Source organism: Homalodisca vitripennis, chromosome 2 (genome assembly GCF_021130785.1).
Source record: "Homalodisca vitripennis isolate AUS2020 chromosome 2, UT_GWSS_2.1, whole genome shotgun sequence".
Taxonomy (NCBI): Eukaryota; Metazoa; Arthropoda; class Insecta; order Hemiptera; family Cicadellidae; genus Homalodisca; species Homalodisca vitripennis.
The window spans coordinates 104,791,788-104,917,093 of NC_060208.1; the positions used below are offsets into that span (position 1 = coordinate 104,791,788).

The following is a 125,306-nucleotide window of genomic DNA, read 5'->3' on the forward strand; positions in this document are numbered from 1 at the left end:
CACGAGGAGATCCAAGTTTTACTTGGTGTAATCCGCTAATGTACTCGGAACAAACTTAGACTTGTTTTCTATCCCGTTACCTATCGTCCGAACAGACTTGATCAGTTTTTATGTGAGTTACCTTTATATAATTTATTTAGTAAGGTTTTAACATTTTGATACGTAGATTACTGGTCTGTAAGGGCCATCAGTAATGGACCTAAATTTGATTGCTATCTCGTAAAACACAGTTTATTAAAAACCTTTATGAGGAGTTCAGATTTAAAACTACATTGTGTAAACTTTTGGGTTCTTTTTTATTTTTCCTATTATTATTTTCTATAACTTTATAAATAAAATTTTTTCAAAAGGTTAGTTAAAGTATAGCTAGTTTTTGTTAAGGACTAAAAATCGTTATTGCACGTTCTAAGACTCGTGTGATAAATATTAATAAGTATAGCTAATCAGTGTACGTTTGTGTGGATGGTGTTTCTCTTAAGATAATGTATCTGATTTCAAATAAATAATTATGGAATAAGAATTACAGTGTTTATAAATATAATATTTATCACACACATTCAAAACACACATTGCTCGACCAAAAGTCAAAGTAAAGACTTTTTATCAATCTGAGTGTGGATCACCATCTACTGCTGTTAGTATTTATTGTAGATGTTATATCATGCTTTACGTTAAAATATGTAAGGATAATGTATATCATATCACTATTGTATTAATACTGCCATACAAATTTATTAATGCGCTATACATTGTGTTCATATATCACGCTTCCACTTTCCTTTTGAGGGATTTTAACAAATATTTTCATTTTTACATAAATGGTAAATGCCCTTGGATTTAATTAATATGTATTAAACCATTACAACTTTAGGATTCCTCTCCCTGACCATTGATAGTTATTACTGAAATCTTTTGAGGCTTCCAAAGTTATGTAAGACGGACTTACTATTATCTACTTACATTTAGCATATACATACAGAAAAATAAAATCAAGAAAAAGTCGGTGTTAAAATTCGATGACAAGATATGATTTTAGCGCTTTATTGCGTTGTGGTACCCTCAATTTGTCGGAAACTTTATTGATAAACAACGCTACGATACCTAACTCAATAATATAAAATTATGAATATATAATGTGCCAAGATCACAAGGAATACTTCACTTGTAGGCTTTAAATTTGGTATAAAACTTGCATATTCTGTTGCACACACAGAAATGGGTTCTATGATGGGGGATGTCTAGCCAAGAAACTACTGAGTATAATTGAAGCCTATCACTCTCAGCTGATTCCCTTCCCTTTCTGTCAGCCAAGGGATGCATTTTTTCTGAATGATGCGTGTCTGTCTATCCGCAGAACATCTTGAGAATGAAATAAGCTTAAGTCTATACATCTAAATACATGTGCATTTACATTTAGTATATGAAATCTTAGCGAAACCTGTCCTACGGCAATACTCCTACCTTGCAGTACTTTTGTATCACGAATTTTATTTGAGTCAAGGTTTCAAGATATAGTAATCTTTAATCTATCGTACCCTTCAACCCAAGATTGCTGCCCTTTTCGTAAATTGTTAGTTAATCTTGTTAATTGTTATTCAAAATCTGGGTTAGCCTAAATATTTAATAAGTCTGGAACTGATTCCTAAATCCAAATTTTTCTAAAATGTTGTGCGGTAGCTGAAAAAGCCATGGCCGCTTGCGCGGAGCCTCATGATTGCATCGTAGATTAATTAAATGAAAATCAATATGTATACCATAATAAATATAATATATATTCAGTGAATACATCACCCTTTGCAGAATATAATTTAAGTCTGAAAAAATACTGCATCTTCCAGTACTATTGCAATAATATGCTAGTCTAAAATACAAGGCGAATTGGAACGGATAGCACACAGACTATCGTCTCCCAAATGCTGAAATCTCCAAGCATATTCAGTAATAATGTGGAAACAAAGAGATGTTTTTCTTCTGTGTCTCTCGCTGTACAAGGTCAACTGATTGGATAGTTATTCCTTCTAATTTAATTCAATAACTATGAACCAGGACCTCACGTGTGCCGGGAAAGTAAAATAGTTAAGGCGTCCACGAAAATGTTAACACTGGTTTGGTTTTCTCATTGTAATATAGTTTTAATTCTTTATGGTCTTAAAACATTATATTTGATTATTTAGAGGCCTAATGGAAAGGGTTTAATAATAAACTAAAAGAAAACTTTGTATTTATTGAAAGTATACGTATATCTATAAAAAAACATAGTTTACATAAAGCTGAAAGCGAAAATGAAAACTTAGTTCAGCAGCAGTAAACATAAAGATATGTAACTCAATTTTTATTCATCTTTTACGACCCATTAAAAAGCACTTTGTGGATTTTATGACTATGAATTTGTATCTAATGATATATAAATCAGTTTCACAATAACTATATAATCGACGGATGTGGAGAGATAAAATTACAATGAATGGTTTATTAGGTTAATATCACGATAAAAACTGAAATGTTTTATTCCACTGATATCCTAGAAAACTGCCGCAAACAAAACAATATTCTGCGTATAAACAATATCATATAACATCCAGTATGTAAATTACTTGAGGGAATAAGTTCCAGTAGGGTGATGTCATCCCTCTTTTTTAACGTTTCTGAAAGAGATTTATGTTAAACCTAAATGTCCACCTGTCTTATTTACATACGACTGGAAATCTATGTGTTTTAGACATAATTATAAGGTTCTCTGTTTCTTTATTACAACAATGTAGCGATATAATTATGCGCTATTTATATAATAATGATAAAATAAGTAAAAATAATAGATAAAAATTACTTTAAATTGTCATCTATTAAGATATCTTAGACGAATATTACAATAGTATGTAATACGTTACATAGTAGGTAAATTAGTGGATTAATCAGTAGTTAAACTAATAGATAAAGCACTAGGTAAAGTAGTAGGTGAAACAAAACCAAAAACTAAGCAGTAATGTAAGTAATATGCAAAGTAACATATCAAAACTATAGGCATACAGTGGGAAAACTAATATATTAAAGAATAGGTGGCTATTAAATCTTATCTTGAAACTTGAAGAACATTTATAATTCTTAATGAATTTTGAATCATTTGCCAATGGAATTTAACCATGCTTTTACACAGGAATGTTTGAAGTATTTTTACCAATACCAATCAATATCTGACCCAGCGTAACCTATAGGAAGCAATTGAAACAGAAAAACTAACATGGAACTAAACAAACCAAACCATATAATCCTCTGAAATGTTGGGTAATTAATTATGTGACACTCACAGTTACACATATAAATTTGGCCTTCAGCATGTTTATTTCGTCATTAGATTGTATACAAATAATAAACGTTTAATGATATAGAATATTCAATCAAAATATTTAAATCCGTATCATGTGGATTAACTCCACATTATAGGGACTACTAACCTGGATGTCAGGAACATGGAACTGCACTCACAGTTGTGGGAGTTGACAGCTGTTGTTCGAACCTTCTATAATCTGTTCTCACTCTCACTCTCTACTCCTACTTACTTCTCTCCTCAGGCCGTGTTACAGTAGTTTTGTTACACGCATTATATCGGAGTAATAACCGAGAGTTGTGGGGTTGAAAACAGCTGTTGTGCGTTCTATGAACTGTTTCCACTTATTTCTCCAACTTATTGTTTCCTCTAGCTCTGCTACAGTACTGTATTGATGCACGTAGTTACTGACAATAAACACGTGTGTATATTGTAACAAACTGTTGTCTGAGGACATATTGAGTATATTAAAAGCAATGAACGAGAAGAAAACCTTGACCGTAATCCTGAATAGTATTAGAAGAATTTTAGAATGCTATATCGAAACAAAGGGAAATATTTTATAAAACAGTTGCTAATATGGTTCAAAAGTTACTTATCTGTTTTTAATTAGCATTCAGATAAAGACAAAAGAAATTAAGTTCTCGTATTTTACATTTGCACCTAAGAGGTAATAAGTTTTTATTGTATAAAACCTGCATATTACTTGTTGGTGAAACCTTAAAATCGACGCCTTAGTATTTCATCACATAGAAAGTAATGTTGAGATTTATTCCTACAGCCAGTTATCACTTTAAATAAATGTATGTAGTACAATATACTTTCAGCGTTTCAAAGAATTCTTGAATCTCACTGATATATAATGATAACGTGTGATGCAAGAGTGTAATGCAAGAGCGGTGATTACCATTACCGCCTGGGATAGTTTTGTTGGCTCGCATCTGATAATCCATTCAATTTTTGTAAAATATTATGTTAATTAATTAATTAATTTATAAACATATGTAATGGGTCATTATAACGACTTGGATTGTTGATATTAATATTCCCGAGTATTAATATTAAAATTATCAATGAGACATCCAAGACGATATAAAATATTTTTTTATTAGTAAGCTCCTAGTGAATATTCAGTACAATTTATTACTAAATTCGTTAACTATTAAATACTATCTGGTTTGTCTAAAATAAAATCACAGTTCTAAATAAAAATAATGGATTTATTTTAAACTGGCAAACTAATAAGTTTAACGTTTCAGAACTTTTATCACTCTATTTTCAACAAAGAATTGACAAACCTTTTAGTAAATTTAAAAATTCCTTTGGCAAGAAATAAAAAATATTAATCAAACATATCAAACTAAAAATCAGAGCTTTCTTCTAAAATAAAATAATTAGGTTTTAAAATAAAAATCAAATACCACTTGGAAATAACTGAAATAAAAATGTTCACTTCTAAGTTCACTCACAATTCAAAAAATAAAAATTTAATCTTCTCTTTACACTAAATGAACCTTAACTTTCAAGTCTCTACAATTCAGATTACAACTCTCTCAAACAATTATTAATGTTCAATTAATTTCCAATTAATAATTCACAATAAAACAGTTCCAGTTCAATATTAATAAATTACTACTTTTCCAAATCTCAATTAAAGTTATTAACAAAGTTCAATTTAAATTCACTTTTCTTGCAAGCATGAACCAAATGTAACTTGTATGATTCTATTATGCTCTATTGTTCCTCGAGAATAAGTTATTCAGATTGCTCTGTAGTTTCTAAGAATTTAATTTTTTCCTATAAAAAAGACAACAAAATTAATTTAATATCAGATCAAGAAGACTATTTCAATAAAACGTACAATAAATTTGGAGCTTACCTCAAAATCCCTCGCGGAAAAACATTTTAAGAAACACTGCGCACTGTAATCAACTTAATCACGAAAATAACCAAAAGAAGGGTGAAAATTATGAGCGGGCGATTAAATACTTCCCTTTCCAACCAACTTTTCAGGACATCCGCGGTGTTCTCTCATTGGTCCAGCTGTATTAAACAAGGAGAACAATACTTGCAACAAGACAAGTTCTAATCAATTCAAGGCAGTCAACCTGCCTTCCTAACAATTTAAAAACTACCAGTACTAACTTGCCAAAGGATTAAATGTTCGTTTTTTACCCTGACATTTCACAATCTAATCTAAAATTAAATCCCAATATTGCGATCCCAAAATTTTTATTTAATTTAAGTTTTAATAAAAAAAATAAATCAATGTAGCTTTAAAAACGCTACAGTTATTCATAGCATTACTCTTATAGAACACATGGCAGTAATCTATATAGGGCACAATCTAAAAGTCTATGTAATATACGTTTGTTAAGAAAATAAATATCCGTTGTGGAATTAATATTTCTAGAAACCTAATACCTGCACAAACTAATACTTCAATTTAAATTTTTGTACTGCATTTTAGATTGTTAATTTTACCTCTTTTGGTAAAGATACATGATTGCAAAAAATAGAGTACACTTAGAATCGAATAGTGATAGATTTAAATTTATTTTTCATTTGTAATTATTTTGGTACAATTTTTTTCCCCTATTATTGCATCTGGAGTTTTTAATTTATGCGTTAGTGAAAATTAGCAAAATGTATACTGAAAGAACCTTCTGTATACCCTATAACTATATCGCAGTTTTCAAACATTAAGTTTACAACCACTGGTGCATACCTAAATTCACTATGTACAGTCTATTCGAAGCTCATTTACCTTAACTTTGCATTTTTCCATTAATACAATGTGCTCAATATGCACTGTCCACTGTGCGAGTGTGTTAGAATGTGTGTGTAGCTTATTGTTTGTTATTTGTTATTTTGAGGTACTTCTACATTATGATGAACTTAGTTATTTTTTATACGTTATGTTACTGAATTTATTGGCTGGCTACGTTATTTTCTATACTGATTACCCACTAACAAAATGTTTATCCGTTGGCATAGCATATACAAATAAAATATTTTCTGAATGATGTTTTGTTAATCATAAGTTAAGATACATACTTTTAAACGTTACTGTATCACGTGATCAAATTCTTCTACAGAGATAGGATAAACTACTATTAGATAATACCAGTAATAAAACGTTAAAAAATCGCAAGACTCTTGTTGTTGCAAAACCGTAGAAAATCCAATATTGTGGAATACAAGAGACAGTATCGCGTCGGATGCAAGCTTGAGGTAATCTCTAAAAGTAAAGCCATGGAGAGGTAGACTCTTTGTTCAGATACTCTCTAGGTTATTGTGGATTCTTTCTTCTTTGTTCAGTACTATTCTTTGTAAGCACGTTTTCATTCAATAATATAAAGGGTGACTAATACCACACGTGTGCTACATAATGGTTACACCAAGTAAGTATTAAACTTTTTAACTCTTTAAGTAATTCTTAGAAATGTTAATGAAATAATCTTGTAGTCTTGCCTGTACATAATTAATTTTAAAAGTCACAGTTATCTTATACAATCCTAGTACTCTCTTCAACTAGATAGGTATTTGTACAGAGTAGTACATTCAATAAGCTTATCACTAAATGATATGGCTGCCTTTTATCTTAAACATATGAGCTGAGCTCCGTAAATTATTTGCTTCGTGTCTGATGTATAAGATACTGACGTGATTCTTGAAACTTCCGTAAAAAAGTTTGTAACGTACGATTTACAAGGTAACTTTTTAATACTTTTTAGTGTCCAGAAAGTTGTGCATGTTTACTGATGGTGTAGTTAAGGTTTACTACACAGGATGAAAGCTATAACTATCCAATTTAAGTGACGAAAATCATCTACTAGATCTGTTATTATAATATTTACAACAGTACACAATCCAAGCATAATACAATGTAATTGTAAGTTCTGATGTAAGAGAGTTAAAGTAATTACGCGGAAGACAGATCATTGCAGTACTAACAAAAACCAGTGTGGAGGGTTGGAACAGAGATAATAGTATATATTCTATCATTTAACTCAAAACAAATATAATTTTCGGCAATTGAATGTTTCGGTAAAGTTTCGTTAGTTTACTAATTAAATTAATTTATGAGTTATTAGTTATCCACAAAATATTAAAATTCTTGGTTAGCGCTTTTTAGCCATCCTAAAAACAGTATTTACGTTTAGAAATGTATTTTCTTTTTGTATGTTAATGAGAAGTAGGAGAATCATTTTTATGTGAGTTATCTCTTCGAGTTCTATAGATTATTAATAAGTGGGAGAAAGATTTACTCGTGAGCACGTTCTTATATATAAATGTAACCTCCAAGAGGGTTTTCGACAGGAGCCTGAATTTATTAATTCCTTAAGGCTAGGGAAAAGGCCCCCTAATCCTTGGAATCAGCAACTGAAAATAGATGATGTTAAACATTTAACACGCTTATTATTAGAAACGTTTCAGGAAAGGTTTTAACGCGTTCAAGTAGCTATTAATAAAGGAAAAGGTGAAATTTGAAAGGGTACTTTAGATTTCGCCTGAAAAATGAGAGTATGTATGAAGCAGCTATTATCAGGCTGGTATGGCTTGGATGTAATCTGGTGGTTAGTAGTGTTTAAAGTTGCTTGTTATGATTCAGAAGTTCACTGAAGTTGTGTTAGTGGCAAAGTCAGTTCATTTATTGACTTACCATACTCGTCTGTTAATTTATATAAACCAAATGTACTTCATATTACTAATTGGGGTGCGGTAAGATAGTTTGTATAATGTTTCTGTCCGTCTCTCAATTGATATGGTTTGTGTTGTATGTGTCGTTCAATACTGCGCTTGTATTAAGCAGAATCATACTAGTGTTTGTATATTCCAACATAGCTAATCATAGGCAGCTTAATATAAGCAATATCAGGTACTCTATGTCTTTTAGTTTTTTGACATACAACCTATACTGTTCACTACTTTTGTGAACTAACTACCATTCATTGACTTGCTTTTAATCTTGGTTATGTATGCTTAATCTTATACCTTAATGGCTTTGAAATTATAATAAGAGTATATGATAATTTCACTCATTGTCCCGTAGTATTCTATTTTTGTATCATATAACGATGCCAAAGGTCCAAAAACCTTTTAGCCTTTCAGTGAACGTATGCTAGTAAAAGAGTGTGATAGCATTGTTACTGAGTTACTCTCGAATCAAGATGTATAGTAACTAGAAATATGGATAAAATTTTAAAATACCTAACAGTTACTGTAGCTCTATTCCTAGTTAATTCATACTCGAGTAATAAACTATTTTACTTTAATCCAAAAGTAGTTTCAAAGACAATTCATATATTGCCTTATATCATACTCGCCCACTAGTTTATATTAACAAAATGTACATACATGGTAGCACCTAGTAATAAAATGTGATCAGTTATACGTAATCCTTTACAGGCTAATATGTACATTCAGTTAATCCATATGTTACTTATAAGCTCCATTCCAACCGATGTTTTATAAGTTATAATAACTAAATCCTCTAACGAATAAATCCTTTAACGACCAATAACGTTCTTTTATGCTTCTACTATGAATTGCTATTAAATTTCATTTGCACATTTTGCCATTGGGATTAATTGTTTAGAAAACTCGTGTACTAAGAGTAGTGTTATAAAACCTCTATTGTATGAGTTTCTGCTGTTTCTTACTTATATTCTCATGAATATAGATTGGTTGCTAAAGTTTATGTGAATTTGTGAAGATATGTGGTACATGTGTTTGCAAATTCTTTGACACATTTTTGATGCATTGATTCATAATATAGACATAGACTTGATTGCATTTCTTTCGATAAGCTTTTGTCTGAGTGACGCCTCTATCCCTTACTATACACGTATCAAGGAACAGGAATTTGTTTTCGGTTTCTACCTTATATAATATGCCACATTGTCACAGGTAGTGCTTATATAGAAGTCTGCCCCTTCTGTAGTGAGCTGATATGTTGATCACTGTGCTTCAGTCTTGAGATATACGCAACCTTTCATTACATACTTGTTGTTATGATTTGTTTTGTTGTTATTTATCACTTAGGCCACTTCATTCATGCATATCTATAATTTTTAAAATTTTTTTCTATGCCATGAGGTTTTTAGACACTTGAGAAGGGGAGGATACATTACAATTTATTTCATATCCATATAAACCTACTACCCTAATATTCCAACCAAGCTTGGAACAAAACTTTATCCTTGGTACGGACCACGAACCAGTAAAAAATCAAAGAAAACTGAAACCTAAACGCGAATCTAGTACTAAAGTACTAAGCACTTTTACACTAAGTGAATAAAAAAAAAAAATATTTTAGTAATGAGGGTGATGTGGGTTCATTATTTATTAAATTAAGAAATACGACGTATAACAAATGGATCTTTTGACATAGTACAATTCCACTTAAAATACCTAAAACCAGTAGCTCAAATTTAATGTTGATACATTTTACTTCATTTGAATACATTTTTACAAATGCTTAAAATAAGAAAAAATATGTTTGATCTAAGATGTATAGAGTACCCTTTAAAACTCTATAGAAATTCGATATTTATAATTTAAAAAGAACTTGCTTTAATTTGTCGCCCAATAGAAAGCAAATAATAAGTATTATACAGTATGTGTTCAGTGTTATGTTCAGTTTATTGTTGTTTTTCAAAATAAGTGAATCGATAACCGTTTCCTTCAGAAATATATTCTTACAAAAAACGTCTGATGACCCATTTCGTCAGCGACTAGAGCAAATATTTCTACCTTAATGAAAAGTGTCCTGTAGTCTAATTTTTGACATATAATCACGTGGATCGTTAAATTTTACATTGGAGTGTTGATTAGACTTAAAATTACTTAAAGGATAATGTAAAAAATTTAAATTTATGAAAATTACGTTTTGTACCAATAGGTAAACGTTTTTAGTAACAGAAATTGCTACATAGGGTGTTCTATTTCTAGTATTTTGTAACTAGGTTCAGATTATCAGGTTAAGGAAAAATCTAATGCAACATATAAATGAAAATATATTTTCCGCCGTATGTCTTTCTACATGTGTTTAATGACAAATATTATTGTTTATATATGCACACATATTGAAGTATCGTATTAGTTTAAAATAACAAACTTTGCATTTACAGTTTCAACATAGCGAAAGGTTCCTACTTTAAAGCTGGTACAGATACATGAAATATGTTAGACATAGTAACAAAACCAATAATATTAAATTTACCTAACATTGTAACCAATGCTGGAATTAAGATCTTTTAATAGCCTTGGAATAACAAACTAATTTAAATCATTTTTATCCTAATGCCAAAAATCTATCCAAATGGCACAGTATTATGAGTAATGATCAGTGAATGCTCAAGTTTTAACATATGGGTATTTACTGAAAAATTCACAGTAGTTGCAGACATACCTTTTGTCTAAGAAAGATTTAATCTTAATTGTTTAAATAACGTTAAAACCTTCCAAACTAACTAATTCAAAAGAGTTGCTGTAGAATAATATATTATGCTAACAGACTATCAACTATAACTCTAAATAATATTCCAATAACGTATACTTAGTTTATTTAGATATTGGTTTATTCTACGATTTTCTCGTTGTCATTATGGTTATCCTTAAAACCAAAGTAAATATGTTAGACTTTTGCCTTTAAATTTAACTGTAAATCGATGGAGTTTTTCCTTGAACCAATAAGAACCTACGTGTTAAATTTGAAAACAGTAGAAGTTTTAAATCAAGAGCTATCGCACGGATGGACAGAGAACGAATCGATTTAAAGAAGATCTGTATACTCCTTTTATCACAGGCGTCGTTCGATTTCATTGTGAAAGATAATCAAGAAATTACAGTAACAATAGTATAAAAATGCATTATAGGAAATACATGCAATAACCATAACGTAAATTATAAGCTACATAATTTTAGTTTGTACGTTCAGTCATACATTTAATTCAAGATTTACCAAATCTATTTATTAAGTGTATGATTTTTCATTCAACTGTTACATTACAAGTTCAATACACTAAGAATATTCTTAAACGTAATCATAACCCAAGACTTCCGTTTAAGGGCAACAATACGTATAATTCAGAGAAGAGTATTAAAAACCCCCAGAGAGTAAAGGGGGGGAGGGATGAAGCTTAATGCCGAGTGTCTGTCAAACGTTAACCTCAAGGCGGTGAATAAACTATGAAGTGTGGAAACTCTTCTCTCATATTTCACCTTTCTTCATCTGACAATAATATAAATATACAGAATGGCCAACTCTATTTGTAATTCTGGACTATATCAGCTAGGCTCTACTTATATGTTTCAAAGAACAGTGATTCTTACATTAGCCTCAAAGCGGCGAATATACTGCAGGAAGTCCTCTCTCAAATTTTGTCCTTCTCCACTGATTTTAACAATATTAAGAGTAAGTTAATAATCTTTCCTCAGTTTTTCTGCATCACTCTAATTGTTCTCGTCTTTGTTCAGGTATACTATAAGGACATGGTCAATCAACTATCCTGTCCTTCTTCCAATTTAATATGGATTCGTGTAGACATTGGCAAAAATTTGTTACTCATCACGAATTCTTAAAAGTTTTTCTTTAACACAAAACATTACCTAAGCTGCAAGTTCTAACCACAAATCGTAGCAATGTTATCGAATATGTCTACAGGCATACATTATTGTTGCTATGCCAGTCCTACAACCGCGATGTAAATGTTTTGAGTACCTAATCGATTTTACAATATATATTTAAGACACATTCTATTGGAGTAGTTTAAAGGGCATGTTTGTTATATAGACCTACTATTATTGTATTACTATGTATTTTGTATACCGAATTAACAAATCAGTTTTGGAAAATATTACATAACATATTTTTCGTACACCCCCAAGGTTATGTCAACCACCGTAATAGACCATAATATGAAACAATATAATATTATAAAACAACCAATGACCATAACATTTCTCATAAAATATTAAACAGTACGTAGAAGCATCTGGTCAAAGTTATTAACACAATATTGGTACCGATGTATGACAACCAGAAAAATAATGTAGAGAACATACTGACATGGTAATATAAACCGTTATTAATCTATAGGATGTAGGCGTTATGTATATTCACTTGCATAGGTCTAAGCCACGTGTCAGGGAGGGAGAATACTGCAGCAGTAGGATTGTGGTTACCAGCGCCTCCCTATGAAACACATATTGTTATCCTATCTTACAGCATCGGCTTTGATGTATTTACATGAAAATAAGGCTATTGTATAACAGTGTTAGTTTCAAAACTAATGTTGTTTCTCTACTTTTGAGTTATATTGTTAAATTTATTATGAAACTCTTTACAAAGTAAGATTACAAAATCGAGATACCTATAACTTAACATGTACCTACGCAAATATGAATAGCTAATGAATATAGTGATGGATTCTTAAAGTGATACTAGTAGAGTTCCATTGTTTCTTAGAAGAGTAATTAATTAATAGTTTGAAAACCAGTTAAAATAAAAATTTAAACTTCATTGTTTTATAGACAACTTAACAATTGAATTGACACGTTATACTTTATTATCTTATTGCAAATAAAACTTCTAATTATTAAACTTCTAGCTAGTTTCGTTCAGTTAAACTAAATTATTATTCTCGTTAGATTGAGTTCAAATATTCACAGATTTCTAACACATTTCTTTAATTAAAAACTAACTGTTCCAAAAAGGTTATCAAATATTTTCGACTCTAAATATTTAAGGAATTTACAAATTTTCATTATTTCTGTTGTGAAAGTAAAATATTTGATTTGATTTGTAGGTAAGTTATGTTGGCTGAAAAGAATTTATATATATATATATATTTCTTAGACTATACACTAATACAAAAGAAATAAAGGGAAGTGGTAAAGTTAATGGCTTTTCACGGACAAAAGTCTCCCAGCACATCTCCCTCCCCTTAAATCACAAACGGCCAAACGCTGATCTTCTGCATCGCAAACATTCGGTTAGTTGAAGGCAATGATGTAGTTCCCCTGCAAATATAAGTAACTAGATTAAGGGATACATTGTGTTTAAAATTTTAGAGAGATTTCACAAAGAATACAAGCGTTTACTGAGTTTAGGACAGATTATTCCAATGTGATATTGAACCTTTGTTCCAGATTGTCAAGGAAGACTTATTTACCTACGGAAAGGAGTACACGGATTCATCTCTTCACGATGTTACCTTCCTAACAAAGATTCAGCTTCCAAAGTTTAGTTTAATCCCTAAACTCCCAACGAATGGAAGGGACAGATTTGCTTTTATTTTATCTCATAGTTTTTCCAAAAACTTTTTTACATAGCCAAGCTCAATATCACATATATTTATGCCCTTCGTTCTTTATACACAGCAAGTGAGTTAGCTGACTGGTTATTACTCCATGGGCTCAGGTTCTCTACCCGATATAGACACTGCTCTATCACACTCTAATAAATAATCATACAACTTTGTCTGGAATAATGTGTTAAACGGTTTCTGCACTAGAGGTTGAGAACAGTATGTAGATTAAACTAATTATGAAACAATTTAAGCGAGATTTTGTAAGGATTAATATTATGGTAATTAGCTTTAGTGTAGCAGTCAGCTGCAAGGGAAAAGTGAGAGGTAAAGAGAGGGAAAGGGAGGATAAATATTTACACGCCCGGTCCACCTCCTCTAAACGTTAACAAGTCTTGTTTATTTGTCGTAGTTAGCTACTTGCATAGTCGTATCGTTATATCGTTACGCTGTAATTAAAATCTCAGAGTTATTTGAAAACAAAGGTATTATTTCGTGTTCTGGTTTTCAGGTTAAGTGATATTCCTCGTTGTTGATCATACTCATATCAGTCTATCAATATTTTCAAGAAAAGGATACTTTTATATACTGGGTAATATAGTACATGTTTGTATGAGGTTATTAAAAAGTTATGTTTCCTTCCTTGAAGCTGAAAGAACATATTTAACAATTATGTCAAATGGTGAATGATATTCAGAAAACAACTAGCTAAAATTTGTAGTATCCGACGATATTTTGAACATATTCCATATTGAGGTAATGGACTTCGAAATCCCAACCAATTACCCGATACAAAGGAGTATCGCAGGACGTGATAAAACGTAACAAAAAAGATAATACACAATACAGTTCTTCTTTAAATAAATAGTTACTAATGTATATATATAAGTATTTCTAATTTTTCATTAGTATTTCATTATATATAAGGATATTTCGGAACCTTAATAATGAGTGTGATAGTGATAGTAGTTGTAAAAACACACAAAGTTACATAAAAATAGACCAATATTAGTGACATAATAACCAAATAATTTTGTATTTTTTGTTTCAAAATGTATACCTCAAATCTCTATAAATTAAGATGCCAGTCACATTTGTACATCGTGAAAAGTTCAATTTTTCAGGAAAAGTTCCGTGTGTTGATTGGAATAACTACGATAGAAGTCAAAGTGATCATAAATCTTGGTAATAAGACTAAGGAAATTTCGGTTATTTGGTGTCTTAGGGGATAAATCAAATTCTGGCCACAGGAACAGAACAGGGGATAAATCATAGTTATAAGCAAAGAAGTCACATTGAAAGGATCATTGTAGACTCAATATAGAGAAGTGAGGATTATCTGATTGTGTAAGGAGACAGGATTCTCACAGTGAGTTTTTGGAAACCTCTTTACAGTTATAAACTCATTTTCTAAGTTCAAAGCTTTCTAGCTTTAGTGTGTGTGTGTGTGTGTGTGTGTGTGTGTGTGTGTGTGTGTGTGTGTGTGTGTGTGTGTGTGTGTGAGTCAGTGAGTGTGTGTGAGTGAGTCAGTGAGTGAGTGAGTGAGTGAGTGAGTGAGTGAGTGAGTGAGTGAGTGAGTGAGTGTGTGTGTGTGTGTGTTTGTGTGTGTGTGTGTAGGTATTTAAGCTCTAGTGATGATTCTTCAACATTTTTAACTCCAGTGATGATGTCATCCACATAACCTTGATGAGTGGGGACTTCGGCTGAGCGAGGACAGCATGCATTTTCATCTTGGGCAAACTGCTTCAGAGTTTTTATGGAAAAGTAGAGTAAGCTGTTCATAACGATATTTTTATAGTGGATAGCTAGTAAATAAACAAATTTTTTGAGAGATCAATACGCCATAATATGAGCCGGAAAGACTCTTCATGAGGTTGCACCTTAATAATGCAGAAAACGTTTACTATGTCACACAAAAAAATACTTTTAGAGGCGAATCTGGATAAAATATCGTAAATCTCGTATTTTAAAGCTTCGGTTCTGTAATCAGGACATTCTTGAGAGAAAGGCCTGAAGTGGTATTGTATCTGCACCAGCGCGGCACGGCCTCGAAAGCCGTGTAGATTTTAAAGGTGCTATTTTGTGCCTTGAACTTGTAGTGTACCTCATTGGAGTTGTGTGCAAACAAACGTTGTATTTAATATACAAAAAGAGTCATGGATATTAGCTCTGTGTGCTATCTATATACCTTTTGACACTAGAAGGTTTTTACTGTTAAGAATAAATAATATTTTATACTACCATCACAATAAGTTTATAATACACACTTTGAAAACATCGGAAAGTAATTTTTCTACGTGGTTTCATAAACGTGTCGTTTATAAATAAAATATGGATGTGTTAAAAAAATAAAAAAAGTTATTTTAAAAATGTTTTTTACAATCTTATTATTTTATCTAATCTTGTTTTTTTATAATATTAACAATAGATATATTTTATTTCAACGTGAAATTTTGCAGATTTGTTGTATTTTATGTAAAAACAAATATAAAAACTGGTATTTGCCTAAAAGTTCCCATTCATAGGTTCCCAGACCAATCGAAAAACAGAAAAATCACTAAACAGAGACTGAGGGAGAATCAGTACAGTACTGGGTTGTAAAATCCTATACGACGTGACAGTGGATTGAAGGACCCAACAAAACGCAATCAAAGAACTATAATTCTCACCCAGAGTGATGAACAGCCGGAATATGGTTCTTCATTGGGTCAAGAGGAATACATGTACTAAGTCCTAAGGATCTTTCTTGCGCAGATTCCTGATATTGGAAAGAAATATCAATATGCCATTTAGAAAACCCACTAACAAAGTGATATTGGACTGGAATAGAGCTTTCATAACCTACATTATTGAGATCGGTATACGGCTAATTTCAATTGTTTAAATTTTAACCTATAAATTAAATGACCCTAAATTGAGGGAACTTATTACTTTAAGGGCACAATAAATTCCTTACTTATTAGTACTGTAGGAATTAACTATCACAATATATCAGTTGTAATAACCCATAAGGAATAATAAAACTCATTAAAAATATAGCAATAGCGTCACACTTTCACTTAGAGATAACTCCATGATGTATTGATGGTTCTCACTAGTTAAAGCACCATTGTTCTATTGTTTCCATTGTCACTAGCGGGTATTGTGTTGGCAGATGTGTTGTTTCCTTAATTATCAGTTAAACGTTTAACGATACCCCAGATAACAAAGTCTCTGCAATAAAAAATGGTTCCTGATTCATACGAGTTTGTGCAACTCTTCCATTGAAGCTTTATAAAGATTAATGCTATAGATAATAAATGTATTTAATGTATATGTATATTTAATTGTACTTGTTATTTACTTTATTTTTTTATATTTACATTTTTAAATTTAATTTTTACATTTAATTTTACAATTATATCTTCTTCTATCTACTTTGAGTTACATATATAATATTTCTATTTAATTAAGTTTAAACTAATAAGCGAGCTAGAGAGAGAATAAGCTAATAGAGTCCTAAATTAATCACGATCAATCCACCACCGCTTTGGCCGCTCGGTTGACGCGCAGTGGGGTTGCTCTTCTTGTCCCCGCATGGTCTTTGTGACCTAACTCTCTCTCATTACTCCTGTGCGTCTTCTGCACACATTCATTTCTATTGTTACCTCGTCTCACACTCTCAACCTCACAATTTTCCTTATTGTTTCCCTATGTTTGCTATCCCTTGTTTACCCTTTATGTGCCCCGTTGGGCGTACTAAACTGTATGCTCTCCCGTGAGCGTGGACTATTCGTCAGTATGGACCTCTGGAGCCCCCTCCCGGAAATTCTCTGTATCTACCTCTGATATCGCGCGCCTGCTCCTGGGACTCCTCCTCTTGTGGTACTTATGAAAGACAACTTCTTTTGGTCAAGTCCATATCGTGGAACTGATATGCTTCACATTATCTCCCGATGCTTGGAATAAGTGCTGAGTTACCTGTTACAAACATTCTTGTGAATTGGCTATTCATTTAAATAATATTAAAATTTCTTGAAAATACATGTTTAATGCCATTTAAACCATTTAATGGATTAGGCCTATATAAACTCGTATAGAATAAGACAAATGCGCCAAAAAATCTGACGATTCTGTCAGTAAATCCTGAGGTATATACGTTTGCGAAATTTCAACTTTCTGGGATATTGAGAATTTGGAGAATTGGTAGTGAGTGAATGATGGCTTTGCCTTGAATATACATATATAGATTACACTTGCATACTGAATTTTATTGAAATTAGTTATATGTTTAGTCATAATCTTTCAAGTATCATACAAAATAAGGTCTTCTTAAATATTACATTAATTGCTTATATTTTAAATCTGACTTGTAAATTTTTATGGAAGAGAATAAAAACTAAATGTGTTAGTACACTAGTAGAACTGACCATACATCAGCTTAGGTGTTAAGTAGCAATTGAATACAGCATATATTATCCGTGTCACTGTGGTACCGGTACCGGCCTGGAATGTGGTGCATCTCATAAAATGTCCCATCCTTAAAATCTGTTGTTCCTCATTTGTGCTATTTGTTGTTTCCGTTAAATTTTCGGGAGTTGGAGACCCCGACTGGTCTTCCGAACGTTTAAAAGTAATTAATGCAAAATAATTTATTCATTCATTTCTTTATTTCTTATATGTTACATATTGTTTTTTGGTCCTCCACCATACATTATTGAGATCGGTATATGGCTGATTTCAATTGTTAAACTGGTCTATTTAATGACGGTAATTAAGAAATTAAATAATATGGGGGAGGGGTGGAGAAGTACTTGGGTGAAACGAGCATGTAAATCATTAAAATGAAGACTAGCCGTTTTCCGAATGTAAGTTCTGCATTAAGAATGAGGAAACAAATACTATTTTTCATGCAAGTACCGGAACACAAAATGAATTAACGTGAAATAACAAAGGAAAAACTGCTATCTGAAGTTAATCGTAAAATGTTGTGGCTGAATATTATTTCAGTGTAGGGAATAAAGTTGTTTTAGAGCGAGTCGTAGAGAATCGTTTTATATAGAAAACATATATGATCACCAAGAATCTCTCACAGCACAAGCACAATTCAATTAGTATGTTGGATTCAAGTAAAATTTTAAGACAAAAGGAAAAATATCTATGTCAATAACGTACAATTGTAATTTTTTCAAGTGAATTGTATGATTGTTCACTTGAGATATTTTTATTTTTAGTACTGTTTGGAATTAAAAAATTACAGCAACTTAAACACATGTCAACATTAAAATATTAATATAAATGAATAGAAATGAAGTTCTTGAATACTTGAGAATTCCAATCACACCTTAATGGTAAGTGCGGCTTAAGATCAGGCTAGACTTACACTATTCCCATTTTACCCCTATAAAAATACCTCTGATTTCAAATAAATTTATGCTGTTTTTTAGGGTTAAAATCGTGAGAAATGGCTCTTTTTAAAGATATGATTAAGAAGCATCTACATAAGTTTTAAGTTAAGTGTGTATATATAACGAGCACTATTTTTTGTCGTTCTTTGTTTAAAATATGTCATTAACGTAGACTGGCTTCTTTAAGAAAACGTGAAGCATTTATTTCCCACGCTCCCGCCATGGTTCACGTTTACTTACAACATATCTTGCTGCAAACTCCTTTTGTATTTTTTTATGAGGGTGCTTTGAAGAATTGTTCTTGCTCATTTTTGTTGGTGCCCAAAATGATTCGTTTTATCCTCCTTTAACTCAGCCAAACTACTCTACTTTTTGTTAACTGTGATTAATCTCAAGTGCTCATATATTGTGAAGACCCTGTGACAAACCTTTTGTTGGGAGGAGGAAAATGTATTGCTGTTTTATGGGAATATGAAGAAAGCTTTCATGAGATTGGCAGTCCATCAATCGTTTGTAGGTCTTTAAGCTCTCTCCTGTGTATTCCAAATATAGTTTTGTATTATTTAATAAAGTTTAGAGCATAACTAACATAAGTCTAGTCTGTCAATGATACACATCTTAAATCTATGTCGTTCTAGTTTTATTGTTTAATAACACAACTGTAATAGAGTTCATAAATCGCGCTGTTTCCAATTAGGTTATTGTAGGTATAGGTATTGTATTTTTTATTTAAGTGCAAACGAATATAAACGCACATTTATTATTTTTAGTATAACACTCATATACTTTTTTGCTTTCCTGTTAAGCGACAATTATACTGGGACTTGCCTCATGTGACAAGCTGCACGTTTTAATACTTGTATCCATATCTGAAAAAAGGTTATAACACTGAAAATGGCTGTTCATTGCATTACATTCAAGGAAGAAGTTAGATCTCAACACTCCTTACGTAATGTTCTTTTTTGTGATATTTTAGAAATACGAAACGCTCGTAATCCTTTTATCCTTTCATTGGGAAACTACGCAAGTCAACTAAAATACCTGTGAAACAACAATCTAGACTAGTCAGGAATGTAAACGATCTCTCAATATATCATTAATAAAGTTCTCTGTTTTACTCTAAAATCACATTCATATTAAGGTGCCACAATCACCACCAGAAGTTAACAATAATAATTATTATCAAAAATTATTTTGATAAGGCATCACTCTCTTAAGAGGGTTCGGTATTCAAAATTGCCAAAAATTTATATAATTTCACATTTTTCGTTTTATTTACGTTGTTTTATTTAGTTAAAAACAAGAAAAAACAATTAAAGAGCAAGATACTAAATTAGCTCTTTTAAAACGTTGCATAACTCATGTCATATGCACAAGCGATAAGATAGCCTAGCACTCACTCAATTCTCTACAACTGTCTTGTGTTTGTACGTAGCATGTTAATAATATTAAACTCCTCTTTGATGTTGCAGTTGGCTTTGTGTTTATAAGTTTATAATTCACCTGCAAAAATAAACATGTAAACTAAATGTTAACACGGAACTACCGTTCTTTATGTACATATTTTTGTTTAAGTTATTTCACTGTTTGTGGTTTGTATGACAAGTGATTTTTATCTATACACGAGAGAACAAAATATAGTTTTTCTTCGCTTTATAAAAAAATATCCATAGAAAGAAAGAAATGTTTGTTTTTGGTTAGATAATTAGAAAGTTATATTCTAGAATGGTGGTAATATGTACATGCATAGCCTAACCTAACATATACTACAAAAATACCCACCTAAACTCCCTATTGAAGATGAGTAATAATCAGTGCTATTGGAATTATTCTCTATAATAAAGTTGTAACTGAAAAAATTTAAACTTCTCACAAATAAAACACCTATTACTTTGTATAACTGTCTGGTCGGAGTATTTCAATATGTACTGTTTAACATAACCAAAAAGATTGTTGTATTAATATTTAGTTCAATGTAGAACTAGATGCTATTTTAAAGCTGAAAATCTTAGATTTTGTTATTCTACAAACAAGTTAAAATAAAATAAATACAGGTTATTAGAAAAACGACAATAGAGCAAGTTTTAATAAATGTATTAGTAAACATATTATATAATATTAATATTGCACAGATAAGAGTCTGTGTTTTATTCGTTTGATTTGTGCACGGAAAAAATGTGCTACCAGGAAAAACCTTATAGTACGAGTATTATAACCTTATAAATATTATTTTATTTTAATTTCATACAAATTATATTTATTGTGTTATCTGTTATTATTAGTTTGAAAAACGTATATATGGTGTACAATTACTAAAAATGTTAAACCGTTTTACATGTGTCATATACGCAGATATAACGTTGTTCTACTTCTCATTTCATGATCTAACTTTCTGGGACAAGTCTTCGATATGGGTTCCCTGCGTCCTTTGCTTTTTATGATCCTTTTAATTCTATTGACAAACTCCGATCTTCTCCCCTCCCCATTATTTAAATTGTTTTTAGAGCCGGGTAAGAGAGACAAGCCCGGAGCAGCTAACTTTATGCTAGGTGCAACGTTATTTTAGTGGACGAGTCTGTTCTCGCCACTTATCAGCTAATTAATATTTCCATATTTCCGAAAAGTTATCATGTACAACTTTGTTCTAGGGACCCATTCATTTTATAAATGCATATTTTCACATATATACATAGATAATTTTTTTTATACATAAGGTCATGCAATTTAACCTCAAGATATGAGTTTAGTTTTTAACACTGAATAAACTGATTGTGTCTACCCTAACGTTATTATTTTTAATTTTTTAGTATGAAAGATGGATAAGTATTTTTTACGAAAACCGTTGAAGGCAGGTGAACGAGACTTGCATGAAGCAATATAGTATTACAAGATTTGTAATAACAATATTTTAACTATTCATTTATTTTAAAAGTTATCTATATCAACAAAATGCATGAATTTGTCAAGTAACTAACTAACAATTTTAATTGGAGACCAAAATCGTCAATATAAATCGAGTAGTGTTTACCTTATAAGATTTTTTTTTATCACTATTTAATTGAAAAATACTTTTAGTAATAAATAAATTTATAAAGAATTTAAAAACTTACTTTAATCATTGTAAGCTTTTCATGATTATATGAATGTCAAAACATCATATGAAAATAAAAGAACTGTTTGTACGCGCATCGAATTCTATAATTTTATCACTAGCTATCTTGACGTCATTGCATTATCTAAAACTCTACATATATAAAAATATTAGTAAAATATTATAAATTTAAGTGTAGAAAATATATTATTTTCTAGAACGTTTTTCAGTCCTTCCTTTACAACTCCCCATAAAATCTTCCCTGAATAATACATCTTTCTGGCACAACTATATACGTCTTGAAACATAAAGCTAGATGGAATACGTTTTAATTCGAATTAATGAGATCTTTATATGATATTTATGCGTCAAATACAAAACCCATTTATACTAACACGACATTTTCTTTCAAGTATCTACACATACATATAGGTCCCAGCGGAGGAAAATACTTTTTGTGATTAAATATTTATAGAAATTCAATTAGGCTATTGCGATTTCTGCAAATGTAATGAATACTTATAATTACATATTCTTTCCTTTCATAATATATGAATTAATAATAAATCTACCATAAAATAAGTTAATTTTAATTATTTTGGAAACATTTAATCATTAAACTGTTAATAATATTATACTGTAATAAATAATACCAAAAACAGCAAGTGTACAGGGAGAGATTGTCAGCTATATATCATGAGGTCAGGTGTGGCAACAGTCAACTGATTAATTATCGTACCAATCCCTAAAGTTATTGTACAAGAGACTTTACTGTGCACCATATTGTCGGTAGTTATCACAGTATACCGTGAGTGAATATTATATGATAATGACGTAATAATGTTGACGTGAAATGAGTTTGGCAGATGAAAACACGAGAAGGCACTATCCATTTCTTTGTTAAGTATAAGACTACTGAATTGTTTGGGACGATGAGGCACAAATAATTGAATAAAAAACAATGCAATTTAGAAGTAACTACTTCTTTTAAAGGGCTGTGGATGTATCGTTTGTACGGAAAAAACTTTGTATTTCGCGTACATACGAAATGATCACGGAAAATAAGACAACATTCCATTTAATAATTAGCAAACGTACTTTTTCATTATATATATATATATATATATATATATATATATATATATATATATATATATATTATATATATATATATATATTCCCAGCTCTTTATAAGAAGTTGTCATTTTAAAACAAATTGAAATTATATCCAACATATTTAATAACCAGCATATAAAATATACATATGCCAAATAATGGTAATTTGCAAAAAGAACGGAATATTCCATTTGTCACAAGAAGGAATGTATGGTTAAGGTGGAGCAATTTTGTTTTGTTGGAAGTATTTACAAATATTTTAAAGACAATTTTGGCCATTGCCCTTAAAGTTGCGATGACTTATCTGGGATAAAATAGTAAGAATTTTAATGCGATGCACAATTTTAAGACATTTTAAGATCAAGCGAACTGAAAAATTTATGAAGATAATGGTATGTATATTTTACAGTATGTATGTAATAAAATATTACTAGAGGGAATATTTTATTGATGATTAAACTTATTTTCCAAGCAACAATATATGAAAAAAAAACTATTTTGCTATTTTCATTATTAATATTTAATTACAAATAATTAATGTTTATGTTATAAAGGAATAAAACATGTCACTTCCTGAAGCTATGAACATAGGCCTACATTCTGTAAACCATTAACTTATTCATCTTTTTTATTATAATGTAATAAAAAACTTTCATAAATCTTCTACTTAAAGCTTTTCAAACTTTGATTTTTTCCTTTAGTGATAAAAATATTTCCGAACGATTATTTACTAACAAAAGTCATATTACCTAGTCAATACATTTTAGTAATCTCTTACTGATGACCTTGTTGTTGCAATAATATTTCCGACGCTAAAGCTTGAGTTTTCCTTGTTGCCCCGATGAAGCAAATGTGATACAAAGTGTATACTTATGGCCATTGTAATGTACTATGTATACTACCACTTACCCGATAAAGAGATGTCCTGATAATTGACTAGGTGACTGATTCACCAATGCTTAAGGAAAATGAAAAATAGAGTCTTGAAGTTTGGTACATACATTCTTCTTGTGACCCGGAGTCGCAGTAAGGAATGATTCCTCCTCCCCCGCTCCACACAACAGAAGGGCTCAGCCATACTGGCATCTAATGTTGCGAAAAATATAATAAGAAATAATTTTCAGCAAACGCATGCTACTAATAGAGAGAGCCTGTTAAAACGCAATGAACTGTTCTATTTAAACATCATAAAGTGACAACAAAATTATATTTTTAAATTAATAATAAAGTACCATTTAAATGTTTTACTGTTATAGATTGAAATCATACAGTAAGCTTAAACACTTTTTATTTACATTATCTCTTTAATCACTGTTGAGTACGGAGATTATTCTGATAATAAAATTGGAAGTTTAGAAAAAAATAAACTTTTAATTGTAAATTTTAGCTGCTTGATCAATAGTGTGATGCAGATATCAAAGAAAAACTACTACATTATCTTTGTTACAGGTCTAACGACCGTTATAACCCCGTATTATTTGTATTTGTAGGTTTTTAAGACCACAATATGTGTTTTCTTCATCAACAAAACAAACCAATCACAACTATGGCACGAGAAATACCTTACACTGGAGGAAACTACAATGGCCGCAAGTTTCGTTCTTTGACCGGTGTAGGATTTTCCAGCTTATAGAATCTAACTGCTGGAGGAAATGGAATTGCTGGTGTGCTAGAATCTATATATTCTTGATTAGGGCAAGAAACCAAATTCAACCATAGTGTCGGTAATATGATTAATTTAAACCAGTAGTCCTCATACACTTGCAAATCAGAAATAAAAATCAGAAGCAATTTTGATTAGCATACAGCTTTTAACCATAATATCTTTATGCCTATTTCTATTTCAATATTTCCATAAAAACCTTAAAATTTATTACATTGTAAGATCGTTGGCTGAAAAAACTAAGGATATATATTTTAGGATTCATTCACACTTGTAAGAGCTAAATAATAAATATTCGTTGAATGTTAAAGACAAATTAAAATTATTTCACAGCTACTTATTGAAAACTGTTTCGCTCTCAGGACTTCAGAACCTATATTCAAATTTTAATCTTAAATTCACCAGGACGTTAGGATATCGTTTCATTGACATCACTTATCTTAAGAGAGTTAGGAATGTCACAAACAATTCCCACGATGCTCCTATGATGCGAAGCAGCAGTTACATCGTGGTTGCCTTTAACCCGTTATGAACAAACTTTTTATTCCTCTCGCTCTTAAACAGTCAAACTACGAATATCCAGGCATACAGTCTTGCCGAAACTCTACAACAGTGTTTGTCAAAAAGTTTCGGTCAGTTAAACTTTCCAGTCCCAAGTATTGTCGACAGATATGACATACTTCAATCTGTCAACTCTTTTTATACAAGAATCAGAGACTTTTGAGATGTGTGACTTTGACCTTTCCAATATGTGATAACAATGATCCTATGTATTTGTGAAGTATAAACTCTACTCGGGTACTTGCATTCTAAAATAAAAACGTTATACGGGAATTCGTCTCTAACAAAGTCAAATCTGTGCCGCGCTCTTCTCATTAAATGAATATATATATATATATATATATATATATATATATATATATATATATATGCGAATATACGGATATATTTTTCGTACACAGGTTTTAAAAAGGCAAAGTCATGCAGTTAAAATCAAAGTTAAATTTTACGACTCGCCCGATTTCCCCCATTACCTTATGCTAATCTTCACCATGTTTACCACTCGTATTTTTTATAGAAAAACGTAGGATAATCAGATGAAAAATTTTAAAAAATTCGTCAGAACGATTGAAAATTGTATATTTGATATTATAGCGCGACCTCTTGTAGGTTGGAAATCCTAATACCTACCATACTTATAAGTTTAATAGCTGTTATTCTTCGTATGCTTCCATATTTTAAGTAAACATAATCGAAGCTAAACCACAGTCTAAAGATAACTTTGACCTGGTTTCACTGCTTTTTACCTGAAACCATTGAAATTCATTTCTATTTTCTGTAAACATTAAACACGTAAACTTTAACTATAACACGTAGCTTTAACTATAACTTGTAAATTGGTATTTGTAAAAGTCATAGTAATTACAAAAACTCTAATTTCGCGAAGTTCTTAATAATAAATTTTTTACATTTTGTACGAAAATAGTAGTTTGTATTGATCTTCCCTTCCATCCGCTACAGGTTGTTCGATGATGTGCAGACTTTTATTAGTGATATGTAGTAATATTGTGTTAGTAGGGTAATTTGTAGGCGTTAAATTTGACGATTTAGCAATTTTTATCTATCGTATGTCGATTGTATAATTATTATTTATGTGTCAAATGATTGTTTTAATTGTATGAAGCTGGGAGAATTATAGTATGAGAAAAAACATTATAAATTCATGTTTTTAACCCTTATAATACCATCCCATTTTGACCTCCACAAAAAGTACAGCGGTAGGTACATCTATTCTTCTTTTTCTAAGCAGATCGATCTTTTTCTCAGAATAATTGCTTTATTGCTTTCAATAAAATATACGCTGTGTGCTTCTACAGTGAAAATTGTCTCTCGGCAACTGTATTGTATAATACAAGAAACCATAATCGTGAACACCGCAACAAAATACATTAACAGTGTTCAAAATCTCATCCTGGAGAGAATATTTCATAAGGTCTTTACATTTCCTTTGCATGTACCCATGTAACCCATTATTAGTGTATCAAGATGTAGCTTAACCTTACGTTTAAAGTAACTAGGTGGGAATAACAGTGTTCTGAAATAGAGGCTATGTAAATTAATATGGAAGTAAAACATTTTTTAATAGTAGAAATATTGTGAATACATGAAAAAATTAAGTTTTAATATTGTACCGTAAATTAAGTTAATTAAATTTCATACAATGTAAATTTCGCAACTTAATCAGCCAGTATAATATAATATTATTTTACATCCAATGTTCCGGAACTAAATTATTGGGCGGAGTAACTACCTAATTGGCACGCGTATGAATTTTTTCTTCTAAACCCTTTGTAGCAGCCCAACTACGTAACCGATCAGACCTCGCGCGCTTTGTCCGTAAGTAAAATTTATCTTTTCGTATTATTAAATTATCCCTTTGATGCCAAACGTATAAAATGAATGTAACGTAAAGTAAAGATGTGAATAGTAAAATTAACTTACCCTTGAAGATCTTTTATTTGCTTGATTGAGATAGATAAAGGTTGTGGCGTCGTCCTTATGGCGACGAGCACGTTGTTATAAATAGTAATTTGTATCATTAAATGGCTAATACCGTCGCGAATTTGTTTTAGGCGAGTTTACGTAGCTGATGTATCTTACGTGTTGTTTGAATAGATGGCTACCACTTCCCAACTCTACTCCTCTTCTAGAAATAACCGTTCTTAGACTACAGCTTCAATGTCTCGTGCCAAGACGCCGACACCCGGGTTGTGAGTCTTACCTATTGCGAAGGGAAGTGAAATATTATTGTTTTGTAAAGTAAAACGTCGTACGCATAATTCAATAGAACATTGGATATTTTAGGCCCACCTAGAAGATATACTTTTTAGTTATTATATTCTAGTTGGCAGCAACGTGGCATTACATAACTTTTCCTTTACCATCTAAAAGTGGTGCTTTTAAGTTTTCGTAATTAAACTGAAACTTATAAGTAAACTTTGTATTTCTAGTATTTATTACTACGACCTCAGAAGTCACCACCCCCATTGTGTTATCGTCATACGGTAACAATATATACCCTTGTTACAATAAATTTAGACTATACTTTGAGTTTACATATTTAACACTGGCAGTTACTGGCCGGTTCGTATGCAATTTTGTTATTGTAATTTACTCAGTCTTAGTGTTTTTGGAGCCATAGTTAACGTTGCCTCATTTACATGATTAATTATATATATATATATATATATATATATATATATATATATATATATATATATATATATATATCCCACCCCCCCCCCCCCCCACCCCCCCCCCCCCCCACCCCCCCCCCCCCCCACCCCCCCCCCCCCCCACCCCCCCCCCCCCCCACCCCCCCCCCCCCCCAAAGCAAATATCATAGCATTACGCTCCGGTCGTATCTTTCGAGAACGGGCCAATTTGAGCAGCATACGCGATGGCCCAAGGAATATAATTCTGCTCGTAGTTCCCGGATAGCAAATGAGCCCAGGGTCCTTGGGCGTACACAGGCACATCGTCACCCGCCATCGACTCACTCTCTTCAGGCACAAGAGCTGGGAACTTGTAGGTCACGTTATCTGTACAATATTACAAGTCAAACACACCGTTATAATATATAATAACAGGTAATATTATGTTGTCGGTCCATTAGGTATCTCGAAAACGAACTTACCTTATATACTTGCGTATGAAACTTCATGTCTATATAAGCAACAACGAAATCACTGATGAAAAATTTCAGTCCTGGTATTTGGCTGAGCATTAGCAAACATTTTACATTAATCTTGTAGAAACCATTATGGAACCAAGAAAATCACAGAATAAATATGTTTTTAACAAAGTTTATTTTAAGGACTCTGTGGTGTAGTGGTAGCACACTCACCCGGCAAGTAAGAGATCCGGGTACGAGTCCCGGCGGAGCAAGTACATTTTATGATTCAATGTTTATTGAAATTAAATTCGGCTATTGCCATCTACACAAATTTAGTTTATATATATTGCTACTTACGGAAACAGTCTTGAGACACGTCCCGGCGATGTCCTGAGCAAGTAACGTCAGCCCCTGGACCACTAGCATAGCTAAGTGTAGTGTATGGTAGCCCGTCCAACTCGGAAAATCCTCCGAGCCCCAGTATATCGTTACCACGGTCCGGGTGGCCAGATATAGTGAGAGAGTGTGAGTGGTCTGCTAGGACTACTATTAGCGTTTCTTTTAAGTCTACCAAACACTCTACTGCCTGCAATATCAAAAAAGGGTTTTTCTACAAGTAAAAAATCTACAAGTTATATATAAGTATATTATATTTCACATATACTAGTATTAAATAATCGTTTGTATTTAATAAAATCTGTGCATTATTGCATTATTTATATGTTATTGTGTTTTTGTTCTTGTCTGTGTGTACTCGTATCTATTGTTCCGTTGATTTCTTAAATTTAAAGAATTTTTGTTTGATTGTAGTATTCTTCTTTAATTTTACTTTATTTTAGTTAATTTTGAACATATAAATAAAAAAAACTACTTGAAGTAAAAATCAACACTTTTATTACGGCATTAAACGTTAAATAAATTTCGGCGGTAGTCAAACAATGCAATATAGAAACAATAAAGATTCGCATATGATATAGACTTATGTGGTATGAGCAAGAAATCTCATATATTAGCCAACAAAGCTACATCCTTAACTGAACAAAACATGAAGCAAATTAAGCTGTCGAGCCCACTTCAAGCTTTTTTCGACAAAAATAAGTCCTGAAGCTCTCTTTAAAATTGATGTATTAGCAGTGTGGTTTATTTCAAGTAAAATATTGTTCTACAACTTGATGAAGAAATGGAGATAGAGACTTTAAAAAATAATTAACATTAAACATTAGAAAATTATACAATAATCTACATATTAACTTTTTGTACCTAGTATAAAAGTTTTGAGTCAATGTTTTTAAAATAATTTGGAGCTTTACAACTATAACATACAAAAATTTCAATCATACTTAACAGTTATTTCAAAATACCATCGGTCTGAAAATACTCTCGTATAAATTTAATTTACCCTCCATATCAGTTTATTATTTTTCAGGGTTATCGTAATTCGATTTCAAATAAGTTGAGGTTTGTGGTTTTTAGACTGCAGGTCTATAGGTAAATTATTTACAAGTATGATAATAACAGACTATATTCGTAGATAAATGAAAGACATGTAATTTATTGTATCCTGTCATATGAGCTTGAGAATAGAAAAGATCTAATTATAAAAAGTATTTAAGCAATTTAGAGTAAAGTTAGTAAAACAGGATTTCAAAAATGTTTAGCTTACTTTACAAAAATTATGATATGAGTTTGTAAATACATAAGAATGTTAATTGCTTTAATATTAAAACTGCATTGATATGGCTGATCAGTTACTGTACAATAGTTTTACTTGATATATTATACCTACAAAGTTGATTTACAGTTGTTTAACAGCATGTGTTACACACCAGGGTACTTAAGGGTATATAAGGAACCGTATATATATATATATATATATATATATATATATATATATATATATATGTATATGTAATGTATGTATTTGATGTCATAGTACTCTTTTTATCTTTTAAGATTTTTTGTATTAAAATATTCATTTGCAGCTACTCGAATTATACGTAATTTTTTCTATTTATCGAGAGCTAACATTTACCTATGGGAAAATGGGCGCGCATGTAAGTATATGTGAATTGAATATGGACCAATGTAATATCTATATAACTAACGTTTTCAATGATTTGTCTTATTACTAACTAACCACTAAGTAAATTATTTAAATATTAAATAATGGTTTTATGAGTATATATACATTATATATAAAATGTGAGTATGTTAGCGCGTGATTATGGTGATTATATCTTTTAATACATATTATTAAAAGTGCAAAGTTTTATTCTACAGTATTACTGAGACGGTCGTGCCTAAGGAATGGCTTTTGTTGTTTTTATAAGAAAGAATATCTTGTTATTGGGGTACATGAGTAGTGCTATATTTGTATATAGAAAAAGTACACATTATTATTATTCCTTGTGTATTATGTTGTATTATAAGTGTCCCTACCTTAATGGCTTTGTTAAGTTCCAAAACCTCATCAAAAGCGCGCTGCGCCTGCTGATTGTCCAGCTGCGCCTTCTCTATCCTTCCGTTCTCCACGAATAAATAAAACCCTTGTTGATTCTTGCTCAAAATTTCAATGGCGACTTTTGTCATTTCTTCCAGGCTGGGGTCTCTCCGGATGCTCTTTTACATCCAAGTGGTAAGTCATGCCTAATGAATTAAAAAGCCCTGAAACAATAAACCAAAATGAGGAGTGGCACATCTGGTTTTTTGAAATATAGGTAGGTATTTTGTGTTGGGGCTTCTGTAGGTGTATACAGCTAATAGTGGACGTGAAATGGCCCCTAGCGTTATTTCGTCCTGATCTGGTCCATGCCAATACTGCATTATTAAAAAAAATAGTTACGTATTTTACGTTTACTAAAGGCCAATTTTAGAACCATACCAAAGGACTAAATGCCATGAGTTCAAAGAAAATTTGGAGATTTAAAAATGGAGATTTTTGTTAACGCCAGTAATATTCTTTAAGAAATTTAAGCCAAGCAACTGTTTAAAAATGTCGCCTTAAAATCTAAAGAAAAGCCTCGAGATAAAGAAATGTGTACTTGATTTTTTACAAACTACGATGATACGTTCCAGTAACGGAGTAAAATTCACCGGATAAAAAATAATAACAAATATATCTGTATTATAATCATGTAAGTGTATAAAGATGTCCAAACCCCTATATGATCAGAGCTTAAGCTTAAAGTATATATTCTACATTCCGTTAAGTATAATCTAGGACTGGGTTCCTGTAAGGATAGTAAAAGATGAGACAAAAACTACTCACCCACCAAGTAGTCGGTACATACAGTGTCTATGACCAGCATCCTGCTCTGTCCTGGTCGTTACGTACTCAGCATCACAATCAGTGTTGCGTTTGTGAGTCAGCCATTCCTTCACGAGGTTACGACCATCTTGTCTCTCTCCGTTACCCTCCTCAGACCATGACAAACTACTCACCCATCAAATAGTCCGTACGTTCAGTGTCTATGGCCAGCAACTACGCCCTGGTCGTTACGTACTCAGCATCACAATCAATGTTGCGTTTGTGAGTCAGCCATTCCTTCACGAGGTTACGACCATCCTGTCCCTCTCTCTGTTACCCTCCTCAGACCATGACAAACTACTCACCCATCAAATAGTCCGTACGTTCAGTGTCTATGGCCAGCAACTCCGCCCTGGTCGTTACGTACTCAGCATCACAATCAATGTTGCGTTTGTGAGTCAGCCATTCCTTCACGAGGTTACGACCATCTTGTCTCTCTCCGTTACCCTCCTCAGACCATGACAAACTACTCACCCATCAAATAGTCCGTACGTTCAGTGTCTATGGCCAGCAACTCCGCCCTGGTCGTTACGTACTCAGCATCACAATCAATGTTGCGTTTGTGAGTCAGCCATTCCTTCACGAGGTTACGACCATCCTGTCTCTCTCCTCCGTTACCCTCCTCACAAACTGTGCCCTCCGGTAGAAGTTTGTACCTTCCACCTCCAAGTATCACCTGACATCAAGAAGTTCTAATTTTTAATATAATTAGTTACAAGTTCCCTTTTTTCATTTAAACTGAATTCTATAGTATTTTTTATATACATACACTTATTTGTTTGTTTGGTAAAAACTACGGTCCTTGGAGTTATTAATTATATTAATTCGTAATACTAGAACTACTGGATTTTTCATTAAGGATAAAATGATCAAATAAACTAGTTTGTTTTTCTATCTTTTAAAATCTAATATATATATATATATATATATATATATATTAGATTTTAAAGATATAAAAATAATAAGGCTATTGCCATTTATACAATTTAATGTAAATAAAGGTCGTTTGACAGGTATTTAGTCTTCCGATCATATGTTAGTTTGCTTATTTAAACGCATATGTGACAGATACGACCAAATACAAAATAATTTGAATCGGAAAAAGTAAGCGCTCTGTGGTGTAATGGTAGCAAATTCACCCGGCAAGTGAGAGATGCGGGTTCGACTCCTGGCGGAGCAAGTACTTTTTGTGATTCAATGTTTATTGAAATTATTATATATATATATATATATATATATATATATATATATATGCCATATATATATACAATTTAATATATATATATATAAGTCGATTTATAAATAACTATAGTCTGTTACATATATTAGATTTTTATAGTTATAACTATTCATCTTGAAAAGCCAAAAGCCGTTAGGTTGATACTTCATGGTAATGACAATATTAAGTCGAGCATAAAATATTAAATTCCTCTGTTCTATAAATAAAATAATTTTTGTTTGGTTATCATTTACATTCTTGGAGATATATTTACATGTAATATTATGTACTTTTAAAGTAAATTATTGTACTTTCATATATTTGATCACGTCAATGTTATATTTTCAAAAGCACATTGGATCTGGCTAATTTACTGTACATTTTATTTTAAATAAATTAATACAGGTCCTTAAAATTTAAATGGTTTAGTTTGATATTTGAAAAAATATTATAAAGTTAAAAACAAGAAATATTTTTATACAAAAAATTAAGTACTTTTTTATTACATCATCATTTTTCAAATATAAAAGCATCATAAATACCTCATGTTAGTAAGAAAATAGTTACTTTTTCTCCACGTTATACGACAATAACGTATGCATATAAGGTTTGATCAAATAAAATAAAAACATTTCATTTACGCTCAAAACACGAAAAACAATCTGTATAAATGTATGGTATGTATTTACTGTCTTGACTTTTTAATTAAATCCAATATTATACATGTCCTTTAACTTCCTGGTTGTATTTACATTAATTTGATGTTTATGTTTATTTTAAAATCTTGAAATTGCTTAATTCTCTATAAAATTCGACTTAATTTTCCTGCGTCTTCACTTTGATATGTTTTTACGTTATAAAAATCCTCTACAATTGAGTAATATACTTTTCAGTGCTAATCTGTAATTTTTTATATCAAATTTAACAAAATTTTTAATTGGTATTATGATATATATAATTTTATAATAACGCTTCGCCGGGTCCTCGAACCCAGGTCTCTCACTACATGTGAGCATGTAATGTGAATATATAATACTATATAGTATATATCGCATATATGATAAAATATCCACCACAGAGCCCTTAATGTTTACGATTCAGCTATTTTGTGTTTTGTCGGTTTCTGTCACATATGTTTTCAAGTAATGAAATTAATATATGGTCGGGACCTAAATACTTTGTCAAATCAGTTTGAATATCCATAAAATGAGGATAAGCGGCAATAGCCTGATTTCATTTTCAATGAAGATTGAATCACAAAAAGTACTCCCTCCACTGAGATCCAAACCCGGGTTTTTCACTTGCCGGGCGAGGTGACATACCTCTACATCACAGAACCCTTAATTTATATGATTCAGTTATTTTTTACTTGAGCGTTAGTGTCACACATACAAGTTTAAATATTCAAACTAAGTTATAAATTATTTTAAAAACTTCTGAATAACTATAAAAACCATATATTTTATGAACGGTTTGTCAATAGTAACATTTTTGTAGACCGATTTACTTACTATCTATTGTTGTATCTATAAAAAACTATAAAATAAAGCTAAATTCCCACGTCTATAAGGATAGTTATTTATACACGATATCGTTCACATTTCTATTTACGGTAAAGGGCTAAAAACACTTTCAGTAAATGGCTTATGTAAACTCCAGACTGTGACATGATTGCATAAGAAAATGTTTTTATATCTTGTTATCCGTTCTACTAATTCATCGCAAATAATAAATTTTGAACACAACAACCATGCTTATTATTTTATTTTTAAAATATTGGTTTGTAGTAGTTTAAATTTAAGATGATTCCTATGAGTGATAGTAAGCACTAACAAGTGAAGCCTGATCGTTATCTTATATTAGATAACGTCTGCTTACGAGTTGGTGTCATGTCAAAATAGGCCTACTCTTGAAATATATTTCAAGGAACTAACAATACATACCTGTATGTTTTTCCCAGGGTTATCCTCTACTAGCTGTCGAGCTATATCTTTACAATACTGTTGATCTGATGCACTGCACTCAGTTATCATATCCGAGTCATTTTCCCATGCCTTGTCTGCACTATGTGCATAGTTTCCCGCAGGCGATGGACCTACAGGTTAACATCACCTATAAAATCGTGCACTCGATAGGTTTTATCAAATTTACAGGTAGGTTTTATTTTGCAGTTAGAGCTAAAAAATGTATGTTATATAATCTGTATGTTATTAAATTTACATTTACAAATATCTATTAATTTAAAAATTGTCTATTAATGTTATATGTTATTTTAATGTCATTATTTCTATACAATTTACATTATTTACTACAGGTTGTACGTTATATTATATTCAGAATGTCCATAGGTTCATTAGTACCATATTTGGGGCACTATTTTTAAATATTATCGTACTTTGGTAATTTGTGTTAGCCCACCACTAGAACTTTTTTTATAAATTTACCTCAATAATATCCACATTAATGACCGGAAGCATTGGTAGATAAGATGAGATATACATTTTACTGAATCCATATTATTGTAAAACAGGGTATTATAGACCCGCTGAATACAAAACCTCAATACATTCCTATAAGACTTTGCAAGATTTGTTTTTTTACTCATTGCAGTTATTCACAAATACAAGACTGTATACTATTAACTAGTTTATAATAAGAGGAAACACTGTACTAAATTAAATTGTGAAAATTTTTAAACTGGACAGATCTTTCCTATGTAGTTTCATATACGTATATAACTATCAAACACGAGTAACGTATATAACTATCAAACATATTACATTATCAAAAGTAATTTTAAAGAATTACATCCATAATTAACTATTAGTATGAAGACGGTTCATTCCTACATGCAAGTACCACACGTCTAAGCTGAAGGGAACTACCTATCAGCACAAGAAACATATCCACCTGACTCCAGTTTCGTTGACATAAACAAAATGGCACACAAAACGAAGCTAGTAACTGGAGCCAAGCACAATTTGCCGCAACATCAAAGATCAGTCATGCTATTCGAGTAAAGAAAATCCATGAGAACACTACGAAAGTGCTCAGTTAAATATGTCCCAGCTTGAAGAGGTGTTGAAACAATCAATTAAAGGAGACGAAAAGGTGGAAAATATATCATTTTTTGTCACAATTAAATGAAATTTTTTTTAAGTTTTAACTTGACTTATAAGTAAAACCTTCCAAATATTATTTAGTAGTCCACATATTTTTAGAACGTAGTAGTTTCTGAGTTTCGTCATTTTTGGAGGAATTATAAATAACTTTGTAAATAACTGAAATAACCAATATATAGAATAGTGTGAAAAGGCATATATTTCTCAGTTGACCTATATTTTTTGTATCCACCTGTAACACGATCCCCAGTAATTATCCCGGTAGACTTCCCAGCCTCTTGTGCCCAGGTCAGCAGTGTATCCACCTGGTTCTTAGGCTCCTGGGAGAGCACGCAGTTGCCCCTAGGAACCTCAGCTGTCACACCTACGGTCCCGTAGTTGGCTTTCACCCCCGACAAAAATGCTGTGGACGTACAGGCAGGTTCACCCACCTGCTTGTCCACGCAGTAGGTCTGCAAAGAGTACAGGACTGTTGTAACCAATGAAAAGGTACTCACTTCAAATATTCTAAAAATTCCACAATTGCGTACCGTACTTATTTCTAAAATTATAATTTAAAATATTTGTGTAATTACATTAAAATAATTTACTAATAATTAAAATTTTTAATGTCCAATGTTACTCAAGTTTTAGCATTAAAGTATCGGTTATTGAAACAATTGATCTCCACCGGCAAGATATAAAGGGATATCCTAAATTATAAACTAAGATTGCTTATTTTTTTCAAGTTGTGCATCAGGTTTAGTTGAGTTATCACACATCCTCGTGCTGTAAAACATTTGAAATTATATCCAAAATTATAAACTATGATCCCTTGTTTTATTTCGAGTTGTGCGTCAGGTTGTATTTTCTTGGAAATAGTTGAATAATTAACAAGTCAACTATATATAATTATTCATACATCAAAGAAATTTAATATTTTATGATTTATGTCATCCAACATCTTTAATCTTTTACATAAACAAAAACAGTATGGAAATGTAATTAAACTGTTTATAGTTGAGTATTACATATTTCACCTTTGATAATCCGAGGTAAGGATACTCCTCGAACCTCAGACTGCTGCTTTCTCCCGAGTTCCCTTCACTTTGGCCCAGAAATATCCTAGCCGCTGTCACAGTAGCTACTGACATCCCGTCTGCCAAGAAAACTATCACATTTTTTGCTAACCCTTTGTTTAAACATACATTTAACTTCTCCTCTAACTGCTTCTGGGCCTCTTCCCTCCAATAACAAGACTCTGAAATCAGTTTTAAATATACATATTATTTATAATAAGAATTTCATAATGAATACTGAATTAGGTGTTTAATTTTTTACAATTAGTGTTCTTATTTGGTATATCCAGTATTTTATATACTGAGCTGACGGTTTAAATGCTTTATAATTAAGTTATTTGTATTCACAAAGTTAATTATTGCTATTTAAAACGTGAAGCGATACAGTATTAACAAAGTATATTAAAGTATTTGTGCAAGTTACGTTGATGGTCCTATTGAGCTATCAATACTGTAAGTATGTATTTAAAGCAATTTCATGTTTTTAATTTCTGTTTCTTCAAAATTTATGGAATATAAATACTCTGGTGAGAATACATTTCAGTAAATATGTGCTAAACATGTTTATTAAAAGTTACATTAATACCAAAATTCACTAGAAAATACAATTTTACGTTATTTTGATACTTATAATTCAGTACAATAAATTGGACACAAATCCTATGTGATTATTATACGAATTCGGTCTAGTAACAACGTATTAAATAATTTAAATTTACGTATTGGACAAGATTTATAAAATATTAAATTTTCTTTAAGAATATAAGTTTCAATTTGTATAAGAACTTTATTAGAAGTAGACTATTTATAGTATTTTGAATCTATAATTAAAAACATTTACCTTTCTCTTCAGGATTGGCACATCCAAATATTTCCCCACCTAAAAAATGACTGTATTAATTTTACGACTACGTGAAATTAAATAAAATTACATGATACCAATTGTGGAATTTATTGTTAAATATTTTAGATTTATTAAGTTTAAATAGGACTATACACTTTATATTGTAGTCTGAAAAAATTTTAGTCACGCCTGAAAATTTCTGAACTTGAACTAACAATCAATATAAGTACAAGTAAACCCCACTACTGCAACTACGCGGCCTCAAGAAGCGAAGAATGATGAACAGCTAGAGTTAATGCGTGGGCGGGCAGGTGTGTCTACAGGTTAGGTATTCGAGGCTGTCATTACCAGTGAACGCTGTCAACCGAGATTGACAAAACAATGTGTTCATGCGATTCTATCAGTTGCGACTAATGAAACAAGCTATATTTGGTGTGCGGGCGCAGATATATCTACGAGTTACGTATTAAGACTGTCATTACCAGCGAATTCAGTAAACCGAGTTTGACATGAAGAATGTGTTCACGCGATTATCTGAATCATGCATGATTCATGAGAAAGCAAGATTTGATCGTGGACGTGCAGATATATATATATATATATATATATATATATATATATATATATATATATATATATATATATATATATATATATATATATATATATATACATGTTAGTTCAAATAATTATTAAATTTAAAATAAACCATTCCTAAGAGTTATTATAAATGCGTTGGGATAATATAAATTTTACCCTAATCGATTAAGAAACGTATCTCAACTCCCTTATATCACACATTGCATGAGGGTCAAGTTACCAAGGCAACTAGAGAAATTAATCAGAGACCACAACCGCCATACGTTCACTTGATACATGACTGTGCGCAGTGCAATAATAGCGCCTACATTATTAAGTCCTTCCCCATTAGTCGGCTGTGGATTGCGCCACTTGCTCATAATTACGGGTCTAATCTCAAACCTGAATTTTACTTGGGGTTAGGTAGGACATTGATGCAGCTTCCAAAGTGTGTTTTCGTAGATATTAAAGATACTTTTCTTTGACATTGCAAGAATTCACATGTTCAGTATTCATGCAATTTCAATATAGTGTTTTTGAATAAATTAGAGCCAATACTTAAATTTGTTGTGATATTTATTCCTTCTTATTTGGTCAAAAATACATGATATAAATTAAGCAGGTTTTTCAGTTAATTATTAGTGTATTAATAAAAAAACAAAAATATATGCAACAAAAGCTAAGTAGTATATGTTCATAAAACATTTAAATTTATTTGTATGTACTGCATTGCAATTTGAAGTTCCATACAATTTTTCTGAACCCTCTCTCAATAGTGATATCGTGCAAGTGCTCCATTCCCTGTCAGTGCACTAACATCGAATGGCAACTTGAAGTTCGGTGTAATAATTTCTGGACTACTCCGTCAATAGTGATCTCTCCTTCTCGACAGAGTGCTCTATTGTCACCAAGTCCGCTAAGAGTAAAACAAATGTTACACATCACTAATAAATAAATATTGTTAAAACTAGGAATATAATTTTTAATATACAGATTATAAGTGTATAATTGTATCAATAACACTAAATCAAGTAGTTTTACTTTTAAATTCCATCATATACTACTATCAAAATAAGTTTACAAAATTTGTATGGGGTATACCTACTTACCGATAAACACTAGTTTCAGTAACAAAATTAAGAGAACCCTCCACATGATTGAGCGCTCTGTAATCATAAAAATAACAGCACGTAAATATTGAGCTTGATGAAGCTATTTGCTTTTTTCAGAATTCAAACTCCATATAGAACATAAATCTTTACTCAACTTGGTAGAAAAAACTGAAATTGAGCCTGCTTATAGATTAATAAACTTCAATGAAGTTCTTCAGCCAGCGTATTCCATGGATGTACATGAACATCATAGAAGCCATTATTTACCATCTAAATATAAAGCTCCATGAAAATATAGTCAGTAGAAGAAATAATTCTCTATATACTCGTACGTTGGAGATTGAATAACACGCAACATTATAGAGTATATTAATTTTTGTATAAAAATGCTTTTACTTATAAAACAAGAAATTTGAACCTATCTTGCTTTGCCACTAGGAACGATATATTCTATTAAAAATATTTACCAGCAAATAATTCTAAACCTTATTAATTATGATATTGATTTAATTTAATTTACTCTCGTCGAAATAGAGCTCAGTTGCACCTCTAATATGATAAACGTCAAGTAAAAGTGTGTTATAGTTTCATTTGTAATATTCTCTTCATACATTGGCACAAGTGAGCATATCTTTTAGCTGCTGAAATGGTAACAATAATAAAATTGTGCACTGGTGTAAATATTTAGTTTACTTTTCTGCATGGTCTTTATTTGCGTCTTCCTTTCACACTAAATTGACTGAGCGTTAGCAAAGCCTATCACTCGAGGTGCTGAAAATTTTCATTTCTGTGTCTCTGTCTGTGTATCTGTCTACTCGTCCATCTGTCAGTATTATATCTCGAAGATACTTAGCTGTATACTTAACATTTTTCATGAAGCATAGTTTCTACACAGGCAACACCGAGTGATATGGTGACGCATGTTACTCCAAAGCATTGTTCTGGGGGATAAGCTAATATTTGTATTTTGGTTTTACAGATAAAAATTAAAGTTACAAATGTATTATTTTACCTGGCGAAGTTAGGGCCTAATAAATTCTCTCTAATACTTAATCTAGGAACCAACGGCATAAAAGTGGCTTCTTAACCACCACAAACGGCGAGCGGGTAGGCGAGCTGCTTGCAAGAGGAGGATCGCTTCGCGGTCACCCATCCAAGCAGCAGCCACGCTTGACGTTGCTCGATTCGCTTATTTCGCGATAACCGTCATACCCACTAAAATATGCCACTGGTTTTACGGGATATTATGTTAAAAAGAAAATTTCAAATTAAAAAAATTATAAACATTCTAAGGAAAATCTTATAGTCTTAAAATATGACATAGTAATACAAGTACCCGGTAACCCAATGAAATTAAATATAGGCTCTAAATTTGGCACGCCTAGACAAAGCCTGTTACGAGACACGTGGTGTGGAGTACCTGTGGCTACCTTGTTATATAATGCACTGCAAATATCTATATAACCTCAGATGTCAATCATTGCACTTTTACCAATTGCATTCCAATGCTATCTCCTCTTACACAGAAGTCAAACTCTGAACTGCAGATGTAACTGTTATTATATATATAAACCTGATATTAAATATACATCCATTCATATTTTCAAAATACAATTCTAAATATATAACAACTAACATTAAACTGTAGTTGATATGTAATGAGGTAAAATATAGTGTATAAAAGTGTCATTCCATTTAATTCTGAAGTGGCATTAACTGCACATGAATGAGTGATGTTAACAATGATGCGTGTTTGTTGTGACCGTGTGCTGGTCTATCGCAAATTCCCGAAATTACTTATGAATTTATTTTCAGAATGAAAATTGAGTCGTATTGGGAAAAAATAATTGTAAATTTTTCCTAACTAAAGGTGCAAGTGACAGCTTTATTTAGACATGAGGTTGTAAAAATTCAAAACACAATCGTTCAGAAAATGTCGGTAAATTATTTATAGGTAAATAATGTTTTTGAAGATAATAGTTTTAGGCCCAACACAATCCAGCTATCCCAAAAAAAATTGACGAAGCTAATTTTTAATATAGTTTTATGAGCTGGCGGTGAACTGCCGTGATTAATTTTTTAAACTGTCCCTTTATGTATAAAAACCTTTTTTACTCTAGATGGACACGTAAAAGGCATAACTGAATATTAGGCTTCAAAATTCTTACTGTACAATGCAGTCTGAGACTCTGCATCACGAACACGTTTGGACTGGCATTATTGGGTTCTATTATAATTTGGTCTAGTTTTATTTATTACAGTCATAACTAGGAGATTCGTCTTAATGTATGTTTTAGAACGCAATATTCCCTGCTACTGAACTTTTATTTAGGCTCTCTTCAATAGTGCAGCAGAATTGAGTAATGCCTCAATACGACATGCAAGTACAGCAGTATTGAAGGATTACAGTGGTGCCACTAGGACTAATTACCTGACAACTTTTTCACTAGTAGATAATTGAAAAATAGACTTTTATAGCTTTATTTATGAGACCTAAGATGAGATAGTCAATAGTAAAAGGACAAGAGTCTAGAGTCTAGTGAAGATTCATTCCATAACGCAGTATCAGCTTTTTACACAATGATTGCACACTATTAAAGTGTAGAGGAAAACTATTTCGAATACGTCTGTAAACTTTATTATACAGTGAATAGAAAAATTAAATCTTCGTTTTATCTATCTGTAGGTTATTTTCTGATTTGATGAAGTTATTTTGTTCCATTTACTATTGCTGGTGAAACAAACTGTCTTTAAGACGAATTTCTTCCGATGCATAATCCAATGCACACCTCTATAGATATTGCCTATTGATACGCAAATAGATATTGCCTAAATGCTAAAAAAATATGGATACCGCAATTTTGAAAATTGGTCATCTTTTATATAGTGATACTTAAAAAGTTAACTTTACGAGATTTTTAGTTATTAAAATAGGGTTTAAAATTATAGCCAATAAAACAAAGACTACCATAAGATTTTTAAAGGTATTCTTCACTGGCCATCCCTTCTATGTTGCTATACATACGTTCGACCAAAAAAATGGAAGTAAATCTATAGGAGTAGATTATCTGTTAAATCTTTTTAGTATTCTGCCGTTTATATTTCGTTGATATACAGAAATATTTATTTCATTAGTAATTTCTACTAAACACCTGTCAACAGCTTCAGAATTTAAATTGTTTTGTCCACAAAATCTCAAACAAATTATGTTGCTTTGAAACTATACGTTCACCCCAAACAAATAAAATCACGTTAACCCTGTCTATCTATTACAAAACAATGCCTTGAAAGTTTACCCGGGGCTTTAGCAAACATTTATAAAAAAACCTAAAAAATACGTATTTTCTCTTCTTTATATTGACACGTTTTCAGTTATATATACATATATAGATGTGTGTGTGTGTGTGTGTGTGTGTGTGTGTGTGTGTGTGTGTTTTATACATGTTAGTAAAGTTGTACTGCACAATATCTATATCATGTGATGTTCACAATAGTGAGAATATATGATTTATTCTACGCTTAGGTAACTGGATTTGATCAAGCAACTTACCTCTGAACTGTAACTTAAAACTAAGTAACGAGGCAAAAGTAGGATAAAATGATAGTATCACGATGAGTTATATATCGAGTCCGTGACAGTAACAACGCCCACGTGGAATTTCTCGGTGCTGTAAGTCGTGCATCAATTGTGCACACGGCTGATGAGATAATGAATTATGATGTGTAATCTACTTATGAATGGCTGCATATTCTTGGTCTGAAAAGAAACTAAACCGTACCCCTATATTAGAGATTATTCGATTACTCTGAATGACACATATATTGGGCATATGTACTAAATACATTTTATTATATTAAACAAAAATTATGTTTGTCATCTTGAAAAATTTAACGTGCATTAAACAGTTTAGCAATAGTTTTAAAATTTTCTCAGCCTCGATTCTAAACTAATATACTTGATGAAGGTATTGATAATATCCGATCTTAAAAACTGTTCTTAATTTAACACTTTCACCACACTCAAACTGTAATAAATTATTCTGTTAAGACATACTTTTTCCTCAATATAACTGGCATGGCTAACTACCTTGACAAACACAGTTACCTCATGTGAATAATTCTTGAAAGTAACCTCAAATGATTAAGCCAAATTACTTAAAGACCTGAAACATAAGGATGTTTTGCATACAACGTTAATTTCCAAAAAATTGAAATTAGTTTAGGAACCAGTAAACATTTTTCAATTAACAAATCAAAACATATTTGTCTATATATGGATACTATTAATAATCATATTAAATTATTTAAATTGAATGGTTTTTTTTATTCACTTACTGTCTTCAATAATTTCTGCAATTCCCAAACAGAATGACATACTTCTACGAAGTGTTTAGGAACTTAGTGTTTAGGAACTTAGGAACTTACTGGCAGTATTTTAGATTTTTTTCTTTACGTCACGACAAACAAATTGGTCAGAAAGGCTCAGTTTACTGAACATATGTATGTATGTGATTTTTAGTTTTTATTTTTATTTCAGAATAGAGTAAAGATAAACATTTTGTAAGTATTGTTTATATTCCTTTTTTTGTTTGTTTTGACCCGAAAAATACATCCCGAAATAACACTGGCCAGGATTGCTGGTAAAATATAATCTTGGAAAACATTTTCAGCCGAATTTGTCCGCGTCATTTTCTCGAGAGGATTTCAGTCAGTTTTTCAAACCACCATGCTAAAGCTAAGTTCTCTTTAGACACCATTTTCACAAGCACTAACTGGAACTTGTTTTCCTTCCATATGTAACAGATACATGAACTAGAAATCCGGCATACAACCTTCATAACAAAAATATGCTAGTTTTGACGAGGCATGAGTTAGCCACGATCAAATGAAACTTATCGATTTCAAGCAAATTGTCATGCTAGGTTAGTAAGTGAATCGTTTAAAACATGTTTATTTTAATTTCGTGCCATCCAGAGTATCTTATAAGCAACAATTAATAGCAATATTTGTTGATAATCTCGAAAAAGGGTGAACCAATACGGCTAATTCTTTTTGAAACTTATTCATTAAAATTCGAGGAAAGTTTATATGAGGAGAAATATTTAAAAATTAACATAGAATATTTTTAACTATGAAAAAATTTTAGAATTTTTATTTTATAGTGAAAATTTAACTGACAGCTATTGAAACTTTCAGCCGAAGTTCTACAAATAGGCTGAAACAATTATGTACATTTAAATGTTATAAAACATTAAATGTAATTATTTGTTTGATTACTATTGTAATGCAGATAGCAAATACAAAGTTAATACCTAACATTACTCCAGACTGCAACATTTACGAATCTAAAACATGTAATGCATTAAGTACTAATTAAACACTCTTAAAAGATAAACGCTCATGAACAAAGCTGTGACTGTTTTTTACATACTGTACTCCATATTGGTGGCCTTCTTTGACATTGCGATATGGCACTTTAACAGTTGCTTAAGGAAAACCAGAGAAATTAACATTAACATGCCTCAACGATTCATTGTTTTCCACACTACAAGAAAATACGAAAAATTACATAGTACAAATCCTTATAAACAATTATTTTGAAAATTTGCATCAACTTAACAAGGATTACCGCCCTATACCAGAAGCAGATAGAAAGCAGGTTGGATTTCCCCTTAGACTTTAATAGGTTTTTTCAGTCCTACGTATGAATATATATTTTATTTATCGGTAAACAAGGAATACTCAACTATGGCACTGGAAATACTTTAGACCGAAAGTAAATTACAAGAGCCAATAATAGTCGGATTTTTGACAGAAGTATATTTTTGAGAGCAATTACATTTTTCAAATATTCGCTGTGGGGAGGCCACCATCAGCAACAGATATTAGACCGCACTAACGATTAGGCTAAGCCTAAGAATTAGAAATATAATTTTACAATAATTTCATTATCTGACTATAAAGAAGCATTATTAGCAAAGGAAAGTCTTTATAGCAATGAAAATGACAAATTTGAACACTAACCCGGATGGAATAATGTATGTATATAATTTAATAACAAACATAAGACTATTAAAATTAAAATTTTTAACTATCTAAAATGTAGTCTCTGTTTATTTAAGAAATATTTAATTCTCCAAAAATACTAATATAGTTAAAAGTTAAAATTCAGCTGTTTGTTATCAATCCGAGAGTGTCAAAGCCGAACAATGTTCAGTTTATATACAAGCAATATAGTCATGCAGTCGAGTCATGATATTCTCGTCCTACCGCATATTGAGAGGGGGTTCTCAATATATCACCTCACGAGAGCTCTCTGCGTCAATCCCGGACGGCAATTAATTAACCCGTTTCTGTCAGAAACAAATCACCTCGATAATTATGGCAGCAGAGTCCCAGAGTAATGCAACAACTAATCGTTTGATAATAATCCGGCAGTGTTACAACCGAACAATCTTCAGTTTATATACAAGCAATATAGTCATGCAGTCGAGTCATGATATTCTCGTACTACCACATATTGAGAGGGGGTTCTCAATATATCACCTCACGAGAGCCTCTCTGCGTCAATCCCGGACGGCAATTAATTAACCTGTTTCTGTCAGAAACAGATCAACCTGACAACTTTGTCTGAAGGTCCTAGAGTTTATATCGTTTCTGACTTTCAAAGAACTTGGTTATGACCTTTAAACGTTACAGAACTGCTGAAACATTAATCATGTGTCTTTTCTCTTTTCATTACATAACCTATATTTAAAATTTAAAAGAGTTTTATACAAATTAAACAAAGATCATGGTGATGAAAACACCAAAAACGAAACGCATCCTACCAGCCCTCAGCCACCGCCTTACCAAACCCATTGCAAATAACGTGGTGTAGTGACTTGGTGCAATGTATTGTTTGCATTAAATGCGGAAACGTCAAATCATTAATTGACTTTCTAATAGATAAAGTATATTTAACATTGTTAATTTACAAAAACACAAGTACAACGAGATAATAAACAACAATAGATGCTATGTTATTCCATAATCTGTTTATCTTATTTCAGTTAAAATAAACTAATACTTTTATATTTACAATATATTTTAATCTTGTTTTGAAAGTAACAATGAAAATTTGATAAATATTCGGAAATACAAGATTGCAATGAAAATTACGTTGGCAAAATTGTAGAAACTAATAATACGATATTAATAAATAAATTTATATATATATATATATATATATATATATATATATATATATATATAAATTTAATATTTAGAAGCCAATAATCCTTTAATATATGACATGTAAGCTATTGCTTACAGTAATATGTATGAAATTAATATAAAATTGTATTATGTTATGTGAATTTAGTGTATCATATTATTTAAAATATAACAAATAACCCTTTAATAGTTAGGGAACGTACTTTTTCAAGATATATATTTGCAGACGTTATACGAAGTAGCTACTTCTGTCGGTCAGTCCCGCGAGTGCCTTTTCATTTTTTTGTAGCTCATAAAAATCAAACTTTTTACATTTTAGATGTTGTCATTTAATAAAATAACAGAAATAAATGCGTCGTAAAATTCCGGCTATCTACGTGATAGCATCGTTAACTAGCAACCAATGGATATATATTTTTACAGTTTGTATAATAAATTACTATACGAAATTCATGTACCGTGATTGTTTTCATCATAACATTAGTTGCTTTTATATACTTCCATGGCTGCTAGCTACGACGTTTTGGTAAGTGAGACGATTGCCAAGAAATAAAAGGTATATCAAATTTATATACGTATATTTAACATTTGGAAAAATAACATTTGCAAAATGTTTTGGTTTGAAACGCGTTCTAATCAACTGTAGAAATACTGTGGTAATCGTAAAACTTAATTCAAAAGATATGGTAAAGATCTTTCTTCAAATACATTGCACAATGTATCACCTCTAAATATATAACATCATACAATGTAATTGGTGTTCTTAAATACTTAAGATAGTATTCTCTGAACATGTATAACAATTTTTTTCAAAAGGCCGTAAGATCTTAGGCCTTATGTTGATCAATGGATTTTTTCATAACAATGTATTTTGTCTGATTCATTACTGGCTGGAGCTCTTTTCGAAACATATTTTAAGATTGTAGTGTTATGCAGTAATAGATGTATGAACATTATAATTTATCTCTTAACTCCGTCTATTGTGCTACATCAATCAACAATACTGAAGGTGAAGCTGTACAATTGGGGACATTTACACGGCGAGTTCTTCAGGAAATATTGAGGAACAAGTTTCCAAATATACCTTTCATTGGCTTTATTTTCATGTATATCACCAGTATTTTCAATTATATCCACTGTATCATTTATACTTTTAGCAATCTCTATTTTTTATTAACTCCTTTGGCAAATTATTATGAAACGTAAAAATAGAAAATGAGGAACCTCTATTCACTGGTTCTCTCAAACGAAATGTCGGATCAAAAAAATCACATGATTTTAAAGTGTTACAGATTGGGACTAATCGATACTGATTGTGTAATGTTTTCGAGTGAGGTGTAGCAGGTGTAACAGATATAGCTGGTGTATCAGATATAACAAATGTAACATACATGTATCAGTAGTAAAAGTTTTAGCGGATCTAACAAATATAGCATGTGTAGTAGATATATTAGATGTAACAAATATAGCAGATGTAACAGATATCGTAGGTGTAACATATGTATCAGATAACAAAGATAGCTAATACTGTATGTGCGACTGATCGATGAAGAACGGAGGTTATTTTTCAGTTAAACTTTAAAACAGTTATATGCATCGGAAATATTTGAGTGGGATTCTCTTTAAAAAAAATGAAAAAAAACACTAAAATACAAAACAACACAATTTTTTAACCTACCAACAATTTTTCAATCTAAATTTTACTAAAAGTACATAACAAACATACGTTCATAGATTTTATTTAAATGAACTAAACTTCAAAACTGATATTAGTACATTTTAATGAGTTATATTATTTAAATATATGTCATCTATATCCTAACTTAAACAGTATTCATGATAATAGTTTTTCTTTATAATATAAGTATTAAAATAACTCTTTGGTTAAATTTGGTTATTTCCTCTTTTAAAGGATAATATTTTTTTCGAAAATTTTACCATCGTTATATTTTACAATATGTATGACATAAATTTTTAAGGATTAAAATCTATCCTCTTCGTCAGATGAGAAGCCAATTAGTACTTAGTCCAATAAGTTGGATTTGGAAATCACTTATAACAAAGATAGTCCGTACATTTTAGAATCATGTTTCTTATTGTATTTTTTTATAAATTTTATTTAAAACAAACACTCCATGAATAATAAATTAATTACATTTTATTTTATTAAGCCTTTCGTTTTTTCAATGGCAACGTCATCAGATAGACCCGACCTTAAGCATAGTGGCTACAGTCTTCATTAATTTAAAATATAACTATTATTGAAGTTTTCTATTATTTCACAAAAGAAAACTCACAATTATCCAATATTTGTGTATTTTTAAACGAGGCCTTTCGACATCGAAGATGCCATCATCCAGGTGTGAATTAACAATTTAAAAACAAATATCAGCTGAGTAAAACTAACAAGATTTATATGGTTAAAATTAAAATAAAATAATATAAATATTAGTATATGTATACAAAGTTTTGGGTCAAAAAATTTAGTTATATTTTAAAGCAATGGTGAATTTTGAATCGGTCCAAAATCATTTGTTTAAAATTTTATCTTTGTGGTTTGTTATGTATAATGTTTCATATGCGTCGAGTTCTTCTTGTTTGTGGACTTGTTTTAATAACTGTAAAGTTTCTAAAGGTGTGGTTTGTTTCAAAAGCATGTTTGGCAATAGCAGATTTATCAGTTTGTCCATATTTTTAATATCTTTCGTGTTCTTTAAATCTTTTTTTTAATGGTTCTTTTTGTTTGGCCAATATAAATTTTATCACAATCTTCACAGTTAATTTTGTAAATGCCACTTTTATTTTCATCTAAAATTTTATCTTTAGGATTTCCAATTAGGTTATTTATCGTATATGGATTGTGTAAAATGTTATGTTCATGTCTTGATGTTTTCTAAATACTTTTTTAATTTCTTTAGAAAAATGGACCAGAACTCATGGATTGCCAGTTTCGTTTTTCTTTTTGTTCACTTTTTAAAGTTGTCCTCGATGTTTTTGATAAATTCTTCTTTTGTTTTTTTAATAAACTGTCAATTAATTATAGTTTTGAGTATCTATTGAAAGCTGCTATACTTTTTATGTTTCTTATTTCCTTCATGTATTCATCGTGTTTTAAAGGTGTTGTAAGTAATAATCTATTAATCATTGTGTGGAAAGCAGCTCTTTTTTGGGAGGGTGGATGGTTCGAATCGTGTGGTATGTATCTGTTGTTGCAAGTGGGTTTTCTGTAAATGTCATATTCTATGTCGCCATTATTCCTTTTCACTAATACATCTAAAAATGGCAATGATGAATTAGTTTCAATTTCACAAGTAAATTTTAATAGTTCGGATAAAATGTATTTAGTTGATTAATAAAATTTTGAAGGTCTTGGTTTTTGTTAAATATGGCAAAAATGTTATCAACATAACGCAACCACACTCTGGGGAAATAAGTCATATTTTGTTTAGCGTTTTTAATTCAAATTTTGCCAGGAAAATGTTTGCAATAAAGCATGATAAAGGGTTCCCCATTGCTGTCCCCTTCAATTTGTTGATAGAACTGATTTTTCGAATTGAAAAGTGGTTTGAGACATGCATAAATCAGTTAACATTATGTATTCCTTAATTTCGTCTTGTGTTAAATCTATTGATATTAAACCATTCCTTGATAATATTTAACGTGCATTTCATAGGGACATTGGGATACAAAGAAGTAACGTCAAATGAAACTAAATATTCTTCACTGGTAATTTTAATAGATTTTTGTCATGTCGATAAACTGATTTCTGTCTTTAACAGTAAGACTTAGAGGCTGGTGAAAATTTTTCAAATCGTTGAACTAACCATGTAGATAATAAGTATGTGGGAGAGAGCTCCTCCTCCTTCATATTATTGAAGTGTTTGTTACTTATTAAAGATAATATATTACACAGAATCAAACATAGAGCATTGGTAACTACTTCACCTATTGAGGGGTTTCAAGAAAGTGGAAATAATACATTACAATGATAACATTATCAATTAAATTTGGTTTGTAAGCTCCGGTAAATGATTTAGTGCGTAAAATTTCGTAAAATATCTTCCACAAATAACTGTTGGCCGCAGCGATCGGTGTCAGCAGTGAAAATGAATGGAATCACACATATAATTGGATTGGCAGGGACAAACCAATAGTGACCGGCGAGGGATCGTTTACATGTCTCTAGGGTCGCTCTCTCACTGACACTGGCCTACAGCAAGCACACTATTGTGGCTCTTCTGCGTTTTACATATGAAGCTGCACTTGTTTTTACTCGTGTTATTGACATTATTAGTATAAGATATTGTATATCGGCAGTTCTGAAAATATTAGGGTCAATACTGTATTTACTCATTTGTGTAAACACTGAAAAGTATATTTATTAATTTAAAACCATTTATTTATCTATTTAAGTAAAAACGGATATTATTTCAGATTGGGCAGTTCTTGGTATGTTTAGTTATAGGATGGAATTCAGGTACGATCGTTGAAAATTATGTTTATTTCATTAAATCTTATTCTGTTTTACATATATATATATATATATATATATATAATATATATATATATACAGTGTTGCCAGAAAGTTTAGGGACACCCCACATAAAGTGATATACTACTTGTGTCCCTATACTAACAGCAGATTGGCTAACTCTATATATTCCCCCATTAACGCAGTGAAAACGAAGTATTTTGGTGTGACTTTTCATTACTTTATGTATAAAATCTTTCAAAATATGAACTTTTTTGTGATTTTTAAAATTTTGGAGGAAACACCTGCTTTTTAAAACATTAAAAATTTATAACTTCTAAAATAAATGTCCAATCGTCTTAATAATATTGGTACGTTGTTTTAACATACCCAATATTGGTACGTAAATATTGGTACGTTGTTTTAACATAAGATATGGAGTAAATAAATGCTATTGTGGCAACTAGAAAAAAATTACTCACAGTTTGGTGATCGCTCAAAGTTCCTATATATAACAAATAACTACACACAACAATAGATAACAACAACAACAACAATAACAATAGATATTGATTGTGGTTCAAGTACAAATATATCTATGTACAGGTGGTCTTGCACTGATCTGTGTGTGATATTGTTGGTGTATATGAAATTGAATTAATCTCTACTTTGTGAACAACACAGTACTGTCAGCGCCAACTCCATAATCCATATTTTCAGCTAGAACTTAAGGTCTCCAGAAGCCAGTTGAAATTCTACCACAACTTAAACTTCTAGGACATTGCGATAATCCATAAGGAGTTAGAACAAGTTATTGTCGATTATGATCTTTTTCTTAGCCAGTACATTTTCAGAAGGAGATTTCTGCAGATCACTGTATTACAGCTTACTTAGTTGAATACTGAGAACTTTCCTGTGTCTTCAAGCACCATCCTAGCCATTATAAGAGATAAAAATCTACTATTGATATAATAAATTCTATCAAAATCCCTTCGTATAATCCCAAATAGACTTTAATAGTCACTGCTATTAATGATTGTCTAAGAAAGCTCTAGCTTTTAATTCTATTACGAATACAGCTGTTTAACGGATAATGTACTCGTCAGTTACATTACCAATTACTAAATTTGATAAAACCTCACATTTCAAGCTGCTGCTTCTCTGACTGGTCTCTTGCCAGACTGTATAATGGTCCAGAAAGGGCTGTTTAATATACTGACAATGGTTCAGAAAGTAGAATCTGTATTCGTGATTCGAGGTTCGGTATTTCTAAAAGCACTTTAATCTTAACCGTGACATCAACGCTGCCAACAATTTCTGAAGGACTTCCAACAGCAACATGCACACGTTTCTCTGACCGTATCTTACTCACTCATACAGCAAAGAACACTTTAAAGTACACTATAAACGTATCTTACAATATTTTTAAACAAAAAACATGCTTGTTCAACACTGTCAGTAAAAATATACAACTGTATGGCTATAGGTAAGAAAGTAGGTCTGAATCGCATGAGAGACAAAATTGGTTCTCTAAATTTGAAGGGGCTTCCACATCGAAAACCACCGCTGAAATAAGTATATATCAGGCCCGTATTTAAGTGGCATGTGAACGTGTAAATGGCATGCTAGATATGCATTTGTGAGTTATCTTGATAATATGGAGGGTTAAGTTTTGTGTTGGTACGATTTAGATCTGAATCCGCCTGAGAGACAATATTTTTTTGTGTTTATTAAATTAGGAAACCACCATTGAATACAAAGTGGAAGTGGTTTTTTATGGAACTATATATACGTATATTTTATTTCCATTGTACATATAATAATAATATAGTCCCCCCCCCCCCACCCCCCCCCCCCCCCACCCCCCCCCCCCCCCACCCCCCCCCCCCCCCACCCCCCCCCCCCCCCACCCCCCCCCCCCCCCACCCCCCATGATATTTGCTTTGGCAGTAACATTAATGTAGTATACTATTCTAATGCATTTTAATATCGTATTGTTGTATATTGTGTATTCCAAGTATGTGAGTAATCCACTTACTAAATAAAAAATGTGTGTTGTTTTATACATTTAAATTTTGTTAAATAAACATAGCAACAATCAGCTTTGTATGAATGATTAACACTGCGTTTCATTTTGTGGTCTTTGGAAGTGGTTCCTCCTTCTGCTTTATAGAAATTACCAAAAAAGTGAGGACCTGTTTAGGTAGAGTGGAACACAGAGTTGTGAATATCTATTTCCTATTTCCAATGTCTACAGTGTGTAAAAACTAAACACACTACCATAAATATTCGAATCTTCATTTTGATTTAGCCCATCACATTTCCAGTCAAGATACCAACACTAAGATACTAATGAACTCACGTATACTAAAAAATAACAAGTCTTATTTTAAGCGTGGAAGAAAAGCTTAATGGATACAGATGAACAGCGTAAACAAAAGGACATGCAATATGTAATATTTGGGTACAGATAATATAATATGTTTAAAAAAATAAATATCTGATCAGTTCTTTGTCTGTATTTTTGATATATATTTTTCCATCAGGTGCTATATTTTATAGGGGAGTGTTAAATTTACAGTATTTTAAAAGTTCACAGTAATTTACAGTTACTTTATAGTGAGTCTTTCAAGGTCTCTGTTGAAACGTGCAGTCTATTTACTATAGTTTTCAAAAGAGTACAAATAATACAGTGCTAGTTTTCACCTACCAAATAACATCGCCAGTTTACCGATTCCACGTAGCTTTGGCTTCATTGGGGAAATATCTACACTTGTTAATAAATTACATTAGGTACGCAATATGTTTTGATATGAAATATGGTCATAGTGGCCTAACAATAAAGGTTATCGAAACAATAATAGTTTTGAAAATAAACTTTCCTATTATTTTAAAGTACTAGGATAAGAAAGCAAAATCTTATATATAATTAAGAAACAAATAACTTGAATTAAGTAGGTAACGTCGCATTGTTAACAAGCTGGAGGTCATAAAGATATAATATAATAATCGTTATTGCTTACTGTATGTCGTTTTATTTGTTGTTTGGCTAAGTTTTATCCAGTCATGTTAAAGCCCCACCCTTCACCTGACATCTACATGTGGATGTGTATTAACGGCAGTTTAAGTTTAAAATATATTGACTTAATGTGGCTCTCCACCCCAAAATTGTTTTGATAATTTAAATTTGTTTGCATTATTACTAATTTAAATCTAATGCAGTATGACTGTAGCTGAAGTAAGGGAAGCCGCCATAGTATCCATTATCGTGTTAGAATGCTGCACATATTTGTTTTTTCATCATATTTTCTGATACTAATTCTTTATTGTGTTATAATTTACCTCGTCTTCAACAACGAGAAATAAAAGGTTTGTAGACAGTATCCAGACAAACCAAAGAGGTATAAAAATTATCTCATTGTAGATTTTTGTTCTTCGGCTTCTCATGTTAAGAAACACCATTTTAGTCTTGACAAAAATAACTTTACATTGGCTAAATAAGTTATGTGTTGTTGAATATCCGGGCGCACTGTTTTATTTAATTTATCAAAGTAACAGTAAAGAAAACGTTTTTATTTTAATTATTTAAAAATATTATTTTAGCCATACTTTTCTCCGAAATATAAAAGCAACTATGCATTATTCAATCCCAAGTTATGAAGGAAAGTGTTGTAAAAGGCTTAATCGAAATTATCATGATACAGGTTATATGGACCATTAAATTGATTTTAAATTCACCACGTAATTGTGAATCAAGAATCTAAAGAACTTTCATAAAAAAAGATTATTTTCTCCAGGAATTGACTAAAAATGACTGCAAATAAATACAATTTTGTTAATTGTGCTAACTTAGATTTTTTAGTTTCTTGCCAAGTTCTTCAACTTAAATACAAGTGTTCCATTCCTCACCTTATGAAGTTTGAGAATTTTCAAATAAACTTGATGATTTGTAATAATATAACTTTTATACCATTTTGTATGGATTTACAATTAATCCAAGTCCCCCCCCCTTAAGTTTTGGTCAAATGGGATAGCTCAAATCTAATGTTTGGATGAGTCAAATCAACGCCACCGAAAACCTACTTTTCCAGAATAGGCTCCGTTCAAACAAAGTTACAATTTTAGATAGATCGCTTTGTTTGTAAATTCAAATATATATATATATATATATATATATATATATATATATATATATATATATATATAATATATATATAAATAAATATATAAAAAAATATATATATATATAAATAAATAAATATATATATATATTTTTTTCACTACTTAAATATTTTAACTAGTATTTTACAGTTCTGTTGGGTTTCATATAACTAATTCACACAATATATATATATTATAGGCTATAAAAATTTTGAAATGTAACTCCAAACAAATAAATTATTGATATGTATTAGTGCGTACAAATTTATTATTTGATTCATATTTTTTATCACAAGTACGTAATATTATGTTTTAACTGTATTTACTACTCAAGCTGTTTATATTATTGAATTGTTAGCACAACTCTTACCATTTTTTAAACAAATGAAGCTTTGAAATTCATCTATAGGTGATAACGTTATTATTAACCATATTTATTTGAAATATATAAATGGTGTCATAACTTAGAGTATTATTATATCGAGTATCTAAGATCTATTATTAAACATGTTTATTCAAATGAAACCTAACATTGCACACGTACTAGCCAGTCTGAACACTGGCTACCCATATACCTGAAGCAAATAGTGCGTTATCACTAAGAACTACGAAAGTGTAATAAAGTTAATGTTCAACATTGATATTCAGGTAATAAACTTTGGCATGTTTGCAATTCCCTTCTCAGTGCCATACTGGTTTTTTTCCAAGTATAACTTCAATGCCCTAGATCATCATTTTAGTGTGTGAGATGGACTTTTAACAAGGTAACAGTTTAACGACGGTCTGTATTCACCGCAGGTCGCCATGACTTCTGGTCTACGCTTACTACTCGCTCTGATCGCACTGCCAGGTCAGTTTATTACTATTAAGTAATTAATACTTTTACACGGAATTATTACTTTGAGAATATTTGTAAAATAGTATAATTTTAAAATTTGGCATTTTTCACACTTTAATTTTGCGAAGTTAACTGGTTTTTTATCGTATGTATCGTATTTTTTCGGAATTCCAGTTTAATTACATATATTAATAAAAATTGAACTGTGCTTAAGGGTGAGTTATGATATATTACTGTACCAAAACACCAATTATCAATATATTAACTTTTAAATTTAACCTTGAATACATATATGGTTTTCGTCAGGAAAATTAACAAAGTATGAAAATAATTTAAGATGTAGGAATGTTATTGACCAAAATTATTGATTTAATGTTGTTTATTGTAAATAAATAAAAGACTTACATTTATTACTTATATGCAGATTTTTTCTATACATAAGTTATTAATGTTGAATACTAATAATACAATCTAATTTAACATATTTATATAATTTAATTTTTACTCTGTGTTCAACAAAGTTATCTACGAAAAGATAATCTCAAAATGTAGTAAAATATCTGTGAAAAAAACGAATACTATGTGGAAAACGCAATGGTTAATACACAATAATATTACACGTACCTTACCATGAGGCATCAGTGCAAGCGTTGGCGTTCTATTTGTTCTTCTATGTTATCGATAAGTGAAGTGAGTAAATACAATATAAATATGTAACTTACAAATGAGCTTCTTGATATTTTCACAGATTTGCAATGGATTGGTTGTATTGGCCTACTATACAGTATGGAAATTGAATTCCATAGTAGAAGTTCCGGTAATGAGGTTGTAGCTAATTATATTTTACAGAACTTCATAATGTTTAAACTAAGAAAGTAAAATTAATTCAACATAACTAAGTTAAAGTTTAATATGGGCCAACTAGTCTTAATAGGTTAAATATATGTTAATGATTGAATAATTCAAATTTATCAGGAAATCTACATTTTATCCTTTTTATAAACATACCAGATTTTTCATCTTAACTTGTATGAACGAGAATAAGGGTGTATACATGATAATTACTTATTTACACGGTAAATTTTTATATTAAACAAATAACTGATCAACTGGTAAGTATTAGTTTTAATATGTGGAAAAAACCTGTACAGAACGGTTATGTCTAGTTTTATACTGACGATATTATAAATAGGTTCACCTATAGCCGAGTTTGCAGGCTTTAGATTCTGGTATAAGGTGGACACAAACCAATCTTACTACTCAAAACAAGGGCGATCTGCTTTCAAGTTAGCTGCGGGATGTACCTTAGAGCGCTTATCCTCGTTCAGAATAATTCCTTAAACTCAGTATTAAGCTTCAGAAAAGGCGTTAAAATTGACGATATAAAAAGTGATAATTGAATCAATGCTTCCCACCATAGCTGCAATAGACATACAAGCCAAACTACATAATATATCAGACTATTTCAATCCGTCTAGGTCAAATAATTTATACCTTTTTACGCACTGCCTAAAAGAACAGTGGTCACAATAATACGGATATTATTGTCTTCATTTCTGTTTCTCAGTTTTTAATAACCGTAGATCCTGTTAAAATGTAAAGATTCACTAACTCCTGCAATATAATTCGTGTTGCATAACATACATTGGACTATATATATCTAAAAATATACTGATCAAACTGATATAGAATATATTTTTTACATATCATTACATAAATTTGTCGTGAGTGCGTATACTGTTATAACATCAAGAATCAATATTGTGTGTCAAGTCATCCGAGGTACCAGCTGTGTACTATATCGTAAAATATATTGTATATACAAATACATTTGTTATAATAATATGAGTTACATTTTCCTGGTGGTACTGGTTACTGATAATGTTCTTTGATTGGTTAAGACAATCAGACATAGTAAGTACTTTATCTCAGTACTTTATTTAAGTTTATAAAACAATTATTTTTATTATAAGCATTTATTGTAAATAAAACCCATGGAATTGGCACAACAAGGTTGTTACTTCTAGCTTATGGCCACCATTGTGCTATTGTGTGTTTCTCTCTCTTAAACCTAGTTTGTTTTTATATTTTCAGTTAGTTATCAACAGAAGGAAAGTATCGTTTTGCAGATCTCGGAAGGTAGAAGTACTGTTTTCAAGCCTATGTTACGTTTTTTTGATGTTACCCTCATTTCAAGTTACTCCTTGCAGATACCATTAAGACGATTTATAGTCGGTCTTATTTTATGGTGGAGCTGAAGAATTATATTTTTTATTATATGATCCCAGATCGAGATCCTTACACTCAGTAAGCATACCCGTATCCGTGTTAATTTAAATTTAAAGTCAGGAGGTAAAACGAATACTAAGAGATTGTTTATTTTGTTGCAGATGATTTTTAATTTTGTTTAATTATTAACTTTAAAATATATTAATTCATACGAATGTTTATGTCTCAGATGTTAACTGTCTGAGGTTCATTATAACAGGAAACGCTAGTTTTAAATGTAAGTTATATTTCATTATTTTTATTTTCATCTTTAAACAGTATTAGACAGTACGTATAATAGATTAATAATCTTTTAGTTTAAGATACACAAACTTAACGTGACCTACTTAAAATTATTTATATATTGTACTTATGTTCCAGGATTAGAACTAACTGTGGTATCAGCAAAAACGTATGGCGAACCCAATCCATCGGAAAAAGGTGAGGTACAACAAAAACTCATGGCTTTTTTCCGAAACTTCCCGATAAAGAAATAAAAATAAAATTAATTGTGTGCCCTAACAGAGCACTTTTCTAGTTAGGCTTTTACATGAACACATAAATATTAAAAATTTGATAGTTAATAAGCACCATTAAGTTCCTTGATGTTTGTTACCATGAATTTAAATAAAATATCTGACTTTAGTTTAGCAAATACCACTGGTAAAAATGTGGGCTACTTTGCACTTGCATTATTTCTATGCAACATATCAGTTAAAAACTTACGAAATTACTTTTTAAGCAGTTCTAGACAAGTAGTACCACCACGTTATCACTGAAATTTGGTGCAGAAATACAGTACTGGAGGCGGATGGCTGAGGAGACTCTGGCCGAGAGGCTGAAGGTCAGACCGATAGAAGGAGTGGCCAAAAACCTCATCTTGTTCATCGGAGACGGAATGTCTATCTCGACTCTCACCGCAGGCAGGATATATCTTGGTCAACTGTTCAACCAGTCGGGTGAGAGCACCAAGCTGAGTTTCGAACGCTTTCCCTACACAGGTCTGTCGAAGGTGAGAATAAGAATATGAATGTTATAAATAAGCTTTAAATAACAATGTAAAATTTTCATCGTTAATGTCTGATGTACAATAAGTTTATACAAATATTATGCTACACAACATTCACCCTTATAACATTCAGATCCGGTTAAAAATTCTTTCGTTGTAGTTAAGTGAATCATCCCAGTGATTCATCATGAACTCGCCAACTGAACAAAGTGCCCTAGATGCCAAGAGAGGTTGTAGTCTGACTGAAATTGTAAATAGTTTTGAGTTCTCCAATGAGCTTATTGGTGTGGCTGATAATCATCCGAGATGGTAAACGCTCAGGAGCAGTGAGTCTATGTTATTAGACCCCATTTACGTGTATATTGTCTTTATATATATATGAAATTCACCACGTAGAACAAAATACACTACGGATGGCAGTAGAGTATCACCTCGAAGATACACAGGCAGTGTCAGCAAACCAATCTCAACGAATGAATCTTTGTAGGATTACATTTTAGCCCTACCATATCTCTGGGGCCACAAGGATATACATAGTTATAAGAAAATAATGTTTGACTGCAATAAAGATATGTTGGCTGTAAGTAAACATAGGTTTGACACTAAAAATCACTACCTCCATCTCAGCGACAGCGCGTTGTCATAACCCATAAAATTGTTTGTTTAAAGCCAGAAAATTTATGAACTCAGGAAACATGAAAAAAATTAATATTGTTGCAAATTGCTATATGCATAAAATTATTTCCTAGTCACGAGTATCATGCAATATGAACTGAGCTATTACGACGTAAGTTTTAACCTGCCCGTTACACACGTACGAAGTTCTTGTGGACTATACAATCTTGAATCTGAGATATTATGTATTACAGTTTTTACATGCTTAGTTTATAAAGGAAACAAAGAGTCATAGAATAAAAGGTGAAACATATCAAAGTTAATAATTAGTAGTGAAAACGCCAATACTGCTGAACAGTAACTAACACTAGCAAAACAACGGTTCGTGAGTTCATTACCCACAATGCATTTGACGTACTAGTTACTTTTCCATTTTGTGAGAATTTATGTTTTGATATACTCGTAAGTTATGGTTAAAAAACTTTTTCTTAAAGAATAACGTAGAGACCATTTTTAGTATGTTGGCCAAATTTACAACAAAAGCTTCAGAACATGGAGGATTTTGTTAGTATTGTATTCTAAGAAGGTGGGTATTAACGTGGAGTAAAAGTTAATCCAATATTTTAAAGCTACTTTCTTGTACACTAGTCTTAGTGACCTACCAACCTAACAAACCAGTCTTACAAACCTTAGTTTCCATAATATTTGTAATTTCCATAAATCATAATAAAACGTAAATAAGATAAACTGCAAGAGCATTAGAATATAATAATTACACTGTTTGATTCTTATAACTATTTAAAATCATAGTTTACAATTTTTGACAATCCACAAATTCTAAACCGTTATAAGATGGATATAGGTATAGTATCTTCTATGGCACATGGAATTTTGTGGAACAGGAAAAAGCCAAGTTGATGAGCCTGCAGAGAAAGCTGCTGCTAGTAGTTAATCAAAGGTTACGGCATCATGTTGCATTAAAGTGTGGGATTAATTGATCCAAATGATGGTGTCATTCCGATGTCCTCCCATGATAGCTGAAGATAGGTGGAAACGAAGATATGAGAGAGAAGTTGCAGAGGCAGTAAGATGAACCAGATCTTAAGAAACACTTGATAAACGGCATATACGACGAGAACGAAGTACTAATGGAAGACGATGTTTACAAGATGTGAAAAACAATATGGTCTACACAAGAAACGGACCAATAGGTTTTTTTTTATTTAAATGATTTTAAAAAGTTTAGTTTTAATATACAATAAGATAATATTTTTGCATTCCTTAAAGGGGGTGTAAATTACCCATGTTAAATTCGGATACTTTGATGTAAACTTTCTCCTAAACTTCTTTAAATATAAAATGTTTATTTGTCTTTAATTGTAAAATAAGACCTCATTTACCCACTGAATTTTTTCTCCTTCAAAAGATCTTTTCTTCTAAAAGAAAATGTATTCCAAAAAATCGTAAATAATGCCTTACTTTTTAAATTTTATTGTTTTTTTTAAATATCAAAACCTTAATCAATTATCAAGAAAAACTCTAGGAACTCAAGGAAAAGTTTAAAAGCTCTAGCTTTAAACTTTCTGAGAATAGGTACAATATATAGTTAAAAACGAAGATTTTGTAAGACATTTACATTTTTAGTTGAGCCCCGCTTTATAGGGAGGTCCAGCCTCACTGTCCTTGAGTTTCAATTCTTCTTTAAGTATTCCATAAGCAGTTTTAGACTTCTGATTGGCTCCTTTTTTAATTTTTGAGCTTCACAGTCTTATTTTCTTTAGGCGGTACACGTCTAATGTCTTGTGACATATTACATATCATTTTAACCATATATAAAAATGGATTAAAACAAAAATCGTATTTTTAGACTTTTATTTTTATAACCCCCTTAATATATTTCATTTAATATTTGTGTTTTGATCTGATGTAATGCAGTATTAATACTACAAGGACTTACCCGTCACTTTGCATGTAATTTTCTGCTGAATAAGAGGGAAACCATGGGCAATATCCCTTTTAAATATCATACCAAATACAAAAAATAAAACTAAATAAAAAATACTTTGAAAATCTTCATAAAAAACGTCAATTACTGAAATATATTCTTCATTTCCAGTTTTTTAAAAATGATTCTTATCTTTATTTAATTACTCACACGTAGCTTCATAACCAACCCGTAGCTTCATACGCAATATCCTGCTGAATAATATACGTCATAGCCTTTTTAAGTGGCATGTAAAACACTAAAACTTTAAAACTTCGATTTGAAACGAAACGCAATAATAAAAAAAACTGCTTAAAAGTCTTTAATATCTCACATATTAATATTTCATTTAGTATATTGAGAATCTTATGACAAAACTTTAAGACTTCAATACGTAATTTTATTTTTTAGGTATGAACATATTTAAATTTATAAACTACAATATATCCTCTCGCTTCCCGATCTGTGTGCTAAATCATCCTTTTTACTTGGTTATGTTTATTAATTACATCCACATTTTTATACTTAATCAGTATCGCAATCCTCAATGAAGAAAAAATAATGTTCTCTCGACGATATTCTGTCATAAAAAATGCTTAGTGTCTGGTTATAGCTTTGTGATTTAATTTGCTAGATTAAGTGCACACTGAATTTGATCGTTTTCCTCAAATTGTAATCATGAAGGGAATAGATCGTTGAATCAAGTTAGTACCCGGTCTCTTCGAGTAGCCTATTCGTTAAAAGCGCGGGCTACGGATTTATTCTGCCAGCTACTACTATATACCGTATATATGCCGTCCCATAATGACAAAGAATATAAATTTCTTGTAAATATTTTCTATGTTCAGTCAAACCAGAGTAAACGAATCGTCACTGCTTCTATATGTTACTAAGGTTAGATAATAATATTAATTGTCATTACTATATGTATCATACAACGACAGCTAATAGCCTACTACGTGACACGTTGCGTTCTATGATTCAGCATTTACTTTTTTTGCTGAAAATTTTTTTGAATGCATACTTTTTTATTAAACATTTCTTTAAGTAACTTTCAACAGTATTTGTGGATTGTAATCTGGAATAAGAATATTCCTGTATTCTATTCATATATCTAAGTAATGTACATGCCAAAATTCATCGACATCTGTCCAAATAGGTGTTGATAGAGTAACAAACATCCAAATATCCGAAAATCTTCACAGACTTTCACATTTCACATTACATATATTATAATGAATTATATAAATGTGGCATATATATATATATATATATATATATATATATATATATATATATATATAATAATTATAATTACTTTTAAGAGTATTTGAGAGTGATTATCTTAAGAGTATTTAAATGTATCAGAATGATTTGGAGATTATATGAATATTCTTCTGTTTATATATATTTAGAATCGTTTAAATAATCCTAATATCTCGATAAGTATTTTTTAAATGTTTCACAATATAGACTCAAATAACAACATAATGATGCATGTTTTTTATATGACACTAACTTAAAGTAAATCCAACTGAAAATTAAAAAGAGAATGTAGTTCATCTAGAATTTGGGGTTGTTAGTATATATTAAGCACAGAAAATTATACTTTAAAAATATGTGAATAAGTACAGTATTCTGTGTTTTGTTTTATATGGAAGATAAAAACATATTTAGATGAGTTTTTTATTTATATTTCTGAAAGATATTTCTGTATTTGTAGAAACTTAAATATTGTATTTATTTTAAAAACCACCTGACATTATTGCTAAAAGAATATATTATTTTATTTTTTTATTTAAGTTTCTTAAACAAAAAACTATTTGCTAAGCAATAACATTTATTGAATGATAATTTTGTTAATATTTCTACCATTAATAAAATTACAGGTTGTTAATGGTACTTATATTTACAGTATATACGAGAAACAAGCTTTATACATCTCACAATAACGAGATAGCTTATATAAAATATAACTAAACTTTCATAAATTTCAGACTTATTGCGTCGATAAACAAGTAGCGGACTCTGCAAGCACATCGACTTCGTATGTGGGCGGTGTCAAGGCTAATTTTGGCACTATAGGAGTCAGTGCTGAAGTACCGCTTGGGGATTGCAACAAGTCTAATGATCCTAGAACTCACGTGGACTCCCTGGTGAATTGGGCACTCGCATCGGGTAAAGCAACTGGTGTCGTCACCAACGACGAGCTTACGGGTGAGTGTGTATGTGCTATAGAGGATTGAGAAAGACTAACGACCCTTGGACTCACTGGGCTTCCTGAACAACTTGGCCTTCGCAGAGGGTAAAGCAACTGGTGTCGTCACCAACGACGAGCTTACGGGTGAGTGTGTATGTGCTATAGAGGATTGAGAAAGACTAACGACCCTTGGACTCACTGGGCTTCCTGAACAACTTGGCCTTCGCAGAGGGTAAAGCAACTGGTGTCGTCACCAACGACGAGCTTACGGGTGAGTGTGTATGTGCTATAGAGGATTGAGAAAGACTAATGACTCTTGGACTCACTGGGCTTCCTGAACAACTTGGCCTTCGCAGAGGGTAAAGCAACTGGTGTCGTCACCAACGACGAGCTTACGGGTGAGTGTGTATGTGCTATAGAGGATTGAGAAAGACTAATGACTCTTGGACTCACTGGGCTTCCTGAACAACTTGGCCTTCGCAGAGGGTAAAGCAACTGGTGTCGTCACCAACGGCGAGCTTACGGGTGAGTGTGTATGTGCTATAGAGGATTGAGAAAGACTAACGACCCTTGGACTCACTGGGCTTCCTGAACAACTTGGCCTTCGCAGAGGGTAAAGCAACTGGTGCTGTCAGCAACGATGGTTACGGGTGAGTGTGTATGTGCTATAGGGGATTGAGAAAGACTAACGACCCTTGGACTCACTGGGCTTCCTGAACAACTTGGCCTTCGCAGAGGGTAAAGCAACTGGTGTTGTCACAAACGATGAGTTTACGGGCGAGTGTGTATGTGCTATGGGGGGATTGAGAAAGACTAATGAATATCGGACTCATTGGGCTCTCTGAACAACTTGGCCTTCTCTAGTTTGTTTTCCAGAACAAACAAAAAAAATTCTAATTTCTGTTTAAATAAATATTTGTCTCGTCAAATATATAAGATTCATAAAAGAAATACTGCAGAAACATCAGCAATTCCAAATGAAATTTATACCCTCTTATGTTTCAATATCTAAAGGCTCAAGGTGCCTGCAATTTAAGACTCCGAAAATGAAATATATATGAGCTATTATTAAGCATCGTATAGCAAAACAGTAATTTATAACCATGTTTGTTCCTTCAAACTTGCTGATATCAGGGAATGCTTCGAGATAGCGGTCGTGGAGTGTTTCAAGAAGTGTACAGTAAAACAGCGGCAATATAAGTGAACATTTTAACTGCGGGACTAAAACTTTGCTCGAGCGTAGCACCTACGGACGTCTTGGATATATTTGTTACCCATTGTCACCCAATATAGAATATTGAAGTTGTTGGTCATTGATCAAATCCTAACATATTTACGTATTTAACAGGTTTTTGAAGTCGGATGTGTTTTGCTAAAAAATGTATAATTTTTAAATTTTGTTCACGAGTATTCTGTAGTATGTACTTCAATCAATAATACAGGTGAAAATGTTTAGTGATTAGCACCTGATGTCTAGAGAATACTGTTATTAGATACGTTATTTTGTTAAGAAATGAAACGTTGATCTTACACGGATTATTAATTTCATTAAGATATTACACCCTAAATTATAACTCCATGATATGTTAAACAGAGTTTTTTAAAGGACCGAGAGTTCTACATATCGAACTTAAATTGAAAATCCCATGTCTGAAGTTTTCGGGAATTTATAGAAATCTTAATCTCTGAATTTCATCCCGGCCCACTGTCTATGAAGTATATTTCACAATTAGTCCACATTATGGTACATACCTAAAAGTTTTGGAATAGTTTTTTTTCAATCACAACTAAACTAATTTAGTCCTAGAAGTATATCCTCTGCTCTGCATACAAATCTTTGTGGGTTCTTTACAACTGGTTATCTGGAACATATATATGTATGACGAAACTTACCCTTGCAACCATTGCAACTTTAAAGTTGAAATTGGACTTCTACACATCACAGTCGGTGTACTCTTTCCTTCGTCTCTACTGAAGTATGGTTCTCCCTGCCGCAAACTAGGACACAACTCATAACCAACAAATAAAAAAGTGAAATATTTGTAGGCACTCAAACTTTTCCGTTTTGTTGTTCCTTGCCAGGAAGGCCTCATGGATTAATCCTGAAATCAAAATAAAGATTTCCCATAGTGCCTCCGGTTTAAGGAATGTTTACTTTAAGAATTTTAATTGCAACCCTCTCATCTATCCCATTGCTCTAAGATACATTCTACACGGTCTCCAACAGAAACGACACTCGGAACATGAATAGGGAAAGGGAAATGTTCAATAAATCCGTGAGGTGGTAATTAGAAGAAACAAACTGTTCAGCAAGCTACTCCGTCTTCTTTATCTTTACTATATTTCGAAGGACTCCTAGAGAAGCGTCATCTGGAAGCCTAACATGAGGTGTGAATTTGCGATGATATCTCCGAGGAAATCTAATTTTATTCTGAATTAAATCTCTGCACTCTATTCTCCCTCGCTGCTCTTAGATAGTTTCCACATTGTCATATGAACAACAAACGTTTTGTTCCCTGGCCTTTTAAGGTAAGTGATAGAAGGAAAGAGATGAAAACTACATTTCTATAACTTATTCCGTGTCATGTAGAACTTGCGTTATCTGGTACTATGACTAGGATGGTTTCCGGAAACATCTCTAAAGATAACTTACAGTGATTTTAACAATTCCAATCTTTGTACCAAAATCTGTCTCATTAACTTTCTCAAAGGTCATGGTATATAGCTTAAAGTGATGGCCATTGGAGAACACTACATCTCGGCAACCTACGTCTTGTTGTTTCATGTTAAGTTTGAAAGTACTCTTAGAGGATCATAACATGGAACCTAGATGTAAATTAGGATGCTTCTTACAGCACATCGTATAAATATTTAAAAACGAATCCAAATTCTCTCCAAAAGACTCCGTTCTGCCCCATTACATCAGGACGGATATTTGATATCAACTCCAATAGAGTCCTACTTCGATGCCAATTAAAAAAGCTTCTTTTCTTGCTATTCTGAGGTAAGTTGTAATAATATTGCAAAAAACTCAATTCTAAAATTAATATTCTCCTTTTCTTTCTTTGTATTTGTAAAACTATCTAAGAATTCCCTAGCAATATACTGGTAAAAATCTTTTTAAAAGCCTTTTTAAAAATCTACGAGCTAGCCTTCTTTCGTGTAAAAAGAGAAAAATGATAATCGGTTTTTTCGGAAAAAGAATCTGTGGACATTAATACATAAAAACAGATCGAGTCGTATAAAATCCTCTTTTAAAAATTTGGTTAAAATATATTTAATATGTGTTGGCAACTTATTAGAGCCTATGATATGATAACCCTCATAGTGTACTCAGTTTGTTTACAAATTTCTTCAATCTGTGTTTTTATTTTGCTATAAACAGAATAACCTAGATAAGTAACCCATTTCAGACGAATTACATTTTATTTCAAATTATTTACAACTTCTTGATTTTTTTATGTCAATTTTTGGCATTTATTATAACTATTACTTTATATATATATATATATAAATATTATATATATATATATATAATATTATATATATATATATATATATATATACAGGGTGTTCTGAAAAAAGGTGCCCATAAGTCAGGGCGTGATTCCTCACATCAAAAATAAGAAAAAAAGGTCTAATTAACATAGGTCCGAAAATGCTTAGTTACCAAGTTATAAAGGGTGAAAGATTTCGTCTGAATTTCAGTTCCCCTGCTGCAACGAAGCCCTACGGGTATTTTTTTTGGCTGTTAATTAAGATGTATAATTTAGCGTACTTTATGTAAAATGAACTGAAAAATTGAATAAAAACCGTTTCCAGACCTGTAGCTACAGTAAGTTTTAAGATATGTGACGAAATACGCGAAACTTGGTCCCGAAAAACAAGTTACATTTAGGTTTGAAGCAGATTTACTATGTTAAATGTACAATAAACACAATATATTTTTTCACGGTACTTGTAGAAAATTTAATTTCGAAGAGAAAGATGCAAAATAAGTCTATAATAGACAAACGCAAACTTTAAAAAAAATAATCCTTAATTTACATACAAAACGCATGAAAAATAGACAAAATCTGTTAAGCTCTCTACAAATGTAATATTGAAATTAAAACAGCTGTTTTATTAAAAAAAAATTAATGAGTTTACTATTATTTTTTATCAAGTAAATATTTTTTAACAATCATACATTATCATACATAAAAAAAGTTATCTGAATTATCATTCAACAAAAAAGTTACACTTGTCCTAAAAAAACTAACCACGTCACAGTAGATGTTCAAAATGTTTCCCCTCATTCAAAATACAAGCATCCAGCCGTCTTCTCATAGACTGCCGAACTCTTTCGAAGATCCCAGGTGTCTCACGTATCCTTTGAATCCCCGTTAACAATCCTTATTCGCAACTCTTCTATGGTATCCACAGGCGAGTCGTAGACAAGCGTCTTTAAATGTCCCCATAAGAAAAAGTCTAGAGGATTGAGGTCAGGTGACCTTGCAGGCCATGCTACTGGGGCTCCTCGACCAATCCATCTGTTTGGATATGCTTCATTTAAAAATTCTCTTACTTGTAATGTGTAATGAGCTGGAGCTCCATCCTGCATGAACCACATGTTGTTTGCGTGTGTATAGTGGCACATCTTCGAGTAACTCATTCAGATTAGTCGTCCAAGAAATGTAAATAATTTTTCACCATTGAGCGTATCAGGTAAAAAAACTAATAAAAATTTTATCACCCAGAATAGCAGCCCATACGTTTATAGAAAACTGATATTGGTGACGGTTCTCTGAAATAGCACGTGGATTTTCAATTGCCCACATGTGAGTATTGTGGGTGTTAAGAATAGCCATTCTTGAAAATTTTTGCTTCATCAGTAAAGATAATGTAATTTAAAAAAATGTGGATTTCTGCACCTTTGGATAAGCCATTGGCATAGCTGAACACGAGGAAAGTAATCTCGAGGCAAAAGAGCCTGGACCCTTTGATAGTGATAAGAATGCAACTGCTGCTCGTGTAAAATCTTCCAGACAATTGAATTACTAACACCGAAATCCAAGGCTAGTTCTCTAGTACTTCTTCCAGGATGATTCTCTATTTTTGTCCAACACGCCCTCCTCCAATTCAGCTGTACACGTTGTACGTGGCCGTCCTGATTCTACCAACTTTTCCAGATTTAAAGGTTCCCGTCTCGCTTAGCCTTCTATGAATGGAAGAAAACATTTTATGAGTCGGTAACTGTCTATGAGGAAAATGTTCCTGATAGAGTCGTCTAGCCTGACGACTGTTGCAATGTGCAAGACCGTACATTAAATGCATGTCTGCCATTTCACCATTAGTGTACATAATATTCATATTACCTGCCATGATGAATAAGATATTATTAGCTATCAAAAATTAACTTCAACGGCACTCGCACTAACTTGTATTAAAGTACAGATCAACACACGCACTTCATGAGCAATGGAAAAATAGCTGCTTGTAATGTTTATTTAAATTATTTATAAACAATGTTACATTGTTAAAACATATGTTTTTAAATAGAAATTATTTTGTTTCTCAAATCAAATATTTTAATAAAACAGCTGTTTTATTTTCAATATTACATTTGTAGAGAGCTTAACAGATTTTGTCTATTTTTCATGCGTGTTGTATGTAATTAAGGATTATTTTTTTAAAGTTTGCGTTTGTCTATTATAGACTTATTTTTGCATCTTTCTCTTCGCAAATTAAATTTTCTACAAGTACCGTGAAAAAATATATTGTGTTTATTGTACATTTTAACATAGTAAATCTGCTTCAAACCTAAATGTAACTTGTTTTTCGGGACCAAGTTTCGCGTATTTCGTCACATATCTTAAAACTTACTGTAGCTACAGGTCTGGAAACGGTTTTATTCAATTTTTCAGTTCATTTTACATAAAGTACGCTAAATTATACATCTTAATTAACAGCCAAAAAATACCCGTAGGGCTTCGTTGCAGCAGGGGAACTGAAATTCAGACGAAATCTTTCACCCTGTATAACTTGGTAACTAAGCATTTTCGGACCTATGTTAATTAGACCTTTTTTTTCTTATTTTGATGTGAGGAATCACGCCCTGACTTATGGGCACCTTTTTTCAGAACACCCTGTATATATATAATATATCGATATCTCTTATATTTTACATTATTGTTTTTGTACGTCATGTTGGATTTGGAATATATACGACTTTAGGGCATAAAGTATAAAAATAAAATAATTGAGTAGAAAGTCAATGTAAAATTTGTTACAAAGATTTGATTTTAACATACTCTCACGCTGTAATGCCCACCTCACCTCTGAAAGCTTTAGTTTCTGTTAGTTTAAAATTGATGATCCAAACGTATTAATATCATATTGATATAAAAAAACACTCGTAATAAGTTTGTAGACAGTCCTCCTCCGTAGACTAATGGTTAAAGTCTCGGCTATCTAACCAAAAGATCACGGGTTCAAATCCCGGGTGGTCCAATAATGTAATAATAATAAAAACCAGTGCACTTCGAAGCCGGCATAGCTGACGCTGAGGTTTAAATGAGATAAAAAAATTAAATAAAAAAAGTTTGTTGACTTTAGTTTGTAAAAATTACATTCCATTTATTCAATTGTTTTAGACTGCATTGCATTATAAACATACAATATTGATTAACATACAACATAAAAGGTGTTAATAAATTTAAACGATAAAAAAACTGATTATTTGAGCCTAAAAATACAGATTTTAATAAATTAAATTTACATTAATAAATATGGCAATATGAACAAATCATGTTAACAGTTGTAACTCAACAAGAAGAGCCGTAATAAACGTCAATACTGAATAACCATATGACTTTTGACAGCTGATATTTTGATATTAATACTAATAAATGTGTTATAATGTATAAAACCTTTGTAAATAATAAATTAAAATATTAAACCAATTAGAAACTATAAAATTATATAAGTATTTATTGTTAAAGTTCCAAAAAAAGTAACCAGATTTACATATTGCTCTGACTTGTATTAACTTCATCTGCCAATGTGATTATTACAGGAGCATCACCGGCGGGAAACTACGCACATACAGCTTTCAGATTCTGGCAGAGTGACAGAGATGAGATCATAGCGCCCCTCCCAGCCGATCCAACCACGTGCCCAGACATTGCCCGGCAGCTGATTCAAAACTATCCCGGGCAGGATATCAAGGTTTAGAATTCTTTCACATAGTTGTTCTCGTATATTACTTGTTTTATTGACATACCATTTACGCATTTCACTAACTTAAACTTTGAATAATAACACATATTTACTCATACAGATTATCGTATAAATGGAGTGTACTATATAAAGGTTCTCCTCGGAAGTGGAAATCTTAAAATTTTATCCTTCTAAAGACCCTAGATCTTGTCTCATGAACGATGAAAAAATCTCATCTCAATAACATAATCTAGGCAAACACTGATTATGTTATTGTACGTTTGGCATGTATGTTATAAATGTTCTGCTTGAGGTTGAAGGACTACGTTTTTGCGCAAAACAGTTGAAGGAGAACGTGCCGACGGACGAACCCTGTTGAGTAGTGGAAGAAATACAAGAAACTAAAAGTAAAGTCTAGTTATGTAACGATCTCATAAAAATTAACTGGACTAACACTGACTATGTTATTGTAAGTGTTGCATGTTTATTATGAAGGTTCTACTTGGAGGTGGAAGGCTCAAGTTCTTGTCTGAGAAAGATGGAGGAGAGCGGTTGGACGGCCGAAATCTGGTAGAGGAGTGGAAACAAGACAAGAGACACAAGGGAAAGGCGAAATATGTAACAAGTCGAGAGGAACTCAAGAACGTTGACGTTCACACTGATTATGTTTTTGGTAAGTAAATGCTGTTCTATTACAATTTTTAACAGTATATAAAACATTTACTAACGAAAACATCTGGATCGTCATGAGATCCAGATATGAAATATCTGCTTGTTAAACACTAAAATAAACATTTTGAAGTCATAATTTTATATGATGTTCTGGAAATGTTTATGGTTTAGTTAAAAGAAGTGCGAAATAAAATCGTTAACTTAATTATTTATTCTGCTATTTTTTAATGATGAAAAAATAAACTTATTAAAAAAAAATTAACTGTTTATTTTTCAGGCATGATTAGTGGCATGAATCTGTTTTATTTTATTGTTACGTTATTTTAAATCAACGTTATTACAATAAATTATATGAAAGTAAATCATTCACATAAGAGATTTAAACAACCCAATAATAATAATATATATATATATATATTTTTTTTTAACGTGGTTTTATTTAATGTATTTATAATAGATTTGTTTTTAAATTAATGGTCTGAATCCATTGTATTTGGGTTAAATATATAATTTTACATCAAACACAATTTTCCGAAACTGAATGAAAATCAAATAAGTACTTTATTGCCAGAATTGTATTAGAATTTAAAGCAAAAGTCATCATATATTTCCGGATAATATGCTAAAAGAAATATGATTAAAACATACAACTTTCATATTCAAATGTCTAAATGTCTACCTATTTCCACCTCCAGCAACAGTGTCAGTCTTTTGGGCGGTTCTTAATGGCATGATAATAACCTATCGTTCTGTATCACTCGGTATATATAATTGGCTGAGTCTCAGATTTCTGTCCGTTACTACGTACGATATCTGTGAAAGGAGATGAACTAGATAGTTTTAGTAGATCGTATTAAACTTTGTCTCTACTTTTTTAAATCGATATTGAAAACGATAATCATCCGTCTGTTAGGAGTCGTTTTCCGGAGAAGAATATTGCGTAATAGACAAGGACTTTGCCCCACGCTGACCGGACGTTTGGCGTTAATGTAACCTTGTAATATTTCTTTATTGGGACGATTTCAACATGTAAGGCCCTTGGATTGCCCTCCAAATATTCCCTTATATTGGCGTAATATAATTAACTAAATATTCTACAAATATGGTGCTTTATTAAATTCTTTTGTAGTGTATATCCTACACGATTATATTACATATTAGTATTTTATTTTATAAGCCCTTATAATTTTTAGAACTGTTAATGCAATTTTAATGTGCCATAAATACAGGGTATGTCAGCTAAGGTGTCTTAAACGTTAGAAGAAGGATTAGAGCTATATAAAAAATCAAATTTCCATAAAATGACATACCAGCAATATATTTAAAATATTTTTTATTAAATTTAAAGAGAAAAGAGGAGAAACTGGATTTCTCGATATTTGAACTATACGGATACAAGTTTCAGTTTTTGTAAATCTTGTTACGCCTACATTTAACGCATATGGCCTGTTGCTATATAGCTCTAGCTAACAAAAGCATTCTGGTATGCTTTCTTTTTTCTATAAAATTTTTCCGTTTGTAAACGGTGGACCAATAGATAAAAAGTGAAATTATAGATAAAGATCGGTATTTTCTTCAAATTTAACAATAAAATGCGAAACTATTAAATTCGTAATCTGCAATAAATACTCCCTTAAATTATATGTCACATAAACATATTTACTACAGTTTGTCCACCTGAAAAGTTTTCAAAAAATGTAATAAAGGTAAAATTAAAAAAGAAAGTATACATCCTCCAATTGTGAATCATTTAATAGTCGTTGAATAATAAATGATTATTATATATACACCATGTGTTCATCTGCAACTGTGTTTGAGTAAGAAGTAAAAATGTTTTTAATGGTGAAAATTAAAAATTATCCATCTAATTAAAATGCTCAATATGTTATAGGTGTATATTTGAATATTTTGAAATCCAAATCTGGGATCTCCTGTTTTGGTATATCTTGTTCCTTAAATTCTCTATACCAATCTAGTATTGGTAGAATTCGTGGGTATTGTACAGCACATGCATTTAATAAATATTTAATTAAAATTCTGTTTGTAATAATCGATATAGTTTTTAATAATGCATAAATAAATGTAAATAAATCTAAAAACTGCTTTTTCACAAAACTTTCTACACAGTTTAATTTCGGTTACAGATCGATTGAAACGTTTCCGTTTACGATTACAGGTTTGTTCAGCGATGGTGTGATGCCACCGCACAACGAGGAGGAGGACCAGCGACTAAGGCCCAGTCTAGCGGAAATGACCGAGGCCGCCATCAAGCTTCTTAAAAAGGAGAAAAACGGGTTCTACCTATTCGTGGAGAGCTCCGAGATCGACAAATTTCACCACTCGAACCAGGCCGGGACCGCACTGGACGAGACAGTGGAACTTCACAAGGCTGTTCTGGCAAGTCTAACTTCTATTGTTTGTAGGGAGCAAGTTGTCTTGTAGCGTCCACAGCAATAACATTTTGGAAGTCTTTTGGAATCCAAAAACCAAATTTTTTACTTGTCTTTGACTATAACAATTAGTAGGTACGAGTATATCAAATCGGAACCGTTAAATGTAATAAGATCAATCTTAAAGGTAAAACCTCCAGGAGCCCGCACTCACAAACTTTTGGACCGATTAATTAATAGGCAGAAAATAGTACGACTCTATGATGAATGATAGTGAATGTGGCTGATAAGTTTGTCCGTTTATATTGCCTGTTAATGGGAATAAGTATAGGTGAATGTGATCCAAGTGAAGGTGTCAACATAAAATTAGTTATTATGATTTATGTAAACACCTGAACAAAGATCAGAATAGCTACATTCTGCGATGCATAAGAAATAATTAGAGGTGGTTTACTATATGGACAGTAAGAGAGAGAGAGAGAGAGAGAGAGAGAGAGAGAGAGAGAGAGAGAGAGAGAGAGAGAGAGAGAGAGAGAGAGAGAGACCATTTATTGACAGAGACTTATAAATTTAATACGTTGTAATAGTCATATCTCAATATCTAGGTTCTTTATAACTGTTTAATAAACTAATGTTCCGTTAATAACTACAGTAATTACCTCTTTTAAATTATTAAGTCCATTATAAAAAAAAAAAACAAAAGAGTAGTGGATTTTTTAAGTCAAGAAGTGCAGTAAATCATTGAAATGAGTTCATTATTAACACACCAAACAAAATATTTTTGATTTTTAATAGTACTATGTAGTATGAATAATCCAAGCTACGACAAACTTACCCGAGCACACCCGATTGCTCCGTTCCGCTACATATGGGGTGCCGGCACGGCATCGTCAAGGTGGGTAGAGGGAACAACCTTCAACCAACCTTGCGGCATCGTCACGTTACGTCCCGTTAGTATCGTCCCCACACTATGATGTGACGTCACATAGCCATATAGCCACCTCTTAAGATCGCGCGGCAACCAGTTCAACCCAATAAATAAATATATAGAAAATATAGAGATAAATAGAATAGTAATATATAAATACGATACGCGTGCATTTGTTATGCACATAAATATTAAATTTGTCATTACTTATTTTCTTTAAATATGTATACTCATATAGTTTTTCAAAGGTTATTGTAATTAAATTTTGCAGCAGCCGTTACAAACTGAATTTAACGCATGACATTTTAATGTACGTAGTAATAAAGTAGAAGAATAGAAGCAGTTCTGGAACTTTCCTCCGAAGCAAATACAACCTAAACTGTTCTACACCTAATTCATGGCAATAGCAAAAACTAATAATTTAAATAATGACAAAATATATAAATAGTTGGTTGAATAACTGGGTGGTTTTCAGGCGGCACTGAGTTTGGTGGATATCCAGGAAACCCTGATTGTGGTGACAGCAGATCACGCCCACACCTTGTCTATGTCCGGGTATCCTGACAGGGGCAATGACATTCTAGGAATTGCAGGAATATCCACTGAAGACCTTCTCCCATATACAACACTGAGTTACGCCACTGGGCCGGGTGCCGAGGTACAGAGAGCCGGTCCTCTGCGCAGAGACGTGTCCATGGACGACTTCAGTAAGTAAAAGGTTAAATAATAAAATTATCTATATATTTAAATACGGTAGTATAAAAAATGTATATCCAAACTGCAAAATTAAACATAAATTTAAACTTAATACGCTTAATATGTATTAAATAAAAATAAATAAATAGATTAGACAAAAGCTCTTCAATATTCCCAACATCTCGTATCGCATAACAGGCTTCTCTGAGGTAAAAACCTATGGCTCATTTGATTCTCCAAGTGTTTACGTACGGACAGAACATCATACAGAAATGAAATTTTTACACCCCCCCCCCCCAACAGATAAAAGAAAACGTTTCTCAGCCTATTTAATGATAAACTGCAATAAATCTCATTCAAATTCTATGGTCAAACTATGCACCGTCATAAAACTAATCGATGTCTATGTAGAAATTATGTTTCATGAAAGTCTACAGATGAACTATTTCTCGAAATGTCACAAAATAAATGTCTTAAAAGAACCGGTTTCGGTGTTTCACTCTTTGTTTAAAGTCCTCTGTCCAGACACGATCCAGTATCGACTATTAAAGGATATACTAGAGAGGAAGGGAATTCCACAAGTGATACGCGTTAACAGCGTCATTTCCTAATAGTTTATGCACTAAAATATACGAAATCTTTAATTAATTGCTTACTCATGTAATCTATTAAATTATAATGAATACACAAGAACTAACATTGTTCTAGTATATCTGCTGTACTTTGATACCGATGGAGTCAAAGACGATGATTGTGACGTTGGTAACAACCCATGGAAGTGACGACAAACAAAGTGATAGTATCTAAAGAGAAAATAAGTTAATCTATCCCACTACAATTAGGAGTAATATTTACTCCACAGTGAATATTAGCTTTTTAGTCGCTGTTTTAGGTGAATTATCGTACATGCACACTAGAATTAGGAGTAATATTTACTCCACAGTGAATATTAGCTTTTTAGTCGCTGTTTTAGGTGAATTATCGTACATGCACACTAGAATTAGGAGTAATATTTACTCCACAGTGAATATTAGCTTTTTAGTCGCTGTTTTAGGTGAATTATCGTACATGCACACTAGAATTAGGAGTAATATTTACTCCACAGTGAATATTAGCTTTTTAGTCGCTGTTTTAGGTGAATTATCGTATCGTACATGCACACTAGAATTAGGAGTAATATTTACTCCACAGTGAATATTAGCTTTTTAGTCGCTGTTTTAGGTGAATTATCTGATGGTAGCAAATATTAGGTCTTGTTATCTTACTTCAATTGATGTTCATCAAATACGCCAACTCAGAGTTACAATATACCAGATTTGTTATAATTAAATATTCTAAAGATATTGAAAATTTGGACTTTATATATTAATTAAACTTATAGCTGTACTAACCGTCTGTATTTAATAATAATAAAACATTCTGTGATATATAATATATGAGGTTACGTTGTACTCTGAACGAAAGAACCAGATATCTGGAACACTGCTCAAGTATTTATAATTAAATAATTAATATGTTCCATTTACTTTGTGTTCCAGGTGACCTTTCGTACACTTACCCAGCGCTAGTGCCAATGTTAGCAGCGACTCACGGGGGTGACGACGTTGCTGTGTTCTCCCAGGGACCCTGGGCTCATCTTTTAGTCGGGAGCTTTGAAGAGAACTATATTCCCATAGTGATGGCGTACGCTGCTCAAATTGGACCCTGTGGTACTGAAGCACATTCGTCCTACTTACACCCTGTAGAGAAACCTTTTTCTGAATTTCGGGTGAGGAACGTCCGTAAACGACCTATCAACGAGTTTAGAGCAGGATAACACTCAAAGGTTTCAATACTATATAATATGTTTTGAACAATGAAAGAACATACACGGTTGGTGAAACATGAAATAAAAATACGAGTATATATATTATACATCCTTGTTGAAAAATATTAGCCCACAATTTATATATCTATTTAGACATATTTCTTTCTAATAACAATTATAAATTCACACTTCGTGAAAAAGTATTTGTAAATTGTTCCTAAATTTCTTTTTTCTTGTGGTTGCCAACATATTTTGGTTTACTTTTTTTAGCGCTCAAACAAAATCGGGAGTGCCGATTGGCAAGCGGTCTAAGACGTTGGACTTTGAGTCTGAATTAGAGATAGCGCAGGTTCGAATCCTGTCTGTGACCCTTGCACTTTTTATCAGTACCATCGACCTTGTACTGTATCGACTCTCCCCCTTATTCTATTTGATAAGATCCTCGCACAAGCCAGTGGCCCATGAGGACGGGCAGAAAGGAGATCGGCTTCTCCTAAAAAAATGAATAAAAAACGTTATAACCTATTGCGTTTGGAATAATATAATTCCATGTAAAGATCTCATGTATTAAGAAAACCTTAATTTTTATTTAAAGTTGTGTTATATCTGTCTGTTATACAATACAATTTATTCAATATGTCATATTAAATATTAAACTATTTAGATGTTTTTTATCTTTGCTAAATTATATATTTTGTATTTTAATCCTCTATATGTATGTAAGAGATTTCGAGATGTATGATGTATTGTTAATATATACATTTAAGAGTTTTGTTGTATCTTTAAATTTTTACCCAAATTATTTTTATAATATGATTGTTACGCCACTACACCACCACGATTACGAGACAAGATCTACTAGTGGTGACGGGTCCTACATGTTAAACAAGTATATGTATAGTCGGTCTAGTATCACATGGTTTGCGAGACATTTAGTTGTAAAGAAATACGAAATAATTACAGTTTACCGTTCATGTATATAGTCTCTGCTGTATGAAGCTGACTCCGGGATGTGCAGAGTGCAACTCACCTAGGCTACATGTTGCATAATAATTTTAGACAATTTCAGTTGTAGATGAAACCCAGAATAAAAGTATCCAAAATGTTAAAAACATATTACACCGATTTGGTTGAGTAACCGTGCTGGGCGTTACGTGTAGTTTTACGCATACTTTTACGTGATTGTACGCAATATTATTCTATTTTACAAATCTTTCTTTATTATCAATGTCCATGTGGGTACGCTCCTAAAATATGTATATACATTAATCACTTCATCTGTGCGCGGCTCTTAAGGGACGAATCTCAACGGCGAACCTAAATATAGTTTTAATGTACATTTTATGCTAATAAGCTTTGTTAGTATTCCAGTGTTTGTTATCTTGAATGGGACTTCCTAAGTGTTTTGACCTTAAAACATTTTTTAATTACCTTCAACCTGGGCTAATTTTTACCAATGTTGATAAAACATTTAACTCCATCTGGTGAAGAAACTAAGAAACATTTCTGAGTAGTTGATGTCTTCTCTCGTAGACAGCACTGCTATCACAATATAACTGAGATATACTGTTCCAGCTATCATTTTGGATTTTGTTTTACATTCATACCTGTGTTTATAAAAAAAGACTACATTTTTTGCAACAGGTAAGTGTCGATTACTTATGCTTGGGAATGTATTGTATTCTACAATCATAGAGTTTAAATCTAGTTAAACTAAAGTAAAAATTTACCTCAATTTGTAATGTTTATTTTGTCTCTGTCAGAGCAAAACCGGGGTTTCTTTACACCAGTTTCACACTCAATTTTTTTAGTATGATACATTACGTTAAAAAATCATTTAATTTTTGTTATAATAATCATTTGTTATTTTAGGATGGTACGAGCTTACAAGCGAAGCTGGATTCTCGCCATTACGCAGACTACCAAGAGGAAAAATATTGGAGTGTGTCTACAAGAAATTGCAAAATGGCACCTTCACACAACGCAGGGCTGGTATATATTTTAAATACCAATGGAAACTATAAATTACAAACTAAAACAACAACACACTAAGACACCAGGTAAGCAGCCAGAGAGTAAGAAGATTCCTCTGTTTTCTACATTGAAACTATGAGCGACTACGGCTTTCCATTAACCTTCAAGATCTAAGTTATAATGTTAAGTATCAATGAAAGACTGGGTAAAATAGATTTGCAGCGCTACCTCCAAAAAACGATTTTAAACGAAATAAATTTTACTAACGATCCTGGAGAGAAACAAGTCATGTACGCTGGAGAACCAAATACCCAGAAAAGGTTTGTAAGTATTCTAAGTCCAGTACTTCCATGGTGATGTGTGGAAATGCAGTTGGTGAATTTCTACGACCATTCGGGGTTTCAAAAGCTACTCAACTGGGATCTTAGGTGGAGGAGGTCCAAAATACTGCCGCTACCGAAGCATCCAATGAGGATGGGTTCAGAATAAAGAAATCGTCTGAAAAAAAATTGACAACTTGTCATCTCACCTAAATATAAGTGTTTTCTATAAGTGTAAAGATAAAAACTTTCATTTTGTATGTCTGCCTCCCAACAGTACACATCTGATGCAACTTTTGATGTTACCTTTTTAGGTTCATGAAAATTATGTGGAGAAAAGATGTGAGTGATTGGAAATTAACTCCTGAGAGTATGAGTTTGCCCAGATTAGCAAAGATCAGCTATTAAAATGTTTTGTCTTTACGAACATCGGTCATTTAAAAAACAGATAATGCATTTTCTGTTTTAATTTTCGTATGTGTTGATTTAATTAAACAAAAAATTTAAAAACTTGTTTTTTGTTTATTATTAGCTTATTTTACATTACTCTCATCAAGATTAACTTCTTTAAAAGTCTTGGCTAAACATTTTGCGAGTTTATTACCCATTTAATGAAGTGAATGTAATTTAAATCTAAACAAAGTATGTTTTTGAAGACCAAACTTTTGCTTATTTTATCTGATATCTATGAAATGGGTGGTTTTATAGGTCTGGGACGTGTTTTAATTCAATTGTTCTGTTCATTTTACATAGAATGTAACAAATGTAACAACTATCTTTACGCCATAAGAACATCGGTTTCACTTTATTTCCGTCCTTTCCTATAAAATCGGGCGAAATCTTTCGCTAGCCGTAGCTCGCAATAAAAATCTTCCGGACATATGTTTATATAATTTTTGTCAATATTTTAATGAGAGGAAACCATCTGAGAAGATTGTCGGGTTACTCGTGGGACAACCTGTATATCTTAGAACACAAAAGGTATAAAAAATAAGTTTTTCTATATTAATTAAATCTTACGGCGACATTTGTGCAAAGACGTCTAAAAATGGTGAATGTAACCCCGGTTGACCCAGTACTTATTTTCATAAAACCTGAGCGTTCACATTGACTATATACTGTAGTTCTTACGATCAATTGTTTTTTTAGCCAACATTTTAAGATCCACTGTTCTTTAACATACCAATCATATTAACATAATAAGCTACGTTTTGTTGGAATTATTCTTCCCAACAAATATATTATTTTTAACTATCATGTCTAATTATCGCTCGATGAAAATTTTGCTTGTTTGATATTAAACCATTAAAAGCTATTTCTTTCAAGAATTAGGCGTCCGAATACCAGTTTGGATTTCAAGAAAACTTTACAATGATCTTTTCAATCAATACTGTTATTGAATAAGTATTACAGTCTTTTGGGAAAAAGTATCGCAATTCACCTTGCAATCAGATTTGTGAAATACATTCGACAGTTTCAACCATGATTAATTTTTACTGACATTACAGAATAGGGGGTGAGGTTAGTTGATCCTACCTAACTTTCAGGAAGCATGGGGTATTTTGCCTTGATGGTCCTAAGACCACTTGGTAAATTCAATACCCTAAAGGCTGTTTACTACAAATGAGTATACTCACATCGGAGGTTGATTATGTTTTTTTTTGTACTCGGTGATTCGCACAAACTTTATAAAGTTAAAAAATAATGAAACGTTCGAATTACCTGGTTTAATTACAGGTTATTAAAATCATGCAAACAAATTTTAAATAATGCATTGTACGAGTGTTTACATTTTACAAACTGCCTAATTCTATAAGTTACTTATCATTACAAATGACAAAAACCTAGTCACTTCACACCACTACTGATTAACACGTCAACCTACGTTACAAAATGCACTATTTAGCTCTATAGTTTACTCTTCACTAAGATTATACAATAAAATTTCCTTGCAATTAAAAGTTTTTTAATGTGGTTTAAAAATCTAGAAATGTGTTTAAATATTATCCGACTGGCTCTTTAATATGATAATGTTTTAAGAAATATAGATTAATCTTAGACAGTGCAACTTAACTATTGTAATAATATACAGGTATATTGTAGTTAAGAGTAAGTCATCATACATTGATGAATGAGAGTAAACTTAATGATAAGTAAACAACGAATAAAATAGCTCTATCACTACCCTTCTTTAGCCACAGTTAGTTAACCAATAACTAACAGCCCAAATGACTGCAGAGCTTTTGTCGGTATCCTGGTTTTGTCTTTATATTGCTATTTACCAAGCCACATTTTTGTTTTAATTAATTAAAGAATGAAAAGAAGCTTTTATCTCATTAGTAAAAATCCAGTTTATAATAGTTATGTTTTAGTATGAGATTCACTTTGTTTTATCTTCTTTTTTGATACGTAAATAACAATACTCAACATACTGTTATGTGTTCGCATAATTATTTAAAAACTTCGTAACTCTCGAATACTGTTATGTTTTCTTATAACAATTAAAACAACTTGTAACTCTCGTACGGATCAAGTGTGACTGCCTGTCCCGTAAAGACAAAGTTACAACATCAGTTATTATTTTATTTAATAGATGAATATGTGCTACATATGCTTTATGCCTATATCATGAATGTAAAGACATTCAACACGATAATTCTATTTTAATTATCCATTTGAACTTACATTATTATGCTTCATAATAAAATTTGTTACCAACATTCTTCAACTTAAATATTTTAATATTTCTGTTTTTTATTTGTTTAATAATGCTTCAATTTAGTTTTTCTTTATTATATTATTTTATAATTGATTCTTATTTCTGTTTTCATTAGATTAATTATGTTTTATTAGATTTAGTTGAGGATGAATTATCACTCACTCTCATAACTGATCTAAAGGTGGTTTGTAAATTTACTACAAAAATCTTTGCCATCGCCATTAATTTATTATTACGATTGAGTTAAATGTTTAAAACCTAAAAAAATTGATATTCAGATAGTGTAACAGGATAGTTAGAATTTAGAAAACAATTTTTAAAGAATTTAGATTATTATTTTAATAGATGAAAATATAAGTACATTAAGAATACGAGTGTCAACTAGCACAAGGAACTACTATTAAGCTGGTTAGTGAATGTTATGATTGATCAGCTGATATTAAGTTGGCAATTTGATTGAGAATAACACCTGAGCAACACGAATGTGTAATCAGCTTTTTCTTTCTAAACAAAAATACTCTCACAAGGATTTGGAATTTTTAGTTTTATACATCTAAAATCACTGTAAAATAATAAAAAATTTCTTTTAAATGTAATACATATTATCATGGTGGTATAACTATGGTGTTTACTGTCGTATGAAATTATGTGTGATTAATTTAGTTTGATAATTATATTTAATTTAGATTTCAATCTGTGAACATTCAATCATTTCTCGTTATATTTATGCAAATAGAAGAATTTATCGTAATAACAATTGTAATGAACGAAGCAAAAATTTTATCTTTCGACTTGATTATGTAATATTTTAGATTAATTATGTTTTTCCTCTCCATATATATATATATATATATATATATATATATATATATATATATATATATATATATATATATATGGAGATGGATATATATATATGGAGATGGAGATGGATATATATATATATATAAATCAGCTAAACACAGAAATTTTATGAAAAGGTCTCATAAGCCTAATTGTATGATAGTTAACAAAACTGTGTTTTGATTGGATTTTATATATTATATATATATATATATATATATATATATATATATATATATATATATATATAAACAAAGTTTATTATAGTAACAATTTTTTATGTATTGGTGTAGTTCAAAGAATGCAGAACTTATTGCTCATTACTGAGTTAAAAATTAAAATCCAATCAAAACACAGTATTGTTAACTATCATACAATTGGGCTTATCAGACCTTTTCATAAAATTTCTGTGTTTAGCTGATTACAAAACCATGTGCATTTAAATATCTGTCAGGTTTACCAACCATCTAGTATAATACAGATTTATTTCAAACAACCAGACATAAAAAGGGTTTACATAAACTATATGGAAACCCACCAGTATATGGAATATATGATTGAAAGTATAATTGATACGGTATTTTTGAAATCAGTTACAGTCTACTTTTTTTTATTAGTAAAAACGGGTCATTGTAAAAAAATGTTATTGAAACCTACACCACCTGATTTCTGGTCTGGAAAATTGTTTATTATAATATTTTAAAATCAATTATAAATTATTAATATAAAATTATAGGCAAAACATTCGTGTAGATTATATGTGAAAACGAAAAGTTTTATCATAGGCACTAAAAATAGAACTATGACAGTGAAAATTATAAAACCAAAAATGTTTTTTTAGCGCAGCGGATTAACGTCCCAACCAATAATTATCTTAACAACTTTGATTTGTTTGTCTTATTATTTGCTCGTTTATTAACTGTCTTTTTATTAACTTTGTTCATGTAATGTTCGCTGTATCTCTTATAGTTTCCAAGATCTATCAGTGTGCATAAAATATTTTTATATAATAAAAATATCTGTTGATGTTCGGACAAAGCAAACTCTACAACATCATTATTTATAATATTGCCATCAGAATACGTAGGATTGCTAAGAATAAAGACAAATACAATAATTATTGCTCTTTGTTATACCAACACTCATGTGAGACACTTAATTTTAAAACGAAACTAATTGTAGGAGAAATGGTCGCGCGCTGTTTGTACAAACGAAACTGTGAAGTGATCATTGTTGGTATTAAATACAATGCCAAGCAGACAAGTGACAATGACAAAGTACGGTAGCCTGTTCAGTAATTGACAGACTGTCGTTTAGTTGAAATGATGACAGTTGTAGATACATCATTAACGTCAGCACTATCGTACCTTAGTATTTAAATAAAATGTGAATGACTACTGATGTGACAATATCATAAAGCGCCAATTCGATCAATGCTTTGCTCATGCCTTAGGATTGAATTACCACTGCATGGAACTATATTTTGCTATCAAATTCAAAGGATAAAATATACAATAACTGCTAGTTGCAGGAATAATGAATAATTGTGGTACATTATTGTCGTCCAAGATGAAATGTAACACGTAAAAGCATATTTATGGGAGTGCCGATTGTGAGTGGTCTAAGACAAGACATTGTATCTGAACCAAAGATAGTGTAGGTTCAAGTCCCATCTGTGGCCATAGCGTTTTGTATGAGCACCATCTAGCTTATTCTATTTGATAAGGTCGTTATCAGGCCAGTGACTCATGAGGACAGGCAGGGCAAGGCTTAACAGGGGATCGGACTCTCCTTAAAATGAGTTATTGAGTTGCACCTTATACACATGTGCTCCATTAATCAGTGCGTACGCCAAACAATGCATATCGAGTTCTAAATTCAACTAAAACAAAAATAATAATAATTTTTGGATATTTGGACTTTTATAACACAACAACTAAACCTACCGAGTTAAATGTTTACAATAATATCATAACGACATTCACTAATACAAGCAATAAAATATTCGTGTACAAATATATGCAGAGCTAATGCGGCGCCTCAAGAATTAAAAACGTAAAATCGTTCTCACCTTTTTAAACCGCAACGTTAACCGTCGTGGAAAGCATAATTTAAAATGTTACTGTTGTGATTGGTATCTTTAAATTTTCAGGGTTCATATTCCAAAAAAAAAAGAAAATTGTAAATACTTAATTACTTTTGCTATAGGTGTACTGTAAAGTAACTTTATTTTAGTTAAGTGACATGAAGGACATTTGTTTTGTTAACGTGAATAAGAAATAAAATACATTTATGTAGAAATGTATAATCTAATAATGTCATAGATTTCAATAGAAATTGAAATAAGGGCTGCATATTAAGTAATATATAATAAATTTCGAGAAAATGTATGAAATAAATACTAAGTTACACTGAAATGTTTACAGTTATGAAATTGTTACACAACAATATTTATTGACATTGCAGTTCATTAAGGAAAGGAATACGCATACATATGCTGCTAATATTAACTCTAGTTGAGAGAGATGAAGCGGTGGAATCAGTATTACTGGCCGAGAGCCATTACTGGCCGACAGCACTATAAATGTGGCAACACTGTAATGCTGTGGTCAAGGTTTCGCGTCACCATATACATGTGGTGTGGCTTCTATGTGGTTGGACTGACATCAAATTAGGTGTAGTTAGAGTTTCACATGAAAAGGAATTCTCATAGATATGTTCACAATAATAGCTCTACGCTGAGAGGGATGAAGCGGTGGAATCAGAATTACTGGCTGAACCAATAGAGGCGAACAGCACTATAAATGAGGCAACAGTGTAATGCTGTGGTCAAGGTTTCGCGTCACCATATACATGTGGTGTGGCTACTATGTGGTTGGACTGACATCAAATTAGGTGTAGTTAGAGTTTTACATGAAAAGGAATTCTCATATATATGTTGCTAATATTAGCTCTACGCTGAGAGGGATGAAGCGGTGGAATCAGAATTACTGGCTGAGATCCATTACTGGCTGACAGTACTATAAATGTGGCAATGTAATGCCGTAATGCTGTCAAGGTCCCGCAACTCCATATACATGTGGTGTGGCTACTATGTGGTTTGACTGACATCAAATTAGGTGTAGTTGAAGTTTAACAGATAAAGGATTATGCATTGGATTTCAACAACAGGACTGGTGGACCGAGATGAATAAGGCTTGAACTTGAAATTTCAATTATAGTGAGTTTTCATTTAATCGAAGTTAACGCAATCAATAATGTACTGAGGGGAATGAAGCCGTGCAATCAGTAACTGCTTAAAGCTATCATTGTCTCATACAACTATTATCATGGCAACGTGGTAATAATATGGCTCATGTTCAGCTTGACCATAAACATGTGGTGTGGCTACCAAGCGTGGTTACCGTGTGGTGGGGATGTACTCTGTGGTTGAAGGATGACATCATATTAGGTGTATTTGGAGTTTTAAATATAACGAGTGCTCATTGTTCGTTAAGAGTTCGTTGTTTCGTTGATATCCCTTTAAAGGATGGTGTTCTAAATATAAAGCATACATATTTTATTAAATATGTAAAAACCAGATTTCCAGGTAGGTGTCAATATACCTTCAAATTGAGATTTTTATAACATTGTTAGAAAATGTATGCTGAGAAAATTGTTTATCGGAGCGTCGAGTCCAGCGACCCGAGTCAGTCTGCGCCGCGGAGCGTCAAATTGCCGACTATTCGTCAGACCCTAGGAAACAAGAGACTTACACTCCGAGGGTCTCCTGCTTTCTTTGCTACATTTTATGTACAACATACTAAAACAATACGAATAAAATCACCACTCAGTATTTGTAATAGATAGTATGTACAAGTATAGTATCCAATAGTACAATAGTACGGAACGTATAATACTTTTAGATATATATATATATATAGAATATAATATAATTTTATATGTCGTGAACTTAAAAAATTAAATTTGCCAATTTAGTATAGAGCTCTACAGAAATGAAGCTTATTAACATAAATTCTATATAAAAGTTGCCTATATACATAGTTCTACAAACAAATGTATATAATTTAAATGTTGAATAACATCCAATTAGACCGCCTGAAAAAATTAGAAAAAATCAGATATTTTTTTGAAATTGATTTATGACGAGGATTGTGAAGGAAAAAGGATTTTACTGATATTTGCCATCGTTCAGTGAAACAAACAATCAGTAACACCATACTCAATACGATGTTAATGAGGTATATGGCAAAAACCTTATATTACAGTTTATGATATTAAAAACTTATTGCTGATGTTAAAAGCCCTCACAAAATAGCTCCACATTATTTTTGGATAAGAATAATTTATAAAGATAGCTATAAAATCAGTTTGGAGAAACTATTTAATTGGGGTATTTTACATTGCAAGACTGCTAATAATCTGGTTACTGCCTATTCACCTCACTAAACATTCGTATGTAGGTTCATTGTCATCTAAATAAAATATCGAGTGACATTGAAGATATCTATTAATCACTAATATAGCTGATGGACGAGAAGATAAATTTCCACGTTTTTACCAGGGAAACTATACAAACATTTGTAAACTATGAACTATACGGAAAACATACATTTTTAGCGGAATTTATAGCAAAATACTGACTTCTACTTATCTATTTGTAGTTTTTAACTTTGACAAACCTTATGATTTATTCATTTTCTTACTTTAATCAGACTTTGAAGATAATTATCTTCTTGAGAGTTTAAAGATATTTACCAATCATTACTTGTTAATTAGCTGAGCGTTAGACAAGCTTACCATTTCAGGAGCTGGAAATAGTTCATTTCTTTCTGTCTGAACATTTTTACACTAACGTTACTTATATATGATAATGAGGAGGATAAGAGAAGGGATTCTTTATATAACCAAAGGAAATTTCGACTGACTCCGTGACGGGGTATGTCAGCGCAGTGTGCCGATTTTCTAAATTGAACTTAGAAATAGGGAGGAATATTGTTTCATATTTTGGCCTAAAACTGTAACTCGGGCTTCCCAATCATCTTATAACACTGTAGTTCAGTACCTTTAAAGTTAATGTTTAAAAATTTTAATGCAGTTAATATAATTATTTAAGTATACGGTTTAGTGACAATAGTCTTTCTAGAAAGAACATGTTACAGAGAATCCCTAGCAAATTATTAAGGCATTTTGATTTATTGATCTACTTGTAGAAAGGTACTGTTTTTTATTTAAAATTATAAAAGCTTTCATTTTATTTGGTTACTTTTTGTATATATGTATAATATTAAGAAGATAAGTAATAAAACACTAAAATGAGGTATATTGTTTTTTGAATGTCGTTATAAATTACAAGGAGATCTCTAATTGGTCTAAGAGTTTTCAGACCATAAAAATCCCTTTCATTTTGAACTCATAACAAAAAAGACAGATGATCAATTAGTTTAGACTGAATAAATTTTTTCATTATTAGAATAAATATAAAAAGTGTAACTACGTGCGTTTTTAATGACCAACTGATACGCATTCAGCTATGAATTCGGAGCTTTGTATTTATGTATCAGAAATGTGTCGTGAGTAAACGCAGCATATCTTAAACTTGAACTATTCGTTCCGTTCCATTAGATTAGATGTTTTGCGTTTCTCGCATAAACATGTTATATGCCGTAAAATTGAATTTTGTTAAGACTGTTTAGACGGTATACGTAAATTTATTTCATACTATCATTAAAATACACATGCATAAATATTTAAACGGAACTTTAATTATATAAACGTTTTTATAGACCAATGACAGAAGGGAACGTAGTACAAGTACATGCTCATTTTCAACGATAGAAACTACGCACTCTGATTATATAACAAAGAAACGATGTGTTTTTAAAAGTGGCAATACGATCCTCAGAAGTTTGTACTGCCAGAGTTGTGACAACAACTCCTATGGTGAGGGGGGAGATTATTCAGGCGGTGTACGTGTAAAATACTGGAAGTACACCCTCTGTGAGTCTCATTGAGACGGTGAGCGTGTACAATACTGGAACAATACCCTATAACAGTCTCATTGTGACAGGGTGCGGGTACAATACTGGAAATATACCCTCTGGGAGTCTCATTGAGAGTGTACAATACTGGAACAATACCCTATAACAGTCTCATTGTGACAGGGTGCGTGTAAAATACTGGAAATATACCCTCTGGGAGTCTCATTGAGAGTGTACAATACTGGAAGAGTACACTATTAAAGTCTCATTGAAACAGTGCGTGTAAAATACTGGAAAAATACGACGTAGCAGTCTCATTGAGGCAGTGTGCGTGTACAGTACTGGAAAATACCCTCTGGGTGTCTCATTGAGACAGTATGCGTGTACAATACTGGAACTAAACCCTCTAGGAGTCTAAAAAACCACTATCCGCGAGGTTAATTCTCCAGACTTTGAACTTGTTCAGTCCTCGCTTGACATCCTTACGAGTATCACGTCCTATAACCGTCAGAGACATTAAAAGAGTATACTTTTGTTGTTTTCCAAGTGTAGGGAATTGCAATGCAGTTATTCCTAATAAACATTTATGAGGTACTCATAACGAGAAGCACTATTAATTTTGTCGGTTGCGTATCGGACAGCAATATTTTAATGCTGAAGTCACGCGTCACAGAAAGTTCAATTAATAATTACCATTATCATTTTTCACTAGTCTCCGATACCAATCAGTGATATTGAAATGAAACTTCTGCTTAAAGCGTAGTTTTTAATTTAAAGTTTAACTACTTGACCCTATACTCGTATAGTTCTTATGGTCTGAGGCTCATATTATTTCTTATACGACAGTTCATACATCGACAGTGCAAGAACGTCAGATGCGGATCCGTCTAAGAGGCTGGAATATAAGGTCAATATTTACCAAAACTGGTTGCCAAGTACCAGTACATAATACTGTCCTCAATATTGTATTAAAAAGATTACAGTGATATCTGGCAACGAGATGAGAACTATTCAACAAAGACGACACACTTATCACCCGAGTGTCAAAAGTCTCATCATGTGTTAATCAACTGCTTAGATGGTAAATGTCCAAACAATACTCGTATGCTTGTAGCAAATCACCATTTTAAATTTAGATTTACGGGTAAAATTCGTCTTAACAGCACAAAATCAAGAGAAATCTATTTGTAATATCGATCTCGGTCAGTTTCAACTGTTTCTCAGTTTCAACTGAGGTTGTAAACCTGCTCCTGTAATCATACAGACAATACTGTGCCAGTCAATCGCTCGTACGACTACAGTGAGCCTGACATTGTAACCTCTGATGTACGGGATAATGAGCATCAGTAACTCCCATGCTGGTGCATCTGTAATCGTGAGGTTGTAAGCCAGCTCCTGTAATCATACAGACAATACTGTGCTAGTCAATCGCTCGTACGACTACAGTGAGCCTGACATTGTAACCTCTGATGTACGGGATAATGAGCATCAGTAACTCCCATGCTGGTGCATCTGTAATCGTGAGGTTGTAAGCCAGCTCCTGTAATCATACAGACAATACTTTGCCAGTCAATCGCTCGTACGACTACAGTGAGCCTGACATTGTAACCTCTGATGTACGGGATAATGAGCATCAGTAGCTCCCATGCTGGTGCATCTGTAATCGTGAGGTTGTAAGCCAGCTCCTGTAATCATACAGACAATACTGTGCCAGTCAATCGCTCGTACGACTACAGTGAGCCTGATATTGTAACCTCTGATGTACGGGATAACGAGCATCAGTAACTCCCATGCTGGTGCATCTGTAATCGTGAGGTTGTAAGCCAGCTCCTGTAATCATACAGACAATACTGTGCTAGTCAATCGCTCGTACGACTACAGTGAGCCTGACATTGTAAACTCTGATGTACGGGACAACGAGCATCAGTAACTCCCATGCTGGTGCATCTGTAATCGTGAGGTTGTAAGCCAGCTCCTGTAATCATACAGACAATACTGTGCCAGTCAATCGCTCGTACGACTACAGTGAGCCTGACATTGTAACCTCTGATGTACGGGATAACGAGCATCAGTAACTCCCATGCTGGTGCATCTGTAATCGTGAGGTTGTAAGCCAGCTCCTGTAATCATACAGACAATACTGTGCCAGTCAATCGCTCGTACGACTACAGTGAGCCTGACATTGTAACCTCTGATGTACGGGATAATGAGCATCAGTAACTCCCATGCTGGTGCATCTGTAATCGTGAGGTTGTAAACCTGCTCCTGTAATCATACAGACAATACTGTGCCAGTCAATCGCTCGTACGACTACAGTGAGCCTGACATTGTAACCTCTGATGTACGGGATAATGAGCATCAGTAACTCCCATGCTGGTGCATCTGTAATCGTGAGGTTATAAGCCAGCTCCTGTAATCATACAGACAATACTTTGCCAGTCAATCGCTCGTACGACTACAGTGAGCCTGACATTGTAACCTCTGATGTACGGGATAATGAGCATCAGTAGCTCCCATGCTGGTGCATCTGTAATCGTGAGGTTGTAAGCCAGCTCCTGTAATCATACAGACAATACTGTGCCAGTCAATCGCTCGTACGACTACAGTGAGCCTGACATTGTAACCTCTGATGTACGGGATAACGAGCATCAGTAACTCCCATGCTGGTGCATCTGTAATCGTGAGGTTGTAAGCCAGCTCCTGTAATCATACAGACAATACTGTGCTAGTCAATCGCTCGTACGACTACAGTGAGCCTGACATTGTAAACTCTGATGTACGGGATAACGAGCATCAGTAACTCCCATGCTGGTGCATCTGTAATCGTGAGGTTGTAAGCCAGCTCCTGTAATCATACAGACAATACTGTGCCAGTCAATCGCTCGTACGACTACAGTGAGCCTGACATTGTAACCTCTGATGTACGGGATAATGAGCATCAGTAACTCCCATGCTGGTGCATCTGTAATCGTGAGGTTGTAAGCCAGCTCCTATAATCATACAGACAATACTGTGCCAGTCAATCGCTCGTACGACTACAGTGAGCCTGACATTGTAACCTCTGATGTACGGGATAATGAGCATCAGTAACTCCCATGCTGGTGCATCTGTAATCGTGAGGTTGTAAGCCAGCTCCTGTAATCATACAGACAATACTGTGCCAGTCAATCGCTCGTACGACTACAGTAAACGTGACATTGTAACCTCTGATGTATGGGATAATGAGCATCAGTAACTCCCATGCTGGTGCATCTGTAATCGTGAGGTTGTAAGCCAGCTCCTGTAATCATACAGACAATACTGTGCCAGTCAATCGATCGTACGACTACAGTGAGCCTGACATTGTAACCTCTGATGTACGGGTTAATGAGCATCAGCATCTCCCATGCTGGTGCATATGTAATCGTGAGGTTGTAAGCCAGCTCCTTTAATCATACAGACAATACTGTGCCAGTCAATCGATCGTACGACTACAGTGAGCTTGACATTGTAACCTCTGATGTACGGGTTAATGAGCATCAGCATCTCCCATGCTGGTGCATATGTAATCGTGAGGTTGTAAGCCAGCTCCTTTAATCATACAGACAATACTGTGCCAGTCAATCGCTCGTACGACTACAGTGAGCCTGACATTGTAACCTCTGATGTACGGGTTAATGAGCATCAGTATCTCCCATGCAAAGTTCAAGCAGTATCACAGCTGATAAACCTACAAATAAACTACAGTTTCCCCAAGGAACTCGCCGTGGGCCGTGGTGATACTTCTCAAATATAGGTACTATTGTCGGCAATTTGTTTCTTATTTGTTAACTAAATTCATAGAAATTCATAATTATAATTAATAGAATAGGCCTAATATTTTTTGTAGCAACTTCACTTGTAAATTTACTACCGTGTTTTTGTTTCACAATATTTATGGCTGTAGTATCCGCAGAAAAACAAATAATATAAGTAAAATTAGTAGTCTTTTTATTTTTCGACTATTATATAAGCATTGTTTCTTTTACACAAATTATTTTTCAGGGATACAATTACAATTCAAACATAGTTTTAAATACTCTTATTAAAATAATTAAAACGTTGAATGAAGTAAATGTAGGACTGTACCAGAATAGAGTATTCTTGGATTAAAATTACTTTACAAAAAATTATTTGTTGACAACTACACTGTATACAGGACATGAAGTGATAATGGCCAAGAAAATAAATCTGTTAAAATACTTATTATTGACTACTAGATAGCACATATATAAGGGGTCACTGTAAAGGAATAACAAATTATTTTAGGATTTACTAAAATAACAGGAACTGTTCTAGTAAGAGGGAAATTTCTAAGCTATAACATTATTTTTTAGTTGTTTCGTATTCAGAATCTATACAATATTTACAATAAGCATAAACATAATTCATTAAGATTATATTAAAGATGTAACCTCTCTTTATGGAATAGAAATTTAATTTGTTATTTTTTTAACAAAAAATGATATGTTTTATATAGTTTTAAAGTTATGTAAGGCTATTTAAAATGCACAATATATTTAATTGTAAAATGCGTTATTAAAAATATATTATCAAAACAATCAGAATAAAGGTGTTATATACAATAAATTACAAGTTCGTATTATATTATGTTCGATTAATTATGCGTTTTACAGCACGATGAAGAAAATTTGTGAGTATTAAGCTTTTAAAAATTTAAGCACTAAAGCTATTGTAATCGTGTAAGAACTATTCATTTTTTCATTTTTATTTAGATCTTGACTTATTTAATAACTTTATGGCAAAAAAGAGTTAATATTGTATAAAAAAGGTAGAGTTACTAGTTTGTCAGTGTAGTCTCTAATCACAATGCAGTATACACAAGGGAGGTGAACATATCTCCCGCAGTTTGGCGGGTCGTGCTCGCACATTTGTGCTGCTCATTGGAACTACTTTACCGTTTTAATTTGAATTCCAGCACAAACAGATAACACTGCCCCAGTAATACTTGCACATTTACGGGTGCACTTTTTATACTGAGCTGTTTTGTCATACCTCTAATGTACACGGTTTATTCAAACAGTAGCTGTATGTGTTTGAAGATTATAAGAATTGTTGAATCCACTGTCATTTATGTTTATTCACAAGAGCTAGCTATACGTAAGCTTAAAGCACTGATAAAACTATTTTTCATCATTCGTTGCTTTTTATCACTGTTTTGGCAATATATATCTTTTTTAATCAACTGTTCTCATTATAATACCACTGTGAACCGAAAATATCCAGTTCGAATGACTTATTAGAGATAACTTGTTTGATGGACTCTTTTACTCCATATAGATTTAATTTATTACTTTATTTTATTAGTCGCTATTTCATTTGTCAATATTTTAATTATGATGAGAAATAAGCTAGTTCGCGTCTTTAACATCCAATGTTTTTAATGTGAGATTAAGGGTATCCATATTCTTAGTAAGCAAAAAGATAAAGAAAATTGTTGTAAGTTATGATAAAATTAGACCGGAGAATAATTTGTATGGTTTTTAAATTGTATGGTGTCGTTCTTGAGATTTTCGTTAAAGTAAATAATTTAAAAAAAATTAATACTATTTACAAGTGATGAAGTTAAAACTCTCCATGTAAGAATTGCTAACACTCAAAATAAATAATAAATCTTTTTTTTAATATACAGCAATAAAATAACATTTTGTAACGGTACATAACAATTAATAACACATTGTAACAAGTACGCCCCACTACATGTCGTTTAACAAACCTCATTAAGCTTGTAAGCATGATTTCAAATCTTTAGCTTATTTCATTCGCAATATGTCCTGGGGACAGACAACCATTCTAAAAAGAAAACTTTTCCTCCCCCCCCACCGGAAGGCGATAAAGAAATTGTATGAAACTACTTACTTGACATAACGTCGCCTCCATGATTGGACAAACACCAGTCATAGAACTCATTCTTGCCATAATATAAATTCAATTTATTGATTAGGGTTCATAGGAGTTTTAAATAATAAATTTTCAGGGATCTAGAGAGGGTGCTACAATGAAAACTTTTATAATTGACTTTACATTCCATCGTGTTTTCCATTTACTATTTAACTGAAAGTATCACAAATGTTAAAACTCACAGGATTTTACTCAATTTGTTCATAAATTTATTTATTCTGCTATTTTCTCGTTGTCATCATGGTTACCCATCAAACCAAAAAGACCCATATGGCGCTCAATCAAACCACATAGAATGACATGTACTAAAATCGAGCTTGAAAATAAAGCTTCATGCAAAATTCAATATCCGTAGGTCACTTTGTTTTTGAGATATCGTGTGTAAAACAGACAGATATTCTCGTTTAGATGTGAATAAAGCGTAATATTCGGCTTCCTTGGTCGCTAGTTACCGTAATCATTATTATTATATTAGACTATAATACCCTTAAAGTACTTACACTAAATAAAAATAGAGTGCACTAAAACTACAGTAAAAGTTTAGATCTTTTTCACCATATCAGTGTTATTGCAATTTCGGTATAATGTGGTTCAATTGCGATAAATATACTCGTAATATTTAATACTATAATAATCCAATCGGGAACGTAAGTTCAATTATGACTATGTGGATTCCATGGTATTTCTTGGTCTATCTACCACCGTGTGTGAGCCAGAAGTGTTATTATAGCATCTAAATTACGAGTAGTATATTTTTTCAACGGTAATATCTGTTCTGCGATTCAGCTATTTTATGTTGCAGAGTTAGCATGTCTGTATGTCCAGTCAACTGACGTGTAATACAATGTACTACTCGCCACTGGTATTTCTTGGTCTGGCTACCACCGTGTGTGAGCCAGAAGTGTTATTATAGCATCTAAATTACGAGTAGTATATTTCTGTGATGCATCTATTTTATGTTGCAGAGTTAGCATGTCTGTATGTCCAGTCAACTGACGTGTAATACAATGTACTACTCGCCACTGGTATTTCTTGGTCTGGCTACCACCGTGTGTGAGCCAGAAGTGTTATTATAGCATCTAAATTACGAGTAGTATATTTCTGTGATTCATCTATTTTATGTTGCAGAGTTAGCATGTCTGTATGTGCAGTCAACTGACGTGTAATATAATGTACTACTCGCCACTGGTATTTCTTGGTCTGGCTACCACCGTGTTTGAGCCAGAAGTGTTATTATAGCATCTAAATTACGAGTAGTATATTTTTTCAACGGTAATATCTGTTCTGTGATTCAGCTATTTTATGTTGCAGAGTTAGCATGTCTGTATGTCCAGTCAACTGACGTGTAATACAATGTACTACTCGCCACTGGTATTTCTTGGTCTGGCTACCACCGTGTGTGCATTTACTCTCAATCGGCAGGGTGAGTTAAAGTATAAATACATAAATTTGATTATGCACTGCAATTAATTTAATAGTTTACCAATTTGAGATAAATATTTTTTTAATTTTTGTTCACTTGATATTAATTGTATGCAAAATTTTAATATGACTTATTGTAGGGTTTTAAAAATAAATAAGAAAGTACAAGTTTGATTTGGTTTAGTACATATTAAGCTCCCAACATCTTGGTTTAACGAAAAACATTTTTAAAGTTTTGGAAATATTTACAAATAAAAAGTTAAGTAATAAATAGTACAGCCTGTCATACAATACGAAGGAAATAAAACTATAAAATAATAGTGTTCTATGAAGATAACCGTTGGAACTGTATCCCCAATTTTAACCGTTAAGTCGATGATTAGTTTCACGTCTTAGGTATCAATGGTTATATTGACAATAATTTGATTACAGTGATATTGAAAGTGATGTGCATCATTGCAATTGGCAATGTACTGGTTGGGGTGATATCACTGCCCTGTTATACATCTTTTTGTTAGTCACACACTCTAGTTTGATTTCTTACGCCCGGATAGTATATATGTGTTATATTTTATATGATTACGTACCACTCGATGTCCGTCATTACATTTAATAAAGGAATCGTTGAGGCTGGTAGCACTATACTGAAATCCACCTTCGTGGTGGTTACATTTTGATTTTAAGCTGTGTTAATTATGATCAATCACCTTTTGCTACCCCTTGTATGCTTGTAAAACTGTTCAGCTTTTCTTTTGGTGCGGACGGATTGGATTTCGTATAAAAACTGATTTTAGTTCTTCCCCACTATAGCCTAGTATCACCATGATTTCGACTGTACTTAAATAATATGTAGTGCTCATTAAGTTTAGACTTACCTATCTGACTTTTAATTAAAACCACGTGAAATAATTAGGCTAGCCTCGGTTACTTGCAGGGCTAATTACATTTACCTTGTTTATAAGTACTTTTGCATAAAAAATTCTAATGATTGTAATTGCTTATTGCGATTACGATTACGATATATTGATCTCATCGGATAAATTGACGTCGAGGATTCTACAAACAAACTAATTCCATTTAACAGCAATCACAGGGTTTTTATCTTGGTAGAAAATGTGTGTTTTTATTGTGGCTAGAAAATGTGTTCTTAACAAAGTACAGTACTCTATATTTTTCTTCGTAGTTAGGATTGTCTCTGCTGTTATTCATTGTACTCTAAATAAAGTATATTTGATGTCTGGTAAAAAGTACTTAACAGTGGGTGACTCTAAAGCTATTCGCGTATGCAGTCCTTTTTGTTAATATCAGTACTAGAAACTCTGATTGGTATTTTAATTTAATTCCTTCAATTAATACCTTTCATGCTTAATGTAATGATCTATATAATGTTTCAGGGCTGGATCGATACCGGTACGATATCTCAGATGAACAGGTCGATAATAGACAAGATCTTCAGGAGAATGGTCAGTATCTTTACACTCTTTAGACAATATAAAAAATCATCGATAAATCAAGCAGTAAATACCAGTGACTCATTTAGAATTCAAGCAACCTTAATCGAAAAAATCCCGTATTTTTCAAATCTGTTCTTACATTGTAACAAGATAGAACGATACCTCACCGCATTTCGCATAACAAGCGTCGCTGAGGTTGCTTGCAACATTTTAAATCGTTGGCTGATTGTAATATTGGCAATACTGAGATGTCCTGCAGACAGCTAAGACATGCAGACAGTTATACAGAAATTATACATGTAACTTCCCCCAGCAGACAGAAAAGAAATTCTGTCAGCCTACTGAGTGCCTTCTGACACTTTAACCAATTTAATGGTTATATACGGTATTAGAATACAGTCTTGTCTATGTAGAAATGAAGGCTCATGCATGAATAAAAGTTAACTAGTGAAATATCTCTATATATAACTTGCCACATTAAACATTCACATTTTTGTTCATTAAGTGCGCTGAAATCAAAATTTTGTAACCAATTTATAACTTTGGTTTTCATCTGTATTATGTTTTTTTAACTCTCTGAATAACTTGTTGAAATCTCATGTGACTGCACTCAGTTTGTCCACAAACATTTTCATTCGGCTATTTTCTCGTTGCCATCATGGTTTTTCATAAGACAAATGTACAAATGTACGCTAACGCTCAACCAAATCTCACGGAATGAAATGAAACATAAGGACATCAGGAGGGGAAGAGGGAGAGAGAGAGAGGGAGAGAGAGAGATAGATAGAGGGAGAAAGAGAGCGTTGTTAATCTATGGATCTCTCCTAAAAGTATAACATATAATAATGGTTTCCATAATATAACTATACAGGCTTGACTTACTATTAAATCATTAAATCCTGTAATTCATTGTTTCCCGTTAAAAATAAGCAATCAAGGCTTATTTGGGACTGATACTAAAACACAGTTATAAATACACTCCTATGGTGCGTGATAGATAACAACCATAATACTCATACAATGCCGTTATCAAAGGTTAGATAAGAATGCTGTGATACTCACCTCCTCATCTGTTTCAAAGATCGCTATGAAACATTTTGTTGTTATGCAATAACAAAATTAACTTACATTGGTATTCCTAAGAATTTCATGTTATAATTATAGGATAAACATTTTTTTAATAATTGCGCTTGAAAAGAGTCTATAAAAGATGTCTTTACATTCAAATAAGATTAAATCTTTTTAATGTATCGTGTTTCACGAAGAATTTACAACTTAAATATGACTATACTATTTCCTCTCTCTTCATTTTCAAAAATTGGAAGGTCTTAGAGTAGATGTTCACACTTTCCATATTTCTGTCACTTTTAAAAGTTCTATATTTCAATTACCATCATTATTATAATATTTAATTTACCTACATGTACATTTAAAACGTACACTTCTTTGTAGCAAAGTTCCTAGAATTCAATATAAACTCTATTTATAAATATGTACAATAAAACGACGAATTATGTCGATTTGAATATTTAAAATGGTTAAATATCTCGTTTGTAGATAGCGTACCAAATATTATTGGAGATGATAAGAAATCTATGATTTACAAAAAGTATAAGTTACATTAACCATCATCCAAGGTAAATTTTCCTTTAAAACATTTATATAATTAGTGGTGGAGAGCCATTAACTTAAAGTAAAATAGTATGATGTGCAATTATGTTAACAGGAAAATAATCTACATTAAAATATGGTGTATGTATGTGTTTTACACGTTTACAGAATATTTTCAAGTGCCAAGCTTTCTCAATTGCCGTTTTTAGCCCAATAATTGTTTTACGGAGAGTGTGGTTTTTGAGTAAGATTTGCAGCTTCAGGGAAAGATTTTTAAGCAAAATTACACACTTCTCAAGATTTTCACTGTTTTATTTTATCTGTACAACTTTGAAATAAATAAGTGCTCTATCCTGTAGGTATTATAATTGTTTGTTCCTTTTGTTAATTCTGCAATACAATATGTATAATTCAAACTAAGAAGTAAATCTGTATTAATAATTACATATCAGACAGTGTTATGTTAGGTAGGAGGCTTAGCTTTAGTTGCATGATCTCTTACAAGCTACATAATATATATTTAACTCCTTCTATAGTTCCTGATACCACGAATGTAATTTTCTGAGTACCCGTATACTTATTTTCATCCTTAGTACTCATTATTATGTATTAATGCACAATTCACATACCGGAGCTGGGGTTCAAAGAGCAAAGGTGAGATATTAAAGGGAAGGGTGTATCAATAGCTCCAACTCCTTGTGCATGTAGATTACATTACGGTCTAAGTGGTGTGTTATCCAGTTCACCCTCGCCCCCACCCACACCCAATACTGGCCACCCTCCACTTGACCGGCGAAACTCAAACAACCCCTCTGTTATTGCCCCTATGCAGACTCTATCCGTAGAACCATTTCCGCAGGTAATGCATTTTAAGGATCAATACTAAAATTATGAAAGTAAGCGTATGTTTATATATACATTTTGAGTATTCAAATCAAACCTTTTATGTGATTTCGTCTCGATATGTTAACACATTTTGACTATATATAAAATATTTTGATTTGATTAGTAAAACATCAATAACTATGCTTTTTAGTACTGAACGAGATAACTAGTTTGTTTATCTTTAGCCCGTACATTCAATATTATAAGTCTCTTAAGTTAAACTCATAAGAAACTTTTCTCTTCACTAAAAACCTTAAGGCCTAATATCCTCGATGTATTCCGCAATTAATATTTCTCAAACACCTTTCTAAAAACTAAAAACATATTGAGTCAATGGTTTATTTTTGCCCTAAAATATGATCATTGTTCATGAGTGGTATGTAATATTTGATCTCAAATATTCAGGATAGTTATATGGACAAATATATAACATTTTGACAAAGACACGAGTTATTATAAATAAACATGTTTAGATTTTGAAATAAATGAGCTATATTTTTGTAGTATAAAGATTGATCCATAAAACACAATACCCAGTGATAACTTAATGCATGTAAAGATTCAAAATTTTGCAATTCTACTATTTACAATCACTCTGCGTGTTAATGAAGTGACCATATTATAATAGTTACTGTATTTAAGAGGTGTGGTACTGGAGGTCACAGGCCGAGCAGACACTGAGGCAGAAGCTCAAGATCAAGCAGATCGAAGGAGTGGCAAAGAACGTCATCTTCTTCTTGGGTGATGGCTTGTCTATGACGACTATCACCGCAGCCAGAATATACCTTGGGCAACTGAACAATCGATCTGGGGAGGATACCAAGTTGAGCTTTGAACAGTTTCCCTTCACCGGGCTTGCTAAGGTAGGATCTGCACTTCAGTTCTGTCATTAATATTTTGGAAAAACCTTATTGTCTACATTGTTCATTTTAGCTTCAGTAAATAATTCAAAGACAAAAATGCGATAACGTTTCTAGTATACAGGAACGACCTATTTGTCTCAACTTTGAAAATACTGAACTTATAGTTTTATCGTATTCGTATAATTTTAGGGATGGATGATTTCAGTAATACAGTGGTTGTTATGAAATTTTTTTAAGGTTAGTGGAACACGACGTTCAGTCAAGTAAGTAAAATGTGGTGATTTCCTCATGTGAAAAAAATAACCAAAATTATAAGAATAGATAATTGCATAAACTAATGTATGCAAAATCTAGTAACACGCTGAAATCGGGTTCTAAGACAACACTAATACTAAGTATTATCATTTACGGTAAACACTGACATGACAATTCTGTGTTAATATCTTCAGTTTTTCTGGCAATATTTTAAATAATAAAACACACAATGGGTTAGTTTTAAGAGTGTACTAACATGGTGTTTACAGTATAGTGTACCAATCATTTACTGGTCATACCTAAATATGGTGGCACAGTTGAATAATATGAATATGAATAATGAATAATAATGATTTATTCCATCAAAAATACCAGTGAAAATTAAAAATTACATAAATGGAATTTACATTGCCACAGTTTCAAGTAGCGTGGCAGGGCAACATGAAAATTACAGGTATGTCAGTCCAACTTGGAATTACAACTGTTATTTAATAGTAACTCATAAGTTTCTATTTCCAAAGTTTTTAATAAAACTATTCTGTTTGGAGTTCTTAAAAGCTTGAAACGTGTGGAGATATTGTTCTAAACTTTAAAACACGAACTACCTATACTAAATACTTTTCACAGTTCAGGTATTCTATCTTTCTTAGTAAAAATACACTTTTTTATAAAATGAAACAGACGAGCAGACGACCACCAAGCAAGTTGGACTATAAGACATCTCTTAATTTTTTTGGCCTAACAAAGCATGTGGTGAAGTGAGACAGTAATTTTTGGACTGGAACTCTGTATACAGATTGTACTTGTATATCATAATAAACATTATATATAAAGGATAATAAATTATATTTTTAATTCCACAAATATTGTTGATACAAGGATTTTGTATTACATCTATTGGGATTGATGTAAAAATTAATGAACAACAATAACATAGTTTTTACATTATTAGTACCACTGCCAGCAATATTCTCATATCATTACATCATATACATTTATATTGTATTTATTACGCATTTGCTTCCCTATTCTAACCAACCATTTTGTTCTGACGCAGTTTTATTGTTGGTAGACCTACTGTGTGGACAAACAAGTGGCGGACTCTGCCTGTTCCTCGACAGCTTATCTTGGCGGAGTCAAGGCCAACTACGCGACCCTAGGTGTGACAGCAACGGTGCCTAAGGACAACTGTTCATTGTCCCAGGACCCTAGGTATCACGTGGACACTGTACTGGACTGGGCTCAGGAGGCAGGTAAAGGAACTGGCCTGGTCACCACCACCTCCATCACACACGCATCACCGGCAGGACACTACGCCCACATATCCTACCGTGAATGGGAGAGTGACTATGATATGCTGACACAGAAAATTACAACTGATCCTAAAAACTGTCAGGACATCGCGAGTCAGTTGGTGCACAACGCTCCGGGCAAGAACTGTAATGTAAGTTTATTAGTTTTTATATTTTTAACCAACCGAAATAATCTCAGGTAAGTTTAAAACATATCATATTGTTATTTTAAGGATTAAAACAATAGTCTCATCTTGTTTTATAACAATCAGATTTTTTCTATCTATAGCCTAAACTACCTAAACTAAACAATTTTAAAAGTTCAGGTATTGTACCATTTCTTCAATAAAAATAAATAATTTTTATAACAAGAAACAGACGGACAGACGGCCCACTTAAGGACATTTTGTGTTCAGCTGCACTTTCTGTTTTGCCAGTACCATAATGAATTAACGTATCCCTTCCGGCTTAGCCTGAAGAAAGGTTGATTTCAGAAGTAGTTACCATGTAGAAATGTCAAAATTAATATGCGTAGTCTACACAAGTTATTTGCACTGATAGGATGAAATAGTGACCGTATACAATTTTATGTTCTTATCATATGGCATAGTACTAATCCTAATACAACGTCTAGACAAATTATATTCCGATATAAATATAAAAAGGCCAGTTTACCACGTAATTGGTTAAGGGTTTTAAGTTCCTGAAATTAGGGCCATTCCTTGAGAATACGATCGGTTGTCTGCAAAGACACTCCACACTCACATTTGGGAGATTCAATCCACCCCATTTGTGCTTCATCTACTGTACCTGCCACAGCCTGTTAGAATTGGTGTTGCCTATCTATATCACGCCTTCCACGTAAGGTCCATCCGTATGAGTTTATAATTAGGGCTAAATTCAAGCAAGTCATTTGTGGCCAAGTTAATTATATGTCCAAAACCTCATCCTGGGATACTAAAATTGCTGAGATATTTTAGTCTGTACTTCCTGAGTTTACTAATAGGACAGATTCCGTGATATAAGCCTGACTTGCAGAAAATGTAGTGAATACCATAATTTGTTGCCGTAATTTCTATATAACTTTATTTATAGAACTCAATATTGTGGTTTTGGTTTCTGGCGTAAATGATCGGAGAAAATACACAAATCTCCATAAAATATCATGAAAATGACTATAATATGTAGAGTTCTACGTTATCTACCCAATAAAATAGTATTAAAGGCAATCCCATATTACGGATTGTTACTGGCAAGACTATATTGTGACAGCAATGTATGTGATATTACATATACACAAAACCAAAATCTCATACCTCAAGGTAAACTAGATAATACTTTTGGATTGGCCCCAATCTTATATTGGCGGCCTCAAACAATGTACTGGGAATACATCGACTTCACTATCAACACTATCCCACCTGTCTCTATGAGATATGCTGACTCCACCTCTAGTCCTATCTCGCGCACTACCGTGTGATACCCTAACTTTCTGGAAACACTTATAATTTCAATACTAACATTACAATTTGTTTGCAGTTGGACTCTTCGACAACGATGTTGTTGGCATCTTAACGATATTTAATGAAATCAATCATACTGTGAAATATATCAAAGCAAAATTATATTATATTATCTTAGTTTCCATTATTTGATTAATTTTATATTATATCACTATTATAATTTTAGTAAATATAGTAAGTTTAACGTAAATCAAAATAATGAAAAGGTTTTCATTTCATATCAAACACAGTGTTTATCTATATATTTATCTAAATCTAAATAGTATGTGCTGTTTGTGAATATTGTATATATAGATGTATGTCATAGTTTACAGGTTTTATAAACCCTAAAAGTATAAAAATAAAACGTTTTTCGAGGAATACCTACATAAGATGTTAGCTCAGTCATAAGATACCATTATATTGGTTGCTTAAATGAAATATTTAACATTTTTTAGAACTAGGAAGTTAACCAATAAAAATGAATATAATTAATTATTTCAATACAATTCAATACAACAGTATATATATATATATATATATATATATATATATATATATATATAATAACTAAACATTAATTGGTAATTAATATGTATGTAGTGATTATTTAGATATTTCTTTTTTTAATTTAAAATCTTCATCTTTAAAGCAATCTATTTTAATATTTGCAGCTTAAGTGTACGTGCATATTTATATAGCCAAGGTATTTAGGTGTTATTATACTATTTTATTATTGGTTGGTATATGCTAGAAATAAAATACTTTCTCGAGCGGGCTATAATTGATAAAGATGTTGCATTGAAAGATATCAAACAAAGAAATAGTAAAGCTTTCAATGACAAAAATAGTATGCATTCTTAAAAACAATGAAACAAAATGTCAGAGAATAAGTACTATAATTTAAATTAAATACCTTAAGATTATAATAACGTTATGTAATTATTCTTCATAAACTGAAAACAAGGGCGTCTTTAAATTTTACATTTTTATGAAAAAAAGTTTCTCTTTTTTGAAGCAATACAATTTTCGTTATTTAAAATAATAAGCCTCAGTTGTTAAAGATCTAATAATCCAAGTTTGTAGAGAAGGAAGAGTTGTTTCCGCCTAAGACTTGCAGATCAGCTGTTTCCGTCAATCGCTACTTCCGGTGCAATTTACATGACAATGAACTCACCTGATGGAGTCCCGGCCCGGGGGACTTTCAAACTAATGGCTTTTATTACACTTTCGCAAATTACTTTTTTCATTCCCTTTGAGCCGTAAAGTATTTACGCTTTGCTACACCAGTGGCTTTTGTGTACAACAGGATGTCTCTAGTCCCAATAACTCTTATTTCTTACAAGACTCAGTGTAAAATATCACAAAAGTACTCGTGAACGAGACGAGTAGTAAATGGTTAGCAATGTTTTCACAACAGTATCTGAGTAAGGGGACATTATCTGAGTGGCGACATTTACAATTATTTAATTCTCTCGTAAAAATAAATGTGAGCAAATTAATAGTTTAAATGTATTATGTATATAATTACCATAGAACGCTTATTTACCAGAGTTAATTTTGTTTTTCCAAAGCTTGGAAAAAACTAATTCAGAAAACAATTTTTGTTATATGCTAGTATATTCTAAGTCTAGGCTAAGACTGTAATAGAAAGGTTGTTAATAAAGTACTATCCTGAGCAACTTGAATTTTGTAGGATCAATTTGAATTATTTGTCCCTCATTAGAATGTAACTAATTTTTTCCTTAGCAAAATACTTCATATTGCTATATAACTTCTTTTTCAGGTGCTGCTCGGTGGAGGACGCAAGAAATTCCTACCCGCCAATCCTATCAACCCTTCCTGGGGGGAAGGGGAACGCAGAGACGAACGTAACCTAGTGATGGACTGGCATCGTGATAAGGCCTACAGGGGCAAGGCACAGTATGTGTCCAACAGGAAACAGCTGCTAGATGTCGACATCAAACACACTGACTACTTACTAGGTGTGATACCATAATTTACAAGATAGCACTTTCAAGGCCTATGAAGGCAAATTGATTATTTTTGGCAGAAAACAGCTGCTAGATGTTGACATGAAACACACTGCCTACCTGCTGTACGAGAGCTACTCCAGTAAATAAGGCCAAGACAACAAATCCTTCAGCCGAAAAGAGCTGATGGATGTTTACCCAAAACATACTGACTATCTAATGGGTGAGTGTTTTTATTATAGTGTACCAGGACAAACCCCAAAGGGGTAAGGTACACTACTTCTCCTAATGAATACTGCTCTAGGGTGTCGCTGCCTAACGCATTGGCTCCATGTTGTGTAACTTGCTCAAATATGGTTGTACTAATGAACAATGCCTATACATGTTTAATGGAACAGTTGAAACTATATCCCTGTTGGAGGCAATGATTGCAAACTTGTATTATATATTATATATTGTACATATGAAAGCAAAACTAACCTGGCACACAAGGTTACACGAGTTACTTTTTATTTGTCCGCTCAGTTACTTGTGTACTGATATAATGAATAATCGCCAAAGTCCCTGTTTTACCGACAGCGGAGAGACTGATTGCCTACAATATACTGGCGTTTGTATATGAGTTCGTGTATAAAATATCACTCTTTCAAAAAATGTCAGCAAAGTAACCTTCAAAGGTCACCATTTTTTATGCCATCATAATCGAGTATAATATGTGATAAAAAATCAAATCGAGGCATGTCCACCTTTCCCAACACATAAAATGAGAAAAATATTTCTTCCTGAAACATTAAGTCAATCAACTTTACCATTATTTTATAAGGTAATCTATGACCGTTTATTACTTTTTTCTTGCTAAACTTCATATCAAGAGGTATTAATAAATTCTCACACATAAAACTAAGTAAAAAATACACTGTTCAACAACAACAGCAATATTAATCCTCTAAATATTGTTTTACTTGCAGGTTGTCATAATTGATCAAACACGGGCTTGTACGTTTATGAGATAAATACCCAGCAACAGTTTTATTTTTGTAACTAAAATGGGTTAACGAATAGAAAATAATTCTTAAAAGTAGAGAAATAATGTTTGTACTTAGGCTTGTTCCAACCGTATCACATGTTGTACCACTTGGAAGAGGGGAATAACGAGCAGCCAACACTGACGGAGATGACGGAGGTGGCTATTAGGATGCTGCAGAAAAACAAGCGAGGATACTACCTTTTCGTGGAAGGTGGCAAGATCGACCAGGCTCACCACAAAAACTACGCGCGGATGGCTTTGGATGAGACAGTAGAGTTCCACAAAGCGATTCAGGTACTAACCAATAACCAATAAATTTTATTACGCAAAATTATATATTCAATAAAGTTAGTTGAGTGCTTGACCTTGTTCCAATATATTTAAGTAATATACATTTTTCACATATAACATTTAAGAAAAAAAATTATAAAGCTCAGCGTTCACAGATTAAAAACATAAAACAACGGTGTATTTTCAGATGAAAATTAGAAGCTGTATAAAATTAAACAACCATACAAAATAGTATTAATAAAATTTAAGATTTTATAATAAATGCAATTAAAATATTCCAGCAGAATATATGCTGAGTATATACTTAATACGTATTTGCCATTGTATGTGTTCTAGAATGTGAAAAGTTTGATTTATAACCCTTGTTGTACCTTGTAATATGACTCTGGTTCGGTTCGCCTTAACACTGTGATTTACTATCTATGTTCCTGCTTAACACACGGATCTTTTTCTTTTCACTTTGAAATCTCTTTTATGTGCTGCCCTATGCAACCCAACCTTGTCTGTTAATTATTTTTTTGCCCAACTCATGGCTAAAATTGCCTTTTAATTTTTACGAATATATATATATATATATATATATATATATATATATATATAATATTATATTACACACACACGCACACACACATGCACGCACGCACACACACATATGTATGAATATACCAAGGCACTTTTAGCTGTGATTGGTGTATGTTTTAAATGTCTATCTAGTTACTGGTGGAATTTGTGTGGAATTAACTATTTTTATCTGTGAGTATGCAATTTGTTGTCGCCATAAAAAGGTTTAAATTTTGATATAGGCCATGAACCACTTACATATTGGTGTCTTATTTTTCTGAGTTTCTTATTTTTTAAGTTTAGCGTTCACGTATCTAGAAACATCACACGTCAAAATTTCTTCCCATAACACTTTGTTTTAAAAGGATTATTTTAATTAAGGTAAACTATTAACTATATTTCAAACGAACGAAATAAATCAAAATAGGCTTCAATTAGTTTAAACTCTAAATGTCTTTTTTATTACTGGTTGAACACAGTAGTTTGCAAAGTATTTATTAGGTTATCTTTGGAACTATCTCTTTACTGAAATTACACCAAAAGGATTAGAACTTACATAATAACAATAAGAACCGTCTAAAGGTAGTGAAGTGATAGAACCATCACTGCTTTGTACCAAGAGGATATCCGGGGATAGATAGGTTGGGAGGTGCCAGACTTTGAAGCTAGGGAACTGAACTGGAACTAGCTGGGAACTGAAGCTAGGGGTTTGTTATTTAGGATGATGTAAGAAAATCCTAAGCTTTAAGAGTAAAAGAAAAATTAAGATTTTAAAAGATTTGGATAGAGAACGTAAATCTTTTTGTGGTTGGAAAGTTGTAGAGACCTAAATATACAAAGGATCGCTAATGTCCTATCACAGGAACTGACCATACCGGTACTGTCCAGAGAGCTCTGGAGATGGTAGACGAGAAAGACACTCTGGTGGTGGTGACTGCGGACCACAGCCATACCCTAAACATGGTGGGCTACCCCTTGCGTGGGGATGACATTCTGGGAGGGGACCTGATCTCGAACCAGGATAATCTTCCTTACACTACCCTCAGCTACGCTAATGGGCCCAGCGCTGAGATAAACAGAACTGGCCTCCGACGGAACATCAGCAATGATAACTTACGTGAGTCACAGATTGTAATTTTCTATCAATTATGTTAGTATTTCACTACTACAATCTTAAAAAATATGATATCAAAATTAACAGTTATTTAAATTATTACTGGTGTCCTCCTTATCTTCGCCATCTACATTTAGCTGCTCGGAATCACCAACAATGGCACCAATTGATAAGCCCAGCAAGGTGAACCCTGCAGTCGTCACTGACTACGTAAAACTTCATTTCTGGGAATAACATCATCAAACCGCTTGTCGAGAGGCTGACCGAGGAGCTGAGGCGGTAGTGGAGGCTGTGGTCCGGACTGTGCTCAACTTTGTCAACCAGGGGATGGGAAGCTCCACGGGGAGATGGCTGTCATGTCGGAGAAGGTGCACGAGTTAGACGATAAGTTGGTGGGGAAGGGGATGAGCTGGAGCAGTATCAGAGAAGAAAGAACGTTTTAATTTGTGAAATACAGAAGACAACTGAACAAGTCATTGACCGGATCGTCATGGAGCTTTGCCAAGACAAGCAATTAGTGTTGAACTGACGATCCACTCTATCTGCTAGTCTCTCTGAGTCGGAAGTAGTACCAGTTATGGGTCCATTTCATTAGCTACAGAGACCGGCGATGTATGGAACGATACGCTAGAACCTAACGACCCAGCGGCTTGAGGTGCTGACAAAGGCGAAGGTGCAGCCCGAGCCCCACAGCACTTGGACCCAGGACGGCAGAGTTTTGGGTGGGCAAAGACGAGATGAAAGGAGTAGCTACCCGGCTGATGAGTCTTACTCAGCCAATCTACAAGTAAAATGTCAATATTATTTATATCTCTTTTTTATGTACAGGTTTATAATAATTTTGTGTGCGTGTATATATCACTGAACGCCTCCTAGACGGCTGGACCAACTTTAATGAAAGTTTTTTTTGTGTCCAGGTTGATTCGAGAATCGTTTATTATTAATTTAAGCAGTTACAAATAAAATGTAGAAGATAAAAATAAAAGTTTTCAAAGCGCCTTCACATTATAAACTATACAATTACGTGACAGATACGTATAATTATAGCCAAATACTATTTGAAGGTGCTAAGTTATGATGTTTATTTGTCCTTAAAATTATTATTTATTTGAAGTTAAAGCTTGAGTGTTAGACCATTTTATAATAAAGTATATGTACGTGTAGCGTGCTTCTTTTTATAATTATGCTGTGGTTTGGTAGGGCTAAGGTAGCCTACCAAAAATTTAAAATCGCTCATAATTCAATTTATAAACATGCGCAGTAAAGACCACCATGAAGTAATTTTCATTATTTATTAAACTTTACTTGAATTGTTGTGTGTTTGTAAAATTAACTTGATTTTTTGTCAATCTTTATACAGGGTGATTCGGTTAGTGTTACCGGCACTTTCTGAGCTGATTGTACTATAAAAAATAAAGAAAAAAGTTCATATAAACATGGGTCCGGAAATGCTTCCTTACTGGGTTATGGCCAATTGAAGATTTCACCAAAAATTGTGTGCAGGAGGTCAAATGATGATTTGCCCGCGTGTTTATGAAGAGATATTTATAGGCGAATGCAACTTTTTCTAAACGGATTTTTAGATGAGAAATTGAATACAGTTCATCTCATAGCTGTATCTCATTTAGTGTTTTTGTTATACTACAAAAAACAGAAATAAAATAATTTTGAAAAACACTTTTTTAAGGTTTAACGGACAATTATTTTGTTAAATAGGCATTGAAGACCCACATTTTTACAAAGAAACTTGCAGAAAAATTTAATTCTGAATAAAATTATGTGCCACACGGCTATTAACAGCGAAGTATTAGTTTCTGGAATTTTAATTTTACAACAAACATTCTACCAAGCAAGAAATACGTATTTAGTAATAAATAAACACCGTAATGTAATGATATAAGGTACACAAATAATTGATTAGCATACAATTGTAAATAAGATTTTAATAGATTAATGCTCAACTAAAAACAATAAATACTATTTACTTTTTAGGACTATCCAAATGGTTACATCATGTACCTACATATCTTTGTCACGTTAGCTTTACAGAAGGTAAATTATGTTTTTATAAGTTGGTATCACAAATCAGCTGTTCAACAATACACTGCAATTTATTGAGGAATCCAAATTATTTGTTACCAATTCTGTACTAGTGTAATGAGTGCAATTTTAATACAATTAATTTACTACTCGTTTGTTAGTGAAGTGTATTTTAAAGTAACTTACTATCACAATTGCAATGCCTTTGTTATTTACAACGGAAGAATATGCCGACATGGTATTTATCTTAGGCGTTTGTGACGGAAATGCAACCGCTGCTACTGCAGAATACCGAAGACGATTTCTAATCGCAGAGTTCCAAACCCAAAAACGATCAGTGGATCATTTCGTACCTAAGAGTAACAGGTACTTCCTAGTATTAATAATTATCGGGATCGCCCTGCCCAGAATAATGTAGATATGGAAGAGGCTATAATCATGGCTACTGAACGCAGTCCTGGTGTCAGTACACGGCGTCTTTCTAGGCGATTCGCAGTGTCTCAGTCTGAAGTATGGAGAACTTTGCGCAAAAATAGCATGTTCCTTACCATAAACAACAAGTTCAAAGTATTCAACCAACAGATCCTCCTCTTCGATTGGAATTTTGCTACTGGTTAATTAGAAACCGTCAACATCATAGAACCATTTTATTCACTGATGAAGCTCAATTTACCCGAGATGGCGTCAACAACCTTCACAATGAACACACTTGGGCAGAGGGAAATCCACATAGTTACAATCGTGCGCAACTTTCAACACAGATTTAGTGTAAAATGTATGGTGTGGACTCATTCATGATCGATTAATAGGACCATTCATTCTCCGAGGACATCTAAATTCCCGCCATGTACTAGAATTCCTTACAGAACAACTACCACTATTATTAGAAGATGTTCCATTAGCAGCAAGGTGCAATATTATTTATCAACATGATGGTGCCCCTGCCCCACTTTTCCCATAATGTAACAATGCACTTAAACGAGCAGTTTCCGGGCGATGGATTGGTCGCGGTGGACCACACACTTGGCCACCAAGATCACCAGATCTAATTCCAGATCCATTAGATTTCTGTATATGGGGTTGGATGAAGAACCTGGTGTACCAGGAAAAAGTAAATACACGTGAAGAGTTAATAAATCGAATTGAAGATGCCGCCGCACAAATCAAAAACAATCGTGCAGCGTTGCGGGAGGATAACTCGATTAATCAGAAAGCGAGCTGCTAAGTGTATTGAAGTACAAGGACTGATTTTTAAACACCTGTTATGAAAGTGGTACGTAGTATTATAAGCTTTAGATGAAAAACAATAATTTATTTAAAACTTAATTTAAATTGCATCCTAATAAATCTTATGTGTAGGCTACTCTATGTCATTAAAATGCGGTTTTCCTTTGCTTTGGAATTTCTTGCTTGGTAGAATGTTTGTTGTAAAATTAAATTCCAGAAAACTAATACTTCGCTGTTAATAGCCGTGTGGCACATAATTTTATTCAGAATTAAATTTTCTGCAAGTTTCTTTGTAAAAATGTGGGTCTTCAATGCCTTATTTAACAAAATAAATTGTCCGTTAAACCTTAAAAAAGTGTTTTCAAAATTATTTTAATTTCTGTTTTTTGTAGTATAACAAAAAAACTAAATGAGATACAGCTATGAGATGAACTGTATTCAAATTTCTCATCTAAAAATCCGTTAGAAAAAGTTGCATTCGCCTATAAATATCTCTTCATAAACACGCGGCAAATCATCATTTGACCTCCTGCACACCAATTTTTGGTGAAATCTTCAATTGGCCATAACCCAGTAAGGAAGCATTTCCGGACCCATGTTTATATGAACTTTTTTCTTTATTTTTTATTAGTACAATCAGCTCAGAAAGTGCCGGTAACACTAACCGAATCACCCTGTATATTAGAACTGTTGCCACAGATGATTTTTTTTGTTATAATTATTCAAAAATGTATCTACAAATCCTAATCATAATAATATTATAAATTCGAAAGTGCCTTTGCACTTTATATATTACTGAATATTAAAAAAGAGCATTTAAAATGTAATAAACTGCTCTGTGTAAACATTTTTTGTTATTTTCAATTTGTTTACAATTGCAGTGAGTACAAATATTTTTAACACCATTTTAGATTTCAGTGTTTAGGTAAGTTCTCATCTATCTTACAAAATGCCCCAAAACATAAGATGGTCAGAATATGACACCGAATACTTCCTTTGAAGCAAACAGCCAAAAATATACTATATGAAAGTTTACTGGAGTGTGCTTTTTAATTAATGTACTAACTCCAGCTCTAAATGTTCTAAAATATTTTTAAGTTTATAAGTAAACAAATGCGTAGTGTGTTTGTTAATGTACTTTTGAACTGTAAATAATGATCAACTATTAAGTATTAGATATACGATAATGTTACTATCTAACAAAATAAATTAGATGGCCATAAATATAAAGTTTTTGACGTATTTTCTTGATCGTGGCAACAAGGCAAACTCAAAATTGTCGGAAATATAATTTACTCTAACCATCAATACACGTACAATGTCTACTAAATTACGTGCATAGGGGGCGAATAACTGCTAGCAGTGCAGATAAGAGACAATGTAGTCGAACCTTTACTTCACATTTAAAGATGTTCTCAAACCTAAATTAATTATCTTTTGACAAAAGTAGGTTTCTCAGAACTGTGCATGTATGTATGTTTTCTTGATCAGAATAGAGACAAAATCAAACAATGAAACAAAAATACTAACATCGAAGTACATTACAATAATCATAAATATACACTTTTTCACATATTTTCTTGATCGTGGGAAGAAGGCAAACTCAACATTGCCGTCGGAAATAAAATTCAATCGAAAGAGAAATGCTCATACGGTTGCAAAACTTATGAAATTGCGTGCTAATCCGCGGGTAACTGCTAGTATTATATATTGTAATTGCATATGTTTTTTTATAATTAATACATTCATACACTTTTGCATATAATACTTCAATACTTACATTATTACACACATTTTTTGAAGTGACTACTTCTTTTAGCGGGGCTATTGACGTATTGTTTTTGGGTAAAGAAAATTTTATTTCCCGTCACTATATTCTTCGATAACCTCAAATATTATAAATCACGTACTAATCATAGGGTTATTATGGTATGTGTGTATAACTATAGTTGATATGTAATCAAACATATATCATAAATGTTGTTAAATTTATTTCTAAGTAATTTTCTATGATATTGAAAGTTTAATTTTTCATGAATTTCTCTAGGTAAACTCCCGAGGTGTGTAAAATGTTGCAAAATTATAGAATTTGTAACATTTACATTCACAAGATTTATATTCATAGCCCATTATAAGAACTAGTCATTTCTGTCGGCCAGTCCGCCTTTCCATTTTTTAAAATTATTTATTAATGGTTTTTTCATTGTTCTAATATGTAATTTGTATTAATATATAATGTAAATTGCTGTATTTTCTCTCGTATTTAAATTCATACATGTATAAATACATTGTTATTTATCTACAGAGGGGTGACAAATTATTAGAACTCAATCAGATTTTTTTATCAAATTTTTGTTGTTACACCATTTTAATAGTACTTTTACTTGGTGGACATGGGTAAATAAATGTTGAAAATAATGTTTGGGTGTTATATAGTATATATTTCTCGCAAATTTTCTCAAAGTCTGTGCAATACAGTACACATATTATATTTATCTATCAAAAGAGAAAAAAAATTAAATCAGCTGTTTTCTTCCATGTGTGTTTTCATAACCTCAAAACTACTATTTGTGTTGTAATGTGCTTTGATGTGTTAGTGGTTGTCGTAGGAGATATTTTAACAAAAATTTTTTAGTTTTCTTGACATAAATCAACTGTTTTGTGTCTTTTTACTCTGCAAAAAAATTTGCCTGAAAATATATTGGTAATGGGCAAAACTGCAGATTTTTCACCTCGTAAAATATCTATGACCAAGGTTCTTTTGAAAGAAAATCATTATTCGCAAAGGGAAATATCAAGAAGACTCAATATATCACAAAAGTCTGTAAGCAGGATTAAGCGGGCTCTAATAATAATACAATTTATGAATCTAGTCGAGTTGGGAAAAATGTGGCCGCAAACATAAATTGAATGAAAGATTGAAAAGGGAAAACTAAAGAAAACATGGTTCTCAACAACGGAAGAAGTACTAAAAAGCAGTTGGCAGAGGAAATGAAAGCATTATGGGGTCAACGTTCCACCCAGACCTGTTCTACGAACCCTTAAAGATGGGCCTTTAAGGCCTAAATGCAAGACGACCTCGAAAGAAGCAGAAGATATCACCCAACCATGGCTTAAAAAAGCCCTTGAAGTGGCGGCAAAAGGGCTAAACACTGGACTCAGGATGATTGGAAGAAGGTAACAAGTAAAACATTACGTTATTTACACCTAAAAAAAAACAGTGAAGAATGGTTCCACAGGCCAAAAACTGGTTTCCAGATGATGGAATTTGTGTTTATGCACGACGGAGCGCCATGTTCACCAAGCAAAAAAATGTTAAAAGCTTTTTAAATTCAAAAGAAATCAGTGTTCTGCCTTGGCCCGGAAATAGCCCGGATGTGAATCCCGATTGAGAATCTTTGGGCTATAGTAAAAAAAACAGGATGAAAAAAAGAGAAAATTACAACAAAAACAGGTTTGATAGACTGTAATAAAAATTTGGCACCATGACCAAGAAATAAAGGATTCTTGCAAAAACTGGTGGAAAGTATGTCTAACAGATTGGCATTGCTTATAAAAAATAAGGGATTACATACTAAGTATTAGATGTGTGTAAAAGTTAAAAATGAATAAAATGTATTGAAAAACCATGTTGAGTCTATATAATTTGTCACCCCTCTGTATGTGTATTATTATAACATATTTTATGCTACATAATTGTGTTACTATTTAGTTTAAATAATTATTTACAATTACAAGAAATCAGTAATTACGGATTTCATGAGAAGACTTTTGCATATCGAAAATCAATTGCACCACATGGTCTCAAGCGTTTTTAGTTAAAACAAAATAAATATATGCACTGATTATGGTAAAATAACTTTGAGATTTGTACCAAATTTATATTATCACGTTTTATATCAACTCATTTTTGGTATCTGAAAGCTTTAAGATATTCATTTGGTTGGTAGTAATTTACACTTTTTAAAGTGGAATGGTCTAATACCAAAGATTAGATAGTTTAGAACAAAAGTAAAAGTGTTCTACAAAATGAAAATTGAATATATACAACGTAAATAGTTTAATAAGAAAATGGTTAAATGACATTTCTCATTTTTGTTTCTTGATATATTTTAAGGTTTTGGGATAAGAGCAGAAATATTTTTAAAAGCTATACGATTGAATAAAAAGTAATAATCGTTTAAGTCGCAGAAAAATACGAGTGAACTTATTTTAAAAGATATCTACACTTGCATCAAAAACATGGGATGCATTTTTTATTATGCCTCGTCATGTCGTAATATGAAAAGTATGCTAATAATGGTGAAAACTTTGGAAAATAATATATTCTTATAACAACTATTAAACTATTAATGTGCATGCCAATAAAATCGTAAAAATTTGACTTAATTAATATTAATAATTATCATAGTTTAAAATAAAGGCTACATATCTGCCCTTATTGCGATTCTGTGGGGTTTCCTTGTGTGCGATCTTCGGGCCAAGGGTTCCTGAATATATACATGCTTTAGAGGAAATGAACCCTTAGATTAGTAATTATGCCTTAAGGCTCAAAACTGTAATAACCCTCTAAATACTTATCTGCAATCTTGGAAATATTGCTAATGTATAACAAGAAATAGTTGTATAACAATGATAGCCTACGATTTATAAAACTTAATTATTACTGTCCCATGTTTGTTTTAGAGGACATCTATTACCAATACCCCTCCATGGTAAATAGAGACAAAGAGACACACGGAGGAGAGGACGTTGCCGTCTTTGCCCGAGGCCCTTGGGCCCATCTTCTTACTGGCAACTTCGAGCAGAACTTCATACCCCATGTGATGCAGTTCGCGGCTAGGATTGCCCCTACAAGGAAACTTACCGCAGCTTCTTCCTGTGGGACTAAACAAGCCCCTATTGGGAGTGCTTATGGCAGCCTTCCTGTTCTCGCGTCGACTCTTATAACAGTATTATATTATATTTCATCTTACAGATTTTTCAGAGTTCAATTTTTTGTGGAAAATTCTATGATGTATCAATATATAGCTTGATAAATATTTTTTTCCTGTACCAATAGATGCCTTTCATGAAGAAGTATTGTCTGTCACTTCATGAAATAATCTTTTAGCACTATAGTACAATATAAAATTTTAAAATATCACTGATTCTTTGAGCTAAGATGATAACTAGTAATAAGGGATTGTTGCTAAAGGCATTAAATGCATTTCAATCTCCACATCTCAGTTTAAGAGAGAGAGAGAGAGAGAGAGAGAGCTTTCAGAATAAGATATTATTCTTTGTTACATTTAAAGGCTACACAGTATTTTTATACCACTGACTTTTATTTTGCAGGAGCAAAACACAATTCGAATATTAACGACCATCCGTCTGTTAATGATGCATATAACTGGAACGTAATAAGCGTGAGGCCAACTTCAAACTCACCGATACGCATTACGAATATAATATTAAATAATCATTATTTCGTATAAACATACATTATGGTCACCACTCCTTGAATATTAACTACTAACTTTTACACATCAGTGGGTAGTTGTTATCAATCAGACATCAATTATTCATCATTATTCAGTATAGTAAATGCAATGAGAAAAACTTAACAGCATATGTGGCTCTTTAGCAACTCCCTCCTACAAACAACCCATAATCCCATCGATAATAATTATTAGTCCGTATTAATATAATATAATAATCATATTTTTGTACAATAAGAAACACCACAATCGGCTATTTGACGGTTTGCTCCAACAAGTAACTAATAGTTAACATCTAAAAGTCAATAAAATATATCTAATATTACAAATATGATAAAAAAATAGAATACTATATCCACTATTTTCGTACCTATTCCTTCCTCTAAACCTTAACAATAGTAATTATGAATCAGCTTTACATCAATAAAAATAATATATTTTTGCGTAAACTTGTCATTTTGTGATATTAAAGAAGCTGTAACACTGTTTCGAGATATGTTCAACCTACTCTCTGCTCCAGCTGGATAACTAACCTAACAAAACTACAATCGAAGTTTATAAAAATGAAAACATAATATAAGTGTTGTGACACGCATAAGTTAGAAAAAACAAACAACAAAAATTGTCTGCGTCAACGGCTTAGTCACTTATCAAACTTTGTAAATCACGTAGTTATTTAGAAATGTACAGGCTAAAAGTATCAATAAACGCTATAAAATGAACTAAATCGCAAAATATATGTATGCTAGCTACAACCAACCACTGGCAACTAGTGGAAGTAGCCAATGGCTAACATCATGGCGTGGCGTAAACAATGGGATTGCTACAAATCGTGGAATGGTTGAAGGCTTCATCATTGTTTCATTCTAGATGAAATCACGCTACTCATTAATTTTGTTATTCCATATGTTGTTTGATATTTTAGGTTCCCTTTTAATTCATCTCTCAGTAGGTCTCTATTGACGATCAAATAGGACTTATTACAACTGATCAACTGATGATGAGCAGTGATAAAATAATTGGTTCCCCAGCAATTTAATGTATAAAACCTCGATTAATTTCCTTTTAAAGATATTGGGTTGCAGTGTAATATTCTAACCCCATTCGAATTCATACAATGAGCTTTGAACCAACAATTATGTGTAATGTTGTAGATGGAGCTTATATTGGTTACTGATAACTTACTTAAATTAAAACATAAAACCAATATTGAATAGTTTTATTTTTTGCGAGGCCTTTGGATAGCAAGGTTATCTTCTTCAGACACAAAAATAAAAGTATTAAATATTTGTTTTATGTTTTAATGTAAGTAAAATATTTGTAATGTTTTACTTGTAGATTAGCCGCTTTTCCATTCACTTTTTAATTCTAACATTTAATGATATGTTTGTGTTTGGTATTTCCGAATATTTTTTATACTGCAAGCAAAATCTTTGGATCTAAGCGTACCATTTTGGTTGTTGTTTTTTTATTAGTATTTTTCAGTTAATGTTTTAAATTCTGTCTATCTTCTCCTTTAATTTTCTTTGATGTTAGAATTAACCATATCATGAGTTGTTAGAAACCCAAATTTATCCCGATCTTCATTTCCTGACTAAGGGAATGATTTTTTGGTTTCTTTGCACTTGTTTATAGCAGATTAAGGTTTTCCTTTTTTTTAAGATCCGAGTCTACTTTCTTAAGATATTCATTTAATCTTTATCTTTTTGTCCAATTAAATAATGAAGAAGGAAATTCTTTTTTGATAGATTTTTGTTGGAGTTAATGATAAAATAAATATTTGTCCTATGTGTTTTCTTAAAAAAACATGTGTGTCTTAAGAACATCCGAGTCTTATAAAACATACTATAAACGAAAGCCTGTTTTGGTATCTGTGTTATTGTAAAGTGGATGGCAGGGATAATACATGAACATGAAATAAAAGATCTATTATCTTTGTGTCTACATAAGGAAATACAACAAAGGTATCGAAAAAATACCTGCACTAAATCGTCGATTTAGATAAACCTAATACCAAGGCTCTTTGCTCAAAATGTCTCCATAATATGTTGGCAAAGAAAAGTAAAAGTGTATTCTTGTATCCAGTCTCGCATCTTGACGGTAACTTTTAGTCTCAAAATTAAAATAATGTTTTGAATGCTAGAATTATATATAGGCTATACCTAAAATATGATCCAATGATTTAAATATAGTTTACTCGTACAGTTGTAAAATTGTTACATGATTTTCATTCCAGTAAACAGTTCTTTAAATAATTTAAATATAATAAATAAATAAATAGGATTTGATATAGCTCTGTAAACATCCCTTTAGCAAGTTAATATATGAAACCTAAAAAATATTTTTAAATATAAAAATTGCTTAACTGAACTTTTTTAACGAACTGCTCTCATGCACTCCAAAGCATGTCGTATACCTCAGTCATAAACAAAAAGCATTCAACCGAAATATATAATAAATCGAATAGTTTATTATATATTTTCAGTTTAAAGAACTGATACGTTCGTTTGAACTAAAAAAAAGTAAAAGTTGTGTAGTAATCTTAAATTACTGTCAAACATGTCATACAAGTCTTTAATTTTAAGGAAATGAACAGCTCTAAATAAAACCCTTACATCGGATAATGCAGCTAATATTGACTTTGCAACAGAAAATAGTAATATTTACAAATGAACACTTCTTATATATTATTGACATGTATTAAAAAGAAAAAAACTCATTTAAAATCATTTACAGACTGAAAAAGATTAGAATTTTACTTAAAAATCATTTATTAATAAATGCCACAATTGCATTTATTAGAATGTAAAGGTTATTGTAGTATACATGAGCTACATTGGTGTAACCGATAATGGGTGATTAGATAAACTAATGAAATACTATGACTGTGTATCGATAATTGACTGTACCATTATCTGCTTTGCATGATAAAATATACAGTTAAAATTATACAAATTAACTGGAGTGAATAACGGATAATGGGTGATCAGCGTTATTGATCACAGAAACTAACGAAATACTCGGACTTGGTATACAACTAATTTTTGGCAAGATAATATATAACTTTGGAATAGTACATAGCTGGATTTGTGTATCAGATAACGGATTGTAGGCATCAACGATTATAGAAATTAATGAAACATTTTGACTGACTATCAATTATGAACCATATACCTGCCTAGAATAATGAAAGCTAATAAAATAAAATGATACAATAAGCTGGTAACGGGTAATGGGTGATCAGCGTTATTGATCACAGGAAACTAACGAAATATTCTGACTGTGGTATACAATTATGGGCCATGCCATTAACTTTTGGCAACATAATATATAACTTTGGAATAGTACATAGCTGGATTTGTGTATCAGATAACGGATTGTAGGCATCATCGATTATAGAAATTAATGAAACATTTTGACTGACTATCAATTATGAACCATATACCTGCCTAGAATAATGAAAGCTAATAAAATAAAATGATACAATAAGCTGGTAACGGTAATGGGTGATCAGTGTTATTGATAACAGGAATTAATGAAATACTCTGACTGTGTATCAATTATGGGCCATGCCATTAATTGCTTGGAATGATAATACATAAAATTGAAATGATATACATGAGCTGGAGTGATAACGGAAAACGGGTAGTCGGCATCAACGATCACAGGAACTAATGAAATACTCTGACTGTGTATCAATTATGGGCCATGCCATTAATTGCTTGGAATGATAATACATAAAATTGAAATGATATACATGAGCTGGAGTGATAACGGAAAACGGGTAGTCGGCATCAACGATCACAGGAACTAATGAAATACTCTGACTGTGTATCAATTATGGGCCATGCCATTAATTGCTTGGAATGATAATACATAAAATTGAAATGATATACATGAGCTGGAGTGATAACGGAAAACGGGTAGTCGGCATCAACGATCACAGGAACTAATGAAATACTCTGACTGTGTATCAATTATGGGCCATACCATTAACTGCTTGGCCACTGATTGTAATGGATCGCTGTCGAATTACTCGACTGTCCATCATTGCGGACCACTAGTTGTCGTTTTAATCTCCATCAGCGTCGCACTCCCGTAGCTTAGTGGTATTACTTTTTCTATTATGTGTGTATTATGTGATCATGTATGTTATGTTCACAAATTTGGACACTTGTTTTCATAACAGCACTCTTTTTTACTTGCTTTCACTTCCAAAATATTTGTTATAGCTTTCTGAGATATTTATTACATGCATTTTTATTTATATAATGTTATTAATTATTACAAAATATGTTTAATTAAAAATGTTGTTATAAATAATATGTTACAGTTTAAGTTGTATTGTATCTGCTAATCCACGATTTCTAGCATATATAATTAGATTAATTAAATCTTTTTTTGTTCATCAGCATGGTCAAACTTGTTACAAAAATACAAGATATACATGTATAGCAGGCCACAAAAAATACCATCTAACAACATTATAAATGTTACTGCATTTCTACCTCACAAATAAATTTAATTATTTTTATGTAATGAAGAACTCGTTTTCGTCACAAATACTTTTATCCAGAAGAAAGCGTCTCAAATTTTTTAATGATAAGAGTAAGGATTAGATTTTATGTTAGGTAAGTCATTGTACATTTTTGGCCCATAATACAATACTAAATCTGAAACATTTAATATTGTGTTTAGGAATACTATATTCATTATTCCGATTAGGACCACCAGTTTTTAGCTAAATTAGCATAAATTGTAAAAATAGTTTAGAAACATCTGTATTCACTACTAGATTATGTACAAAAATGCAAAATCATGTTTTTGAACCCAAAAAAATAATGTAATTGTTTTATAAGTTTAAGACACAAATACTTTGAAAATTGTAGCAAGTGTCAAAAAGATATTCATAAAATATGTAACTTTAGTATGCTCTCTACTAGAGTAGTTGCCATAATGAACTGGTTATGTTATTCCGATCATTATTCCGATAACATAAGGGTTAAGACCATGAGTTTGTAACAAAATTACCTGGTCAGATAAGACATTTAAGCACTTACTGTACTCAATGAATTTGTTTGTAGTATGAACAAAATGCGACATTAGTACAATTGCACAGTGCATACATAAGCGATCAGTTATAAAATTTTGGTAGTAAATTGTTTGTGATGTAGCAGTGTAAAACAAAATGAGTATTCCAAAAATTGGTACTGCATTTTAGAAATTCCACCCTAAAAATTTCAAAGTTTTAGAAATTTTTATGCAAATTGCTAACAGCATTGAGATTATTATTTGCTTTTTTACATTTATTTACCCTAATACTAATATCAACTGCTAAAATAATTATATTAAAAACATTTAATTTGGCTGCTAGTGGATAAGCTGAAAAAATGTACAGTAATACTTTTTCTATATTACTGCCTTGCCCTAATAAGGCGTGGATTTTGAATATCTAGATGAAACCAAAAGTTGGAACGGTATAACATCCTGTATAATGCATTACACACATTGTAAATTACATACATTATACATTACATATGATGAACTATGTCTTAAGAAAAGATATCCTCCATTTAGAAAGCCTGAATCTTTGTATAAATCCAAAAACCCTTTTTTCTGCCAGGATTTTTTGCTAGTTTTTGATTTTTCAAATACTTGGCTTCTAATCATTAGTTGCTATTTAACTTTGTTTAAGAATTCCATGTAGTAGGGTTTTATATTCATTTTTAATATTGTTCTTGTTTCTAGTTGCATATAATCATTTTCCTGGTGGCAGGATATTATCTTCCTATTAAACTCACACCCCCTGTAGAGTACTGTACAGATCATTATGACTAAATGGCCTTAATTCACCAGGCTGATGTGTCCTATATAGGTAGGATAAGCAGGATAGTGTGCATTAAACTGTTGTAATTTCATCTGCACGTCAGGTTTCATAGTTGTGGGATTTTATATTTGACAGGATTTTATATCTTTCAAATATTTGGATTCCAAGCTGAGGAGTTTAATATTTTCTTAATACTCGGCTTCCAAGCAAGGGGGTTTTATTTTCTCTTGAATTCCTCCAAGTCAAACTCATGAATTCCAGTAAAGGCATAAATAAAGGTTGTTTTTCACTTACATACAAGTGCAACAAAAGGCTGGGTTATATAAGAAATAACTACATTTTTATGAGTAAATTATGAAATTTTGTTGTATAAAAATATACTAACCCCAATTTATATCGGGAGGACAAGGGTTTGTGTGTGAGCACACACTGCATT

At 32.1% G+C, this 125,306-nt stretch overlaps 2 protein-coding genes and 1 pseudogene across 2 annotated transcripts; 2 read left to right on the forward strand and 1 right to left on the reverse strand.

The window, feature by feature from the left end:
- Positions 1-28,292: 28,292 nt before the first annotated feature.
- LOC124355751 lies at positions 28,293-43,585 on the reverse strand (annotated as a pseudogene).
- A 12,484-nt stretch (positions 43,586-56,069) lies between these two features.
- On the forward strand, positions 56,070-79,040 carry LOC124354497 (alkaline phosphatase-like). The gene is made up of 9 exons (XM_046805006.1): positions 56,070-56,512; positions 59,150-59,209; positions 59,560-59,780; positions 64,374-64,593; positions 71,634-71,785; positions 72,272-72,449; positions 74,625-74,845; positions 76,242-76,473; positions 78,001-79,040. Exons 1-9 carry the CDS (start codon positions 56,467-56,469, stop codon positions 78,276-78,278), a joined length of 1,608 nt encoding a protein of 535 aa, XP_046660962.1. The 5' UTR covers positions 56,070-56,466; the 3' UTR covers positions 78,279-79,040.
- Positions 79,041-97,333: 18,293 nt separating this feature from the next.
- On the forward strand, positions 97,334-119,537 carry LOC124354498 (alkaline phosphatase, tissue-nonspecific isozyme-like). Its single transcript, XM_046805007.1, has 8 exons — positions 97,334-97,469; positions 98,863-98,931; positions 102,061-102,281; positions 103,609-103,980; positions 107,117-107,315; positions 108,407-108,624; positions 110,071-110,299; positions 118,250-119,537. The coding sequence occupies exons 1-8, from the start codon at positions 97,373-97,375 to the stop codon at positions 118,597-118,599; spliced, it is 1,755 nt and encodes a 584-aa protein (XP_046660963.1). The 5' UTR covers positions 97,334-97,372; the 3' UTR covers positions 118,600-119,537.
- Positions 119,538-125,306: the final 5,769 nt, after the last annotated feature.

Coding starts and splice junctions, on each gene's coding strand:
- LOC124354497 (XM_046805006.1), top strand. CDS start 56,467: ATGACTTCTGGTCTACGCTTACTACTCGCTCTGATCGCACTGCCAG. Junction 56,513..59,149: donor CGCTCTGATCGCACTGCCAG/GTCAGTTTATTA, acceptor CTTATGTTCCAG/GATTAGAACTAACTGTGGTA. Junction 71,786..72,271: donor ATCCCGGGCAGGATATCAAG/GTTTAGAATTCT, acceptor TTTATTATGAAG/GTTCTACTTGGAGGTGGAAG.
- LOC124354498 (XM_046805007.1), top strand. CDS start 97,373: ATGTCCAGTCAACTGACGTGTAATACAATGTACTACTCGCCACTGGTA. Junction 108,625..110,070: donor AGTTCCACAAAGCGATTCAG/GTACTAACCAAT, acceptor GGTACTGTCCAG/AGAGCTCTGGAGATGGTAGA. Junction 110,300..118,249: donor CATCAGCAATGATAACTTAC/GTGAGTCACAGA, acceptor TGTTTGTTTTAG/AGGACATCTATTACCAATAC.